The following is a 144,179-nucleotide window of genomic DNA, read 5'->3' as shown; positions in this document are numbered from 1 at the left end:
CTGTTTTTTTCCCACTATCACATTGTACACCACGGCTCCAGTTTGCAGTTTCAAGTTTTGTCTATATAATCTAAAAATATTTGCTGGACACCATGTGATTGGGGTTAAGAGAAGGTGTGAGAGGCTGGAGTTTTTCTAGAAGTCAGCTTCTTCTTCCTTTGACCTTTCTTTGTAGTTCTGTAGAAGTCTGGTGAAAAACCTGCATAGTCATTTCAGTAATAACATTTTAGATGTTGCTATGTTGCTTGCCAAGGTGTGTTCAATGGTCCTAGCCTGATCCTTTTGCATAGAGAGTGGAGACAAATGTGATTACAATACAAGTCATTTGGCCCTAGTTTGTAAATAAGGTCTGCACATTTCAGTCATTGAGAGAAAGAGAACTATTTGATGTCATATAGAAAGTGCAAGCAAGTTGACATGGATCAGGTTAAATGTATAGACATTTAACTTTAACATTTTTTAAAGTACCTTTTTCTGATTGTAAAAGAAACTAATGATTATTATGGAGAACTTGGAAAATATAGATAGGAGGTAATAAAATAATGGAAATAATCTGTAATAATCCATAATCTTGTTGCTCAGAAACAACCATACTTTAATAGTTTTTCACAAAGCATGAATTAAAAAGAAAGTTTTTATTTACAAATAAATTTGTGTATCTATTTCTTTACCAAACTGCAAAAACCACTATGAGATGCATTGCCTAAATAAATGACACTGAAAAACTTCTATCCACTTACTTGTTTTTAATGTTAATTTGAAGGAATTGAATAAAGATGGTCTCACCATCATCTTGGAAATGTTAATAATTTCAACTTAATCAATAATCTCCATTTTTCTGGGTTGAGATTAATATAAACTCTATAAAGAAAAATATTTATATCTATAGGACTTTTTCTTAAAGTTGATTCAAAGGCTTCATTAAGGTACCTCTTAATCTTAAAAGTACTTCTTGTGCCTCTGCTTAAAACTATTTTTTTCTTCTTATCCATTGTTTGAGAAAACATGATTTTAAGTTTTCTTAAACAGTGGATATAAGGTATAAGATAAAATGATATAAGGTATAAAGTCAAAATCCTCTTTAACCCCCACCCTACCCTGAGGTGACCACTGTTAATGGAATTTGGTAAATTTTGTCAGACTTTTACTTATAATACTTACTATAGGGTAGACACAATGATACTCATTTCTAATTCACAGGAATGGGATCATACTATGCATATTATTCTGGACCAGGCTTTTTCACTTAATATGTCTTGAGCATCATTTCTCTTCAGGGTACAAAAGTCCACTGCATTCTTTTTAATAGCTGCATTGTTTTACCAATTCCGTACTGGAGGACACTCATTTCTGATTTTTTGCTGTTACCAATAACTTGCAGTGAACATCCTTGCTCACCTGTCCTTGTGCCCTTCCCTCGGACAAATCTAACCTAAAATTCTATAATAATATTATCTTTTTCTTTTTAAATTAATAAAAATCATATGTATGCTTACCAGGGTACATGAGGCCTGTCAGTTCTACCTCCAAATGGTCTCTCAAATCACTCCACTTCTCTGTGTCTGTGCTGGCACCTTCCCTATCTGGGCCACATAGACAGAGTCATCTCTGGCTTGGCCTACTCTGCTGACCTCCTAATGCCTGCAGCCTAAAATCTGTGGGCCCCAGAGCAGCCAGAATGATCTTTTAATCATGTAATATATGAGTTCATTTTCCTGCTAAGAACCCTTCAAAGGCTTCCTACCATCTCTAGAGTAAAATTCAAACCCCCTTCCTTTCCATGGTTCTGAAGGCCTTTGCTGGGGCAGGCTTCCTGTCTCTTCTCTACTTCACATAGCAGCTGATCCTCTTTCCCCACACTTGCGCCATACCAGCCCCTTTTCTATTCTAGGGGCATGTATTAGTCTGTGGTTAGCAAGCTGAAGATCCAGGAGAGTCTATGGTATAGTACTAGTCTGAATTAGAAGGCCCGAGAACCAGGAGAGCTGATGATGTAAGTTCCAGTCCAAGTTCAAAAAAGGCAGGAGAAGACTGACATCCCAGTTCAAAGACAGTCAGGCAAAGAGTGCAGATTCTCCCTTACTCAGCCTTTTGGTTCTATTCAGGTCTTCAAAGAATTTGATGGTGTCCATCTACGTTGGGAAGGGCAATCGGCTTTATTCAGTCTGCTAGTTCCAATGTTAATCTCATCTACAAACACCCTCAAAGATATGCCCAGAATAATGTTTAACCAAATATCTGGGTACCTCATGTCCCAGTCATGTTGATACACAAATTAACTGTCACAGGACAGTTTCCTGCCTCCATATCATTCTATAGTTTGGAAAGTTTTTCACAGAACTGGTTTGTTCTCTTTTTCAAGTTCTCTGTTCAAATGTCAACACCTCAGACTGACCTTTCCAAACAACACTGTCTCAGAAGGCCTCCCAAAGAGTTACCACATTCTCTCCCATATTCCCAAATTTCATTTATAACACTTATTCCAATATGTAATAATCTTGTTTATTTATAATTTACTTGTTTTTAATGTCTCTCTCCTATTATAACATACATTGTATTAGTGTATGCCTGTAACTTATTGAAATCCACAAAAATATGTATGCAGTAAATAAATATTATTATTCTAGCATCAGTGGAAGAGTTGGATACCTCGATAATGTCAGATTTTAAAAGTCTGTTAAAAATAAATCTTTCTTACAAACAATTCCAAATAATATATGTAGATAAGTCCTCCTCTAGGAGGTGGAGTTTAACATCCCCTTTTTTGCTGGTGGGCTAGACATAGTGACTTGCGGCCAAAGAATAGAGGATGGAAATGGAGAAATAGTAAATTTACAGCGGAAAAACCTGCAGTCACTATCTTAACTAAATGATCAAGTGGATACCATGTATCCTTGATAGGATGTACTCATAAGAGCACAGTATCACTTATGCAGAACTCTTGTCCAAATTGCATAACCTCAATCAAATCATAAGAAAACATCAGACAAAGCCAAATTGAGAGGCATTCTATAAAACCAATAATTAACAAAACTTCATCAAAAGTGTCAAGATGAGACTGAAGAACTGTCACAGACTGAAAAAGACTATGGAGACATGACAACCAAATGCAATGTAGCACTGTGGATGAAATTCTGGAACAGAAAGAGGACATTAATGGAAAAACTGGTGAAATACAGATAAAATCTCAAGTTTATAGAAATGCATTAATGTTGGTTTCTTACTTTTGACCAATGTAGTATGGTAATGTAAGATGTTAACAGCAGGGGAAACTGGTGAAAAGTTTATGAAAACTCACTTTACTAATTTTGCAACTTCTCTGTAAACTTAAATTTATTCCAAAATAAAAAGTTCATTTCAGAAAAACTAATCACAAACTAGAATCTAAATAAACCACAATATGTTTTAAGTCTTTACAAACGAAAGAACAAAAAACTAAAATCAAAAAGTTCTCTAGAGAAATACTTATATATTCTGACAAATAGAAGTGCACTAAAAATTATGTCTTTTTATGCTAGTTACCATACATATATTGATAACTACTATACTTTTATACTTTGAATTATGCTTAAAAACTTTTTAAACCTCCTAGGTCTCAGCTCTCCTTTTCCATTTGTCGTCATACTTTCAAATCCTTAAGATATACTATCATTGCAATTAATGCTCATTTAATGTTTATAGTTGAAGGATATTTTTGAACATACTGGCACCAAATGGACAATTACTGCTGTTGAAATAATCGCTCCTTAAAAAGGAGTTTCTGCCAGGCATGGTGGCATGCACCTGTAGTCTCAGCTACTCAGGAGCCTGAGGTGGGAGGATCACTTGAGCCCAGGAGATCAAGTCCAGGCTGGGCAACATAGTGAAACCCTATCTCTAAAAAAGAAAAAACAAAAAGTTTCTATGTCAGATGATTCTCACTTATCTGTAAGCTTTAGCTTATTTTTCTTTTGAATAAAAGCTAGAAAGACTATTAAGAACTTAATGGTAATCACAAAATGTGGAATCAACCTAAGTGCCCATCAATTCATGAGTGGATTAACAAAATGTGTATATATACCATGGAGTACTACTCAGCCATAAAAAGGAATGAATTAATGTCTTTCACAGCAATTTGGATGGAATTGGAGACTATTAAGTGAAGTTTCTCAGGAATGGGAAAACAAACACCACATGTACTCTCTAATAATTTGGAACTAATCAATGGGCACACAGAAAAGTAAAAGCCATTGGAAATCAGAAAGGGGGGAAGGGGGCAGAGGGGAGGGTTAAAAACCTACCTAACAGGTACAATGAACACTATTCAGGTCATTGGTACACTAATAGCCCTGACTTAGGCACTATAAAAGCTATCCTTGTACCAAAAACATTTGTATTCCCTTAACATTTTGAAATATAAATAAATAAATGGTAATGGTAATGAATACTTGAAGTCAGAATTGTTGAATCTCCTATCCATCTGAGGTGTTAGAAATGGAATGTTACAAATAGATTCTTCTGCCAGTTTCTGAAGTGCCTCCTACTATATATTAGGTAGTAACTATCCAAGAATACGAGTAGTTACTTCTTTTTGTTCACTTGGACAGTTAAATTCAATTGGATAATGCCATCTGCTACATTCACTTGTGTAATGACAAATTAACAAATAATCTACCATAGAAATTATCTTGGTTTTGGATTTACAAAGCATAACCTGAGAAATCAATACTTAAGACATTTTTTTAAATGTTGACTGTTACTTTTCTTTACCTTCATGGAACCACACATCAAAGCCATGAAAGACAAAGATTGAGAAGCTGTCACAGATTGTAGGAGACTAAGAAAAAATAACAAATAACTAAAAGGTGAGATCCTGGATAAGTTCCTGGGACAGAAAAAGGACATTAGTGGAAAAAATTCATGAAATGTGCATAAGGTCTATAGTTTAGTTAATAGTTTTGTTCCAAAGTTTATTTGCTGGTTTTGACAATTATACATGGTTATGTAAGTTGGTAACATTAGGAGAAACTTGGTAAAGAGTAGATAACAACTTTCTAAACTATTTTGAAAACTTTTTTGCAACTTCTGTAAGTCTGAAATTATTTCAAAATAAAAAGATTTTTAAAATTACATTGGAAAATTCCTCAGGAAGTTGTTACTTCAGAGAGAGACGGATTTCTCAACTGTTTCAATAGAGCTGGTTTTCCCTCCAGCTTTGAGACAGACATTGTTTCTTCAGTTGAGCAGCAGGTAAAATGCAGTTGTTGCTTTGTGCTTTAGGAGTATTTTGTACAAAAATACATATTTCAGAATGCTAGACATACTCTGTACACTGAGATGTTCATACTGTGAGAGGTCCATTGAAAGAAAGAGTCACATTTCCCATATTTATGCCAGTATTTGCTCATTGAATAGATCGTTGGGCCGAATTGCCCAGATAATTAAAAATTGGGGGATTTTTACCTCTTTTTATTTTTTTCTTTCTTGTGAAGGCCATATAGTTGAATTTAAATAAATTAAATGTAAATCATGTGACTTCACTGTAATTCAATGGCGGAAGTAAATATTAATACTTAGCTTTGCAAAATGGGTGATGGGGGATTCTTTGAGATTGCCTTATAAGTGACAATTATTAAAAGGAAGTCCTTTTGGAAATTCAGCAATTATACCCTCTTTTATACTAGTGACTATTCATTAATGAATTCAGTAAGTCATTCATTTAATGTCCCATTTCCTTACAGATGAGGAAATGGAGGCTCAGAAAGTTAGGTAACTGGTCTGATCTAGGCTTCAAACACAGATTGGGCTGTCTCAAAATATCTGACTATTTATATTGGTTGACCTATCCTGCAACAAATTCTACCCTTAGTGAATTGTGTCAGAGTGAGATTTCAGTATATAAGTCTTTTAGTATACTTGAAGTATCCTGTTAATTTTAAAAGGAAATGTGATATTTCATTTGAAGTCATATATATTTTCTTTAAAATACAGAAATACATAAGAAAATTCAAAGTCTTTTAGTTATTAAGTTATTAAGTTCTGCTAGTAACAGAATATATTTAAGCTAATAAATTATATATTTCATAAGTATATTAACTGTTTCAATGTCCTGGAGTTCCTTTTGATAATATATACTCTCACAGTACACTAAATGTGTTGTTGTAAAGCCATTAAAAAAAATCAGTGATCTAAAACAAGTAACTCAATGTTTACTTTAAAAAGTCTACTTCATTGGCCCTTTATTTACCATTCAGAACTATAGTGAAACATTTATGTGTAATCTCCTTGGCCAAAAGTTACCCATTCACAGCTGAGATAAATAATTACCCTTACTCTGATCTCATTCAGAATGCTTAATAAAAAATTTAACTATGGACTTTGGATATGGGAAATATTTTCCAGTTGGGCTTTTATTCTACAATACAGATGTTCTATAATTGGATTGGGTGACAAAGATCATTTACCTGATAAAAAAGGAAAGAAAATTTTGTGGCTATTGTTGCTTTCACCTTACAATTAAAAGACACATAATTAAATACTATACTTTAGCACCCTGTTATAAGATACAGGTTTAAACCTATCCCTTACCTCATGAAACCAACAAGTTTCATTCCATGTGCCCCAGCAGCCTTTCTCAGTGAAGTTCAAGTGCATTAAAGGGGTTCTGAGATCCTTTTCACCTGAGTAAACAATGTTCTTTCAAAGCTCTCTAACAAAACACAGAAAACCAACACTCCCTATTTGATTTTTCAAGCTATAGTGTGACCTATTATAGATGATCATTGTTTCCTAAATGTTCCTGATCACAATAATCACCTAGGTTTCAGTTAAAAATAACTTCTCCTAGGTACTTCCTCTAGAAATTACAGATTGTAGTAAGGTCTGAGGATCTGAATTTGAGAGAAATGTCACTAGTGATCAGGCATATTTGAGACACACTAGTCTCAAATTTTAAAAAATAAAATAAAGCATCTGTTACTCCTGTGGGGTTTTATTAGGGCACTAAAGAGTATGAGCTTTGTTATTAGACAAACTTCAGTTTTTCCCATTTAAGAATTATTTAACTTCTCCTTCAGTGTCTATTTAAAAAGACAATGATCATAGCTCTCTCTCAGATTTATTGTAAGTATTAAATATGAAGGACCTGGGGGTTTGGCTACACAAAGTGCAGTCTGGGAACTAGCAGCCAGCACTCATTGAAAACCTGTTAAAAATGCTGAATTTCAGGTCTTTGCCCAGATCTGCTGAATCAGAATATGCCTGTTAAAATGATCCCCAAGATGACTCATATGCACATTAAAGTTGGAGAGGCACTGACCTAGTCACTGAGTGTTCAGAAAACACTAGATTCTTTCCTTTTCATTGTGTTTCTTGTATCAGTATTTCAATTCATTTGGGGCTCAGTGTCTGTCATCACCACTTCTTACTGTTGATTTAAGTCCATCGGGTATGTTTTGAGCTCTTGCATCGGGGAAAGCATTCATAAATAAACAAATGCATGGGCTGGAAATTAGACTACTGAAAAAGGTAACTCAGGATTTCACTCTCAGGCCTTTGCTCCTGCATACTGCTGCAGGTGTGAAGCTGGCAACACACATTTTTCATTCTTTTCTAAGGATGATTTTGGATCTTCTTACATGTGCTTCATTGACAGTCCCCTACACAGTATTTACTACCATAGCAATTGTTGCTAGCAGGGGAGACCTACAGCTAATAACTAAACTGGTCACTGCTTGAATAAAAATTTGGGGAAGGCTTTAATGAAAGGTTTTGGGTTGTTTTTATTTCAATTTCCAGAGTTTATCATTGAACTCTGCAGAGTCAGAAGAGGAAAATTAGGCAGAACCTGTCTTACTGCATCAAAGACATTTTCAGTAATTGCCTGTAAGATGTAAAGCACATGTTAGTACATGACAAATGAAAATGAAGATTATATTTTAAGTTTTGGGGGTGCACTCTGGGAACAATGGAAAAAGGCTAGCTGCTACAATTAATATTTTAGCTAGAATGCTTTTATTATTAAAAGAGCAAGTACATTTAGTATTATATTTTAAAATAAATAGGCTAATTCTCAGATTAGAAATATTTTAGCCATAGAAAGAATGGCTTCTTCAATGCCTTGTCTTTCTTAAAGGGTGTGCCCCTCAACAGAATTTATTGAGATCTGGTATTTTAAGTCTTCTATCACTGCTATATTCCTTTTTTCTCCTTCTTTTGGTGGGTGGGGAGGAAGACTAGTTTATGTAACCACATCACTGACATATTCCTTATTATTTTTTATTTTCCCTTTAACACTAGCAAATATCCTCAGATGCTTCCGATTATACTACATTCTGCAGCTAAGCCAGCAGCTTGGCTTCAACCACAACCACACCTGTCCAATTTTTTATGGGTCTTTGAAGAAAATGGTAAGGTGTGTTCTCACCTATTGTGCCTAGGTTCTTGGGGAAAGATCTGTATATTGAAAGACTGGAACACCAAGTAGGGTATGCATAGAATTCCACATGGGATGTCTTTGAATTCACTACCCACCCTTTGCAATATTGTAAAGGGCAAGTTTATTTACTCCCTTTCTCCATTTCAATAAGGTAACTTCGGCAGGAGAAATGAGACATGCCCTGAAATTGAGAAAATAAAGAAAGAAGAAGCTTCTTTCACTAAAAGCAATGGATCACTGAAGACATCAGTCTTGAAGAAAAGGGCTTGTACCTAAATTCACAAAATAAACCGTTCTTTATATTATGGGTTGAATTGTGCTGTACCCCACCACCACCAAATTCATATGTTGAAATCTTAATCCCCAGTACCTCAGGTTGTGATCTTATTTGAAGTTTAGGGTTTTTACAAAACTAATCATGTTAATATGAGGTCTCAATATGATCAGAGTGTACTTTTTTTTTTTTTTTTTTGAGGCAGGGTCTCTCTGTCACCCAGGCTGGAGTGCAGTGGTGATATCATACCACTACAGCCTCAAATTCCCGGGCTCAAGCAATCTTCCTGCCTCAGCCTTTCTAGTAACAGGGGCTATAGGCATGATGACCATACCTGAATAATTTTTTAAGTTTTTGTGAAAATGGGGTCTTGCTATGCTGCCCCAACTTGTCTTGAACTCCTGTCCTTAAGCAATCTTCCTGCCTTGGCTTCCCAAAGTGCTGGGATTACAGGCATGAGCCACTGCACCTGGTCTGGTGTACCCTTAAGAAGAGGATGTTTGGACACAGACACTCAGAGAGAAAAGAATGTGAAGAGTTATAGGGAGAAGCCCATCTACAAGCCAAGGAAAGAAGACTGGAACAGATCTTTTCTCACAGAAAGAATCAAACCTACTGACACCTTGATTTTGGGCTTCTAGCCTGAAGAACTAGGAGACAATAAATTTGTGTTGTTTAAGCCACCCAGTTTATGGTACTTTGTTAGAGCAGCCCTAGCAAACTAATACACGGCATGAGTTATCGGGGAGAAAACCACACTGAATGTTGTATCTGTTATAATTAGGCCAGCTAAACTGTCTATGATGTGCTTATAGCATAAAAAGGTAAGATAATCTTTTTCAATTCTAACCTTGGCTTGCGTTTGGCTTAATGATAATATCCATGTGTATATTATAGTCACATTGCCACAATTCAGGAAAGCTTCCACTTGTATCATTTCATTGCCATCGTGAAGTACTTTCTCATTCAATAGCTCAGTTGATCTTCACAGAAATCTTGAGTTAGACAAGAACTCAGCATATTGCCCTCAAAAATTAGGCCAAGTACCAGGAACAGGAATGTCACTAACGCCTTCGCTCTAAAACCTCTGTTGATCTCCAATATCGTTATGAAATTGCATGTTTTTTTCTCCCAAATCAGGAATAATTGTGTCAAATAGCAACAGAAAGCAGAAAGATTCTATCTTGGTTTGTGCAGAGATTGGCTATCTGGCAAATCAAGGGAGAAGTGGGGCTAAGGTCAACTTCATGTGGAGAAAGTGAAATCTGAAGTTCATTGTCACATCCTTCCAAGTTTCCACAATCCTGCCAATATACCTGAAATTCCTACTCCTGGAAAAGGATTCTCGTAGAGCTCCTCATACAGCACAAATACCCCTGGGGATGGTTCCAAAGTTGACAAGGAAAATTCCTTTTGTTAATTACACAGGAAGAAGCAAAGATCTTATGGGAAGGGGCAAAGATTAACTATCTGATCATAACCAGCCTGAAGGCGGGAATGAGTAAATGTAGCTGTCACCTCGTGATTAAATTTAACAGATTTACCTTAGTTAGTCCTTTTTGATCCAAACATCTGCACAGAAGTCACTGAGTGTCCTGAAATTTATAATTTATAAAGTTTATTGGTTTTAATGGTTATTATTTATAACATAGGAGTTGACAACCTTTTTCTATAAGAGCCAGATAGTAAATATGTAGGCCTTTTGGGCATAAGGTCTCTGGTGTTTGTCACAACTATTCTCTGCTGTTGTAAGTAAAAGCAGCCATACAGACAAAACATGGTTGTGGCTATGTTCCAATCAAACCTTATGGACACTGAAAGTTTAATTTCATATCATTTTTATGAGTCGCAAAATATTCTTCTTTTTTTCCATCATTTAAAAATTAAAAATTTGGGGGGACCGGCAAAAACTATTGGCAGGCCAGATTTGGGTATTGTTATAACACAGTTTCCCCCCTAAACAACTGATGCCCATGATTTCATACTTGAAATCATCCTTAAAAGTCATCTAGTCCAGTGGCCAGATGGAAAAAAAATTGTTTTGGAACACCGGGAACCTTTCTTAAAATAAAAATGAAGTAAATCCCCCCTCCAAAAAAAAAAAAAAAAAAGGTGCATGGGGGCAGGAATGGAAGGATGGAAGGCAGGCCTAGAGCACCCCCTGCTTTGCTGTTTGGGGCCTAAAATACTTTTCTAGAATGCACAGAACAGTTTGAAAATCACTGATCTAGGCCAAAACCACAGTTTTTCTAAGACTAGTTCAAGATTGCATAGCTACGTAGAGGACAAATGTGAACTAGAATCCAGGTCCACTGATCTGTGTATAAAATATTCTATGAAGTCTTTCTCAGCTCTGTTAAGAGTCTTTTTACATAATTTCATGGCTCAATAGCTATGCTCCTAACAATCCTTTTTTCTTTGACATTTAATTTTGAAATTCAGACCTACAGAAAAGGTACAAGAATAGTAGAAAGAACTATCATATATCCTTTACCCAGATTCATCACCTTTTAATATTGTGATATACACACACATTATTTATTTTTTCTGGACTATTTGGGAATAGGTTTCATACATTGTTCCCTTTACCCCTTAGTATTTCGGTGCATATTTCCTATGCCCCATCACTCCTTTTGGCATGTAATTTTGTAGTCACAAACATTTTTTTATTGCAATCTGACCATCAAGTTTATATCCTTTCCTAGTCTTAATTTTTTCCAACATGGCAGATAATAAATGCTATTGCTTGTCTGTTAGCTTTCCCATTAATTTTCACTTAGCTAAATAATGAGGGTTTTCCAAGTCCTCCTCTTTCCTCATAGCTTTGTTTCTCCAAAACTCCCCACCCTCATATCTTGTCTCAACATTTCTGGTAAGGAGGGGCCATAACTGAATCATAACTTCACTCCACATCGTGGTGTCAAACCTACCCATTCAGAGCTTAGCTGTTGTTTTTTGATCGATTGTAATTACCCTCATATTTCTATTACAACAAAGCACTGGTCATTTTACTACTTGTATTTCTGTTATTTACTTTTAGTTTGAATTTAGTGTGGTTTGAGTAGCTACAGGAAGTATCACTAGTAGAAGTAATTCATGCACATAATTAATGATTTCAAACAATTATGCTTCCTCTTGTGTTTTTTTTTTTGTGGTCTACATAGGAATTTGCTGGGGTCAGAAGATCTGAGTTCATGTTCCATTTCTGCTATTTATCAGATAGATAATCTTTACCAATTACTTAATCTCCGCTAACTTTAATTTACCACATCTAAAATGATATGCAACCTATGTCTATATCCTCTAAAGTTCTGCCTTGTCTAGTTCAGGGATTCTTGTAAGCATAAAATTAAAAAGTATATGATGTGAAAGGGCTTTATAAGAAATGCCAAAGTATTTAGAAACAGTAGATATCTAAGTATTCAGAGTGTGGAAGAGATCATAGAGATTATCCAGTCCAACTGGGCAACTTTTCAGATGAAGAAACTAAAAACCAGAAAGATTAAATAACTTGCTCACAGTCACTGAACTGCTTGGCAGAAGTAGGGCTTCTGGTTCCTAGACCAGGGGGCTTTTTTAATCTCAACAAACTGTCTTGCTAGACAGAGTCTGCTGCTCAATTTGCTCAAGTTTATCCTGCCCACATCATGGTTTGATGTGAAGAACACGATCACAAGAGCCAATTATTTCTAAAGCACCCACTGTGCAGAGTTTAAATAAATATGCAAGATTAGAAAGAGCTAGATAGTTTAAAGGAAATGTACAAGAATTACAGGTAGCTTAGCATTGCATTTAACATTATTTGAAGTATATCAGGAAATTATTCTTGCCCACTAAAATGCAGGTTTTGTAAAGGTGTCAACAACCAGGATCTGTATCAGGACTGTACAGATTATGCCTTAGTTCAAGGTCAATACAAAGCTTATAAAAACTGCCAATAGGCCGGTCACAGTGGCTCATGCCTGTAATCCCAGTAGTTTGTTTGGGAGGCTGAGTCAGGAGGATTGCTTGAGCCCAGGAGTTTGAGACCAGCCTGGGCAACATAGTGAGATCCCATCTTTACAAACAATTTTAAAATTCAAGCAGGCATGGTGATATGTGCTTGTAGTCCCAGCTACTTGGGAGTCTGAGATGGGAGGATCTCTTGAGCTCAGGAGTTTGAGGTTGCAGTGAGCTATGATCGTGCCACTGTACTTCAGCCTGGGCAACAGGGACCACGTCTCCAAAAAAAAAAAAAAAAAAACCAAAGAAACAACCAAACTACTGCCAAAATCTTATGATTTTTCAACTGACTTAATTATAAGATGTTAAAACAGTGTAAGCGGATAATAGTAGAATAGTTCCGCCTAACACCTGATTCAATATCAATCTGAAAATTTAGACTTTCAATTATTCAAGAGGATACTGGCATAACTTAGAGATGAAATAGGCAACTAATTAATTTATCTATAGGGTTGGGTGTTGGAAGAATGCCCTCTTTGACACTGGGTTGAATCTACTGTAGCGTCCATTCAAACAGTCTCACTGATGGAATATAAGAAGGGTCAAGAGATTAGCAAGGCTTAGCACCCACAGATCTAAGAAGGTTTTTGAATTGTTCCAACAGCAAATCTTGATTGTGTACCCTACTTAATTCAAACATTTTATTCGAGTGAATTACATGAGGAAGCATTGCTGGGTTTGAATCAGAGAAAAGACCACAATCTACAGAGTTCAGGGCAGCTGTTTTAGGATGCTAGAATTAAAAAGGCCTCCAAAATTTCTGTCAGTCCTTAGACCTTCATAATCTCATACACCAGAGTTATCTTACTGTCCTCAGTGACGGTTTGAATGGCCAGATCCAGGATTTTATAGATGTTTTTATAGATAACAAATTTATAATAAAACAAAATTACTGAGTTCCCAGATGGCCTCATCAGAGTTTGTGCCTCTAGCCAGCTAACTAATCACGGAAGTTTAAACATGAGAAGGATAAAACTAGTTTTAGGTTGCTGTTGGTTTGGTTTTAAATACCTGGGCAAATTTCAGGAACTAATCAATATATTTGAAAGTGCATGGTTTTCAATCAGAATATTTAATTTTTTTTCGTTCTATTTAATGATTTTTTTCCCCCAAATATAAAATCAGTATGCTAATCATTCATCAGTTATGGAGGTTATATTCCTGAATAGTACTGTGGTCAGCAAAACCACTATTGTTAAGAGCATGAGCACAAAGAACATACAGGGTTAGGAGAAAATGCATACCATAAAAATATTACATATGTTTTTAACTCAGTAAATAAAAGCAGAACGCATTTGCTTTTCAAACAAATCATATTTGTTGGCATTAAATACCTGCCCTACTAGGTCACCCTTTTCCTGAGTCACCTTTATCAATAACTCCGGAAAAACTGCTGAGGTGGGTTCTCTCCTCAGCATTAGGTTATCAGACTGTAACTTTAATGCTTTTGAATCAGCCCTTTTTGTCCTGAAATTTACTGTTTCTTTTACTTATGCTTTCCTCTGTTTCTTGCAAGTCTCAACAAATGCCTGTGTAACACCCAGCCTTTTTACAAGGTATCTGAATACTTAAGCATTGGAGGGGAGAGGAAGGAGTCTGGTTGTGAAGCCGTACACAGAGGGTGGGGCACAAACAGAGCTCTCCATGAACCATGTTTCCTCTGAGCTGAGCAATTCTTCCATAGCAATTCTTCTGTGAAGGGAACAGAATGGAACCACATGTTTACATAAGTCAATTGCAGCTTTTTTTTTTTTTTTTTAAATCTCAAAGCCCATAGTTAAAATCCCTTCTGGATTCTACTAACTCAGAAATAGATCCAAAGAGGTAGAAGATGTTTTGATTCTCAACTTTATTAGCGGCAAATGTAGCTTTGGAGAAAAAAAGAAGCTTTATCTGGGAGCCTCTTCTCTAACATTCTCATAGCTCTGCCCACTGTGAACTGAAAATAAATAGCCCAACGGGATCGGCCAACCTGATTTTTCCACACCGTAGCAGGGTAAGAAGGCGGTTCTGAGAGAACAGAGGCCTGTTGGGGCCTGCGGGAGGCCGAACACACCTGCCAGCTTCCTGATTAGAGCCTGGAAGCACAGTGAGCCCAGGAGGCCTCGGGGAGGTGGCCCAGGAAGGAACGGAGAGGCTGGGCCACAGCACCATTAACCCCATACAGCCTTACGCTTGTTGGGCTGTCCTCTCACCAATTAAGTAAATATGTGTCTTGCCTTGGGGAAGAACAAAGAGAAGGTGGAGAAAGAGAGAGAGAGAGAAAGTAAATGCAGTGCCTCTGGGAGAGTAGAGCAGAACTCCTCTTCATTATTAAAATATTAAAGAGCAAGGGTTTAAAACTCCCCCCCTCCCTCATAGCCATGATAGCTGGAAAAAGAGATAACCACATTTTGGATGTGACTTCATCCTTTTATCTGTATTTTATCAGACAATATTGATTTTCAAAGTCCAATTATGCTGACAACTCAGCTTGGAGACAGCTATTCAAGATTTAGAGTAAGGGGATGTAAGTCATTGTCCCTAGAGTACAAAGGATCTATCCTGAAGATGGTAGTGAGTATAGCATTTGTTTGTTTTTAAATTAACCTCTCTTGTTTTGAATAGATAAGCTGAGTCTAAAAGTGAAGTCCTCACTTACTGTCCCAGACAGGTTCTTGGAAACTGTGACTTTAAGTGACATGACATATAATGAAACCAATTTTACTATAGGCTAATTGGCATAAACAAGAGTTCAGTTCCTAGGGCATATTTCTGGTCACAAAAACATTACGAAACTTATAATGACCCAAAACACTTACGATATTAAACATTGAGATGAATGTGATCTATACATACATTTAAGAAAGATTAATAAAAACAAGTAAGGCCATTATTTACCCACTGATTCCAGTTCAGGGTCAAGGGTGGCCAGAGCCTACTCTGGCGCTCAGGGCACAAGGCAGGGACACACCCGGACAGGACACCTTCCGTTGCAGGGCGCACTCACACACATCCCCACACTCACTCAGACTGGGATCTTGTAGTCGCACCAATAAACCTAACGTGTGCATCTATGGGATGAGGGAGGAAACCGGAGAACCCGGAGAAAACACACACAGACATGCGGAGAACATGCCAACTCCACACAGATAATAGCCCCTGCAGGGAACTGATTTTTTTTCCTCATCTACATTATAATAAAATGACAATGAATGAAATGACATTATTCGAGGACCTGCTATATAAAGGTTTCGCTTAGATTTCTACCAGTATCTTGTTTTATTTATTGATACATTAAAGTATTCTATTTAACTTGACATTTTCTCCCTAGAAGGATAACCCATAAAACCAAGATAAAACACACAAAAAACTCCCATTTTTCAATTTCAGTGAGGCTTTCAGTAGCCCCTGCACCAAATCGATTGCTCATGTGTTTAACAGTATCTACCACAGGTATCTAATGTAATAATATCCAACAATAAAGAGGGCACCAAATTGTTTTTGAGACAGGGTCTTGCTGTCAGCCAGGCTGGAGTGCAGTTGTGCGATCACAGCTCACTATAACCTTGAACGCCTGAACTTCAAGTGATCTTCCTGCCTCAGCCTTCAAAATAGCTGAGTCTACAAGCATGCACCACCATGCTGGCTAATTTTCAAAATTTTTGTAGAGATGAGATTTTGCTATTTTGTCCACGCTGGTCTCAAACTAGTGGGCTCAAGTGATCCTCCCATGCTGGCCTCCCAGAGGGCTGGGATTACAGGTGTCAACCTTTGTTCCTGGCCCTATCTGTTCTTTGTTTCTGAAACTGTTATTGGTCAGATGTTAGACCTCCTAGTTTGATCTTGTTATTTTTTAATATCTTTTTTCTGGGAAATTGTCTTAACTTTCTAATACTTCTATTTTAAAAATCTGCTATCATAATTACATTTCTAAGAACTTTCTTATTCTCTGATTGTTCCTTTTTGATATTGTCTTGTTTATCCTGAAACATCTGAGGATCTTAGTCTCTGAATAATATTATATCAACCATATTTTTATAAAGTTTCTTCAATTCCTTTTATTGTCTCCATTTCTTTCAGAGTTATGTTTTCCACTTTTTTTTTTTTTTGCTCTGTTTTTCCATGTTAAAGCCTTTCCTCAAATGTCTGCAGATCCTAGGCTGCCCATATTAAAGAGTAAAACACTAGAAAGCTGTTTGGAAGCTCTGTGAACATGGGCAGGAAAGATCTTAAGAATGTCTTGAAGGAATAAAGAAACGGAATAAAACACAGAAAGCAGGGCATTTATGTACCTAGAAAAAGACTTGGGGATAAGTCCTGAAGAGTTAAATAGTGTCCTCTGAGAAAAATCGATCTTATATAAAGAGTGAAAGAAACAGGATAGGAGGAAACCAACAAACTCAGGCCAACCTGGTGAAGCATTTGAAATTTGATCAGCTGAAGGATTTTATCTGTTTAAGATAGAGGGAGAAGGAACTGTGAGAACCTGAGAATGGGGTGCTCTGATCAAAATGATAGTGAGAGAAAACACGTGGAAGTGAGTTAAAGTCAGGCTGCTGTGCTGAGGAATCTAGTCATGACACCATAATGTTAGTTCAAGGAGGAGAAGTGAGTAGCCTGAGCACTGTGGTACCTCTATGGGGGTGAAAATGATATATAGCATGATCTGCCCTCTGTTTACAAAGATAAGACCAACAGCAAAGTACCAATGAGTAAAAGAAATATTAAAATTCGACATCTTGATTTATGTCTCTGATTTCTACAATCCAATGATCTCACCAGGAGAGCTGCAAAAAGTTCCACCTGCAACCCCATACCCCTCCAATTCAGGTGTATCTTGAAAGATAAAATAGCATATATTCTAAAATAATATTTCTTTGGAAAAGAAAATTTAGATATTCTCATGAGAGTCACAAGAGGCTCATATTTCAAAGTATGTTCAGCGATTATTTCCGTATCTTGATAAGGAAAGCAAGGTTTGTCAAAAACTAGACTCAAATAAAATTATATTTCTTTTAAATCACATTTTTACTTTCCATGTGTTCCCCACCCCTATAATATACACCTCAGTAAAATATCAAAACTTCCTTTACTGAAATATTATAGCAATACCTTGTCCTTCTATCTTATTGGAAGAGGAGCCTTCAAATCTTATAATCTGGTTACTCTAAGTTTAGTGTTAACCCATCTGAATAGTTTTGAAACTTCTCAGAAAACAAAATAAAACAAAAACCAAATTTTTAACATACAATTTTGAAGCAGAACATCTAAAGGAATAATTTTTAGCACTCACAAATGATACTGTTAGAAGAGAATGTCACCTTTCCACTCTTCTTTTTAAACAGAGTTTTTTTTCTTCCTTCTTCACGCTCCTGACCTCTTGCCCCAGTCCCCTGAAGAGATACAGTGAATGGCAACTTTGGGAAAGAACAGAATCTTTGCAGCTCAGCTCCTTCCTCTCTTCTCTTCCTTTTTGGCATTTTCCTGCCTACCTAGCCCATCTGTTCTTGGTTGTCCTTGGCCATGTACCAAGTCTAAGAGTAAAAGGCCAGGCCCCCAGAGGTGGAGGGAGAGGCCACAGACAGCCTAGTCATAACCAGGTAGGCCAGGCTATTAAATTTGGGAGTTCAATGACAAGCTCATTCAGCTCCTACACCATGTTACATCCTCTGAGTCTTTCTTAATAATAAAGGTGTTATTTTGGATATCATTTTTCTTATTCCTTTCCATATTTCTTAATGAGATTCACTATTCAGGAGGGATAGAGGAGTACTAGTTTTGAGGCTTCCTCAAGACATCAACAGTATCCAATGCATGTGATTGTTTTTTTCATCTGGAAAACTGCTCCAGGGTATCTGTAGCATATTTAGGATGATCTCACAGTGCTCGCCACATTGTCATCAGGGAGCAGGAGTCAGTTCCTTTGACTAAATCTGGTTAGTAGGTGACATTGCTGACGGAGAGCTTATAAGACAGGCACCTAAAGATGGAACCTGGAAGAACACCATGATTTGAGGATTAGCCAAGAAAGTAATAGAGAGACAGAAGGAGAGTCAGAACAGTATGCTGCCTCATGAGCCAAGGAAAGAAGGAATTTCAAGATGTAGGGGGTCACCTGAGATAAGTACTAATTTCTCAAAAATATCATTGCATAAAAAGAAAGGATTTGATTGTGAGAGTGTGAATTAGGACACTGTTTCCCCAACTTGAAAACGATACATATTTCTTTTCTAGGAAAAAAATTATTGACACCCTCACACCCCAGTGAGTTAATTTATTGTTCTGATGTTACCTAAATGTGTGAAATCATAAACTAGTTTTAAGCTCATTATTTTTATGACTCTTATGTAATTATAAAAACTGAACAAATTTATAAGTTGAATACAACTGTTCTTCATTTCTGAAACTCTTATTAGTCAGATGTTAGACCTCCCAGTACATTGGTTAAATATAACTAAAATTATTAAATAAATATTAATAGTAGTCAAATTAAATCAATTTTATATTGTGGATAATTTTCTCCCCAGAAACAAAATTATTGATCCCAAAGTGAGTATGATACAAATAGACACTACTCAGATAATTTGTGTTTTGGCCTGTGGATACTACTGTGTTCTTCAAGTGACTAAGTTTTCCCACTCCTGTTCTCCAACTGAACAATTGCAAAACTTTCATTGGATGTGTGCTGCAGTAATTTGGTCTTCATATGGTATAACCTCATTATTTGCATATTATTTTGGCATCTGCCCCTTTATCATTAGTAATATAATTTAAAGTAGCACTACTTGTCACCAACTGGTTCAAGTTTGGGCAGTAAAATAAGGTGCATCACTCAGATACCAGATAGTTATGCAGATAGTCCATTATATACTAATGGTAGGGATTTTTTTAAAAATAAAAACATTATTATTGAAATGAAACTTTCATGTTAGAATTTTGAGGTAGAATTGGCATCTGGAAGTCTATCCTCTGGGGTAGTGGATGGGAACAACAGTGATCCAGCAATGTTCTCTGTCACCATCTGTGGCAGACACATTGGTTGGCATAACCCAACACCCATTACCAACCTGAGTCTCCCTTGCCCACCTCCACTATAGAGACTAGAAAATATAAATACTCACTCTCTCAGTCTAGCTTAGGTGAAAACAGGAGAGAGGTGAGAGTGACTATGGTAAAGTGTTTACTTCTTTATTTAAAAAAACAGAAAAGACATGATTGGCACTCCCTTCTTCCCTTTGTTCCTGCTAGAACATGGATATGATTTCTGCAGCTGTGACAGCCATCTTGCAACTATGAAGCAAAGAACACAAAGATAAAAGGCCAACACCCTAAGAATGGCAGGGCCAGAAGATGGAGAGCCTGAATAACATTATTGAGCAGCTGAAGTAAGTCTTGCAACTATTTATCTACAGATTTCTTGTTATATGACAAACTAGACCATTTTTGATTAATCCACTGTTGGGTTTTTGGATACCCTCAGGAGAATACATTCTTTGCTGAAATACAATTTCTTCCCCCAGTGAATTATATAAGGCTTATTGGAATGCAGGCAGCTTCCAAAATTGATACCCCTGTGTAAGAGGTTTTAAAGAGTAAAGGAAGAAGCCAGAGAGAAGTAGAAAGAGAGAGAGCAAGGGAGAGTGGTTGGTATGCTTTCCCTCTAGTAGTAGCAGACCATGAGAGGTCTTCCTTTCACATCCTGATGGAGGGAAAAAAGCATTCCAAGAAAACACCTCTGCTCTAATGTCCTTGCTTGGTACAATAAAAGCTCCAGTGCCAGAGAATATGGTCCAGTAAATTATCTTTGAACTTGATCATTTCATAGCAACTGTCCTCTTCTCTGCATAGAGTAACAGATATGGGGAAGGAGAACTTGGATGAGTGTTTCCACAACCAAGATCCACATCTGGATATAGTGATGTCTAAGGTCAGACCTAAGAGATAAGCAGGAATTAGCCAAAGGAAAGGTGTTGGGGTGACAGTGCGGCTAGAAACAGATGAGCTTTTTCCAATCTGAGGTAGCAGCAAGTGTGTGGGTGAAGAAAACACAGAAGGTAGGGCAGTTTGGAGCAGCCAAACAGGCAAAGTTCTAAACTTGGAGTCAGGAGACTTGGGTTCTTGTCTTAGCTCTGCCACTTGTGAGATATGTGTGAGACATTGGGAAAGCCACTTACAGGCACAAAATCTCTCTTGGTAAGATGTATTTTCTCATGTACTCAGTTACCACTGGTTCTCTACGTTTGAACAGCAGCCATAGTCAGCCCTCATTTCTGATGGATCATGTGTCCTAGCATTCTGTTGTTTTGCAGCCATACTTAAGGTGAAGAATCACTGTTTAGCATATTATGTGTATCTTATGGTTCTGAAACCTATAGATCGTTTTGTTTTCACTAGTAGTACTGTGGTTTTCACTTTTATAGGGAGTTAAATCAAATAAGAATCTCTCCGTCCTTTAATCCTAAATATTTGCTTATGACTAATGTTATAACTAACAGAGATTTTTAAAATACCAGACACTTGTTAAATTCATTTCTCTTGGTTCAAAATTTATCCCATCTTGTTTTCTCTTGTTTTCAGGTAATTAACTCTTTTCTTTTTAGTTTGAACTATGCAGTGCAGGATTCCTCTGTAGTCATTCCAAGTGGAAGGTTATTAAAAAAAATCTTTATATTACATGTACTTGAAAGTGTCATTTAGCCTCCTGACATGTTGCACCAGCAGCATTTCATTTTAGTTGGGAATTAGGTGAACAGTAGTTGGGCCAACTCAGTGAATCATAAAACCTGCTAATTAGAGCTAGAAAATGATTTTTGGCTGTGCCCTCATTCCTATTTAATGTCTTAATAAATTCTGACTTTATTGTTTGGACTGTAAGAGAGGGAAACTGATGCCCCTGTTATCACTTGATACAAATATGCTCATTGGAAAAGTAAGTAATGTTCCAATATTTAAATTCTTCTTTTATTGAGTATTTTATCACACCCAAAGATTTAAATGCAGGTTATTTGTCAATAAAATATGTAGATTTCACAATCAGTCACTATCTTCTAATAGCTCTTTTAAGCTTCATTACCTGAATTTTTTCTATTTTTCATAATAAAAATCCAAATTAACACTATTTTTCTTGAAAACTACTTTTTATTTAATGGCTTAACCTCAGCTTTACCTAGTAAACAATAAAGGGAAAAATATTTGAAATAATGGATAGTCTTCCAGGGGTGACAGTTGGTGTTTTGGCACCTGCTTTTACACCTGGGAGGCAGAGATCAGAGGCGGTTAAATCTCTATTGTTCCTTTGGTGGACCAGATTTCATACATAATCCTCTCGTTTTTGTCTTTCGATTTTTCCATAAGATAAGCTAACAAGACCTTTTCTATTGTATGAGAGACAAAATTGAAAAATTTGGTCACAACTTTACTGCCCAAGGGGAAAAAAATGTTGCTATGCTTCTTCAAGGAGTGATATAAAATGCACTTTTCTAGAACTATAAAAGGTTTATTATTTGTCCAGTATTTGAAGGAAAAAAAAGGTCCTATCTCTTAGGTATTTAGCATCTATTCTCAATACTTCTAGGATCTCAATCTAGTCCCCATGAGAATTTATCGTTTCCTTAATTGGAATATTTTCTTCTTTTAGTCGGAGAATAAGTAAGTGCTATTTTTGCCTTTTATGTACTTTGCTCTCTGGTATCAGCAGAAAAATTCATGTGTAACCAAAAAACTTCTGAAATGCCTAAATGAGATTTTTCTTAACAGGAGGAATATTAAATTATATTGGGATTTAGTAAATGGAATCTGGTCATAAAAGTCAAAATAATGACCTTAAAATCATGTAATTTATTCCTTTAAAAATATCATTTGATCTATAGTCTTGTTAGATACAACATGGAAAGGTAAAATTTTCTGAAAGTATATCTTTTCCCATCTGTTGTCTCAACTACCATTTCTACTCGAGTTTTGCTCATGTTTATCCTTTAGTTTCAATTAAGTGTGACAATCAGGACACTCCCTTTTGTAGAGTGTTTGTCATCCAAACATTGATCTCATTTTTCCTCTTACTTTTATTCTTTAACTGGAACCTTAAGTGTTGGTATTCCTTAGGATTCAGTTCTTGATCTTCTGTTATTATCATTAATCATGAGATCTTATTTACTTGCAGGGTCTCCTTCAATTGTCATTTTCATGAATGACTTCTAAATGCATATGTCCAACACTGACCTCTCTCCTGAGAACTCATTTATCTAGGTGAATTTCTAGATAGATTCACATTCTAGGTAGATTCCCTGGAGAAAGCCATAACTTAGTGTATTTCAAATCAAAGGCATTAAAAGAAGACTAAGGTCAGGCTTAGAGACAGACAAGTTTCATGAGTATAGTTAATGTTTGCATATACTGTAAAGGCAAATTGAATAAAATTTTAATTTTTCATTATTTTATATTAATCACTTTTTTCTATACATTAAACTTAGTCCTCAACTTTTAGGTCCTGTGAGTATAGGAACTCAAGATAGTTTATCATCAATCTGATAAAATGTGCTTTGTATTTTTCAGTCTTCCAAACATTTCATAATATGGTACCTTGAATTTCAAAAGTATACTTCTACAAATGTTAAACAACTTATAGAAAACATACTTCTCAAAAATTCAAACCAGTTTCCTTAATCGATTTGCTATTATCCTTTAAAATCACTTCTGAATGATGAGCTGGCAGACCCAAATGAATTCTGCACAGACTCCTAAAGGCCTCTAACAGTGGGTTAAGTTGGTCTTTCAACATAAGGGAATATTTACCAAATCAAAGACCATTGATTTTTGTATTATAAAAGGAAGTCCAATTAAGAAAAGATCCCAAGTAATTTGGAAAATTAGTTCGACTTAGGGATTTTGGTTATTCTAAGGAGAATCTAGAGGTAAATCCCATAACTGGAGGGAATATTCCAAGTTATCATTTCCTTCCCCATATCCTTCCAAAGTTAGTACAGGAGAATTAGTCCATGTTTCTGGAGGACACTGATATTTAATGTGACACTTTGCCTCATTCCTTCAACCTGAGCTCCCTGGCAAGCCTTCGTGTGGAGGCGGGAGAGGGTATCCATTAACCCATTATGAATAGTCAAGTTAGTGAATATAAAATTTGAGATCTATTTTGTTTGTTGTTCATTAATTGGAAAGAAAACAAGGGTGAAATCACATAATGGGGGAGGTTAACCCTATTTAAGACAAAGCGACCGCAGTCACTAGTACAGTCACTCACTGGTGGCTCCACCGGGCCAGCCTTCCGGGCTCCGCGCGCCCCGTGGGGGCGGGGACCGGAAGGGCGCGGCGGGGGGGCGTGTCCCCGAGGGGGCGGAGACAAGATGGCCGCCCAGAGCTCTTGGAGGACCTAAGAGGCGGCGGCCCGGGCCACGCCCCGGGCAGGAGGGCCGCTCTGTGCGCGCCCGCTCTATGATGCTTGCGCGCGTCCCCCGCGCGCCGCGCTGCGGGCGGGGCGGGTCTCCGGGATTCCAAGGGCTCGGTTACGGAAGAAGCGCAGCGCCGGCTGGGGAGGGGGCTGGATGCGCGCGCACCCGGGGGGAGGCCGCTGCTGCCCGGAGCAGGAGGAGGGGGAGAGCGCGGCGGGCGGCAGCGGCGCTGGCGGCGACTCCGCCATAGAGCAGGGGGGCCAGGGCAGCGCGCTCGCCCCGTCCCCGGTGAGCGGCGTGCGCAGGGAAGGCGCTCGGGGCGGCGGCCGTGGCCGGGGGCGGTGGAAGCAGGCGGGCCGGGGCGGCGGCGTCTGTGGCCGTGGCCGGGGCCGGGGCCGTGGCCGGGGACGGGGCCGGGGCCGGGGCCGGGGCCGCGGCCGTCCCCCGAGTGGCGGCGGCGGCGGCCTTGGCGGCGACGGCGGCGGCTGCGGCGGCAGCAGCGGTGGCGGCGGCGCCCCCCGGCGGGAGCCGGTCCCTTTCCCGTCGGGGAGCGCGGGGCCGGGGCCCAGGGGACCCCGGGCCACGGAGAGCGGGAAGAGGATGGACTGCCCGGCCCTCCCCCCCGGATGGAAGAAGGAGGAAGTGATCCGAAAATCTGGGCTCAGTGCCGGCAAGAGCGATGTCTACTACTTCAGGTACCTCCCTGGGGGAGGGGAGGGGGCGGCGGGGTCAGGTTGGGGTCAAGGGTCAAGAGCTGGCCCAGGCCGGGATGTCAGGATGAGAGCAGGGGCCCGGAGGGTATGTGGCAAGGACAGGCTGGCCTGGTAGTGGAAGGTGGTTGAACCCCAGGGTGACAATTGACCCCAGTGTAGTGAGAGGCAGTGTCTGAAAGATGAGGGCCCACAGGAGGGCACCTTACGTCGAAGGCGCAGGGGAAAATCGTTTGCGAGCAAAGGGTTATTCTGGCAGAAATGATTAGTCCACTGAAGGGTTAAAAGAAGGTGTAATTCATCGAAACTGTAAAACCCCAGTCACTGTTGGCACCTGTCCCAGCCTGTCTCATATTCATCATCACAAGAGTGTTTAATCGTGCACATGTGGAAGAATTAGCTATCTACAGTAACAAGGTTTCAGTTACTTTGTGGGATCCGTGAAAGTTTCTTACAAAGTAGCCATTTGGAATGCCTGCCTCAAGTTTCTTGGAACTCCCTTGGTGTTGCAGAACATATTCTCTTCTGAAACAGAAACACTGCACTAGGTTTCTAGACTCATAGACCAACATTTGCTCCCCAGGGAACATTTGGCAACGTCTGGAAACATTTTTGGTTCTCACACCTGGGGAGGGGGTGCTGCTGGCATCTAGTAGGTAGCTGATAATACGTAGGAAAGCCCTCACAACAAAGAATGATCTAGCCCAAAATGTCACCTGTGCTGAGGTTGGGAAATCCTGGTTTAAATGATTAAAAGTTTTTCACCTTAATGTGATCTTGCAGTCCTGTAGTCATGCTGTTCATGTTTTTAGTTTGTATGACCCAATAAGCTTAGGAAAGTGTCTGTGGCTATTGATACCAGTGGAATTTTGTAATAAACAAATTTACTAAATTTTCTTATAAACTATCCCATTTATAGAAAAGAATATAAACATATTCAGTGGCTTGGAGGGCTGTGTTTGTAGATTGATAGAAGCATTTTTCAGGGTATAGGTGTTGGAACCAGTTGTCAGCCATTTAGCCGTTGAAATAATGTTATAAAGGATTTCCTGTCTTCAATCATCAAGTAGCTTAATACGTCACCCCTGGGGAAAGTGTGTTAATACACATATGATATAATGTTTATGTATTAAGAATACTCTTAAATGGATTTAAAAAGTTAAGTATACACACGTATATACGTACATGTAAGAACATGATCACTGCTGGTGTAGCATGTAAATATGAACATATTCCTGATGGTTGCTCAAATATATACATGAATAATTTCAGTAAATACATTTTACCTCTTCAAGTAAAAAAATAAATGAAAGCGGTGTTGCATTAGAATTCATTTTTTCACTTGATCTGAGACCACTCATCTTGAAATCTCAAATGATAAAATGAAAAATGTATTTTAAACATATAAAGAAGTTATTTTGTATTTTATTTCCCCATATTAAATATTTGATTTAATGCTAAGAAAGTTACTGTGGTATATAGGTTATTCCTCTCAAGTTGATTGTTTTTTGTTTAGTGCTATTCACAATTGTTCATTTTCGAGTATTCGTTCATTAACAGCTCATTCTGGTTTTTTTTTTAAGCAGACATTCTGCATAACCTTTTGAAGTATGTGCTGATGTCTTGTAGGCAATTATATTTGACAAGAGTATTCTGAGTCTGGGATTGAACTCCTTGAGGAATAGACAACTAGTCGATTCTCAGTAGAGCATCTTAAACTTTGAATTTCACTCCTTATGGCAGTTCTCTTGGGATATGGTTTGTTTGGTTTTGGAATGACGTATTTGTTCAAGCTAACTTTTGGTTATTGCAAAGCTTTTTGTTTGTTTTCCTTGTGGTAGCTGCAAAAGTTATTTCAAAAAGTCATATTGCTAGAGTGCTCATTTCATTTTGTGGTCACTTAACATTGTTTTTGATGTTAAATTTTTTTATACAAACTCAAATATTTTATGGTAGAAAAACTGATATAATCAATTTGAAACAAACTTTCTAAACAAATCTTAAGTTACAAACCAGCATAATGATAATTACTCCCTAAAATGAGATTTTTTTTTAGACACTGCAATATGATTTGCTCTTCATTTGTTTATATAAAATGGAAAGGACATATTGAGCAGACTTGGGCTACACATGTTCAGGGCTGGAAGGAGTATTGTCTATTGTTTTTTGACTATCTACAAAGTGTTAGTTACTATGTAGGATTGTAAAACCCAGTCTTGATTTCCTTCTGAGAGGTTATATTCTGAGGCAGTTGGATACATGTAGCATGTACATATAAGCATGTGATATTTGTGATACAGTAGTTACTTTGACTTGTGACTTTACCCTTCTGTGATGAATGATGGCAGTCACCTGCTTATTGTAAAGGAGGACAAATTATTTTTAATCTACATTGTCAATGCTTTACATATTAGAGTCCCCATATACACCCCACCCTTAAAAAAAACCCAGTAGTTCACAAAACACCTGCTATATCTCCTAAAAGGTGGGTTAAGAGTTAACTCTTCTGTTGGTAATGTGAACACCTGCACCCAGTTGTTCACACAGATTCTAATAATGCTAACCCCTGAATTAGCCTGCCCCTGGGGAGATTAATTTAAACGAATCCGTGCCTGTTAACGTAGGGTGTGGCTGACACTTACTAATTGGACTGAAATTAAGCTCATCGAGAAAGCCTCAAATTTTGGTAGACTGTTTTTTGGCTGCTTCTTGAAACTGCCAAGTTCTAATAGGAAGGTGTGCCTCTGGTTGTCAGTTAAGCAATATAATTATGCCTTCTGTCAGGATTACTGATAGTGTGGTGGCAGTTCATATATTATCATCCAAAGTGTATTTTTAAAAAGGGTGTGGTGTGATAAAGTATTGGATCCATTGGTATAGTTTCTGAAAAATTTCATTGCCACCATTTGAACAATAATTTTCTATCTGGTCTACTTTGTCATTTCTAGTTTTTGGTTCCTTATATAATACTTGCCAGTTGATATTTTTGAAATATTATTTTCTTTTTCATAGGATCCTTTAGTAGCTCTTTCTTGGCTTTTTACAAAATCAAGTCTAAACTTGTTAGGTTATAGACTCTTGGTTATAACTTGGGTTAAAGACCTGGGAGTCTGTGGTAAACTATTACAGTTGCTGCCCTGAAATATCATCTGGTTGGATATTGGAAACATAGTAAACTTTTTTACTCTTTTATCAAAATTATGAACCACCTGAGCACTTCTCTAGGAAAAAAAAGTACAGTGGGATCAGAGCATGAAAATAATCACAGGGAAAGGTGCATGAAGAGAGACTAAAAAGAGTTCACCTTTTTGATCTGAAAAGGACTTGGACATAATTGAGGTCTATAAAATTATGAGTGATACTGACAAAAGTAGACGTTTCTAGGGAAGGCAACAGAGTACAGGGGTTAAGAGCTCTGGAGTTGGTATTCCAACTCTGCTCTTACCAGTGATGCAACCTTTAGCATGTCGCTTAATTTCCCTGTGCTGATTTCCCCATTTGTAAAATGGCTTTGATTGTACCTGTACCTCATAGTGTTATAAAGATTCAGTTTCAGAAATATGTGAGTCTTGAAGCTTTAGCCATGTTTAAGGACTAATTAAGGAAAACAGTTCATTAAATAACTTCAGTTTGTGGGCTGAACATAAAATAGGTTTAAAAAATGGGTAGGTGTCATTTGTTACTAAAGTCTTGTGTGATACCTTGAGGGCATAAATTCTGAATCATTGAGGATGTTAAAGTTCAGTTAACCTCCCCCCAACCTTGTTATGCCTTAAAAAAAAAAAGACTCTTCCACATAGTCTTTGGAGAAAACTGGCTGAATAGACCAGGGGAGGGAGTGTGACCATTGTCAATTCTTATGTATTCATGTTAAAGTCTTCTTAGATTTCAATAAAAAGTCTTTCCCCATCTTCTCTTCTTTCTGGTTATTCCTATGTGGTCAAACCTGGTGTCCCTTGTATTACTGTCATATTCATTTCTTTAGAACCTGTGGCTTTCTTACATAGCTGTCTTCCTTCTTCCTAGGCACAGTGCTGAACACACAGATGTTAAAGAAGCATTTACCAATTGATGTTACACTTAAAATTTTGTAAAACAAGCTTTAAATGACTTCTTAGCTTTTGGTTTATTTATATTACCTGTGGTGGTGTGTGGGGCTGAAATTGGTCAAGATATTTTATTAGTAAGGCTAAACATTTTCAAGTTTTCTAATTTTTGTCATTAATATGAGGGTACTGTAGAAGGATAGAAAGCCCTTTTCTGGGGTTTTGAATATCAGACATAAAATGGAAATAGTAAATAAGATGCTCATAGTGCACAGATGAGTAAGAAATCAACATTTGAGTTTCATTGACTGTAGAATATAGGTTATGGTATAGAGTCTTGTGTGCTTTAGTTTATGTGTATTCCATGTCACAGCTCTCAGATTTTTGTCAGCTATTAGTATTATTTTGGTAAATGTTTTATATAGATTATCATATTGGATCTTTATAACCCTATGAGGCATAGGTACAGTTATCTTCATTTTACAGATGGGGAGTTAGCACGGGAAAAGTTAATATGCTAGCGGTTGTACTATTGGTAAGGGCAGAGTTATGATAGAATCCTCCAGCAACTCTTCTTTCAGAGTTGAAATACAGTTGAAATGTACCCTAAAGACCAATTAAAAAAAAAATCTCTTTAGTTGGAGAAACGAAAGAAATCCAATATTTATTAAGAGCTTATTGTATAATGGAAAATTTGACTTGCCTTTAGTCTTTTCTCTTGACATTACCTAATTGAAGGTTGGATCCAGAAATGAAAGACATACAGGAGTGGTGGAAATTGTGCTCTGATACATCTTCCTCAGCTGTAGCATCATATCTTTCAGTGATGTGCTAGAGGAATTTTTGTTAGGGTGCAACATTGCCATCTGTCCTACATCTGATATTTAGATCTTATATGCAAAATCTTACCTGCCACAACACCCACAATACCTGTACTAGAGGAAATACGCATAGCTCTAAAGGAACTGATGCATGCATATACATTCTAAAAATAATCTGTAACACATTGAAAGATGATTTTTTTCAAATTGGTTTTAAAATTTTCATTGGTGAGCTATATAGTCATAAATTTTTAATAATTTGGTTTTAATTAATGGATCAGAAATGTGTGATTTGCAGAGGAGGTGATGCTTTTTTTGTTTTTTAAATTTTATAGTGGGACTAACAGAAATTCATAACCTTTTAACTCATGTTTGAGATCCCCTCATGACCTGCAAGATGAATTAGAAATAAATCATCAGCTCATATTTTGTGGATTTAGTGTTTGGTTTGGAATATTAAAGCCCTTTGTGGCTCTTGCTTATTGGTCTTTTATTACTCTTTGACATTTCCAATAAGAAAATGACTAGGAAAATTGTTAATTTCATCAGAACTTCTAAAAGCTAAAACTTCCCCAGGAAGGGGAATAACAATGTGGAATAGAATGAAATTTGAGTATTTGTGGATGTCATGATTTTGCCCTGTCTTCTTTCTCATTATAATATAAATTCAAACTCATTTGTTTGGGACTTGATGTACATAAGCTCTGTGTGAGTATAAATAATAATAAAATTGAAAATTGGATTTTAAAATTGAACACTTAGCATTTGTTATGAATAATTATGAATGATTTACAATTTTGCCAAAGAAGAATATCATTTAAAAGATTTTTTTGGAATGCTACATCTTGGTATTTTTTTCCTTTGTTCTTTTTACACTAGAAGAATCCATAGATAAAGCAAGGATGAATGTCCTTAAAATTCTTTTTAATAGGTATCCATCTCTTATAAAAAGCCTTTCCCAGAGGCCCATAGCAGAATAGGCAACTTCTATAGCATTTTGAGTATAAATCTGTTAAGTCTTACCACATTTACTTTAGTAAATAGTTGACAAGTCTTTGTTGCCCACCAGATTCTAAACCTCCTCAAGGACAGGGGCTGAGTCTGATTCATTTTTGAATCTTCAGTATCCAGCATGGTCCCTGGTATATGGAAAGTTCTTATTAAGTCCTTGCTGAATAAAGTAAAAGTCAATACTTTTCTCTATTAAATAAAAAAAAAAAACTTGTGGTTAATACTGGCTGTATATAGGCCTGAGTGCCCTTATAGAGGCTGTCTTGTGTCTCCTGCTATACTCAGCATCCTGCGTTATACTAAATCAGGTATACAAATATTGAATAGCTGAAGTAAATATTCCTGTTTTTCTTTAAACTTGCTTGTGTGTGTCATGTTTATGTATATATGTTGTATGTTGACTTTTAGTCCTGAAAGGATCTGTAGGACTTTTGATTTTCTTAATATTAAAAAAATTCTTTGTGCTTAAAACAATCTACCATCAAAAATTGCTTTTGTATTATCTTGGGAGGATATGTTCCTACCTAATTTTACTAACTTTACTAACTTTTGCTATAACTGTGAAGCTGTTACAGTATCTTGGAAGTCGAGTGGTCTACAATAAAAAAAATAGAAAAATGAAGTAAAAGTGGACGTGCAAAATGTTGCAACTTTTTATTACTGTATTCCACAGTCATAAACTTACCCTGTCAAGTTACCATAGCAGTTTCTAGTGCTTTCTCTATGCTTCTGTACTTATTTGAGGATCAGTAAGTTTGTCCACAGACCACATTTGGGTAGCCCTGGTTTAGCATAAAGAATGGGGACTTTTGATTCACAAGATCAGGGCTTGAATCTTGCTTTAGTGTCTTAACTAGAACAGATATGTTTCTGTAAGCCTCTCATTCCTCAACTATAAATTGAGGATAAAAATTCTACCTCATGGAGTTTTTGTTTTTTGTTTTTTTTTTTTGAGATTAAATCCATTCAGTATGTAGTAGATGGTCAGTAGATCAGTAAAATATTCCTTTCTCCTTAATTAGCCAACATAAGTAGAAGCATGTGCTTAGTAATTATGTGAAGATTTATAGTATTTTGTTGTATTTTGAAATGGGATTAGGGAAAATCTTAGGTTATAAAGGTTCATTCCTCAGGATTTAAAAACAATATTACCTATTTTTTCTTGATTATAAAAGTAACCCATGCTCAATGTAGAAAATTGGGAAATTGTAGAACCTTATAGAGGTCTAATGGTGATAATTATTGTAGTCCCAAAGAGAACCACTGTTACCATTTTGACATAGTCTGTTTTTTGGGTGTATTTGTCTATGCGTGTGTGTGTGTGTACATGCATATATACATACAGACACACACACACCCCTTTACACACACACTTTTTATTATGGAAAATTTCAAACGTATTCATAAAGCAGATAGAAAAGTATAATGAATCCCTGTGTACTCATCATCCAGTTTTAACAGTTATCAACCCCTGGCCAATCTTATTTCATCTATATCCACCCCCTCCCCCTCAATTATATTTGAAATAATTCCCAGACATATTTAATTTCTGACATTTCCATAGCAGTGTCCAGTCTATAATTCAGTATTTTTCTTTTTTCCTTTCCCAGAAAGCAAATGGCTTAAGGCAGTGGGATGAAACTAGGTAGAATTCTACATTCATTCATTTTTCACATTCTAGTTAATCACCCTCTGGCTTTTAATTTTTTCTTAACAAGCCATGATATAGAGATAATGTAATTAGCTACATTTATATACTGTTTGCATGTAATTTTTGTTACATACATGCTAATTTTTGGAATGAAAATGATTGGTACAGAATTTCATTTATGCTTGTTAAGTCTTACATATCATGTAAAATTTTATGGTAATTCCTTAAACGTTTATGTTGAGGGAAAAGGAGAAATGCTGTCATATCTTATTAGTAACCAAACTGTAAATAAATTTTTCTTTATTAGTACTTTTAAAATAATTCTCCACCTTCTATCTCCATTGCCAAGGAAATTCTTTAATGTTCAAATTTACTTGTCCAAATTTTTTTTTCTTTTTTTTTTTTTTTTGAGACAATGTCTCACTCTGTTGCCCAGGCTAGAGTGCCGTGGCATCAGCTTAGCTCACAGCAACCTCAATCTCAAGTGATCCTCCTTACTCAGCCTCCCGAGTGGGCTGGGACTACAGCCATGCGCCACCATGCCCGGCTAACTTTTTTTTTTCTACATATTTTTAGTTGTCCAGCTAATTTCTTTCTATTTTTAGCAGAGACAAGGTCTTGCTCTTGCTCAGGCTAGTCTCGAACTCCTGAGCTCAAACGATCCTCCCGCCTTGGCCTCCCAGAGTGCTAGGATTACAGGTGCACCGCGCCCGGCCTGTCCAAAGTTTTTGATATTTTTTAAAAATTGCTTTTCTACTTTCAGGGGAAGTATTAAGCTTGCATATTTTAATGTTTACACTTTAAACATGTTATTATAGAAATTTTCAAACATACATACAAAAGTAGAGAGAATTGTATGAAAAACTACCCAGCTTAAACAACTGTCAACACATGGTCTACTCCTGACCCCAACCATCATCATTTGTTGCAAATCTGACATCCTATAATTTCATTTATAAATAAGCACTTCAGTATGCTATTTGTGAAGATAAGATTGAAATTTGTGGAAATTTTGTAACCGTACAGAACTTAATATTTCAAAACTAGAAGAGAGACTAACAGGCAGTTCATGATTATTTGCTTAATATAGGCAGCAATTGGTATATGGGTTCAGAGGAAGGAAACATTCCTATTACTGGGTTCTGTGAAGGCTTTATGAAAGATTAGGCTATAAGGTGGATTGGTATTTCCAGGCTCTTGGAGATTAGGGGTAGAGTCATGTATTATGGACCAGGTAAGAAACATGGTGTTTGCAAAGGACTGTAGAAACCATTCAGCCTATGCAGAATACAGTGAATAAACCCATACAACTGGAGCAAAGGTTACTAGGTAAGAGGAGTGGAAAGTTGCGTTAAAACATTAAGGGGAGACCAGCTGAAAATGGATCTAAAATGCAGGGCTCAGATATTTGGCTCCATTTTGCTAGTGGAATAAAGTACATTGAAGGCTTTTAAACAGGATCTGTGGTCAAAGTGGTGTTTTAGGAAGAGCAATGTGGATAGTTTAGAATGCAGAGAGACTAGCAGATATCAGTTAGCCTGTAATGAGTTAGATTTGAGGTGATAGAAACTTGATTTGGACAGTGGCAATGGAAAGGCAGGATGGGTTCAAAAGTGATTATTTAGTATTTTATCAGACATAGGAGATAAAAATAAGAGTGGATAAAATCTATCCGAGACAAGCTATAGAAGGGGACTGAAGATGGCCCATTGTAGGAAAGGCCTACATTTAAAGGTTGATAGGAAAGGAGTTAAAGAATGGTGTGTGGGAGCTGACTTCTAGGTACATTGCTCTTGTGCTTGTTTGTGTGTCTGTGTGTGTGTGTCTATGTGTGCACACATGTGTTTAAGCAATGGCATACGTTCTTTAATTGGTTTGGCGGGTTTCTGATTATATGTTTTGTACCTAAGTACAAAAAAGATAATTCTAATTTCAGATTTTTAGTCTTAGCTTAAATTTGATTTCTGGAAACAGTTGTTATGTAAAATTAGGGAAATCTTTTTTTTTTTTCTTTGAACACTTAACTCTTGTAAGTAACAAATAAGCTTTAACATTTTTTAAGGAATAAAAAAATGGAAGGTTGATGTTTCTTTAGTCTTAAATTAGCCAGTGCTGTAGGTTATAGAATTTTTAGTATGGAGATTTCTATTATTCCCCGTAAAGTACTTCCTGATACTGATGGGGAATGATATACCTCTGAACATGCTGTTTAGCTATATAGCTGTCCATCTGCCATCTGTGACACTTCTTGTCACTTACAGGATACTTCATCTTATTCCACTCTGATGACTGCCACCCCTACAGTTCATCATGTTAGAATTTGGCTTGAAGATATATACCCGTGGTTGTTTATACCTCTGTCTTTATAATGATTTGACTATCATGATTTTCCATGTTACCAAAATAACATGAAAATATATGTTCTGCTGTATTAGAAGGTTGGTTTCAGAATACTGTTTCACATGCAAGCAGCAGGTATTCTGAATATATAATTTGTGTGTCATAAACTAGTAGGGCATGTTGCAGTTGTCTAGCTCAGGTAATGGTGATTACAGGTGAGTTCACAGTGTGACAAAATGTAAATACTACTAAATTAAGGTAAGGATAATTAGAGTTTTTCTGGTATCTCAATTATATATATATTTTTTGTTTTGTTTTTTAGATTTGAGAGTCTGATGCTGGATAAAATTTATTTTATTTTATTTTATTTTGTTTTATTTTTTTTGAGACAGAGTCTCGCTCTGTTGCCTGGGCTAGAGTGAGTGCCATGGCATCAGCCTAGCTCACAGCAACCTCAAACTCCTGGGCTCAAGCGATCCTACTGCCTCAGCCTCCCAAGTAGCTGGGACTACAGGCATGTGCCACCATGCCCGGCTAATTTTTTCTATATATATTTTTAGTCGTCCAGATAATTTCTTTCTATTTTTAGTAGAGACGGGGGTCTCGCTCTTGCTCAGGCTGGTCTCGAACTCCTGACCTCGAGCAATCCACCCGCCTCAGCCTCCCAGAGTGCTAGGATTACAGGCGTGAGCCACCGCGCCTGGCCAAAAATTTCTTTTTGATACTTTAAAACTTCTAAGATAGAGTTAGGTGTAAGAATTGCTTTAAATAGTTTAATCAGAATGAAAGCAGTAAAAGACACAGTTTAAGTGATGAAATGTTCTTATATGAACTGGAAGAATACAATTTGTGGTTTTGGTTTCCATTTAATTGGCACTTCAGGGTATTTAAATAGTGGATAGAAAAAGTTAAAGGTGTTATCACAAGTTGGTTCAGGAATGGCATGTCTAGGGGGCATTTGGTAGGGAATTTTTTTTTTTTGTGGTTGAAAGTGAATAGTATTTCATTACCAGGATTAGAAGTAATCACTTTGGGGAGAGAAAACTGAATATGACTAATATCCTTCTCCAGTCTACTAGAGTTAAAAAAAAAAAAACAAGTAATTTCCCTAAGTTATGAATTGATGCCTTTGAAATAAAAGCTTAGTTACTTTAAGTCCTGGTGTTTCTGAGACCAGGCCCCACAACAGCCATCATAGAGGGTAGACAGATGATAATTTGATCACTCTGGGTAAGACCAGAAATTAAGTGACAGTCTTTTTGTTCTTCTACCATTTACTTTCTCAGGTTTGCTTCTTCCGGGATCAGTTTGCCCCTCTCAGATGGTCTATATCTCACGGGCAGAATTCCTGCTTAACCATTCCCTTGGGCCTTGTACTCCTCCTTGTTCACCTTAATCTGCAGAGAAAGGTCCCTGGCCTTAAAATCCCCTAGGGGAGCTAGGTTCACTTTCCTTAAAGCACCATGCACAAGATACTGCAGTAACGGAGAAGAGAATGGCTTGTACTGTTTTCGGAAGGCAACATTATATGTGACAAGTACTTGTAGCTATCCAGTACAGATGTTTCATAGAATTCCATCTTCATGACAGGACGTAGTGATTCAGTATGAGTAAGAATTTCCTGGTTACTATTAATAGTTGATATTCCAACTTTCTTTTAGATATGCTAATAGTTATAACTTGACTTCTACATTTTTTTCCTTCATTGCTAATTTAGTTTATTATTAGAGTATGTCAGGCCTTTTTATAGTATATCAGCTATTTTATAATAAATACCTTCCATTTTATTTTTAAAATCAAGAAACATGGGAACAATTTTAAGCCATGGGAAACTGCTAATCTAGATTATAAACATACACAATAACATTTGAGTATAGCCTTTTTTAAACTATTTTTTTATTATTTATTTATTCATTCATACATACGTACATACATACATACATACATACATACATAGTTTCTCTCTGTTGCCCTGGCTAGAGTGCCGTGGCGTCAGCCTAGCTCACAGCAACCTCAAAATCCTGGGCTCAAGCAACCCTCCTGCCTCAGCCTCCTGTGTAGCTGTAACTACAGGCACACACCACCATGCCCCGCTAATTTTTTCTATTTTTAGTTGCCCAGCTGATTTTTTCCATTTTTAGTAGAGACGGGGTCTCACTCTTGCTTAGGCTAGGAGTAGAGCCTTTTATTTGAGTTCTTAGGTATTTAAATTTTCTTGATTTGGGGGAGAGGTGTCTAAAATGAATTGATCTCTGATGAGTTTTGTTCTGTAGAGAAATGTAGTGGGGCTCTGGGCTCTAGTGTATTTTCAGCTGCAGTAGATAACTGACATTTCAACTATTACGTAAGGAACTACTTATTGCAGGTCTAATTTGTGAAATTTGTCAATTGATTCCCTCTAAAAAGGCTTTATATTTGTCTCTAAGCCATCTTCTTAGTGCTTATCTTTTTGGTAAAAGTTACTACCTGCATAGTTTCATCTTCTGAAAAATTAACCTGTCAAGACAAGGTCCACTCTTGCGCCCAGCTTTTTGTTGTACTGAAGAGATCTATTTGAGGGATATCTGATTGAGAGTTGTCATTTTATTTTGTGTAGAGATTTTTTTTCATTTTTGAGGTATATCAAATAGTTTATCAGAATCTTGTTTACCAGTAGCTTGAGTATGTGATTATAGGGATTATATGGCTATTGCAACTTAATTAAAATTAGTTGTAATTATATATTAATAAGTGACATAATCTTTACCAGTTTTTCAAATTAATTTGAGTCAATTAGTAATACTTCATTTCTTAGGCAGTATAACAGATTAACCATGAAAAAATTTTTTAAAATTCTATGCAAATGCAGTGTGACTGTTAATTATTTTTAATTTTTTTTTTTTTTTGAGACAGGATCTCGCTCTGTTGCCCAGGCTGGAGTGCAGTGGTGCGATCATAGCTCACTACAGCCTCAAACTCCTGGGTTGAAGCAATTCTCCTGCCTCAGCCTCCTGAGTAGCTGGGACTACCGGTGCATGCCACCATACTCAGCTCATTTTTAAATTTTTTGTAGAGATGGGATCTCCTTGTGTTGCCCAGGCTGGTCTTGAACTCTTGGCCTCAAGTGATCCTCCTGCCTCAGCCTCCCAAAGTGCTAGCATTACAGGCGTGAGCCTGAGATTTATTCCATTGGGTCTGCAAATGAAAACCACATCCTTTACCAGTCAAATGATAAGGTTTTTTTTTTTTCTCTTAGAAAGTTGTCTTGTTCAATGCTAACCTGTCTATGGTATTTGAGGATTTTAAAAAGTGGTGTTATAATTTTTGGTTGTTTGACTCATGAAGAAAATATATAGGAATTGTTGTAATGAAATAGGATTTCAGGAGATAGTAGAGTTATTTCTAACTTGTATTGAAGACTCTCAGAAGGCATCTAGGGGAGGTAACATTTTAGCTGAGTGTGGAGTATTTAATAGCCCCTTGACTGGCAGGGTCTTGTTTATGCTTAGTCTTTCATATGGAAAGATGTGGCTACAAGAGTCAAAGGTTTATGGCATATTTTGGCGACGTTACATATAGAATGTAGGGTACCAAGGCTGCTGGGAAAGGAATCTGGAAAAAAATATATATTACAGATTGAAAGTTTTTGATGTTTTCTTAAGGAGGTGAAACTATTTTGTCAGCATCGAGGAATCTCTGATGTTTAGGACTTGGTACTGGATGTGTGGCTGAGGGATGGGGGCACTGAAGGGTTGTGGTGTGTCCTTCTACCCTGGAGGACTAAGTACTAAGTGGATAATGATGTGGCTAACAGAAATCGGGAATTATAGATCAGGTTTGAGGGTGGACATGTTTGGTGGGCAGAGATGATTCAAGTTTTGGACAATATTGAGAGTGACTTGCTGTTTTATTTTGTGATACTGAGCATATTTGGAAATCTAGGTTAGAATTGGAATTGAGGTTTGCATATACATAATCCTATGTTCTTTCCCCTGGTGTGTTCTTGTTGTCTGCTTGGTTCTGCTCTGTTCTTGTTACTAGTTGTTATCTTCATCTGTTGGCTGAATTCTATACCTTGAATTGTGTTTCAGGAATACTTAAGTCATGTGATTGTGGAAGAAGAATTTTGTTACATTCTTCAGTTGTCTTGAAGTCTGTGGGGGCAGAATACTTTAGACAAATGGGGTGTATTGGTTTGGGCTTGATCCAGAGAGTTGTTTCGTGTTCCAGGGGAATATTTTATTGGTTGATTTCTCAGCCTTTTTCCTTTTGTCTTCTTGTTGAGTTTTTTTTTTTTTTTATTGTGGTCATGTGTTGCAAGGTTAAGTTCCAAATGTGACATGTTGGCTTCTTTGAGAGATATTCTACAATTCTCATAGTTTTCTTTTTGTGACATGTCACACTTTAACAATTTGCTGTAGCACATTTAGCTCAGAAAATTTATTAGATAAGACTTTGGGGCATTCTTCCTATAAAAAATTTCTTACAGATTAATGCCACATAGTAAAAATTCCTTAGGAAAGACTAGTTTAGGCCTCCGTATAATTCTGGCACTTTTGTAATTTTCCAGCTTTGGCAATATTTCTTACAAGAAGTAAATTATTCTTGATGCACTTCTCTAAGGCAGGAGTTTGGCTAACAAAATTCATGTCAGTATTGTATAAGCACATGTTTGCCTTATTTTTCTCCTTTTAATAGTTATATTAGTATTTAAATATTGTCAAGATTCAAGAATTTTTTTCTATTATAAATGTTACAATCCTAAATTGGTAGCTCAAAAATTATATGGATTCCAAGTGTCTGTGTGTGCTTTTAACCAGGGTTGTTGACATCAAAAGAGTTTGTTTTGAAGTTCTTTCTGATTTTTGCTGGCATTATATATATGTAATACTTACAGGAAAAAAATAGAATTTCAAAAGTCAATATGGAAAGAAAGTTTGTAAGATTGAAGACATTTGCAGTGTGCATATTGTGCTCTGTGTGCAGTTTGTGTTTGGTTTCTGTCAGTGGTTGCTGGGTGAATGACCAGTGGGATAATCTGTAGCAACATCCTTTATGTGCTCCAGTAGATTACCAAGGGGAGCATTATAGTAGATGACACATTATCTCTTCTTACAGGGAAGTTATGAAGTTCCTTGAAAACTTTAATGTTTTTTCAAAAAAAATCATATTTAAAATTATAATGTGGTAGTGATTGGGGGCAGAGGAAGGCATGAAGAAAAAAGTTTATGTAGAGATCAAGGGTAAATATTGTTGCCTTTTGTTCAATTAACCTTATCTTTCTTCTAGTCCAAGTGGTAAGAAGTTCAGAAGCAAACCTCAGTTGGCAAGGTACCTGGGAAATACTGTTGACCTCAGCAGTTTTGACTTCAGAACTGGAAAGATGATGCCTAGTAAATTACAGAAGAACAAACAGAGACTGCGGAATGATCCTCTCAATCAAAATAAGGTTGGTGAATTTACTTACAGCATATAGATGCTACTTCAAAAGCTCTCCAAAAAGTGTCTCACATTGGAATTTTGGTTGTCTGAATGTCCCATCGGTTTGTTGTCCACCCCCCCCCACCAATACCCCCTCCCTGCCCTGTGAAGCTTTTTAACTTAAAGCTGGTTTATTTTCTGGTATGTGGCAGTAGTACTTACGTGGAGAGAGCATTAGTAAATTGTGCACAGTAGAAAACAACATTTTAATATCTCTCTAGGCCAACATACATCACATTTTTTGGCCCATTGGGACTATTTACAAAAGATTTCTTTGTTGATGTTAATTGTCTGCTTTTGCCCCCCTTAAAATAGTTCCTTTTGCCCAAAAGAAGGCAAAATTTTCAAGTGACAAGTATCCATACCACATAGTTTATAATTACCTATTAATTTTCAGGTTCAAGATTTGAGAAAGGGCAGTTTTTATTTTGACTTTTGATGATACTAAGGATAATGACCTTTAGGAATAATATTCTCATCCTAATACTGTGATTGGAGATTTTTCCATTAGCTCTTATTTTTATTGAGCTGCTTGGTTGATAGTTTATTTTGTACCAATTTTAACAAGTCCCATTTGAACTATGATACAGGTTGAGCATTCTAAATTGGAAAAAAAATCCTAAATTTGAAACTGATCCTAAATATTAATATTTTGGATCAGGGATACTCAACCTGTACTAATTTAATTGTATTAAAGCACCCGATATCTTTGTAAAGAAAACTTCTTTTTCCCCAAGGGCAACTAAACATATGTACCATTTTTTTCTCGATTTTTCTTCCTCTAAATTTCAGGGATCTGTGTGTACAGGTATTGCCACCACTGTTGTCTCACACCGATGTTGTGAAAATAGTGGCGGGAGCAGTAGGGGCTTTTCTTTCTTAGAGTATGACCAGTATAACCCTGCATGTCTCTTGAGAGTGCTGCATTCCTTTTCGGAACCCAAAGGCAGTGTAGTAGAGTGGAAAGGGGCTTTGGACCCAGGAAGGCATGATTTGGTGAGCTGGTGCTGCTACTTATTAGCTGAGGTAGTCGTGGGGAAACTTTCTTAACCTCCAAGGACCTCAGGTTTTTTATTTGTAAAATTAAGAAAATAAAATTTTTTTTCCCTTAGCATTACTGTGAGGAGTAAATGGGAATTTACATAACAACATCTAGCAAAGTATTTGACCCCTGTTACTTCCTTTCCTTTCCTTTCCCCGCTGCCCTTACCCTAAGCTGCCACCTTCCTGAGCTCCAAACAGCCTTGGTGGACAGTGTTGCTTCGTAGCCAGTGTAGGAAACTTTCTGACCTAAGCTGTCTTCCTTCTTGTCCTTGTTACTTTTTCTGAAGGGCATGGAGTCTTTGCTTCATACCTGCCCTTATTCAGAATTCAGCTTAATAATTTGGTTTTCAGTAGTAGTTTAATTTCTATAAATTGGTATGGAGGTCAGAATGTATTGTTCCCTCACATCATAATACTTTGTGTTGGTTTCCATAGGAGCATTGGCAGGTACTTTGTTCAGAGAGGCAGAATGAGAGGAAAGGCTAAATTGCCTCTGTGTTGCTTAACTATAGGATTAGTTTGGGGTGATAGTTATGAAAATGTTAAAGATAAGAGTAGGAGTAGAGGGAGCTCAAGTTAGCAAAAGTTAGGACCTTGTGTGTGTGTAAGTGAAGCACAATGATTTCAGCTTGAGGAAACCTTTATTTTGAGGTTGGTTTGGTTCTTAAATGTACAGAGGAAAATTAAGATTTATGTTTTTAAGACTTCCCTTTTCAAATTCTGACCACAGTGCTGGGCACCTACAGATGGGGCTAGAAGGGGCTCAAGTAGGAAATGAATAGAATGCTTTTGAATTACCCTACTGTTACCAGAATCACAGTTTAGCTACATTAATTGTAATATGAAGATGTATTTCCTGACACTTGCGGTTCATTAAAAGTGAAAAACTAATTCATCTCTTTAGTTTGTGTGCACTTTTCTGCTCTAGCTGCACTGGACCGCTCATCATCCTGCACAATGGCATGCGCTTTCAAGATTCTGCTTGCTCATATGCTGTTGCCTCTCCTTGGAGTGTGCTTCCCCCCTTCCCTTCCATCTGGCGAACTCCTCCTCATCCAAGGCCCAGCTCCATTGTCTCCATCTCTGGGAAGCCTGCCCTGCATGCTCCAGGCAGAACCAGTCCCTTCTTCCGTAATGCTTGCCTGGTGCTTTGCTGTTGTATTTGTGACTGTTTGTCTGCTTCAGCTAGACTGTGAGCTCCATGAGGGCAGGGACCATGTGTTTTTTGGTTTTGTATATATAGTCTAAAGCCCAGCACACGGTAGGTACTTAATAAATGTTGCTTTATGCTTATTTGATTTAATATCTACCTCATTCCAGAAGTTTATAGTGGTAATAAATATTAAATAAATTAATATACCATACATTATTTTGGAAATGCCTTTCATTTTCATTGTTTTATGAAGGTTTCTAACTGAATTTGGGGGGGCATGGTCTTATTTTTGCATTTGATTTTTATCTTAGCTTCAGAGTCAGAAAGTGGAGTTTATATTTTTAAAAATAAGGTCTCTTGCCAGGCTGAGCAAGAGCGAGACCCCATCTCTACTAAAAATAGAAAGAAATGATCTGGACAGCTAAAAATATACATAGAAAAAAAATTAGCCAGGCATGGTGGCACATGCCTGTAGTCCCAGCTACTCGGGAGGCTAAGACAGAAGGATTGCTTAAGGCCGGGAGTTTGAGGTTGCTGTGAGCTTGACGCCACGGCACTCTAGCCCAGGCAACAGAGCGAGACTCTGTCTCAAAAAAAGAAGCTCTCTTGGAGTAACACCAACATTAGATATTTCTATAAAACAGAAAATAAATTTGTAGATAATAACTATTATATCTTTTTTATGATAGTACAGTATAAAGAAAACTGGGAGCTTTATAGTGATTAATAGGAATCTGAGGTAGTGTTTTGCTTTGAAGTTGTAAAGCTGGCTAAAGTACACTATTAATTGTGTTGTTTTTTACATTTTAAAAAATTCTTATCTTTAAAGAATTAGAGATGTAATTAACAAAACAAACTTTGAAACAGGCTAACTTGTAATTTATATTGACTATAAGTTGTGATGTTAATATATCTTCCATATCAAAGGTGAGTTACTGGTGGTGAATAGTATCTTTAGGTGTGATTGGAAAGATACCTTTTGAAGATCTTTGCAAAGTGGTTTTTAATTATTTTAGGATGGTTGGGTAGGGTAGAGTGGGCATTGTCTTTTGATTAATGTCTACTACTGTTCTTGCACTACATATTTCAGTTGTCTTAGACTCAATCTTAACCTTACCCTGAAAGGTTCCATTCTTGATTACATTATATCTTGCTGATTTTCTTGCCACCACCATAATTATTTCTAACCACCGCCCTCATCTCTCCAGCTGACAGATGAACTATCAAGCAGATTACTGAAGATACTCTATTAGGTTAGTGGAAAAAGTCTTAAAGAATGATTTGGAAGTCGTCAGCACAGAGCTGATATTTGAAGTCATGAGTAGCTTTCTCAGAGGGAGAAGTTACAGAGCAACCTATGCAGTGGAACTTTCTGTGAAGATGGAAATCTTTTAACCACAGCTACATATGGCTGTTGAGTACTTGAAATGTAGCTATAGTCTACTAAATAACTCAATTTTTAGTTTTACATAATTTGAATTTAAATAGCCACATGTGCCTACTGGCTGCCATATTAGATGACTCAGTTCTAGAGCTGTGCCTGTCTGTATTTTGCATATTCTTAGTGAAAAAAGAACAACAACAGAAAGTAGAGCTATGCCTCTCAATATGTAAATAAAACAATAAAACCTTTGCTTCAAAAGCTAAATATTGTTTAGGCATTTATGTAGTATTTGATTTTTCAAAGATGAAATGTTTCAAGGTTTCAAAGATATGACCCTCAACGTTTTTAGAAGGAAACTAGAGGCAAGATGATAGTTTCTAAAAAAAAATCTAATTGGAGACACTCTAGCATTGGATTGGATAAAGAAGAATACAGTGGTTCTTCTGAGTGCAAGATACGTTTAGGGGACTTCAAGTAGCTTGGTTTTATCACTAGAAATTCCTTTTAATGTTTCAGGTGTGTAAACATTAAACTGAATTTGTTGTGTTTCTAGGTCTTAACAGCAAAATATTTATAAATTAAATCTATAAAACAAATAAAATTCAAGTTCCCTAACATTAATGTGACATATGATGTATTTTACAAGTTTCTTACAATATGAATATGATATGGAATGTTTTTTTTTTTAGTTTGGCTTGATAATACTACTAATACCTTGGAAAGAGTTCTTTCATCACATTTCTCTCTATTCACCCAAATTTAATACATTTGGAAATAAAGAGCATCATATTCTCTTGAGTGGAATCAGTTGTCTCTTAAGTCTGCCATTATTTATTTCTCATGAATTATCTTAGTGTAAGGTGGTAGCATGTTATTGTCATTATAAACACAGAATTGGATTCTGTATGGGTATATCTAGGTTCTCAACCAGTTCTAGAAAGTGTTTGTTTTAATTATCAACAAAACAATAGGACATTTTTATAGAGAGCTCATGTATTTTGGAGGCAGTTTCTGTGCAACTTGTGAAACTCTTAAATGAGTGGGTGGTGCTGGTGAGAATCAGATTTGAGTATTGGATATGGAATGGAGCACACTATGGAAACTAGATTTGAGAAGGGGTGAAACTGGAAGTAGGGAGACTGGTTGGGCTGTTGTAGTCTAGAAGAGTAATAATGGCCTGAATTAATGCTGTGGCAGGAGGTATGGAAAGGTAAGACTCAGTCAGGAGAAATTAGTAGATGTAAGTACCTGATGATTATAGAGAGAGAATTTTTTATGCCTGCCACAAGTTTGGCTTTGGTCACCTGGAGCAGGAGAGTCAAGGAATAGGGGAAGAAGGGCAACTTTGGGGCCTGAGTGAAGAAGATTGAGTTAAAATAATTTTGTTTCTTGGCTGAGTGTAGTGGCTCCTGCTTCTGATCCCAGCACTTTGGGAGGCCAAGGTGGGAGGCTTGCTTGAGGCCAGCAGTTTGAAATGAGCCTGAGAAACATAGCAAGACCCCATCTCTACAAAAAATAATAAAAAAAATTAGCTGGGTGCAGTGCCATGCACATACAGTCCCAGCTACTCAGGAGGCTGAGGCAGGAGGATGGCATGAGCCCAGGAGTTTGAGGTTTCAGTGAACCATGATGGCACTACTGTACTCTAGCCTGGGCAACGGAGTGAGATCCTGTCTCAAAAAAAAAAAAAAAAATAGTTTCTTGAACTTCCAAAAGGATCTTGTGGACCCCCAGGAATTCTCAGGTCACACTTTGAGAACTCCTATCCTACTGATTTGTCATTGGTATAGCCCAACATAAGGACAAACAGAAGAAAAGTATCTTGCACACTGTAGGCCTGTGGATTAAATGAATAAATTAATCTTGTGGAGAGTGAGAAGATCTTCCAGAAAGAAAATAAGAGAATCAAGAGAATGCGGTGTTATAAAAGCCTACAAAACGCCATTTTGTAAAATGTTATGGAGACATCAAGGAGGATAAAGTCCTTAGACGGCAACTGGTGACCTTTACATAACCAGTTTCAACGGATGGAAAGATCAGAAGTCATATTTAGAATGCCAGAAAATTTCTGGGAAATGAGAGACAAAATGTGCCTGCTCTTTTAAAAGTTTTAAAATTTTGAATCATTATTTGGTCAAGCAATTTGTGCATGTAGTGAAAAGTGAAAAGGATATTAAATGAAACATGTCTCCTTCCCTCTCCTCTAAGGAAGAGGACTCAGCGTGAGTCCTCTTCCTTAGGGAACACTGTTGTTAATGAGGTTTTTTTGTGTATCCTTCTAGAGCTTCTCTGCATTTACACACATGTACACATATGTTCATTTTTATCCTTCTCCCCACAAAAATGCTTGGACTACTCTTATGAAGAATGAGAGGTAGAAAAGAGAGGACAATATTTGGAAGAGAATGCATGATTGAGGAACGTTATTATTACGGTTATTTTTCCTCTTGAGGTTGAAAGAGACCAGCTTGGAAGGAACTAATACAGAGACGGGGGTTTCTAATCTGATGGTCCACACCACAGGAAGACCTCCAGGAACCTTTGAGTTGTGTGCAATATTTTCTGTGTGCATTTTTCTAAGAGAGAGTCTACCTCAAATTCTCAGAGGAATCTGGAGCTGAAAAAATAACCACTGTTTTCAAGGCAGGAGAAGGAGCAAGCCTTGAGAGAAGGTGTGATGGAACAGGTGAGGAGCCAGGTCACTGCTGTAGCTCAGATCAGGCTTTTGTTTGAACATGGATTTCTTTTAGTTATTGAAGTGTAGTACCTTAGTGGGCTAATTTATTTCTGCCTGAGGGACCTCATGGCCAATTAACCACCACCAAAGAGCCCTGTGGTAAGAACAATCTGATTGCCAACTCCTGGTAGGGCATATTGTGGTAAAAACTGCCTCTTCTACCATCCTAGGATTCTTCCATTCAAACTAAAAACAAAGACCTCATTTCTTCCACCAACATTCCTGGCCTGTGGAGAATGTAAAATCTTTTCCAAAAATGCAGATGCTCTCTTTGTCAGTGTATTAAGGTCTTGCTGAAGGGATTGTTTTCTGGTCTCTGTAGATATAGTTGGGGCAGAGAGGGGGAGTGAATAGATCACAGGTGATAAATCTAGCATTTCTAGGCCCTGAAGTTTTTCCAAGGGATAAGTCTGGGGCCACTATTGAATACAGGTTTCTGTTAATTTAGTATTGAAATGGGGAAAGTGGAAGTGGGGAGCAAGTAGCTGTTGTGGTCCAATGAGGAATGACAATGGCCTAGACACATGTGCCTGTGGAGATAGAAGTAGACAGATCCTAGATCTCAGGGATGGGTAAGGTTAGGGAATTGGTTTTCAAACTTCAGATCATTAAATCAAAGTAATGGCTCATAACTAGAATTTTTAAAAATATGAAATAAATGGTCAGTGTACATTACATTTACTAAGGGTAAGTTTGTTTTAGGAGAATTTCATGATAAATACACCCTGTATATGCTGAGTCATGATGTAAAATATATTTTCACTCTTAGTTGAGGTCAAAGAAGTTTGAGATCTACTGAAGTATTGGGTAGATACATAGAATATTATGGGGACGAGTGGTGGGTGATAATGTGTGATCTGAGAGACGTGGCCATTTGATCATTACCTGGGTAGACAGGGATGTGAGGTGTGGTGGGATTAGATGTAATAATTGTTAGGCAGAGTATAGAAACAGTTGAAATGTTCTGGTCTTGACTTTTTAGAAAGGAGGTATGTATACCCCTGCTGGATTACTGTTCTACAGAGAAACTTTTCTTAGTGCAACTAGGACCTGTCTGGAACTCCTAGTGCCACCAGAACTGGCTTTGTTCTTGACCTTAATTCTCAGCCTCCTACATAGTGATCTATGACAGAACTACTCAGCAGAGTATGGGCTCCTTCAACTCCTGCTTATCTCCGTAAGGGAGAATGGTTGACCATTTGGGGCAAGTTTGATTCTCTTTAAAGTTGATTTGCGTCTAAGGCCAATTAGCTTTGTATGTCTCCAAATTAATATTATTCTTACCAGTTAAAAATTCTGTACAACTCATCTAAGGGATAAACTGTTCCATCTTTATAACTTGCCCATTGACTTTCCTATTAATTGACCTTACGCTTTGCCCCAGTGTATTAATTTCCATAATCTGTCTCCTTTGTCTAAAATCACCATACGTAATTTTAGGTTGTTGTCTAACTATACAGATAAAAAGTTACTATGGTAAATTACAGTGAGATGATCTAAGTTTTCAGATTCATCATTGAAGAACATATTTTCCTGAACCTTCGCTCCCTAAGAGCAACATGGTATGCTTCCTGCCATGTACACAGCTTATTTTGATGTCTTCCCATGTTAACAGTCTGCTGAGCCTTAGATTCTTTGTTCTTTTTATTTCCCATTATTTCATGATAGAACAGCACTATGAATGACAGTGACTTTGTCAAAAACACCATCTGTAGCCTAGATTATTTTCCCATGGGAGACTGGCTGTCTGACTCAGAGGAAGACGCTGATGTGCTTATTTATAAGCATAACCTAATGTTAAATAGCAATAGATTTATTAACTAAGTTTAGGATTATTTCTTTTACATTGATAATCTTGAGGCAGATAATACAGATGCCTATTCTTAGTAAATTTGAGATGTATATTGTAGACTACATTGAATTATATTTTCTACTTATTTAGTACCCATTTAGCATCGAGTTTAGGACAGAATATGAGACTACTTAAGGAGTCAGCTACACAAAAACCAGAGGGAAAAGCATTCCATGTGGAGGGAATAGTGCAAATTCCCTAAGGCAGGATGTAGTCAGCATATGAGGACTTTAGGCTAGGTTGGCTGGAGCTTAGGGAGTGAGAGACTGGTACTAGGTGAGGTTGAAGAACTAGACAAGCCTGATCGTGGATGTGGTAAGCCGGCACAAGGAATGGTACAGAATGCTGTTTGAGGGCTCTACGTAGGTGGCAATATGATTGCTTTGGCTGTATGTGGAGACTGTTTTGCAGAGATACAGAAGTGGAAATTGGGGGCCAGTTAGGAAGCTGTTGTATTTGTTCAGATAGAGATGATAGTGACTTGAACAGTGATTGTTTAATGAATAAATTATGAATGAATTAGTGAATGAAGAAAGGTAAAATGTAGCAAAGGACAGTAGAACTAATTAGTATTCTCTTGTCCAAAGAACTTTTAATTGTCTCTCATATACAGAAATATTCTTAATAAATAAAGGATATTTATCTTTAGCTAATAAAATAATTAGAAGGTTATTAGCTAACAGCACTGTTCCATCTTTTTGGCTAATTTGAGCCATGCATTTAGATACTGATTGGATAAAGACTGCTAGCAAGCAGAAAGTGAACAGAACAACTTTAGCCATGTTATTAAACAGGCTTGCTGATGAGAATGATTTGTTCAGTGTGATATTGGGTTTGTCATAAGTTGGTGCTTCAAATGTATCCAAGTGTGATAGAACCTTTTGAGAGGGCCTGGGTTTGCCTATAGTGCTAATAATGAAGGTAGATTTGGGGACATAACTGCCCATGCTATGGCTTTGACAAGATTTATTTTGGATCCCCAGGTTTCCGTGGACAATCGAGGTCTGTTTCACTAAGTTTTATAGGTCCTGAAGAGTAAACCAAACTTGTAGACCCCAGGTTAGTGAAAGAATTAAGTGCTGCAGAAAACCATTTGTGTGACTGTTTCCACAATTCTTCCAAGGATTCTAAGGCACTTTTCATTGTTGGCATTTGATTTTGTGGAAAGGCATTTACTATTGGCTACTGTACATATTCTGGAGCAAATCTGCAATTACTTTCTGAGTGTAGCCTTGATTTGACCTACGGCTATCACTCAGGCACGCCTTGGTTTGAACCAGGGGATGGCTTTCTTGCTGGGAAAGCTTAATAGGTAGCATTTCTAAATTTCAATGGCATGTTCAATAACATGCTAATGCTAAAGAAATAGCTGCTGTTTATTCAGAATTTAAGTGCCAATATGACTATAAGCTGTAAATCTGTTTTGCTAATTGTTGTCTTCTCCCTAACCCCAGAATGTAAGTCTGAGATAGAAATTTTTTCATGACTGCATATTTGTCATCCAGTCAATGCCTGGCACATAGTAGACATTCAATATTTGTTCAATGATTGACTGAAAGTTGCATTAGCAGCAGCAGCATCATAACATGCATTATCTTGTTTCATCTTTATAAGACTCTTATGCAATAGCTATTGTTATTATCCTCACTCACAGATGAGGAAACTGACCTTACAGAGATCAAAATCTTTGCTTCTCAAATTGGGGCATGAGTATCTCTTAGGGCCATGTGGTGTATGCAGTACCACAGAATTAAAATGATACTTGGAAATGTCAGTTTTATTTGAACATTTTGGATAAGTAGAGCAACACTTTTACCTTAAAACAAACTTGGCTAGTTTTTAAGATAAAGCGCAAAAATTTCATGAATTTTAAAGATAAAACGAGTCCTCAAGGCTTGGGCCCTAGAATATGTACAATTTGAACTGTCATACAGCTTTCTTTCAAAGCCAGGTTGAGAAAAGTGGTATTTAGAATATAGTATGGTGTAAGTCTCCAGTGTTCAAACCATGCTATATGAAGAATTTACATGGTATACATAGACATGGAGTGTTTTCAAGGAGTCCATTTTAATATCTTTAAATTCCATGTATACTCTTTCCTTCAATTGATCTGAGAAGGTACCTATGATAGGAGTACCTGTAATTTTTTCTCCTAATTTTCCTTTACAGTCAACCTCTCATTTTACAGAAGAGTACACTTCTCACTTTTCTGCAATATTACCATAGTACAAAATGTTTGATTTCAGGCAGGTGTGGTGGCTCATGCCTGTAATCCCAACATTTTGGGAGGTGAGGCAGAAGGATCTCCTGGGCCTAAGAGTTAGAGGCTGCAGTAAGCTATGCTTGCATCACTGTACTCTAGCCTGGGCAACGAGGGAGACCTTGTCTCCAGAAAAAAAAAAAGTTTCCACTAACAGCACTAACAGGACAATTTGAAATATTGGTTGGATTGAGAAAATGAATGACTAGGTAACAGTTCTTTCTACAAGGAAGGAATTTGCTTTCAGCAAAATAGAGAGGGCTTTATGTAGATGTCAACTGTTGAACATTTTTGGATGGCTCACTATGTGATATTTTAACATAACTCAAAAGAAGTTCAGAGATTTGAGTGACATGGAATAAAACTTATTCTATCTACTCATTTATGTGAGCAAGGTTTCTCAGTGCTACATTTATAAAGAATGAAGAATAGGAATAGATGCTAAACCTTGTTCCATTCTAGCGATTAGTAATATTCAAGAACATAAAGTTATTTTTAAAAATTCTTTTCATTAATCTATGTATCTAATATTTATCTTTTATGTTTATGGATTATATATTAAATTTTGTAGTATGTCACTTTGGGTTATACACTAATAATTGTAGTAAACCAGAAGAAATTTGTTTTATCACTAAGAGCTTTATGGTCACAGAAAGTTTAAAAAAATAATTTCATGATATATAAATGGTCAATGAAAGATTTTCATGTTTAAAATAGGAAATAACTTTGAAATGGAATTAGTAATTTAAAGAGAAAAAGGAGTGAAATACAATATATGACCATTGAAGAGTTTGTCCATGTAAGTGGATGATGGTGGGTATATTTAGATTCTGTTATATACATTTTAAAATGATGTAACAGTTTATTAAAGTATCAGCATTTAAAATACTTCTAATAAATGCATCTTTTGCAACTAATTACATTAAATAAAATAGGAAGTATTCCTAACGTCAACTTTAAAATGCAGGTGGAGTATATATATTTTCAGAATTTGTTTAGGGGGTAGAAATACAAAAAAGTATTTGACAACCACTGGTTTATGATACATGCTCTTCACCTACCTCGTTAGATATTCTCTTTTGAGTCCTTAATCAAGTTAGATCACTGAAAGGTTACATAATAATTAGAGTACACTGGTTTAGGCCCTTTCAGAATCACTTTCACTGAATTGTCCTTTACATCTTATGTTCTTGGCTTTTATGGAAAGTCACTGTAAAAAGAAAAACCATTTGAAATCTGCTTAATACTTGTTGTGATGCTAAGTCCTTTTATTAATTCTAGATTTAATACCAGGGCATTAATTGGTATGCTTTCTCCTTTCTGACTAGGGTACCTCTATAATTTAATGTTTCTCTTTTTGCCCAGGCTGCTAGAAAATTCAGATCCACATTTGATGCTCAGCTCTAGTATCACTATTGACCTTTTCAAAAGGAAGGTTTTTTTCTCCTTGTCCTTGATTTTTTTCTTTTTAAAAATTAACTCTTATTGCATATTTGTCCTTTGTGAGTGTATAAAGATACACCTCAAATACTTCTTGGAAAGAGACGAAGTAAAATTTTTTGAGATAAAAGAGATTAATGTTATATTCCTCCCAGCAACTAGGGGGATAGTAGAATAGATCCTCAAGAAAATGAAGTACTTTCAGCCTAATATACACATTGTAAAATTTATTAAGTTTTGATTTGAGAGCAAGCCTGTACACTTAGGAAATTTGTCAGAGTTTGGAAACTTTTAGTTCTAATATTAGAATGCATGTGTTTGCCAGTTTAATTTTGTAATATAAAGAACTTATGCTTCACTTATATTGAAAGGGGATATTTTGAATACATAAACAGCTTTGATACTGTCCCATTAAAAACTGTTTGCTTTTTAACTGTTAAGTTTATGGCAGATTGACTATTTAGAAAAACTCAGACACGTGGTGACTGGGCATGAATTAACAGTGACTCTTTGGCAGTCCTCAGGGGAGAGTGGTAATAAAATTTACTATTTTTGTATCAGTTTCTGGGAAAACCAGTTAGTCCAGCTTTACAGATTACTCAACTTTACATGATACTGTTTTAGAATAGTAAAAATATTTTTCTATCGTCAGAACTTCTAGGCCAGTAAAAAGGAGAAAAACACTAAAAACCAAAACATGACTGAGAGAAGAATAATGCAGGACACTCTTGAATAATGTCTTTTATTCCGTGCCCCGGAGAATAAACTGTCTCATTATACAATGAAAGTTAATTGTATATCTTGAATATTTTAGCCAGTTTTTCCTTCTAATTTTTCTTTATTGTACAGAAACTTAAGTTCATGCAAAAACATCAGTCTTACCATTGTAGCATCAATAGTTTTACATGTTCCATGCTTCCCTTCCAGTCTTCACAGATTCAGGATTCATAGTTTAGAATAGATCCTGCTGCCTCCAGTTAACCTTTGTAACAATGAGACTCTCACAGGCTTGAATGACTATGTTTGCTCATGCAAACAGTTGCATACTTCTCTGTCTCCTGATGCCACCTTGTTCTAATACCAGCAGAGTATATCCTTTATTAAAGAACAAAAACATTAAAAACCAAGCAAAGTATTGTTTAGTGATACATATTGATTACATCAAACTAGTGACAGGAAATGTTCTCCTGTCATTTATGTGTTAAGCTTCTTTAGGACTGAATATTGACTACTATATTCTACAGGTTAGGTGATTTCATTGAGGGCCTCAGAATGCTTTAGACATCGTAAGTCAGAGGTGTCCAAACCTCCTTTGCATCACAGAATTAGCAGGAGAGCTTTTAAAATGCAGATTCCTGAGCCTCACACTTCATAAAGGTGGCATCCTAAGTGGCTATTTTGCAGCCTGTCAGGCGAATTTGCACATTTTTGAATTATTTTTTTGGTAATCCATAAAGATAAAGCCAAATACCTGAGAAATAATATTGGTTAGAGTCACTCCAGCTGAATATATCTTTTAAAGGTAAGTACATACATTGGGAAAAAATTGAGGTAAAGAAATGACAAGTATTCACAGTATACACAGAGAAGACGTGTGTGTTGTGTTGGGAGGGGAAAGGGTGAGGGCATGTTTAATAGTGGATCCAAATACTACTGTAGTTGTAATTGTCAGATTTATTGTGATGCTTACCTTTCTAGGCATGCTAATGTTCTTTAAGCAGAGGTCACAAACTCGATGCCTACAGGGCCCAGACAGGTAATGCAAATGTGAGTTGTTGAGGAATGTTGCAAAAGGAGAACCTGAAGCCTCTAGTGGGCGGCCATTGCTAATCATGTCCTATTGTTGCCAAACCAAGCCCGACATTTCCAAATCTTTAGGTTTTTAAGACAAGCTAGAATTCTGAGTTTTATGTGAAGACTCCAGATTTTTAGAAGTTGGCTTAATTTGTTAAAGGCACTAAAAACTGAACACTTATCTATGGGTTAGGCTTGGTCCACCTGCCACCAATCTGCACTCTTTGTTTTTAGAGCAGTCCTTCTCTAGGTGTGCTCCCTGGATTATCAGCATCAGCTTCACCTGAGACCTTAATAGAAATGCACATTCCCAGGACTTATCTCAGACCTACTGAATCACAATGACTGGGAGTGAGGCCTAGTAATATGTGTTTTAACAAGCCCTCTGGGTGATTCTGATACAGCCCAGGTTTGATAACCACTGTTTTGGAGCATGAAAGTGGACGTTACAGTTTCTATCTGGATAATAGTTCATTAAATATCCTGTAAATTCATCAAGTATATTTCTATATCAAAAACATATTGGTGCTGTGGCACATGCCTGTAGTCCTAGCTACTCAGGAGGCTGAGGCAGGAGGATCACCTGAGCCCAGGAGTTCAAGGCTGCAGTGAGCTATGGTCATGCCAGTGCACTTCAGCCTGAGCAACAGAGTGAGACCTCATCTCTGGAAAAAAAAAAGATGTCAGATGTATATTGTCTTCAGATATATATGACCTTTTATATTTTTTTGCCAGAATCAAAACACACAGTGATTAAATTGTGTTTTCTCCCTTTTCTTTTTTGTTAGAGTATTGCAAATGAACTTAATAGCAATTCCGTGCCACATTTTGACCTCACTAGAACACATCTTACATTGTATTTACTGGTTAATTAAAACTAGATAAACATATTACATGGCTTTCTGAGGCTTCAATTTTAAGTCTTTTCTTTGACAGTATTAAAGGTGATACACAGTAAGTCCTCACTTAAAGTCATTGATAGGTTCTTGGAAACTGTGAATTAAGCAAAATGACATACAATGAAACCAGTTTTACCATAGGCTAATTGATATAAACAAAAGTTCAGTTGCTATGGCATATTTCTGGTCACAAAAACATAACCAAACTTCTAAATAAAGACCAAAACACTTCTAATGTTCAACATTGAAACAAATGTGAGCTCAACATACATTTAAGATACATTAATAGAAACAAGTAAGATCATTATTTATCTGCTTATTTCAGTTCAGGATCAAGGGTGGCCAGAACCTGTCTCTGCAACTCAGGGCACAAGGCGGGGACCCAACCTGGACAGGCCACCATCTCATTGGAGGGCACACACACCCCCATGCTCGCTCAGTCTGGGACTATGCAGACATGCCAATGAATCTAACGTGCCCATCTTTGGAATGTGGGAGGAAACTGGAGTACCCGTAGAAAATCCATGTAGACAATGGAGAGAATGTGCAAAAAGAGAATGTCCACATAGACAGTGGTCCCAGCTGAGAATCCATTATTTTGTTCTCGTCGTTACAGTATTAGGACATTGAACAAAATGATATTATCCAAGGACCTGTTGTATGTTAAAAATAAGGAATACTTCTTTATTTTACCATGTATTTCTAAATTGAGTTCTGTTTGCTGGAATTAGAACTCCCATTCCTAATTATGTTTATACAAAAGAAAGGATTAATTTGTACTTTTATGTAAGCCTGGCCTCCTAACTGCTGATCAGGATGTTTATATTTTAATGTACAAGCATGCCAATATTTTCTTCCATTCTTGGAATGTAGAAATTGCTCTCCTGATTGTTATCCTTGAAGTTCTCCTTCCTTTTGTATAAACCAACATACTTGTTTATTTAAAAGTCCTTAATGTATTACACTTAGTATCTTGTTAATCAAATTAATTTTGAATTTTATATTGAGAATTTTCTTACATTTAAAGGTATACAAAAAACTTGTCATTTATTATGAGAAAACTTCCTGCATGTTTTACATAATAAAATGCTTAAAAATGAACGTTAAAGGATTTAAAATGCTGAGATAGACTGAGAAGTTTGGAATAATCTGATTTATAGTAATAGATATTGAATTTTAAAAATCATCAAATTGTATTTAAATATAATATTTATTAATAAAAACACACTTACATTCACAGGGTAAACCAGACTTGAACACAACATTGCCAATTAGACAAACAGCATCAATTTTCAAACAACCAGTAACCAAAGTCACAAATCATCCTAGTAATAAAGTGAAATCAGACCCACAACGAATGAATGAACAGCCACGTCAGGTAAGGATCTAATTCGTTCTCCAATTTTACTTTTCAGATAATTCTGGTATTTTTACCAGACATAGTTTAAGTAAATTCTGGTTAAAATGAAATGTATTTGGAAAGAAAATTGTTTTATGTCCTAGGCTATTATGTGAATGCCGGAGAATAACTGTAATAATACAAAATTTAGGTTAAATATTTTAAGAAAAAATTTTAAGAAGTTAATTAAAAATGAATTTAATTAATATTATGGACTACATTTTTATGCCTTTTGTGTGGTAACTTACATCAGACTTGGTTCTGCTAAGCTTAGTTTTTTAAAGATTATCTTTCCAAGGATAACATTTCATAGAAGGATGAAGCATGTAGTTTGTGCTGCTTAGTTTAAAAATATTTTCTATTATCTGGAAGCTAAAACCACTTTTTGTTCTGATTTCTTATTTCATGAAATCTGTCCCACCCCTTTTGAAAAACAGAATTAGATAAATGTTGTCAATATGGTATATTGTCCTGTGACTTCCATTTTTGTATAAATTCAATTTATTTTTCTCTTTCTTTATTGCTTCAAGCTGTATTCCACCAGAATCTTTTCTTAGAAAAAAAAGTATTATCTGCAAGGCCTCCCTGCTGCTTAATAATGCCATATAGCCAGGGGAGGGAGACTTGGCAAAATGCTTAATCCTTCCAAGTAATCTTGCTTATTCACTCCCTAATTGTGGTCAAAAAGTTTAGGTAGTTTGTGAATTTTTAGAAGCAATTGGGGTGAGGGAGTGGAGGGAGAAACATCTGTGCATTTTTTTTTCTCTCCTTTCTCTGCCTCCTCCCACCTAAAGATTAGAAACACTGGTTTACCTACGACAATTATCTTTTGCTCTCATGTTCCCCTTTTAGATGTCTCACTCCACCTTTTCATTTGAATTTTGTTTTTCACTAGTCCTTCAAGTGTCTCATCTCCAGACTTCATAAAGGATTGGGCCAAAACTTTCAGACAGTTGCTCTAGAAGAAACTACCTAAAAAAATTCAGTTCCCACATCCTCTGTAGTGTTTTTTCCTCTTCAGGTGAGCCAGGAAAACAGAAGATATTTGGAGCCACATTGGATCAGCATCTTGCTATAGATGTCTCAAGATTTGAAGTTCTAAACTTGCTTTACTGTTGGTCCCCAAGAGATTCAACAGGGGCCATGTAAGTGTATCACATCCAATATAAAAGATGCGTACCTGCATGTGCCTTTAGGCTCTTGTCACCACTTAGGTTTTCTTTGGGCTATTCAGCTTTCTGTGTGAGGCTTTTCCCTTCCATTTTACTACCACACCCAGTGATAGTCACCAAACCCCGGAAGTTTTAGTATATTCATTACAACAGGGAAGGAATCCTGCCATTCTGAACTTTGCCCACCTTGATAAAGCCCTTCCCTAGTTATATTCTTTCTCAGATGCTGTCTAAAGTCTTGAACATCTTGTCCTTTGGCTTTTTAGTGATTAAAAAGTCATTTCCTCACAAAGATACTTATTATTTGAAATTTTTGTAAGTATGTAATTGGGTAAAACAGTTTGCTTCAAAAACTCTGAAAGATAAAGAAGGTGGAATGTGATCTTTAACTGATAGTAACATTCCACATTGGAAATTTGAGTTGTCTTATTGAGAACAGATAGTATTTAATAGATTTTATCCTCATCTTTTCTTTGCCAAATCATTCTCAATATAGTGTATAAACCCTAATGTTTAAAGATCAATTGATTAGCAAATTCTGGTCATTTTAGCAATAATTTAATTATTTTCTGCACCTAAATTCAGTCACCCATTTTAAAAACTGTAGTAAATCATTTACTGGGTGTTTATCTGGCTGTAGAGTTTTTGGTAACCTAGAAATTTTAAAGTTGGAGTAACCAGACCAGTTGCTCCTTCTTCTTTGGTATGTTGAGTAGTTTTAATTTTTCCTTCTTTGATTATGGTTGATGAGATTATTCTTAAATGAAAAGTATGTATCCAAAAAGCTGAGTCCCATTTCCTTCCTCTCCTCCAAAAAATCTTATGTCATTTTAACCCAGATCTTTTGAGGGTTTAATCTTCCTTTTAGCTTGCATAAACAGGAAGTGTTTAAAATTATTTAGCAGGCTACCTCGCCAAAAGCTGGGCTGTTTTTCACTTTATCCTCATGTTACCTGCCATTTTTGCTGGATGCTTTTGATTATACTAAGACATTAGTTTTCTTTCCCCTTTCTTTATCTTGAATGTAAGAATTGGGGTAATATTTGGCTACCGTCTCACCAATAGGATTCCAAAATATAAAACTGTACATTGAGGAAAATAGGAAAAAAGACAATTTTTGTATTAATGTTTTTAAAACCATGGTCTGTCATCCTGACTATTCCAGTTTAGATTCAGGTTTGTTGGTAAAGGAAAGATGTTGGTTTTAATTATATTTGACATACATGTGGCAGATGACTGCTAATCAACTATTATCATTGAGGAGACAGATGGCAAAATATACATAAGCAAAATGATTCTTCCTATTTTGCTACCCATTACTTAAATTCATTGAACTAGGTTGGTAATATAAATTGCCAAATATTCCATTTGAAAAAGTTATTTTTATTATAGAGTAAATAAATGAATTAGACAATGAGGTTTCTATTTTTGAGGTTTCTATAGATATGTTTTTGTTCTTTAACCATATCACATTTTTAAATAAGATATTCAAGATAGTGCTATTATAATTCCTTTTAGAGTGTTGACTTTCAAGGCCCAGAACTAGGATTAGGTTTCTGAACCTTAACCTAGGCTCTACCTTGAATAGGTTTGAAGTGATTAATTTAGATGAGAAGCGATCATTAAAAATAACAATTTTATCTTTTAGAACAAACATCCTATGCCCAGGTCATTATATGGCAGTCTAATTTGAATTTCTAGAAAATATATGAATTAATGAATTTCAAATGTATTGACTCCTTGAAAATGCTTTAATTTTAAAAGTACAAGTTAGGGTATGTAAAAGAAAGGGCATTAAACAGAATTCAGCAGTGATTTCTGCTTATAATTAAAATAATAGGGTAGAGATGGAATTTGTAAAACCTGGTTATGATAAATAGCCAGCCATTTTTTAATATAGCATCAGCATATTTGATGATTGCTTTTGTTTTCATTAGATTAAAAATACATCTAGAGTGGGGAGGAGGGAACTCTACAAACTATCAGACTATTATCCCAAACAGTAAGATCATGGAAATGTCCTTATTTAGCCAGATACATAAAACACATCTCAAGATTCTCTTTAGTCTAATTGAATTGTGATTTTGTTGGTAAGGATGTCTTTCCTAGCTTACCTCTTCCAATATATGAAGAACTCACATTTCTGTTTCTTTCTTATTTCTTTGATGCTGTCATCTTTGATACTGTCTGGTATCTTGATAGCTTCTTTCTCTCTTTTATCCTCAAATCAAAGAAACTTCATCTTTGAGCTATAACTTCTTTCTTTTAATTATTAGATTATAGGAGGCTGATAGGCTTTTGGTGTTTTCAGTAGTCTTTGTATATTAATTACATTTCTTATGGAATATTCACTTTTTTGTAGGAGTGAATATTTAAAACCAGTGAAGAAGTAGATTTGAATCTTCCACTTGATTTTAGATTTTTTTCCTTTTATTTTGTTTTGCTAATTGTTCTTTCAACTTTTACGCTTTTTCAGAAGCCAGACTTTTCTTTTAGAATGAATGTTTTAAAATGTATTAGGAGAAAATTTTCAGATGAAAGATAAATTTTAAAAATGTGCATTTTAAAGACATTGTATATAAAGTTTATAAAATAGTTTTCAGTTGTTAAAACCCAACTGAAAACTATTTTATAAACTGAAAATTACTATTTATTACAGGCATTCTAGCAACATTTACTTCTTCCTAATCTCTGACAATTTTTTAATTAATAGTATAGCCTCATTATGTTTTTTATGATTGAGAAATAGCAAAGCTAAAGACAGTGTCCCACAGAGGATATTACATTCCTTTTCTCTGGACAGAGAAACTGGCTACCTGGCCAGGGAAAATAGATGATGAGCCTTATACTACCTAAAAGCATTACTCTGGGTAATGTTGGGAAGATGCCACGTACAAAGTGCCAAATAAATAGCACAGGCAAGTGCTATCTGTGTTCAAGAAGGGTGAGGTTGCTATGGCTAGGAGGCTTGAGATCTTTAGAAAAGGTATTAGGCATATACTGGACTTTTTTTTTACAATGTAAAATTTTTAAGAAAATAATATTTTACAATGTTTCCTTGGGCTAGATTTCCAGAAATATAATTAGTGTGGATATTTATGATTTTTGATCCATAACAGCAAATTGATTTTCAAAGGGTTGTACCCAATTAAAATACTATCAACAAGTTATGTGCATTCCAGCATCAGCTTACCTTCTATGGCACTGAGTATTATTGATACTTTTTTGGGGGTAATACAATAGTTTAAAAAGTGATTTCATCTGCAATTTATATTTATCTGAATATTTGTGAAGTTGAACAGACTAAGGGATTTGTGTGAAATTCTACAAATGAGAAACGTTTAGAGAATTTTGAACTAGGGAGTAGTTTTTTTATTACTCCTGTGAACTGAACTTAAAGCTATCTCCTGGTGGCCTAAAGCTAATTCCAACATCTGTATACTTCAGGTGTGTTCCCTCCTACCTTCTCAGAGACCTCAACCCAACAGAGCATGTCAGTTACCTTTTATTTTCAACCTCTCTCTAAACTGGCTTATTCCCAAAAAGCATTTAATGTATTCAAATCTTCACCATATTAAAACAATTATTCATTTTACTTCATATCACCTTTTAGCATTGTTCTCTTTCTTTTCCTACTATAGCGAGACTTCTTAGTGGTGTGTATATTTACTATCTACTTTACCTATTTCTCAATTTTTCTATCTCTGAAATATAGCTTTTGTTCTCACGGTGCCACCAAAACTGTTCTCATCAAGGTTGCTAATGATCCTTGGCAAGTTGAACGGGCAAGTTTCAGTCCTGAAATTACTTGGCCTGCTTTGGCATCAAGCACTGCAACTGCCCCTGTCTTCTGAAACACTGTCTTTTGTTCTCTGGCACTGTACTTTCTTGGTTTTCCTCCATACTGTTTTTTTCTCAGTCCCCTTCTTAGTTATGTCTTTATTCGTCCTTTAAAATGATGGGGTTTCCCAGGGAGTACTAGGCATTCTTCTCTGTATGTGAACCCTCCATAGATGATTTCATTCATTCCCGTGGCGTCAGTTATCATCTACAAGGTAATGATTCCCAAATGTATATCTTTATCCTGAGCTTCAGTTGTTTGCATCAGTTCACCTACTAACATTGTCCACTTGAAGGTCTCACCAGCACCTCTAATTTATCTTACTAAACTCCTTCATTGCCTGGGTGCAGTGGCTCATGCCTATAATGCTAGCACTATGGGAGGCTGAGGCAGGAGGATCGCTTGAGCTCAGGAGTTTAAGACCAGCCTGAGCAAGAGTGAGACCCCGTTTCTACTAAAAATAGAAAAATTAGCTGGGTGTGGTGATGCACAACTGCTGCTCGGGAGGCTGAGGCAGGAGGAACCCTTGAGCCCACAAGTGTAAGGTTGTAGTGAGCTACAGCGATGCCACTGCACTCTACCCAGGGTGACAGAGTGAGGCTCTGTCTCAAAAACAAACAAACAAACAAACAAACAAAAAGCAGCAAACTCCCTCATCATTCTATCAACCCTGCCCTTTCTTCTATGTGTTTTATCTCAGTAAAAAGACCACTGTCCACTTGACTGCCTACACCAGAAACCTGAGCATTATCCTTGACTCTTCCCATCTTTCAGCCCAAACATCTAGTTAGCCAACAAGTCCTATTGACCTTACCTCCTGAATGTTCACTTGCTCCATCCCCGTACCAGGTAACTATCATTTCATCTCATCGTTCTGCTTCTTACCTTATTCCCTTCAATTCATTCTTCATATTGCAGCTTAAAGCTCTTTTGACATGAAGATGTGATAGTGTTATTTTGCTAAAAATTCTTTAATGCTTTCTGTTGTTTGCAGGGTAAAGTCAAGACACCTGAACATAGGTTTTTAAAGTCCTTCATGATATGGCTTTTGCTTACCTCCCTGGCCCCACTTTCTTCTCTGGTGTTACACTTGAATCATATGGAACTTTTTCAGCTTTTGGATGTGCTGTTTATCTCACACCCTTGCCCTTGTGTACCCTGACCATATTTCATGCTGTTCCCTTTCCCACCTTCAATTGACTATTTCCTACTCATCTCTCAAGTCTGAGCTTCGATGTCACTTCATCTGTTCAGAAAACCTCTCATTCACCAAGTCTGGTTTTCTCCTTTCTGATTATAACTGTACTACAGTTATTCATTGCTTTATCCATAGTTCTTCCATCATGTCAGTGCTTAATATGTAAATTTGTTAAATTAATAAATTAATTTATTCACTATTCAAAAATTATTTATTGAGCCTTCAATGTGTACCAGGCACTTTTCTAAGCAGTGAGGATACGGCAATGAACAAAGCAGAGTCCCTGCTGTCATAGAACTTACCAGCTATTGTGATAGGGAGAGAGTCAGACAAATACATATGTATATAACGTATCATGTTGTGATTAAGTACAATGCAAAAAACCCACAGGAGTGAGGGAATAAATGGTCCTCAAAACCAGAATATGGGGGGAACATTCTAGACAGAGGTTTTAATCCAGCCATTGTATGTTGTGTGAGGACCAATTTAAGGCTAGGAGATCATTGAAGAACCTCTTATAGGAGGTTGGGGCATTAGTGATAAGGGCTTATTTTATGGTGGTCATAAAATAATTGACAAAATTTATTGACTGTTCAGCTGTGCCTGTATGACGCGTCTTAGAATTAGGTAGCTGGGGAAATGGTGTCATTGACAGGAACATGGAAATACTAAAGGATAGCTCAGTATTTTTAAAAAAAATAATAAAATATGGATTTGAGTGTTAGTATTATACTCTTAATCAGTGGATGCACAGGTAGTAAAAGGTGATGGGTTGGAGCCCAAGAGAGAGAAACCAGTTTGGAGATGTGGACTGGTCAGTCTTTATGGGGAGAGTAAGGATTGTAGCTGAAACATTATATGTGAATTTTTAAAAAATTAAGAAATCCATAGCTTATCCATTTATAATCACCTCTAATCATCATGTATTTTTCTAGCTCATTTTCAAATATGACAATTATCATGTGAAGGGATCCATGAAATTTTTTGAAAATTTCGTATGTCTGTAAGTGACATAGGAATATAAATGAAAAAGAAGAGAGTGTTAAAAAAACATATTTTTCAAAAATACTTTACTACTCCAGCTCTTTAAGTCTTCTGGTCTCATTCCTAGAAGAATTTATTCTTAATTCTTGTCATTTCCCTTTATAATTACCTTCATATTTCTAATTAATATGCTTATTAGGCTAAATCTTTGTTAATTTTAGGTATTCTTTCTTGACTTCCCCCAGTGGTAGATGAGTATAGTTTTCTCTCTCTGCTCTCATGCTCCCAACATAATTGTAGCAGTGTTTAGTTAAATAGGTGAAATAGGGTTTGCATTTATTAAGATTGAAAACATTGCTGGACAGGACAAATAATGTCCTACCATTACCACTCCTTTCTCTTGTAATTCCTTGTTGTTTTTAATCTTAATAATTATGTGCTAGGTTTTCTATATAATTATAGCTAATATTTCCTCATGCTTTAACATTTTCTGCCACATACCCATCAATAATATTTTCCTTATGCTGAAATCTATGGGATTCCTTCTTGTGTTTTTCCTGGAGTCATCTTTGATCCCACTGCAGTCTGGATTAGTTCTCTGGTCTCAATAAGCAGCTGTAGCTCAGACTTCCTTTCCTTTGCTGTGCTTCTGTGTTGGAATTTGTTTTCTGGATTTCTGTCTTCCTTTGTCATAATACTTCCTCAGTTGATAACACATCCTCGAGTAGCTTTTTAATAGAATATAAGAGGAGGCAAAGTTTTTGAGAACATGTACATTACAAATAATTTTATTTCACCTAGACACAATCAAGTTTGTCCAGGTATAGGAGCCTAGACTGAAAATTGTTTTCCGTAGAGTTTTGAAGGCATTGCTTCATTCTCCTCTACCTTCTTGGTCCAATGCCATGCTGAATCTCTCTTCTTTTATGGCCTCCCCACCCCCCGCCCCCACTCTCTGAAAATGTTTAGTATATTTATGATTTTTAAAAATTCACTAGTATGTCCCATGAAGGTCTTTTTCGTTCACTGTCTAGGCACTCGGTAGGTGATCTAGAGATGATTCCTGTCCTTTTTAAGGAAATTTTCTTGTGTTGTTTCTTTTATAATTCCCTTCTCTCCTGAACCCACCTAACTTTCCATTCTTTCTTTGTGTAAACTGGATATTAGTCATCTTAGAATTTTCCTCTAATTTTCTTATCTCTGTTTTTGTATTTTCCATATTATTGCTTTTGTTTTATTTTCTGGGATTTTTTTCTTGATTTTCAATTTCTAGTCCTTCTTCAAACTTTTTATTTTGGTGATCATATTTTGAATTTCCAGCAGTTCTTTCTTGGCCTTTGTATATAAAGTTATGCTGTTTTTGTTTCATGGATGCAACCTCTACTCTTAACTCTGAGTATATTAATTACAGGGATGTTTTTTATGTGTTTAATGTTAGGGTTTTTTCTTGCTCTCTGCATTGACTGTTTTTTTTTTTTTTTGCTTGTTTATTTTGGGTTCTGTTTTTCTTGTTGGCTGTTAAATTATTGCTTCAGTGAACATTCTAGCACATGTTTTTAGTTGTGGGTTTATACCTACAAGTAGAATTGCTGAGTCATAGAGTATGCCTCTGTTCAGCTTTATTGGATACTAAGACGTAGTTTTCTAAAGTGGTTATACAAAATGACACCTCTACTAACAGTATACAGTTGCTGCAAATCCCTGTCAATACTTAATATTTCAGTCTTTAAAATGTTAAACATTCTGATATGTGTTTAGGGGTATTTTATTATGGTTTTAAATTGCCTTTCCTTGGTAACTAGTAATACTGAGCACTGTTTATATGTTTATTGGCTATATATTTTTATGAAATGCCTGTTTAAGTCTTTCATGTATTGTTCTATTAGGTTGTTTGTCTTTTTCTTGACTAGTGGAAGTTCTTTATATATTTTAGATATGAGTCCTAATATTTTCTCCAAACTTGTGGCTTATATTTTTATTCCCTTAATGTTGTTTTTTGAGAAATATAAGTTTATAATTCTAAGAAAGTCTAGAGTTGGGATAGAAACTGGGAGGGTGTGGTGCTCCTGGGGTGCTAACAATATTCTGTTTCTTGATCTGGGAGGCAGTTACCTGAGTGTATTTACTTTGTGAAACTTCAATGGGCCGTATGCTTATGTTCTTTACACTTTTCTGCAGTCAGACTTCAATGAGCATAATTTATCACTATCTTCCTTTATGTTTCTGTGGCATGTTTAAGAAATTTTTGCTTACTGCAAGGTTATCAATATATTCCCTTATGTCATCTTTTAAAAGCTTTATTTTGCATTTAGATCTACAGTCCCTCTGAAATTGACTTTTGTGTATGATGTGAACTGGATTTATTTTTCTCCCATATGGATATCCACCTGACCCAGCACCGATGGTTGAAAAGACCATTCTTTTTCCATTACTCTCCATTGTCACCTTTGTCATAAATGAAATGCTTATAAGTGTGAAAGTCAATATTTGGACTCCCTGTTCTATTCCTCTGATCTGTTTGTACATGTGAATGTGTTTCTATCTGTTCTATTCTATGGGTCTATTTGCTTATTCTTTCCTAATACTACACTGTTTTAATTTCTGTAGCTTTATAAAAAAGTCTTGATATTTAGTAGTCTAGGTTTTGAAGCTTTGTTATTCTGGTTTATCTTGTTATTTTTGGCTGTGTGCATTTCCATGTATACTTTAGCTTGCCTGATTTTCTCCAAAACCTGCTAGGATTTAAATCTGTAGATCAATGAGAATTGGTATTTTTATAAGATTAATTCTTATAATCTCTAAATCTTATATATCCATCCTTCCATTAAGGTTTTATAGTTTTCAGTCTAGTGATCTTATATATCTTTATTTGATCCTGAGATGTTTGATGGTTTTTGATGCTACTGTAAATAGTATTTACAAAATTTTTATTTTCTAATTGTTGCTAATATTAGAAATAAACTGATTTTGTATATTGACTCTATATTCAGTTATCTTCCTAAATTTGTTATTAAATCATCTGTGGTTCTGTTGGACTTTATACATGAACAAACATGTCATCTGCCCATGAGAGTTTCAGTTCTTCCTTATTGATCCTTAAACCTTTGGTTTTTTTTCTTTGTCTTATTTTACTAGCTAGGACTTCCAATATAAATCTGGAATAGAATTGATGATAACAGATATTCTAGTCTCATTCATGACCCCAGGGAACATTTTTAATGTTTCTTCATTAAATGTGATGCTTGCTGTAAGTTTTTTATAAATATCCTTTGTCAGATTAAGGAAATTCATTTCTGCTCCTATTGCACTAAAAATATTTTTCATGAGAGAATATTGAATTCTGTTTAATTCTTTTTCTCTACCTAGTTAAATGATCAAATAATTTTTTCTCTATTTTGTTAATATAATGAAGTATGGTGACTGGTATGTGATGAATTTCACACTTGATTTTTTTGAATGTTAAATAGACCTTGAATTCCTGGATCAAGCCCACTGTGGTCATGATATATTATCATTTTTATCACTGTTTAGATTTACTGATTTGGTTTAAAATATTTTGCATTTATATTCATGATCAAGATTGACTTGCATTTTCCTTTTCTTGTAATTTTCTTCTTAAGCTCTAATATCAAGATTTTGCTGGCCTTGCAAAATGAGCTGGGCAGTGATCCCTCTTTTTATATTCCCTGGAAGAGTTTCTGTAAAACTGGTTTTTTGTTTTGTTTTCTTTTGTTTTACATCTTTGGAAGAATAAATTGGGAAGGCATCTCAGCCTAATTTTTGTATGGGAAAGTTTTAAATTGCAGATTCAGTGTTTTAAATAGATACATGGATGAATATTCATATTTTCTATTTCTTCTTATACCAGTTTTTTATAATGTGTTTTTCTAGGAATTTGTGCCTTTCATAATTTTCAAATTTAGTGGTATAAGGTTGTTTATATATTTTCTAACAGTATTTTAAATGTTTATAGTATTTATTGTGATATCCTCTTTTCTCTGGTATTGGTAGTATCTAAATGAAAGATGGAGTGAGGTATCAGGGAGACCTTTCCTCACAAGTTTTGAATTCAGTCAATATATGAGCTTTTCCTCAAGGAACGTCAAACTCCAACTCTATCAAATTTATTGATGAAAACATTTATTTTATAGAAGTTATTTCATTCTAATGGGTTATGCTTTGTCTTTTTTGACACTTGTTGCCTTGAAATAATCTTACAGTAATATTGGGATTTTTTAATGTTTATATTTGCTTGCTATTTCTTTGCATTTTCTTTTTAGTTTCAGCTTCTGAGTCTCTTTATTTTTAGATAGTTGCATAAAACATGCAGTTGAGTTTTGTTTTTTTAAAAATCTGATCTGAAGGTCATTTTTTTAAATTGGTGAATTTACCATTACATTTATTGCCATTACAGATATGTTTGGTCTTAATTCTATCATTGTGTTTATTATATACTGTTTTTAATATTTGTTGTCAGTTTCTGGTATTTCTATTTTCTGTGGTCTGGGTTTTTCCATTTAAGTTCATACTTCTGATAATTTTGAGGATTTATAACTTGATTTTAATTCTAGTAGTTGCTTAATAACATATTTTAAATAGTGCATATCTACTTCTATTTCTTGATTTACTGGTATTAAAAAGGAAATAGTGTCTATTAGTATCTGACTATAAAAAATTAGAAATTAATTTACACTATTGAAATTAGTTTCAAGAAAGCTTTTCTGAAGGGCATCTCTTCTGATAAACAACTAATGATAGATTTTTATATATTAGAGATGAAAGTTCCTGCAATTGCATGGGTTTTGAAATCATTAATTCATTTATTTGGCAGCATATATTGTTGATTATATTACAGATGCAGTATAAACAAAAGTCAGACATGTACCCAGTCCTCATAAAACTTTCAATCTATTAAGGAAAACCAACACTGAACAAATAATTCCAAGTATGGTGACATGTGACAAATACGTGAAAAATAGTGAAGAGGCATACCTAAGTCCCTCTATGAACTGATGTATCAATAAGAAAATTACTATAGCTTTTTCTGTTGGGTGTAGCACATGAAAAATTTAGGTACCATAAATGATACTCATACAATAGTCATCTTAGGAAAATTATACCTTTTCAGGCATTTGACAAGTTTTGTATGCCCATTATGTGTATGTTAGAGAGTATTCATGGCAAAATTTTGAAAAATAACTACAGCAGATGGTTACTGCACCTCCATCTTCATCAACCCTAATTTTTGCCTTTTGCTTTGTTGCTTTAGCCCAAATTGTTATCTTTTGCCTTAAGAGATCACGTTGTAGTTTGCACAGCAACATGAAGCAAGCTTTGCCTTGGTTTATGTAATAATTTTCAAGTCATTATCTAGCCCTCTCTTCCTAGGCCACCCTGACAGGAAAAGGGGGTAACTCATGCTTGACCTTTAATGTTTGCAGGCCATGGTATTTAAGTTAAATTGTTGTTGCTGATCATAGCTAGACAACTCAGACATTATATGGGGTTGATTTGAGATAGAGCAGTTTGTAAACTGGACAGTGTGAATTTCTTCTGGGCAGGAAATGCTGTTATCTCTGTAGCCCTAACCCTGTATCTTGTATATTTAGCTTTTTAAGAGTCTGTGAACGTAAAGTGCATATTTTCTGGCTTTTGCTGTAGTCTACAATTACATAACAGGATTCTTTATTCTTTGATTAGATTTAGTAAATGCCTTATGAAAGTGAATAAGACATTCATTGAATTTATGAAATCCTAACATTAGAAAAAATTCTGAGCAATTTGATAAAAAATTTGCATTTTCAAAGAACTTTCTCATATTTTATTAGTGTTTTGATAACATTCTGAGATAGATATGACCGTTATTAGCATTTCTGGTTTACTAGTGGAAATACATACAGAGAGATTAAGTGATTTGCCTAAGACTGAACGTCTATTTAGTGATTCAGCCAGGACTAAAGCATTTAGCTGACAAACTAGTGGTCTGTGATCCTGTACTCCCCCTACTTAGCCATAAGTTCATCCCACAGACATTTGAGTGCCAACTATGTGTCTAGCATCATGCTCTTGACAGACAAAGACTGTGAAGATTAAAACTCTTAAAATGGTGAGATTTTTTTTCCTTTTTTCCCCCTTTTTTCTTTTTAATTATTATGAGTACATAATAGTTGTAATAATTATGGTAATTTTTGCTCCTTCTGTTTTACAAGTATTAATATTTTTGTCCTCATGTACTTTCCAAAGTATATCACATATCTTATGTGTTTTAAATATTTTCTATTAGGAAAAAGAAAAATTGCTTATAGTCTTAATTCTTTGACAATGAATGTTAGACATTTAAGTTTCTTGCCTAACAGCAGCAGAGAATACAGAAACATACAGAACCATCATGAAAGGCAGACTTTCCTAAGTCTTCTGACAGCAGGTGAATGCAACATTGAAGTATGGCAGAGGGGACTTGAGTTAAGAGTTTGATTTGATAATTAGAAGGTTACTGTGAACTTGAGCAAGGTCAGTGTTAGTATAGTAATAGGGACAGAGCCTGGATTAGAAGGAAAACACTGAATGGAAAGTGAGGAAATTAGAAGGTTTCTCTACTAGTAGGAGGAGGAAGATGGAGACGGGTTGAAGGGGAAGCAGTGTGAATATGGACGTTCATGGTGTCTGTATTCAAGTGTATTTGTCACTGCAAGGGGAGAAGCCCAAGGAGAGGAAGGGGCAAGATGGGAAATGCGAGGAGTTGGGCAAATTGATGGGCAGGATCGGGAGGAGGCAGGAGGCGATGTGAGCACAGGTGCAGGCGGACCCTAGAAAGGCAGCGGGTACTGGCTTCTCTGAGACGAGAGGAAAGCTGGGGGGAAAAGTTGATATTTATCGGGGCTCAGGACCTTTAGGCTTAGGCTCTGGCTTTTCTGGTTTGCTGTAGAGTCAATTCTTACAGGCTTCTTGCCTTGGGGGCTGGTATTCAGCTTATAGTGTTTAAACAGTAAGAAATAGGGTTCGGGTATATAGGAGTTTTAGATGAACTTTAGTTTTATTATTGAAATTTAGCATGTTTCTGTTTGCTCAGTTTAATTTTGCTTTAATGGAGATTATAACTTCAAAAGGGAAGATGCATTTTTAGACACTATATGATAGCTGAAATATGTTTTAAGTTTTCCTATGATTCAGTTTGGTGAGATGCTTTTTCTCTGAATTTTGTGTTAGAATTAGCCAGGCCTACTGATTGCTACATCCTGAGAATTTATGGAAATGCACATGTTCAAAATCAACCTGTCTGTTGTATTTTGCTCTTGTGCCTATACTTGAACACCTAAAGTCATTCTGAATGGAGCCGTGCCTTTCTCGGTAGTCAGGGACAGATTTGCATGTGATCCCTGATCCTGTGGTACGTAGCAGAGCTCCTTCTAAAATATATACGTGCAGATGCTTTCTAATCTATGAGTTGTGATATAACATTTCATGTTTCAGTTATTTGAAACTTTACAGCTTCCAATAAAAAACGATACTATCATCTCAGACCCACATATAAATGACTATCTAATCTAAAGTATATGTGAATTATTAAAAATAATTATTGTTTAGAATTATGTTTCTATCAGCAAATACATTGACTTTCAGTTTCCAAGGTAAGACGTATTTCTCCCACTTGTGCTTTATGCTATTCACCAGAATGCCTGGGTGCCTCACCACTTCCTCACTGTCTGGCGGTGAAAACAGAGGCTCCCAGCTCCAAGCCACTTAGTGTTTCTTCTAAGGCCCAGGAATGAGGAGCTGAGATAGAGACTTGAAAATTGAGAGGAGCTGGTTGCAGTGATGGCATATGGAGTGGAAGGATGCCCTTCCTGCCCCTGCTGTTATAACCCTCCTGTCTTCCTGTCCTCTTTCTCTTTCTCTGGAACAGTGGTTCTCAGCTAGACCCGATTTTCCTTCCCCTCTACCTCCTCCCCCGTCCCAGGGACATTTGGCAATGTCCAGAGATATAGTTTCGTTGTCACAACTGGGGTGATTCTACTGACATCTAGTGGGTATAGACCAAACATGCTACTAAACGTCTACCCCAAAATGTCAAGAGATGTTACGACTGAGAAATTCTGCTCCAGCCCCTTGCTACTGGTTAGGGGTGTTTTTTCCCTCCTTGATTCACTGCAGTACAGAAATGTCGTCTGTGTTCCCTGATTCTCTCTTACTTTCTGTTCTTGAAACAAGCTCAGAGGCCTTTTGAGGTTTTTCTAAGGGCATCACTATCATCACAACATGGACTAAAAATAACAAGAAAATTACAGTTTCAGGAAATTTTAATTAAAAGCTATCCATGTTATTCACTGGGCTTTAAATAGAACAAAGTTCTGATCCTTTTCCAGGCTTCAGTCCTTTCCTCCCTTGGTGGTCTCCTCCCTCCCTGGGCTTTCCTCCTCCCTTACCCCTACTGTTCCGCTGTGGGGGCCCTGGCAGTGATCCTGCTCCTCCTGATGAGGAATGACAGGGATGGAAAGTCCTTGGGTTATTTTAATGAGGAGTTAAGGGAAGGTTCCTCTGTATTGCATAGATCCAGCCAGAACTGTTTTCTGCTGTCCTCCTCCTTTTAAGAAATTCACAGGATGAGTTTACATGACAACATTTGCCCAAGTACTGCTGCATATAGCATAGGGGTCTCCTTTCTCTAGTCTTCTCTCCTTCTTTCTACCTCTGCAGTAGACTTGCCACCAACGCCAGCTTTGTGGACACATGACCTGTGCAGTTGCACAGGGCCGGGAGCTAATGAGAGCCCCTGACTCTGAAGGAAAGGCCCCTGCCTGGCTTAATGCTCTGCTGTTGTTTCCTTGACATTCTTAATATTTTTTGAACAAGGGGCCTCACGTTTTTATTTTATTCTGGGCCCTGAAAATTATGCAGCCAGAACTGCTTACCAAAGTACTCCTAACTAACCTGGTGCCCAGGTGAGAGGCAGTGTGGCTTGGATAAGAGGAGGAAGGGGAAGAATTTTAAGATAATTGCAGTAGTGAGAAATCCCCAGCTGAAAATCTGGGAAGGAATGTACACTACCATTCTCTCAACACAAACCAAACCAGTCTTTCTCATACTGAGATCCTTGAGCCTGCAACAGAATCACGTAAGGCACTTGTAAAAGAATAAAGTAAAATTAGCTCCCTAACCCCAGACCTACCGAACAGAACCTCTGGGGATGAGGCCTTGGAATATACATTTAAAATAAGCCACCTTGGTTATTGTTCTTTATGAAATCATTTAGAAACACTGGCCCGTACTCTCTGTGTCACCTCCTTGCCTTTGCTTAAGCTATTTCCTTGGATTGGAATAGTCTTTCGTATTCTATATGCCTATAGAATTCTTACACATTTTTCAAGAGCTGCCTCTTCCTAGAAGCTGTCCCAGATTCTCCCAAATTGGAGTTAATTTTGTGTCTTCACTGTCACAGTTCTTGCAGTCTGCCTTGTAGAGTTTTGCTTGTTTTCCATCAAAAAGTAAGTAAGCTCCTTGAACGCAGTGATCGTCCAGTATCCTGCCAACTGTCCCTAGTGCCCAGCAAGATGCCTGGCATGTAATGGACACTCAAAGAATATTTGTTGAAAATTATTGATCCTCTAATTACTTTTTCCTAACAAGCCAGTCTCTTTTGATTTTCCCCAAAGAGCACAAACCTCTTCAGAATACAGATTAATAAGCTCAGGGTGATAAAAGATAATAATAAACATTATCAGCCTCAGTTTCCAGATCATCAGAAGCGGGGTTTATGTTTGTGTGTGGTTGTGAGGAATTGTTTGCAATGCCTGTGTCTCCCTCTTCCTCCTCTCTGGATCTTCTTGAACAAATTCCCCCAAAGCTCAAGTTAAATCCACAGCAATTAAGAAAAGAAAACACTAAACTTGTATTCCGGGTTAATTTTACTTTCAGTAAATGGGTTGGATCATTGATCTTGCTAAAAAAGCAGCTGTTGTCACACACCATCACGCCTGTCCTCTAGGTCACTAAGATAAAGTAGATGCTGCTGTGCTTCCGTTCATGTCCTGGATGTACTTACTAAGTGCAGAGGACCATGAGGAGAAACGGTGGAGAGACGAACTCCAGTGACTAGTAAGATGATTTCTCCTAAGATCCACTGCCCGGTCACCAGCATTTTAGGCACTTCATGGTTTTTGGATGACTTTTAATTCCATCCTGTGCTTCTCCCTCGGTCATCTGGTTGCTTCCATAGAACATTGCCCAGGCCATTGGCATTATAAGCTCATGCACATGTGGAGCTACCGAATTTTCTAATACCCTGGAAGGTGACAAAAACAATAAGATATTAGAGGCACCTGGGTCTGGTTAGTGGGAATTAGAGAGGGCTGTACTAACTGAAGGGGATAGCACATTTTTGGAGTTTCTCTAAATATTAAATCACTGTCCCTTGTAAGTATTATATTTATTGATTATTTGGCCTCACACCAGGCAGCAGGAGTAAGCTGAGAAAACAGTTGGATTTGGCAGGTGAAATCAGATTTTCAGTGGGTGGGTTAGGATTTATGACAGCTGTCGTGTTTATGAAGCATGGTTGAAGATACTAGGTAGCTGCCACAGAGGGGAGCTTCTTATAAATCTAGAGAGACTCATCTCTTGACTGTTACTGTCTTTAAACTTCTAAGGTAATGCATTGGGGAGAACTCCAGGTGAACACAATCACCCCGGAAAAACCGGGAGCTCATAAACGAGTAGATCAGGACAGTTTAAACTTAGGCAGAAGAAGACCTCTCCCTCCTCTGCTCCCTCCCAAGCATGGAGGGCTAAAAGGTGGTCAAAGGTAATGAGAAAAAATCATGGAATTGGGTGAGAGGAGCTGACTATTATAGCAGATTTAGTGAAAGTTGGATTGAAGGGGGGATGGGGTAATAAAGTTGCAATGGGCTCGGGGAAGGGAGACAGTGCATATTGATCATTCCTTGAGGAACTGGCTTGGAAAGAACAAGAAAATGGTCATTGTATCAACTGAATAAAGTTTGAGTGTATTAAAAACCAGAGGGTACAATTGCAGCACCCCAAAGAAATCCTTCATGCTGACCCTTTGTCACCAGAGCCCCCCTCTCCACCCCAGTCCCTGGCAACCATCCCGATATGATAGCTTCGCCTTTTCAGGGTGTCATAGCAATGGAATCACACAGAATAGAAAAGACTGGCTTCTTTCACTTTGCATAATGCCAGCTGTATCACATTTAAAATGTATTTTAAAATGCAAAGAACCCTCATTCCCCCCTCCCCCAACAAATAAAACAGGGAAGAATTTTAGAAGGTGGAGATACAAACAAGGTGAGTTAGGAACATACTGAGATATAAACAGAGACATTTATCTCATGAGGACTCTTGTTCTCAGTGAAATTAGGTGAGCTTATGTTAGCTTTGAGTGAGTGGTGGAAGGGATGTAGAGGAAGTAACCTTGACCACTTACATGTTTCTTTTCTCAAACTAGCCTCCTTTCCTTCTCTGACCTTTCCTACTCTCCCTTTCTGCCCTGGATGGGGGGCGGGTACAAACATACACACAGGCATACGTGAATATATATATGTCCATTGTCAAGGCATAAGCGTTTTATTTTTTCTGCACCTGACCTCTGAAGATGGTGTTTTACCATCAAAAGAATAGGTGCAAACTCTAGGTTTCTTATATCCTCTCTTATACAGAGGGCATCTGTGCATATCAGATTGTAACTTCAGCTGCAGTTGAGGGCTATCGGATGATATATGGGGGTACCAGGACGTGATGTAACCTAGACACAGACACTTGTGTTCAATCCAAGATTTATTGAATTTTTCTTTCTAAATTATTGTAATGTTTTCTTTCTTATTGACAAATTTAAAAGTTAAGAATTAAAAATGACAGAATCTAAAAAAATTATCTTTTAATATCTGGAATTGGAATTTTTTGATGTAAAATATTAGCAATTGTATATGTCCATAATTCCCATGCTTTTATTTTTTGGTTATATTGATTTATTTTTACAAATCAGTGAGTATGAGATTAGTAAGTGCTTTTATAATTAAATATAATTAATTATTTGTGTATACATTTAGATACAATTTAATTATAAAAGCACTTAGTAATCTCATGCTCACTGATTTCCCCTAGATACTTTCTCATTAGAAATTTAACTGGGTTTGGTTTTCCTTATTTTTTTCTATAGCTGTGATATTCAAAACACAGATGATATTATTCTACCACAGAGTAGATAGAAAGCAGGCAGGGTTTCTTGGGACATTGGTCACATTGATCAATTATTACTTTTACCTAACCACTCTTCATCCATGATGATTAATGTACTCATGTATTCTTATTGTTGACATGTTTATATTGACCACATATTCTACTGATAATATGATTTGTAGGGAGGGAGATGTAAGGAGATGTTACCATATACTAAAGGTCTGTGCTAGCATTGAGGTTATTATAAATCCAGCATATTACTCTTCTGTCATAAATAGGATGATACTAATTGTATCTTCTCATTTGTCTAGAGGGTAATTATCTGATACTCCACATATATCCAGAAATCAGAATGCCCCCAATGCCTCTGGAGTGGCCAAGATTTTCTAAAAATAAATACAGTAAAAAAATAAATAAATAAATAAAAATAAATACAGTGAACGTTATGCCTACTGTATAATGAGTGCTTTACATATATGGCCTTATTAATCCCCACAGTAACCTTGTGTGATAGCCAGTGCTGGCTCATTTACAGAACAGGAAATCGAAGGTTCGGAAGAGGTTCTAGAGCTTTTCCAAGGTCCTACATCTGGAGGGTGTTGGAGCTGGGGTTTCCACATGGGCCATGTGTCCCCCAGAGCCTCACACCCCATCCAGTTGCTCCCATTTGCAGTCATTCACACAGTGTGTTTTCAGTACCAACTGTGTGTGACAGGCCCTCGGATCCAGGATTAAGGGCAGATTTACAGAGTCCTATAGAATCCCCTTATCTGTTTTTCTGGCCGCAGTAAATATGAAGCAGACTGGAAAAGAGATGAGGCTTGAGGACAAGGGCAGTGTCTCTCTTATCGACTGTTGTATCTGCAGGGCAAGCACAGCACCTAGTAGGAGCTCAGTAAAAATAGGTTGAATGGATGAATAATAGCAAATGAGGAGAGAGAATGAAGTATGTAAAGTATGTAAAATATAAAAGCCCAACTGTCTTTGACTATTTAGTGTTTGAATAGGCAGTTGTGTGCCTAAGTCACCCCCACCATAGAAGAGCCTCTTGGTGTACTTACTGATGCCCGTAATGATGACCTGGGGCCACTGAGTGGGCATGGGGACCCTGTGCAGTGGGGAGAAAGTCACCCATGATTATAACATCCAGTTTAAAAATCAAGTGGGTATCTAAGACATTTTAGAAAAGTTTCCATAAAAAATGGTCTTTTCCCTTTTAAATGAAAGAGCTAAACTTCAGTGGCTTGGAAAAATCCCATATGTGGAGTAGCTATTTCCCTAGTGGTATTGAATAAAAGGGTAATACATAATATAATTTGTTTTCTTCTCCCTGATAAATTGTAACATTAAAATTTCGTGCCAAATGAATCTCTAAGAAATTCAAATGATATTCTTTGGAAGATGCCTTATAAAAAACTGTATATAGTATATAGCATATAACAATCTATAGTACTGTAATAAGTAAATAGGTTGCATAAAACATTTTTTGACTAATGTCATCTAAGAGAATTATTATGTATTGAAATAATTCATGTTTGGAGTATCATTTAGGATTTTATAAGGAAAAATGAGGAAATCATAGGAAACTATTGAAATGATTTAAATTTCATTATTCAACAGCATCGATGCGCTACTTTCTTGTTTCAAGAATGTATCCATTAACAGTGATATTTTGCCTTACAGCTTTTCTGGGAGAAGAGGCTACAAGGACTTAGTGCATCAGATGTAACAGAACAAATTATAAAAACCATGGAACTACCTAAAGGTCTTCAAGGTATTATCTAAGTACAGTTGAGCAGATATTTATTAAGTACCTGCTGTGTGCCAGGCACTGTTTAGATGCTGTGGATTCAGCAATGACTGACACTAGGCTTTGCTTTGGGGATCATATACCTTGCTGGATGACATACCTCTTGTGTTTTAGTAAACCCAGGCAAAATGTACATGAAAAACTTGTATGTTGCAGGGATGCTTCAGTGTACTATATTACCTTGATTTTTGTCTGTGTAAAAATTTTGGCTTTAGGTTAGGTTCATCACATAAATTAATCCATGTGCTGCTTTTAGCACTGAATGCAGACGAGTAATAGCCTTTCCCAAGCTTCCTGCTTTCAGCAACATCTAGCCCTGGCACTTCTCTTTCTCTCATCCTCTTACCTCTCCTTCTCCCCCTCCCTCCACAAACTGCTGCTGTGAGTGGCAGTGGGAACAGATGCCCTTTGGTCCAATAACAGCAGCAAGTGGGATGTGGGGTTGAGAACCCAGTCCCTGGTCTACCTGTCGTATCATATGATAACTCTCTAGGTTCTAGAGAAGCATTATTTTTCAAGTATTAGAACTTCGGCTTCTAAATCTTGATACGTTGCGGATTGCTCAAAAATCCTCATAATTCATGGTTAGACAATTGTCTCATCGCTTTATGTTCTTGGAAATTATTGCTTTAACTAGTTAAACAAATGTAAGACTTCAAGCAATGCAATGGAATGTGGCCAGGGTGCCATTCTCCTGTAAGTGATCAAGGTGTGTAGTTATTAGTTCTCTGAATCTGGATATTTTGTTAGGGATTTGAAAAAAGCTGTCGAAGCTGCAGGAACAGCAAGCTTGCACTGATTTTCCTTTGAAATCTTGAAACAAAGAAGATAAGTGTTGAGATATCGCTGGAAATTAATGTTAAAAGCTACAAAGAGGAACTATACCAGGACGCTAAGGATATATTAATAGGGATACTAGAGTATAGTGGCTTTACAAGGGTCTTACATCATTAAAATAATTGACCTTGCTTGAGGAAATACAGCCAACGTTTTAAAAGTTTAGTACTTGGGGAAAGTTTCCTTTAACTAGTACTTATTTCTAATTGCAGGAGTTGGTCCAGGTAGCAACGATGAGACCCTTTTATCTGCTGTTGCCAGTGCTTTGCACACAAGCTCTGCACCAATCACAGGGCAAGTCTCTGCTGCTGTGGAAAAGAACCCCGCTGTTTGGCTTAACACATCTCAACCCCTCTGCAAAGCTTTCATTGTCACAGATGAAGATATCAGGTAAGTCAGCTTAACCAGAAAACTGGTTTTTACATTTGGGTAAATTTTATGCTGCCCATTAGGTTCAGTGGCATATCTGGTAAGTTATGAATCAACCCGAAAGTTATCCATTTTTTTTACAGAACTTTTCAGAAACTGATGGAAGGTGATAAAAGACCTTCATAACAAATATATGGTTGGAAGAGGTATAAATGCTGCGTGTCAGGGGTATCACCATGGTCACGTCCAAAGGACAGGCACCAGATCAGTTCTCTTCCCGACACATCATTTCTGCAGTGTCTTTTGCAATTTGGGTTTCTGACTTTCTGCTCTAAAGAATGCCCTTCACTTGGTCATGCCTTTTATGATCTCTTCCTGCATTGGTTGGTCTGGAAACAAATCTCTCTTTAAAGCAGATGACAGCCATACTGCTTTAAGCTCATTTGGGTTTTTAAAGTTCAATTTAGTTATTTTGATTGTTTGCCTCACCTAAGCTCAATTTAGAGATTTATCTATCTCTACTTCACCTTGTTTCAAATAAAGATTTAAATTGGCTTCCAAGGCACATATACACACAAGCCCACAAGCACAGTAGAGCAAGATGAGAAGCAAATGTGAAGGATGAAGCCAAGGGTAAAACAATGAAATGGAGCAGGAGTAAGAAAGGACACAAACTGCTTCTATTGGCACCTTTTACTCTTGCTAAGGCTGGGCCACAGGTTGGGTTTTTAGTAGCAAATGGCAAAAGGCAAACATCAGCTGTGAGATTGATAGTGCCCAGAAAGTAAGAGCAAACCATGGTCAGGAGAAGCAAAACTATTCCAGTTAGTAAGACCCCAAAGATATTCTTATGTGGGATTTACGACCTCAGTATCATTACCTTACAATGATACTGTAGTATATTGTATTTTCTTTAAAAATATGACAGTGTGTCCACTTCACTCTTTCTATCCTCTGAATGTAAATCAAAGTTTTACTGGAGTACCATTCCTAGACAAAACCAGCAGATGGCACTTTTGAATCATATATAGTTTTTAAATATGCTTTATATTTGTATTTTATTCTTTCTATATCCATAAAAAGTTGACATGAAAATGTTTGTAAATGCATGAGCCTAGTTAGGTTTATAATTAGCAAACCTTGGGTTTTAACACAATTCCTTTTGCAAAGATATGAAATGGTTCAAAGTTGAATTCATATGTCTTAATTGCATGGAATTTATGATCAACTTTATTTTGTAAGAAAAACAAAATATAATGTAAAATCAAGGAAAGGAATCAACTTGCTCTTTGGATTGTTCTTACCCTTGAGGAAGAAAATTATTCAGGAGACACAGTCCTCTTCTGTCTTAGAATGTGTGCTGAGTTAATCAGCAGAGATTCTGCCAGGTCATTATGGGTGTTGACTGAGATTCTCTGAGTTATAGCAGGGGAATGTTGTTGGCTTCAGTGCCAGGTCTTTTGATAATAAAGGAAACTATCTCGAAGCCAATTCTGGATGATTTCCTTTTCGGGTAAATTTGTCTAACAAATTGCTCATTTAATTTAATTGTCATAACAAATTATTAAGCAAACATTCCTTGTAGAGTTAGTGCAGATTCAAAATAAATTACTGCAAATGGAATTGTCACTCTTGCTCTAATTGTGTAGCCAATATTCTGTTCATCTTTAACCTCCAACTGAAGATTCAACAAGATCTATCTCAAGTATATCTTTTCAGCATATTTGATAATACTTTCATCAGTGGGTGTCTTTGTTTTCTAATACTTTGTAACAAATTCTCACAGTCTTTGCAGCTTAAAACAATACCCATTTACTAGCTCACAGTGCTGTGGGTCAGGAGTCTGGGCCAGGTATGGCTGGGTTCTCTGCTTGGGTCTTATAAGGCTAAAATCAAAGTATCGTCTAGACTGCATTCCTTTATGGAGACTGGGGTTCTCTTTCAAGCTCACATGGTTGTTGCAGAATTCATTCCGTGTGGTTGTAGGGCTGAGGCCTCTGTTCTCTTGTTAGCTGTGGGACTGGGGCCTCTGTCAGCTCCTAGAGGCTTCCTGCAGCTCCTTGCCACATGGCTCCTTCCATATGCCTTTCCATGCCCCATTTGGGGCCCTTACTAGGTCAGACCCACTCCAGTAATCTCTCTTTTGATTAACTCAAGGTCAGTTGATTAGTAACCTGATCAGGGAGTGATTCCCATCATATTCACCAGTTCTGCCCACCCTTAAGGGGAAGGAATTATATAAGGAGTGTATATCATGAGGAGTGTATATGGGGGTAGTGTTGGGGGAGGGGGGCTCTTGGGGACAGTCTTAGAATTCTGCCTACTACAATGGGCAAATGCTTTAATTTTGGCTGTTGTAAATGTGAAGAGTAATAGTCAAGAAGAAGGAAATCAATGGCCTGTGTCAGAGTTGAGATACGCTTCTCCATCCAAAAGCGCCATTCGCTCCACTGACCCCGTCTTCCTGATGGATGACTCCGGGGCAGCTGTGCAGAGTCTTGTGCCCTGTTATCAGGAGTGAGAGACGCCAGCGAGACTGATTTACCATTTGTCATACACTTTGAGTCGCTGAGACGGAGGTGAGACTAGCTATACACGAAATACACAAATGTGTTCTTCTTGAGCCTGCTCTTACATGCAAATCTGCTGAACTCCAGTTTCTTTCAATATGACAGAGGCTATAGAGCTCAGATTGACTCAGTGACAGCCTCTCTGTTTTTGAAAATTCATTTAAAAAGTAGAAGTCCATACCTTTCAACTCTTTGTGCTGTTTTTGGAGTTTAACAAAGATACCTAAAGTTTTTGTGGCTTCACAGTATGTACATTTTACCTTCACTGCCTTGCACACAGTCTCCTTCGGTCAACAGCAGCGTGGTCTGGGGTAGAACGAATGTAACTCTGCATCTGGTTGAGCCCCCAGGAGTGAATACGCAGTGACCGTTAATGGAATCGCCCGTACCATTGCTCCTCTACCTTTCTGCTGTCCCAGGTTGGGGCAGGGCTACAATCTGTCTTCCTCAATTATTGGTAGTAAAATCACTTTTTTTTTTCCCCACTAGAGCCCTCAGTACCTACCCTGTTGCATCTCTTGTCACCAGGCTGGTCCATCTCCCAGTGCACATCCATCCTGACCACCCTGCTCTGGTCTCAGGAGATGAGGGTCCTGTTTTCTGTTCCAGGCAGCCTGTCCCTCCTCTGCCTCTACCTGTCTTCAGTTCCTGTTCTCCCGAGGACCATTACTTACCAGTCCCCTCTCCTGTCTTTCTTCAACGTTTGCCTCCCTGCTTGGTTCTGGATGTAAATTTTTCTTTCCCGTGCTTTGCTTGCTAGCCATATTTTAGGAACGTCTCTCTTGCCGTCTCCGGGAACTACTCTCAATTTTTTTTTTCTGCTTTTTAAAGAGAAAGTGCATACTAACAGCTTTTCTTCCCATGCTTTCTTCTCCATGTAACAGTTCAGAGCCTCTTTTATGACTTGGAGTTACTAAGTCTCACTTTTGAGGTCCCTTTGCAATTACCGAGAGACAGAGAAACTTCTGGAATGTTCTTTAGCTACTCACTGTCAGTTGAAGAGCTGCTTTTCAGTCGCTGTCCTTTGTGTACAGAATAATGTGGCCGTGGCTCCTTCATGTCCACCTATTCCCTGCGGACCTGGGAACCCAGGAGAGAGCCCTCTCCAACCCGGCCATAGAATGCCAAGTCAGATCCAACTTACTGTGTGTCTGTCTCCTCTTTCTCAGCATTTCATGAAACAAGTAGCTTTTCCTTCATTTTTCAGGTTCCCTCCCTCTTTTATTCGTGTTTCCAAGTTATTTCTAATTATGCTTTACAAGAATAAACCCAAGCCTTCACATACTTAAAATCTTTGAAGTTGAGGAAAAGGTCACCGAAGTCAATCTACTCCTTCCAGAATTCTCCGTGAGCTGAGGGATCACTGCCTGAGTGAACAATCCCTCTTTTTGACAAGGCTCGTCGGTGTGATTTGGTTTGAGTGCAGAGGCAACCTTTGCGAAGGTTGAGAAGGAAGTGTGTTTTTCTTAGGAATGTAATGATTTTGAAGTAAGGATGAACTTTTGTAGCAGCTTCATATTTTTATGACTTGCCCAATTTTCAGTGTCCTTTTATTCTAATTTTCCAAAGGAAACAGGAAGAGCGAGTACAGCAAGTACGAAAGAAATTGGAAGAAGCGCTGATGGCGGACATCCTGTCACGCGCTGCTGACACAGAAGAGATGGATATTGAAATGGACAGTGGAGATGAAGCCTAAGAGTCCGATCAGGTACACTGACACCAGAGAGAGAGAGACTTGGAACTTAAGATGTTTTATTCTCCTGTTATTTAAGCCTTCTCAGCAGCGAATAAAAACGCTGCTCGTCTGCAGAGGTTATGCATGTACAGTTGTTCGGCTCCTCTCTCTGGACTTAACATTTGCTGCCCCATGAGTTGCATTTAACTCACCCTAGTTTTGATCCTGGGGCCTCGCGAAGCGCATGTAACTCCTGTCTCTTCACCTTGGGAGCCGCATGAACTATTTTTCAAGTTGCGTGTAATTCACGCACAGAGAACAATAAAAAATAACAAATTTTCCATTCAATTAGAAAGGATCATTTTGGTTTTAAAGTTTTTATTCTGTTTTTGTAATAAAACACCATGGCCCTAAGGGAAAAAGATTTTTTTTTTTTCCTAGTGTGGCAGTCAAGGGTGTGTTAAGGGCCAGAGATGGGAGTTATTGCATCCTTTGTTCTCATTCTGTGAGGACACTCCCACTGCAGCCACTGGCAAGGGGCACAGTCTCCTTTATTAAAAGCAGGTGGAAAACCTCCAAGGTGTCATTAGAGAAAGGCAGAGGAGAAGGACTCTGTAAGGTAGGGAAGAACGTCCGCAGGAGAGGAAGGTGGCTGTCAGCTCCTCCACACTAGCCTCTGGGCCCTGTTGTCCTGCTTTAAAATTACGGTGGCAAAGTAGGCAGAATCCCTTTCTCCTTCTAGGTTCTCCCTAGCATGGACTTGATGCAGGGAGAACAAGAAGGAACGTTGAAAAATATAATAAATAATTTACCTTAAAAACACAAACTTGATCTTACCCTAAACTCACATGCAAGGTTCATGGGCTGTGTGCCTTTGGGTGTATGTTCTCCCTAGATGATCACACTCAAATCTCCAAGGCTTCACGTGGCATCTCCCCAACTTCTGTCCTGCTTTGTTTTGGCAGGCCTTGTCTCACTTTCTGTCACCCACAACTGATTATTTATTTGTTTGCTTTGAAGCCAAAACTGAGAGGGATGGACAGGGGAGCTCATGTGATGTAAAAGGTCAGCAAAGCCTCTCTGAGGAAGTGACATTTATATTGAGCCTGAAAGATGCATAGATGTGAGCCCGGGGACATTTGGGTACAAAGTGTTCCCATTAGAAGGAACAAGGAGAAACTTAGTTGCTTTAAGGCACTAAGAAAAGATCAGTGTGGTTGGAATGCAGCAAGCTTGCGGAAGGGCAGGGGCGGGGAGCGTGAGGGAGATGAACTTAATCATGTAGCCCCTGTGGGTTGTTAAGGATTTTGAGCTTGATCATCAAAACCAGTGGGAATTCACGGAAGGGCCAGTAGCGTGATCAGATTTGCTTATTTACAAGATCCTTGTGGCTGCTGCATGAAAAAAGGATTAGAGAAGGCTTGGGTTGCATCAGGGAGACCAGTTGGGGTGTTGTGGTGGTCCAGAAGAGATGATGGTGGCTTCAGGAGGGTGTTGACGTGGTGGTGGGCGGGGAGTTGAAGAGAGATATGTTTGGAGATAGAACCAGCTTGACCAGGTGGTCGATTGGAAGCGAGGGTGAGAGAGTGGTGAGGATGCCTCCAGCTTCTCACTTGAGCCATCACTGGAGCTGGGTGGGAGGGAGTTCTGTTTGGGAGAGGAACAGAGTGAGGGTAGGGAGTGTGCAGGGAGGGTGAGTTTAATTTTTAACATAATATTCTGTTGCCATGCAGGCTTTTTTCTAAATTCAGGAGTGGCTCGTGCCACAGCGATACCAAAATCAAGTAATAAATATAATGTCTTAGGTTTTCACGTCCACTGATAGCCGCACATAGTTTCCTGACTATACTGAACCATTTAAATTCCAGTTCAGTTCAGTACTATTTTAACTCTTTTTTTTTTTCTTACTAAGGAGAGGAAGATGCTGTGTTGATACTTTGAATTTTGTTTTCAAAGCTAGCAAGGATGAGTTTTAGGGGTTTTGATGAGGGTAGTTACTGTGTATGAAGTCTTTCAGAGAGAAGTCTGGAGTGTGTTTCTTTTGTCTGAGGTTTCAGCCCTGCTGTCTCTGCAGTGCATGAAATCACTTTTGGGTAATCAAGGGTCACCTGACTGAGGCTTTACTAGACCCTTGCTTCCTTTGCATATTGCTTTGCAGATTGATATCAAGGTACCCTTATTTACATGAGCAAGCGTGTGTTTTAGGCACTAGATGCTTTTCTTACACAGAAGCTGGCAACTGCTCATCGCCTTACACAAATGTGGATAGTGGCAGTGACAAACTAATTAATGTTGAGTCATTGGAGTTTTAATGACTACAGTTTTAATCAATTCTTAAAAAGTAGCCATTATTTTGGCATGTTAGATAGGGAGAGATTCAAATTATGTATGTCATATTCTAAACTTGAGAGTGGCATTATTAGACCAAGCCATCAGACTTGTGGATTGGGGAAGATTTACGAGTACTTATTAGTTATGAAAATTACGTTTACTTAACTTACTCATTTAGCCACATATATGCCCGAAATGTTTATTAAACCAGACTGTGGCCACATGACTTAATTAGATGTTTGTAATAACCCATGGCTTAGGTAGGACTTAGCTTGGCAAAGGGTGGACATGGCCAACTTCACATGGCTCGTAAGAGGTGGAGCCCAGTTTCCTTGGGGTCTGCAATCTCGTCATGCTGCAGCTCTTTCTAATCTTTCTTACTAGCAAAGTGGATGTTTATTTAGTTAGTTAAATAACAGGTTGAGATTTACTGTGTTACTTAGATTTTACCATCATAGGGAAATGTCTAGGTTCTCAGACAGACATTTTAGGAATGATTGCAAGAAAAAGATAACTGTAAAAACAGTGTTAAAATCTGTAGCTATAAATGAGATATCATATCAAATACATGAATAGTTCAGTCTACAATTGCATAGCACCATATCACCCAGGTGAGACAGTAAGAAAACTCAGTGACATCTATCATTTATAAATACTCTAAAGTAAAATAAGTCACTGTGAGTAGAAATTTTCTCAAAATATGTTTGGATTTGGCTTTATCTGTTATGTTCTTTCATTTGTATGTCCTTTGAATTCTTTTTTAATGCTGATTGAGTTCATCATAGATGTAAAATATTTGTATAAACATGTAAAGGGATATATATGATTTCTTTGAAAAATGAAATGGGTGTGAAAGGGTATCATCAAAATAAAACACTTGAAACAATGAGGGGATAATGTTGAGCACTTTTTATTTATAAAGTGCTATAACTAAATGCTAATCAAAGCTGTAAAAACATGGTTCTAAGTGAAATTTAGCCTCAATTACTTTGAGTTTTGCCCCTCTCTCACCTGAGAAATCACTGAATTACTAAAGTTTGTTTTTTTTCCCTCATAGGTAACTTTCGACCAACCGACTTCCCCCAAGAGAAAATTTCTAGAAATTGAACAAAAATGTTTCCACTGGGTTTTGCCTGTAAGAAAAAATGTACCCGAGCACATGAATAGAGCTTTTTAATAGCACTAACCAATGCCTTTTTAGATGTATTTTTGATGTATATATCTATTATTCAAAAAATGATGTTTATTTTGAGTCCTAGGACTTAAAATTAGTCTTTTGTAATATCAAGCTGGACCCTTAAGATAAAGCTGAGCTTTTGATGCCAGGTGCAATCTACTGGAAATGTAGCACTTACAGGAAATATTTGTTTCCCCCACAGTTTTCATATGAGCAGATCAGGAGTACCAAATAAATTTCCCAATTAAAAATTATTGTCACTTCACTGTATATAAACAGATTTTTATACTTTATTGAAAGAGGACACCTGTACATTCTTCCATCATCACTGTAAAGACAAATAAATGATTATATTCACAGACTGATTGGAATTCTTTCTGTTAAAGAGCATACACAATAATGAGCCCTTCATTAGCATTCCTGATATACATTCAACTTTGATCCCTGGGCCTTAGGTTTGAAATAGAGGTGGTGGAAAATAGCTCATACATTAGCAAGTATGAGCTATTGCCTCTGGACATTGTGAGAATTGTGCTTTCACCAGAATTTCTAAGTTGTCATCTAGCATGTATAATTTCTTTTCCCTTGCCTGTGACTAATACTTTTGATAGTTCTATAAGAATAAAGCTTTTTCTCCCCTTGGGCATGAGTTAGGTAGACGAGTATCCTTCAGGTGTTACTAGAAGTCCATGTTTGTTGTGGGTTTTTTTTTTTCTTTTGTTTTGTTTTTTAGAATGTTTGGCACTTTCTAACATCCACTACCTTACTAAGTTAATTACAGGTGCAGGTCAGCCTCTTGTCACAGTGAGAGGCATCTTCTAGGGAGAGTTGCTTAGTAAACCAGTTTGTAATACTTTCCTAAGCAGTACCTGGCCTCCAAAGTATTAACATTTTTTTTTCCTCTTGAAACATGAACGTAACTTTCATTAACACTTACATTTCTTGATATTTAATTACTAAAACTGGAATTACATTATTAAGTGAGCATTAAAATAAAAATGTACTTAATTCAAAGGAAGGGAGGGAGTGGTTATAAGCAAATTAAAGCAAATTTTGAGAAATAGTGCAAACATAAAGTCATTCTATAGGAAGGATGTATTTACTTATTAACTTTTGAGTTCTTTTAAACTAAGACCTGAAATGATGCAGTCAAGGATGTGATCAATTCCACATCATTGTCACCCGTACATTTTCTTACCACTACCTCCAGCTTTCTTCCGACTCCCAAGGAAGGGAAAGAAGAGGGCAGTAGTCACAGCACTATGACTGGCTAGGTTTGGGCTGCTGTGTTTCCTGGACCTTTATGCCAAACCACATAAATGTTTCTTGGAATTCCTGATTTATGTTCAACTTTGATCCCTGGGCCTAAGGCCACCAGTTTCCTCGAGTAGCCCTGATAGCAGATGAATAGGGAAACTTCCAGACTCTGGGAGAACAATTGGAAGAAGGTGCCTGCTCTGGGCCCATCAGACTGTCCCAACTGGGGTGGGGGTGGGAGTTCGTACTGATTTCTTTTTATGAGCTAGTATGACTAGTTAGAATGGATGTCCAAGGGCTTTTCCCTTCCTCCCCCAAGTCCCTGATTCTTCCTTTGTAATCAGGCTTGGGGTAACTGCACCTTGGTGATCATATATTCTTTTTACAAAGCAATCCAACCAAGCTATATGTACTTTTATAAACAGCTTTGTAAAAGCAAAAACCCAGCGTACACACATACAAAACTTTGTGTTTTTTTCTTACATACGTTGCTCAGGTGGAGAACAAGGTATGAAAGCCATTACATGGTGTTCCACTGTGGACCAGCCCGTAAGTCCAGGCTGTTCCCAATATACCCATTGGACATGTCCAAAATTCTTCATTTTATCTCCCCAAAACCTACCACCATCTTGCATTTCCTGACTCGGGCAAAATAAACCATCTCCTCCAATTGCCCAAGGTGGAAGCACAGGAGTGATCCCAGATGCCACCCTTGCTTCCAAGTCCCCACCAATCCTGATAGAATTATTAACTGCACTTCTCACAAGTATGTCTCTTTTCCACCTCCACGACCTCTTCCTTCACGCGTACCTCCTTTCCTCTCCTCCGCACTCTCATGGTTTCCTTTTTGTTCACCTGTCGTCCACTGTCCCATCTCTTTCTTGTCCCTCTCTCCATTCCCCTTTTTTCTCCTCCATATAGTCATCAGAATGATCCTCCAAACAGGCAAATGTGACCGTATAATTTCCCTGCTCAGAATCCCTCACTTATCTTTGTATGCAGTTTAGAGTAATTTTTAAGAGAAAGCACTTTGAAATTGGGAGAACCTGTGTCTGAATCCCAGTTTTGCCATTTGTGTGACTTGTCAGGTTAATCTCTTTGAGCCTGTTCCTCCTCAGTGAAATAGGAATAATAATACCTACCTCATAGAGTTGTCGCGAGGATTCAGTGAGATACTGTCTGTACAGTGTGTAGCATAATGCCTGGCGCATAGTGGGTGCTCACATGAGAGCACGCTAGTGTCATTATCCCCACAGGTGTCAGTTTCCCATCACTTCCAAGAGGCATTTGCTGACGACCCTAACTACCCCTTATCTCTGTAACACTTTATTTTCCACCTCAACACCCTGTTTATTTCCTTTGTAGAAATTTTCTAAATCTGTATTTTATTTATTTGTTGACTTTTTTGTCTATCTCTCTACTAGAATGTAAGCTCCATGAGAGCAAGGGTGTGTCTGTCTTGTTCCCTGTTGTAGCTCCAGCGCTTAGCCTAGTGCCTGGCACATTAGTAAGCACTCAATAAATGTTTGCTGATTAAATAGAAGAATGGTCAAAAGGCTCTTCATGACCTGATAGCTGCTTACCTGTGTAGCTTCATCCTGCTTCTATCCTCATTGCACCTTCTGGCTCAAGAAAACCACATTACTTGTTCCTTTGAAATGTCCCCTTGGGCCTCCATTATCTTTGTACTTGATGTTCCCTTTGCCTGAAACAACCTTTGCCTGCCTGTCTCCATGGCAAACTCCTAATCACTGGTAAAGTCTCAGCTCAATGGCTACCTCCTCTGTGAAGTTGTCCCTGATTTCTCCAGGCTGATGTTCTTTTTTCCCCCTTCCAAGTTCCCTCTGCACATTGTAAATACCTCCGTGGAAGCACTTTATTGTATTGTATTGTAAATTTTTTTTGCATGTCTGTTTCTACTATTAGACTGTAAGCACCGTGAAAGCAGAGATTGTGTCTTTTCATCCTAACGTTCCCAGAGCCTAGCACAGTGCCTGGCACATAATAGCTTGTCATTAAATATCTGTCAAATGAATTTGTGAATGAACAAAGAGTCATGCAGTTGGAAAAGTGTTGGAAGCTGTATGTATTATCAAGGAAGGGAATGTCCCTGGTGGCTTCCAGGGTGGTCTTTATTATTATTATTATTTTTGGTTCTAGAGAGGAGATCTAGAGAGCATTGTGTAATCTCTTTGAGTATAAGATTACTTGTTTGAATTTTAAAAATAAGTTGAATAATATAGATCTTCATAACTGATTGCAAAAGATATCAAAAAGCTTTGTGATCTCTCAAATGCTATGAAGTCCAAAAATATTTGCACTATTAGTATTTCCATAGTAAATGCTATGAGAAAATGTACAGCAATAAATTTTGAAGCTTTAAAAATGTTTGTGTAAGTCATCTTCAATGACTTAATCCATGAAGGACGTCTCTGGCCTGTGTTTCCTGGACACAAGGGACTTCAGGCTGGGGTGTGGGGCCCCAGAGCTTTCAGAGCTTGTCCAGCGACATTGCTTTCATCACTACTGTTGCTCAGTTGTTCTGCCGGCATGTCTAGTGAACAGAAAGGGCTGAAAGCATTCTTCACGGAATCAGGGGCAGGCTGCCCTAGACATCGTGAGGCCGCAGCCTCCCAGCCCCCACCGGGGCTGCCATGTCTTCCTCTCCCTGCCCACCTTCATTTCTGGGATGCATAGGTGACCCTTGCATGAAATATACTTCAGTTGCCTCTACAAAGTCCACAGGCAGGTGGGGCAGGGAACATCAATCAGTCACAACACGATTAGCGAGGAGCAGCTGTGGGATGGGGACTTGGGGCCGTGGGCTGTCCATATGCATGTCTCAACAGGGCTGGGTAGAATTTACAATTTTAATTTGTGTGCTCACTTCCTTTATAAGGGCACATGCAAATTTTACATAATAATGTTACTTTTTCAATTATTTGGCTTTTGTTTTCTATAACAGGAGGACAAAAAGGTTTTATTTCCTCTCACTTGTATAGCATTTTATAATTTACAGAACACTTTCACCTCCATTAATGTCCTCTTTGAATTTTAATCTACAGACAAGCCATTTAATGTGTACATATTTTTCTGCTTAGCCTCATTTAAGAGTTAAGGACTCTAAGACCCAGACAGCTTAAATGACTTAGCCAAGCTGGTAAGGTGCAGAGAGGGGAACTTAAATGTAGATTTTGCTTCTAGAATGCCGTGCAACCTTCTGATGCTGTTCTGCACTTAGGTGTTAAGCTGCCTTTCTGTGACAGAGCAGCAAGTGCAGTTTGCCTGTGGCCCGAAAGCTTGCGTAGGGCAGAGTGATCCTTCATAGGAAAGCCAGTCCTTTTGTGTGTGAATAGTCAAAGCTTTTCCAGTAAACTCTTCTGAGAAATCTTTACTAGGATTATTTATCTTATATAATAGGCACAGCTTCTTTATCACAGACTGTAGGGAATTATTTATACCTGAGGGTTAGAATTTTTTTTCTGTTGTAGTACTTTCAGCTTTTTGCCTTATGAACTTGATGCTGTGAGAAGACTGACCACGGGCCCTGGGGAAAGAGTCTTGGAAATGGGTAGCATGCAGGTGTGAAACCATTCACAGGGGTGGGTGGATATTTCTAAATCTTTTAAATTAATATTTTTAATATTTGTTCTTATCTCACCCTTTTGTGGTTTTAACTTTTGAATATTTCCTTATACAATTAATGTATTAGGAGAGTAGTACATGTATATAATTTATACATAAATATCCATCAATTTGGGACATATGTTTTTGTTTTGGAAAGGATTTATTATTAAAAGAGTTTTGAGACCACTGCTCCAGTGCAGGATTCCCATCTCGGGTCTGTATACCCCTGGAATCAAGGAGCCTGCCAACCTCTTGATATTGTATACAAAATTCTGTGACTATATGCCTTTCTCCTGGGGTAGTACTCATAGCTTCTGCAAAATTTTCAACAAAATGTATTTATGAGAGAAGAATGAGTCACTGAGGGCAGATCTAGTGATTTCACTCCATTCACGAGGCTAAATGGCTGACATATGCAAATTCAGATCATCTGTAGCTTGATTTCCCTGTTTTTCTTTTTTTGGGGGGCAGTATTTGGGCAGGCTCAAACTGATTTTCCATTTTGACTTAATACATTAATGTTCATTAAAAAAAGTACATAACAGAGCCCTGCATATGGTAACATATTTCACAAATGGTAGTAACGTCTTCCCTCAAAAAAAAAAAAAGTCGGGATTGGAATATGCTTTTAGGGGAGTTAGCTTGATTTTTGATGGCTAGCTGGATACTCCTTGGACTGAGAGAGAACCAAAGTAAGGAGTTAACCGTGTGTGTATGTTGTGGAGGTTGATCACAAGCAAGAATATGCTTGTTGGACACAGCATGAGTTATACAAAGACCTTAGACGCAACAGTAGCTGCTTGTGTGAAAATAGAAACATTTGGAAATTTGAAGGCAAGGACACAAACAGCAACATTAGGCAGAATGTGCTATTTATGATGGGAATGAATGCCTTGTTTTAAATCTTTGTCTTCCCATCTTCTGTCTCCCCCAAAATGCAGAGTCACTTAACTTAGTATAGTGTTGTAAGTGAGAAAACTACAATCATACAGCTATGACTGTTATTTTTAAAACCACTGTGGCTTTTATCAGAAGCTGCTGTAAGAAGGAGATGAATTAGTCACCTAATACTGAAAACACTTAACACTGGGGGCTGGGGAAAGGATGCATTATTACTCAGTGAGTCAAAAACACTCAACTTTCCTGGAACTTTACATTCATTCAGGGAATCGCCACAATCTTTTTTCTTCAGATTTTTTTTAAATGAAATCCTGTAGGCTCTATTGCCGTATTCTTAAAGATCAGTGGAGAGGCAAGAGGAAATTTGGGTGAGAGATAAAAGAACGGAGATAATTCAAACTACTCAGGGAGATTTCTCACTGATAGGGTATCTCACAGGAGATTTGGGGAAGAAATAAATGAAAAAAATGAAGGAATTTATACTCTCACAATCATATCTGCGTAGTACTCTCTTGTTTATTCAAATGTCTAAAACTCAACCTAGCTCATATCCTCAAATAAAAAGCAAAACCTCTTATCTTGTCCGTTTTCTGATTTTACCATCTGACATGTGGCAGACACAGAAGGGAGACTAACCCAGCAGCCACTCACGGATGTACTGGAGTCAGCCTTCTGCCCCCAGTTAAGACCTGATGCTTGGATCTGCAGCGGCCATTGTGTGACCTTGAAACATGAGGATGGAAACCTAACACTGCAAGAATGTTGCCTGGAAAGCCAGCAAGAGCTCAGGTTCTCAATGACATTGTTAAATTCTCGGACTTATTCCAAAAATACTTCCTTCTGGACTGTTTGTTAAATAAACAATACATGAACACATGTCCTTAATTTAAAAAAAATTTTTTTTTAAAGCTAATGCTAACTGGTACATACCCAAACTTTAGACTCAGCTTTGAATACTACCACTCAATTAGTCACCAGAAGCCCTGTCAATTTCCTTTCTCATTGTCACGGTTTCATGTGCTACTGCTCATGTGCAGGCTTTTGTTAACCCCTGCCTGGGTTGCTACAGTGACTTCTATCTTTCTCCCTGTCCCTAGTTTTCCAGCCCCCATTCCATTTTGCATATTGCCACCAGATCTTTCTCGTATATCCTTAAGATCATCTGATGTTCTAGGTCACATTTACAGTGGGCTTTTATCCTTCTGGGCTAGGTCTGAATTCCTCAAGTGACACCCTGGCCCTTGGTCTGCACACCTCACCTGTGAATACTCCTTGTGAAAATCCTTAATCAGTCGAGTGAGTATGTGTTAGTTTTCTATTGCTGCTGTAGCAAATGACTGAAAATTTAGCAACTTAAAACTGCACCCATTTATTATCTCAGAGTTTCTGCGGGTCATGGTACAATACGGCTAAGCTGGTTCTATGCTTAGTGTCTCACAGGGTTGAAATGAAGGGGTTGGCTAGCCTGAGATTTTATTTGGAGGCTCTGTGAGAGGATCTGCTTCCAGATGCATTAAGGTTAGTATAGAATTCGGGTATATGGGACTGAGGTCCATGTTTCCTTGCTGACTGATGGCTGGGGCTTGTTCTGAACTACTAGAAGCTGCCCATGCTCCCTGGCTCATGGCCCCCTTCATCATACTTCTTATCTGTCTCACCTCCCCTCCTGCCTCATGTCTTTGACTCCAGCCAGAGAAACTTCTCTGCTCTTAAGAGCTCATTTGATTAGGTTGAGTTCACCTAGATGATCCAGGATAATCTTTCTATTTTCAGGTCTGGAACCTTAATTGCATCTGCAAAGTCACACTTTTGGCCATATAACCTACCATAATTATAGTTCCTAGGAATTAGGGTATAGATATTTTTGGGGGAAGGGGCCTTCTGCCTGCCAACACTGTTAGCTACAAGTAATGGAAAATCAGTCTCAAATGATTTAAGCAATAAGGAAATTTATATTAAATGTATCTAAAAGTTCTAGACTAGGACAGATCTTTAGTACAAAACCTCAGAGCTCCAGCTTTGCTTCTGTATAATCCTCTGGCCGGGGCCTCTCCTCCATGAGTTAGCTTCATCCTGAGCTTAGTAGCAGGATGGATGCAGGTGACACTTCCAGGCACAACAATAGCCAGAGGGAGACAATAGACTGTTTATTTCCTATGCTTGCTTTTTAGAAGCGCCCAGCTCTTTTTCTTGCACCTCATTGGCTAGAATTGGGTAACATGCCCATTCCTAAACCATCACCGAGAAAGGGGGTTGGAATTACCCCAGATGGCTTAGATTGATCATATAAGGGCGATATGGCTGTTGGGGGGTCAACCACAATACCTGCTTCAATCTTCTGTCTCAAACTGCCTACTATTCTTTTGTGTCATGCTTTCCCCTACCTTTGTGCTTTCAGTTTTACTAGATCCTTTGTAGAATTAGCTTCTTTTTCTCACAATCAGTCCAGATTCTATATTTTCTTTAAGCCCAAGAGCATCACATTTCTTTCCTAAAGTCTTGTCAAATGCACTGCTTGCTCCAATCTGTCCTTTCTTGGTAGCATGACTCTGCACAACACGCTGTGTATGACTATATATTGCCTGTTCCTCAAATGCTTCTCATCTTAAATAGGGTTCAAGTTCCTCCAAGATGTGAATGATGACGTTTAAAAAGAGTGAATTTGGGGATGAGTTCATCAATTTAGTACCTGACATTAGCCTGCTGCAAAGTTTGAGAGCACAGCCCTTTCTACAAAACCACTCTCATGTCTGATCCCAGCTGCAAGTTTAGGAGATTCCCAAAACTCCCTCAAGTTTGGTAATTTGCTAGAAGTACTCACAGCACTCACTACATCTATTATATTCATGGTTAAAATTTATTACAGGGAAAGAATATAAGTTAATATCAGCCAAATAGACATACAAGGAGTCCAGGAGGGTTCCAAACTCAAAGCCTCTGCAATCCTCTTCTGGTTGCATGAGACCATCCTATCTTCCCGGCATTGATGTGTGATATGCACACGGTATTGCCAATCAAGGAAGCTCAACTGAGCTTTGATGTTCAGAGTTTTTCATTGGGACTTCACTTGTAGGCATGATCAATTGATTGATTTTTCATGTGGTTGAACTCAGTTTCCAGGTGGACGGATATTACATTATCCAAAACCCCCACCCTAAATCATATGGTTTCTGTGGTGGCCATGCCCCACCCTGGTACACCCTAACGAATGTGATTGACCCCACCCTAAGATTCAGTGTGACCATGTTGCACCCTAAAAAAAAGACATTCTTGTCTGATATGACCTAGAATGCCCCCAGAAGCTGAGAGTAAAGACCAATGTTCTCTTTGGGCAAGACCAAATTCCTTACTACACACTTTGGGATAAATATTTTGGTAGCAGATACTCACTTGGTTACTACGAGGGCCCTCAGCAAAGATCCCTTGATAGCCACATTAATATTTAGATATTCTAGAATGAGCATACTTTAAAAGCAATTAGCATTTAATGACATTTCACTAAAGTTTTATTTTTCAGTTCTTTTGCTATGCAGGAATACTTCCTTGCAATCATCCCATAAAATAAGCAAGAGCATCTCTCTGTTGCTCTTTCTTCACAAATTATATAAGATAATTAAGACATAATTGCTTTCTTTTTTCTTAATCTGGAGCAAATAAATGGTTTAAGAATAAACAACAAGGACATAGACTGAGTAATCTTGCAAACACTTTACCTCCTGGAAAGAAAAGGCAATGATCGCCATTAAACTTCAGCAATAATACTTAGTTATTGAAGCAATTACAAAGCCATAGGTCTTTCCTATCTTTAATTTAATATTTTTACACCTTGTTATCCATCCTTTTACCTGTATCATATTAGAACTATCTTGGTTCTAATCTTATGATTCTAATAAAAGGGATAAACCAATTCAGTGAGGCTATAGGACAGGAGAACAAGTCTTGACATACATTATTTCTACAATAGACTCATATATGAGGAGTCCTGAGGTTGCAAAGTCGTCATATAAAGTGAAAAAAATTTCTCTCTCTTTCTCTTTGTCTCCATCCATCCAGTCAAAATTACCCTGGAAAACTCTCTAACCTCCCTCTGAAGTATACCATATATAGTTTGGCATATACAGTTTTATAAGGCAATTCTAAAAATTAGTATAAAGCAGTGATTCTCAATCTAGGGAAATTTTCACATCCTCCCCCCAGACATATGGCAATGTCAAAACATTTGTGGTTGTCACAATGTGGGGATAAGAGTGCAGTTTGCTACTGCTATCCAGGGCAGAGAGCTCAGGGATGCTGCTAAAAGTCCTGCGATGCACAGGCCATACCAGGCCTTACAAATATCAACAGTGCCAAAGCCCTGGTTTGCAGAAAGAATTTTTTTAAGGCTATATGGCGATATTTGAGCATTTTATTTTGTCTTTCAGGTAAATGTCAATCTCCAGAGGTGAAGGGAGGTGGGGGGTAGGTAGAGAATTCTAAAGTACTCGTGTATGCCTGAAGGGCTACATGCCACTCTGTGTTTTTTTTTTTTTTTGACAATTTACATATTTATTTTTTTAATTATATACATTCAAATTTAATCTTTTTGACATGCAGTTCTTTGAGTGTCAACAAATGAATAGAGTCATATATCTACCACCATAATTATACAGAATTGTTTTATCACCTCCTAAAATTCGCTTCTTATACTCCTTTGTAGTCAACCCCTTCCCTACCATGATCTGTTGTCAACCACTGACCTGTGGTGGATATCACATTACCCCTATTAGAATGGACTTTATTAAAAAGTCCAAAAACAACAGATGTTGGTATGGATGCAGAGAAAATGGAAAGCTTCTACACCGTTGGTGGGACTGCAAATTAGTACAACCTCTATGGAAAACAGTATGGAGATTATGTTAGATAGAACAAATAATCCCCAATATTTGACAGCAGAGTAGGGCAACTAGAGTTAGCAATAATGTATTATATATTTTAAAATAGCTAGAAGAGAGGACTTGAAGTGTTTCCAACATATAGAAATGATAAATACTCAAGGTGATGGATGCCCCAAATACCCTGACTTGATCATTACACATTCTATGCATGTAACAAATACTCATGTGTACCCTGTACCTATGTAAAGTATCCTGTGCTAATTAAAACAATCTAAAAAAGAGAAAAGAAGGGCAGAGAAAAATGGGATTGTAGGAGGAGGCACACCCCATTAGTGTTCTTTTCTTTCCATCTTGCCTTAGTTTTGCTCTTGTTCTTGTATCAAATTCTTTCCCCTTCGGTTTCACTGAAACCTAACCGATTCTGTAAGGCCCTTTCTCCATGAGTCACTTCACACTTACTCAGGTCAACTTTGATCTTTCCTCACCTCCACTGCACATGACATCAGTTGTGTGTGTCTCTCCTGCATTCTGGCAGTTGATTATAATCACTTGGGGGTGCTATTCTATGCAGTCTTGCTCTAACCAACTATCTCTTCATCTCATCTTCATAACCAGATTGTAGTGACAAGGAATGTATTTTTATTCCTCACAGTTCTTGGCATAGAGGGAACCAGATATTTTTGAATGAATGGCAAGCATGAGTCACCAGAGAACACTGATTGCTAACTTTTCAGTGGTGCTTTAAAAGTTGTGTTAGGTGAAATAAAGCCAGTCACAAAAGGGCAAATACTGTACAACTGCGCTTTTTTTGAGATATCTTGAATAGTCAAATTCTTAGGGTCAGAATGTGGTATGGTGATCGCCAGGGGATTGAGGAAAGGGATATTGGCGGTCAGTGTTTCCTGAGTACAAAGTTTCTGGTGGGGAAGAGGAAAAAGTTCTGGAATGAACCGTGGGGATGGCAGCACAATGCGAATGTACTTAATGTCACTGAACTGTATGCTTAAAAATGATTAAAATGGGGAATTTTATATTATGTATATTTTACTGCAGTTCTAAAAATAAAAAAAATAGTTGTGTTAGAGAATGAGTTAGACATCATCTTTGTCCTCTCTGGCCTAACCCAACATGATGTGGGAAAACCACCTGCATGGTAAGCACAATCTTTGTGGGGCTAAACAGGAAAAGAAAACAATATAGTACAATCTTAGTTATATTCTTATGGAACTGTATCTTAATCCTCATGTTCATTTTCACATCTCCCTAGTATTTTTGACTGATATTTTTCTTGTTGTAGTGACTTTTTTTTTTTTTTTTTTTTGACAGAGTCTCGCTCTGTCGCCCAGGCTAGAGTGCCGTGGTGTCAGCCTAGCTCAGACCAACCTCAAACTCCTGGGTTCAAGCAATCCTCCTGCCTCAGCTTCCCAAGTAGCTGGGACTACAGGCATGTGCCACCATGCTCAGCTAATGTTTTTCTATATATATTTTTAGCTGTCCAGATCATTTCTTTCTATTTTTAGTAGAGATGGAGGTCTCGCTCTTGCTCAGGCTGGTCTCAAACTCCTGACCTCGAGCAATCCTCCCGCCTCGGCCTCCCAGAGTGCTAAGATTACAGGCGTGAGCCACTGCACCCGGCCTGTTGTAGTGACTTTCATCTTTAGAGATCAGGATTTCTTTGGTTATTCTATTATTTACTTATTTATTTTTTATTAGAGATGGGGTTTCGCTCTTGCTCAGACTGGTCTTGAACTCCCGACTTCAAGTGATCCTTGAAGTGATCCTTGGGCAATATTCTTGTAAAACCCCAGAATTGAGAGAAATAACATAACCTCTAACAAGTGGAAAATAGAGGGTTTGAGAGGAGCAGGAAAACTGAGAATGAGAAAAGAATGAGAAAGGTGAGAAAATGTGGCTTGGAATAGAATATATATACATATATATTTAAAACAGAGAATGATAAGGAAAAATGTAAAGAAACAGCTTGTGTCAAAGGTTAACAAAGAAAAAATAGGGGCAATAGACCCATGGTGAAAAAAGCCACATTTAGATAACTTAGAAAATGTTGCTTCTTTGGCATTTTGCATCTTTGCCTAAATGGCCTGCTTTATTTCTTTAATGCTTCACTTTTTCTGGCCTTTGGTTGCAGAGGCAGCCTCGTTGCCTTCATTTTTCCCTGGCTGTCAAGATAGCTCAGGTTCCGATGGGCCAAGCTGAGGTAATGACCCAGGCAGGGTAAATGAGAAACTTTCTGTACTCTCAGGAATAAGTCATCAATTTAATATCTTTCCTGAATGCTATATTCCATCTAAAAATAATATAAAAAATGTATGCCAGCTAGCTGCTGAATTGTTTTTATTCAAGAAATTTAAGATGAGAATTGCAAGCTCATTCATCAATGTCCCCGAAATACTTAAAATGAAATGTGTTCCACGAAGCAGGCGTTAAAAAGTCACTGCTAGACTTCTAAAATAACTCTGCTGAGGTTCTATTCACGTTTCCCACACTCTCTCAGACATTTTGTCCTGATTCTCTTTTCCAGAGCTGGAGTGTCATTACTGCACAGGCTGGATCAAAGGAAGCGCTTCTATGATGGGGCTGTTCTCCCTACTTTTCCCCTCTCCTATTCTCACGTCTTTCTTTTCACTCATCAGTCAGCATCATAGTGTGTACCGCTTCATTTCAGACTCAGTTTTGCAAGAGGAAAAACAATCTGGCGGGTTGGCTCACAGAATTGAGCTATTATTTTCCTTGAGGCCATATTTGGTGTCAACATTCACGTCCCATCTGCCTGAAGGAACAGCCCCACCATTGCCCTGAAGTATGTAGGGGACATAATTGCATTGTGCAAACACCATGTCCGGTGTGTGGGGTAAGTATTGCACATGGAGATACAGTCTCTGCTTTCTGGCCAAACCCGACTAGTGTTTTTGACAAAGGACAGTCACAGTTTTCCCCCAAACATACATACATACATCTATGTCATTCATGCTTGTGAGTACTTGCCTACGAATTATTTTCCTCTTACCACCTAATTGAACTTATCTGGATAGGAAAAGCTTTGCATTTATTGGTGGCTCACTGGGACACTTTTATGTAGTATCACACTGTAATATTTTAGAAATTTTAAAGGATATAGTATCTTAAAACAAGGTCCCAATAGAATTCATAATAACATAATTTCAGTAGAATTCACAGTTTTTCTTTACCTTTTTTCAATATCTACAAATTAACGTATAAAGGAACTTATACTTTGAGAGGAGGAGGAGAATTGAGAATGAAAAGAATAAGAAAGGTGAGAAAATGTGGCTTGCAAGAGAAAAAATATACATTAATATATACATATATAAAAAACAGAATGATAAGGAAAAATGCAAAGAAAAAGCTTGCATTCTTTTGCAACTCAAAAATGAGTTCTTCCTCATTTTTGCTTCTCTTTCAACTCTTTGGTGCAGTGCACTTCTTCGTTCCCACTGTTTCTATTACCCTGTGTAGCGGTCTGCTAGGGCTGCCATAAGGAAGTATGACAGACTGGGGAGCGTAAGCAACAGAAATTAATTTTCTCACAGTTCTGGAGGCTGAAAGTCCAAGATCGAGATGTCAGCAGGGTTGGTTCCTTCTGAGGCCTCTCTTCTTGGTTTGTAGATGGCTGTCTTCTTCCTATGCCTAACACGGTCTTCCCTCCGTTCCTGTCTGTGTCCAAATTTTCTCTTCTTATAAGGACACTGGTCATAAGGGCCCACCCTAATGACCTCATTTTCACTTAATCACCTCTGTAAAGATCCCATCTTCAAGTATAGTCACATTGTGAGGTACTGGGGGTTAGAATTTCAACATCTGAATTTTTTGAGAGGACACAATTCTGCCCTTGACACCATAAATACTTGATACCGTATCTTAGATGTTGCATTTGTTGTAATTTATGTGAACATTCATTGTGTCAGTGTATTTTCACTGTACACATGATTTCAGTTTAACATAAACCTGCTCATCCGGAGCCCACGGACTGCTTGGGAAGGTCCACAAACATGCTGAATTTGTGTGTCAAATCTTTTTTTTAACCTATTCATAGTGTTTTATTCTTTTCTTATGTTTTTAAATTTTTTATTTATCTTTCAAATTTCAGAATATTACATAAAAAACAATGGTGAACTATGCCAAAACTTTCCACTTTTCCATCAGACTCTTAAAAAGTGTGTCAGGCAAAAAAAAAAAAAAAAAAAGTTAGGATCTCATGGCTGATGTAAAGGGTTTTCTTCTTGTTCACATTACAATACCTTTCCTATAAGTAACAAGCACTCTAACTTTTGTCTCGGTATTCAACAGACAGGCACATAGCATTGTACGGCCCTGCCAATGTGCCAGACACTGCTTTAAGTGCATCACTTAAAACATTTCATGCTCACAGGGACTCTCTCTGATGGAGATAATATATATTTACAGATGAGGAAACTGAGGCACACAAAGGGCAAGTAACTCAGGTCAGAGTTAGCATACAGTGGAGCCGGGATTCAAGTCTGGATAGTCTGCCTTAAAAGTGCCACCTGGTCCCATCAGCTGACTCTCATTCCTCATCACGTTAGGCGGGAGGATTCCAAATCATATTATTTTCAACTGTAGAATCAAGGCTCTTTACGATTGTTGACATAACTTACACTGTTACCCCAAATTTACATGGGGAAGGAATTTGAAAGTTCTACAAAAGCGCTTGTAGTGTGTGCGTGTCACTGTTGGCAACTGCCAGTATCAACACCCTGTACCTGCATTTAGTCTATAGTTTTGTGTTTCCATAATACAATCACGCATTCAAGCAGCTCCCATACCTCTTTTAAATCCAACCTTTCCATTCGACTGGGACGTATGGACAATGATAATTGCTTCTAAAGTTGAATAATGATCAGAAACTGCTTTAATAATACAAACAACAATCTTTAAAACATCACTAGGTTTTCTACAATGTCATAATCATTTTATGTTGACTCAACATTTTGAAAGGGGGAAAAAAAGCATTCTCAATAAAGTTTTTACTTTTCCCTAGGCTTTGAAAGAATGATAGGATTGTCAATGGGCTTCTTTAAATAGAACATTTTGTCATTTCCACGTCAAAAGATTAACTTAAAGGAGCTGTTAACACTTGCCATGGGCTGGGGTGGGAACAGGAGTAGCCAGGCAGCACTTGCTTTTAGGCCCCTAGCGGCTGCCTTACCTCTACTTGCTTTCACCTTCCAACTGCCTGGAGAATAAGAAGTGCCTTACTGCCTTGGGTAAAAGAGGCTTCATTGACAAAACACAACTGAAAAGGAAAGTAAGTATAAATCGCACCTTTCTGTAATTTGGAAAGATTTGTGTTCTCCTAGTTTTTCAGAAATTATAGATGTAATCATGAACCTGTGTTTGTTCTGATACCTTTTTAAAACTCAATAAATGTGTAGGGGAAAAGAGGTATATTTTAAGGCATAACGAGTCCTACATGCCTTAGGACCGTATCAAGATTCCTTAAGTAAATGAAAATGGGAGCTCCTCAGACTGAAGGCTGCCAACAGTGAGGTGAGTCATTTAATACATGCTTACATATTTATGTATTTCTTTCGCTTAGCTTCTTGGCATACTTTCTGAATGACAATTGCGGTGGGAAATTGGAAAATTTTGTGAATAATTAGGATGCTCTTTGAATCTATTGGAGTAAATGCATGACATCCTAATAGGCAAAAGATGGTGTGTGAGTGAACTCCTCATCTATGGAAATTGTCAATCCAATTATTTCAGCTAACTCACCCATTAAATCAGATCTCTGCCCAATCAATTATTAGATTATCAGTAGTAAAGACAGCCTGAGATTCCAGATGAGTAATGCTTGGGCCAGCACGTAAGCACAACTGTAATTTTCATGAAACAGGCAACTGGTTTAGCCCCAGGATAGGAGTTGTTCAATTACTTTCCATGTTTTTATTTTTTGTGTCAAATCAAATACCTAGATTAGAAATAACTGTCTCTCCTTGTTGGTACTCATTTTTTAAAAGAAAAAAATTCACCCACACATATACAGGCTTAAAAATGCTTCTTCCACAGCTCATAGAGATAAAGAGATTTACCTGAGATTATATTTCTCAGGCTCACCAATTTTCAATAAATTCAGCCTCTTACTGGGTGCGTGCTCTCAAGAGAGGCTGGCTTTGTTTGCGGGGTAACGATTACCACCTGGGAGGAAAGGCGCTTTAGGTAGCTGTCTTGTAGGTGAGACCATTACTATCCAGAGGAAAATCGATTAGGAGTCTCACTGGAACTCTTTTGCACGCTCAGACAAAGACAATCTGGGAATGAGAAACACCACGTGGCTTCTCCCTCTGGCCCCAGGGCAGTCGCGGAGCAGGTGCATCCAGTTGCACTCAGGTCAGCCTGAGCCCTGATTTGGGGCCACATGCAAACGAAGCCACTTTAAAACCAGAGATGTTGTCCTAAAAGGGCAGGGCTCCTTTAGGTAGACTTGGGGGGCTTCAAAGAGAAAAAGAAAGTATACTTGATGTTTAGAGTGTGATCAAGCTATTGTTTTTAAATCACTGTTTACAAAAGCCCTTACATTTTTCCTTTCTTTCTTTTTGTGACACTGTAGATTCTCTGCCCACGGCTGTGGATCATCTGAATTTTAGAGTATGTGTCCCAGCTCCTGTTGGATCTCTTATTGCTCTGGACAGTCTGTCCTTCAGAGGGCTTAAATCCTTACTGCAACCCTGGACATGTGCTCTCAAAATTGCCCCAAAGTCTCACTTGCAGATTAGGGATCCCAGCTCCCCTAATGTTCCATATGCCGGATTTCTTCCCTTTCTCCTGGGGCAGACCCCTGGGTGGCTTGTGAGTTAACAACCAAACTTTTCATTGCCAGAAGAGTGTCATTAAGATTCTTGTGAGAACTAGACATGCCACACTATTTCCCCCCACCCGTAACAATGACGCAGCTTGTTTGCCCATGCAATGCTGTGTTTCAATTTAATGCAGCACATTGGCACTCTGGGGACTCAACCTTCTCTGGGTGAGGAATTAAGCAAGGTGACAAGTGATAAGGCAATCCAGGTGACCGGGGCTTCAGACAGGGCCACAACTTCCCGTCACCTTCCTTGTACCGGAAGGGGACTGTTGGGGGTTGGCAGCTGGGCTAGGGTCTCAGCTGCCACATGGTGCAGAGAATCAAAGATGCACGTTTAAAATGCAAGCGCTTGTTCCCAATCTGTCTCACTAATGTTGTTGCAAGCTTAACTGCCGGCGCTCGGGGCGTGAGAAACTCACTGACGAGGTTTGCTCCTATGAAGGCGGTTTTAATTGATAGCACTGGGCGGCGAGATCACATTTCCTCCCTTTCCCTGCTATTCGCACCCCTTTTGACTGAAAGCAAAGCAACCTTTTCCCTCGGTTTATTTATTTATTTTTGCCCTCCGGGCCCGGTGCTCGCGCGCTGTGAATGAGAGGCAGCGCCGCTAGGGGGCGCTGCAGCGTGAAGAACGGCCGAGGCCGGGGCCCTGGGGCGGAGCGGGGTCGTCACGCTTTCAATCACAGCTCTGTCCCTGTTTCACTCTAATGAGGGAACGGTCCCATTACTTCATGCTGAGGCTGGCTCCAGAAGCGATCCCCTTGATGGCCGTTTTCCTTTAATATAAGTTTAAACATTTGCAATCAAAGGCAGCTCTGATTCGAAATTTAGGCCCGGGAGTGCTGTCTTCAAATATGCTGCTTTTCGCCTTTTCCGTCTGAACCCAGACGGTTGCCGCTCCCACCGCCCTTCGAGGGGACCTCGCAGGGTGGGCGGGGGCCTGCCGTCCTCCGACTTCCCTTTGCCTGTCCCCGGTCACTCTTTTCCATTGATATTTCTTACAGGGAAAGAGCCCTTGGTTTGGGGAGGGGGTGTGTGTGTGTCCTTTTTCTTTTGGATGCATATGCCCTTTTGGCCTTTGTCTTCCAACTTTGAAAATCCGCAGCTTGTTTCATCATGTCATCAAAGGGTAGTGGAGTTTTAGGGCTCGGCTAGGGCGGCGTGGGCGTGTGTGGGGGCGACGATGAAAAGCACAGACACACTGAAGTGGGGGGGGGGCTGGAGTGGGGACTTCTGTCGCGGTCTGCGGGCAGACGCTGCAGGGTGTCGGGGGAGACACGGGGACTTTCTCGGGGGTCTCATCCCCCTCCCTGGTCATTGCAACTCCTGCCCTTTACTCCCTAACCCCCTCCGTTCTGCATCGCTGCAGCTCTCAGCGAAATCGCAGACGTCCAAATTCCTGCATCCCTTTCTCCGCCCGTGATTCTGTGTGATCTCCCCGAGGCACGCGCCCCTGTTGATCGTTTCTTTCTAATGTGCTTTCTTGTCGTTCTTTCGCACTGTCGCCTCTCACTGCCTCACTTTCCTCCTGTCAGCCTCCTAAATCTGGGGTGCTGCCACTCCCATCCCCCACCCCCACCCACTTAACCTGTGAATCCATCCTGGCGCCCTGACTGCGCCCCTAGGATCTTCCCTGGGGGCTCCAAGCAGACACTACCGATTGACCAAAGTCGACACGGTGGATGATAGCTCCTTTCCAGCGCGCTCTAATTGTGCCGCTCCGGCTGTCCTCCATGCCATTTCATTTGGGTATCTGTCCTTTCCCTGCATGGCATCCTGCCTTCCCACGGTTTCAGTTAGTACTCAGATGCTGAAAACACCCCAGTCTCTATCTCCAGAGCAAATCTTTCCTCTGATCTCTAACATCAATAATTGCTAAATTAAGTTAAAGCTGCCTCCTTACACATTTTAAGTTCAGCCTAAAGGTTTCTGCATCTATAGTGAGCTGTAGGCTAACTGGGTGTGTAAACAGACCGTAACCTTGTACCAATCACAGAGTTTCCACCAATCACAGGCAGCCACTGTTCAAACCGTGTTCAAATGAGGCAAATGCCAGGCTGTAACCAATCCAGCTGTTTCTGTACCTCACTTTGCTTTTTCTGTCCATAAATATTATCCTACTGTGTGGCACCCTGGAGTCACTCTGAACCCATTCCGGTTGGGGTAGGGGGAGGCTGCCCGATTCTCGAATTGTTCTTTGCTCAATTAAACTCTGTTAAATTTAATTTGTCTTAAGGTTTTCTTTTAACATAGTTCTATAACCAGTTGGATTTCTCAACCTGGAACTCCCACAAACACTTCTAATTTAGCATGTCCAAAACCAGGCTCATTATATGCCCCCAAATCTGGGTTGCCTATATTTTCCAACTTTATTAATGGTATCATTATCCATCCAGTAGCCCAAGCTTCCTTCTTTCCAATCCCTCACCCCCCTGGCCTATCATGGCTGCTTCCCTCCCCTCAAAAATCCAACTATATATATGGTAGGTGCCAAATGAGTAAAATGGATATTTATTTGGTAGAGAGGGCTTTAGCTTCTTCATAATCTCCATTAAGCCACCACTCCCATTCAGTCATCCCATGTAAACATACACTCTAAGTGTAATGGGGTCATTTCTCTGCAAGCAGAACTTCCCCATCCAACCTTTCATTAGAGGAAAGCAGCCTTTAACCCTTTGTATGTGAATTTTGGAGTTCTCTGCAAGGGCAAGCTATTTAAAGCATAAATCTAGTCATACCACTTGCCAACTTAATAAACCTCTACTTTTTCTTTTCTTCTTCTTCTTTTTTTTTTTTGCCTATAACATAAAGCCCAAACCTCTTAGCATGTTATCTGAGGCTCTGTCTGGCTCCAGTCTACGTTTCCAACCATGTTTTCTGCCCTTTTTTCCCCCACATCTAGCCTGGCATGTTGCTTATGCACTTAATTAGTTGACATTTCCAGGAGATTTTCCTTGCAATTCTTTTTGATGTACCTTTTTTTCCTAAATCTCTATTTGATCACTGAGCTCACATGTTACTTCTGTGTAACCTTCCCCAACTCATCCAAGCGGACCAATCGGGATCAGGTACTGTCTCTTCTGTGTTCCCCTAGCGCAGGATACATTTCTCAGTAGCTCATATCTTATAGAGTTCTGACTGTTTGGGTGTCTCTCTCTCTCTCTCTCTCTCTCTGCCACCAGATTCTAAGTTCCTAGAGGGAAAGACTGCCTGCTGATTTTTCAAGTCACAGCACCTTGCCTGGTATCTAGCACATGGCAGATGTTCATTCATTGTTTTGTGAATGAAGGAGGCAGTGGATGTGCTAAGAGAGGAAATGAGTGTTATTGATGACAAACTGTTGCAATTTTGCTTCAGGCCAATCCTAGCAAGGACATTTGAAATCTAGAAGTGTGGTTCTGTGCTCTGCAAAGCACAAAGGAGCCCCATCCCTGCCCCGCCCAGCTGGAAGGAGGGGCAGAATAAGATGGTGTCTATGGAAGTTTAAACTTTCTTTGTACTTTGGCCAGTCTCTTTCTTTCTCTCTCTCTCTGTAAGGGAGGATGGTGACAATAGAATTATCTCAGCATAAGATTATCTGTAAAATAAGATTATCTACAAAAATGTAGGTGGAAATGGTTTGGGGGAAGATAATTAAGCTGGGAGGATTTTCAATACTTTTGTATTTTTGTTTGAATGTTAAAAGTAATACATGCTTATTTTTTAGAAAGCTTGGATAATGTAGAAATTATGGATGAGAATCTTAACATCTGATTATTTAGATGCGTCTCGTTCCTGGAATATTTCTTATATCCTATTAATTCTAAAGGAATAGATAGAAAAAGCAGGGGGAGTGAGGTGAAACCTAGTTTCCATGTAAGTTTCTAAAATGATTTGCCTTCTGTGTTTGGGAAAATAGTAAACTCATAAAAATATGTTTATTTAAAACATATTGGCCCCTGACTCTGTACTAGACATTGTGGAGGAAATAGCATTTTAAAAGCGGCATGAAAAAATTCACAGGTAAAAACTTGTGGGACATATGTCACATGAATGATAAGGAGTTTGGAGGAAGGAGGCAATCAGATACCCAAATTAAAAGCCTTATTGAAACATACCCACAAAACACAAATTCCCATGGTGGAAATAATTAAATACAATGAAGATGCCGACAGGTTCCTTGTATGTTTGAGATTTAGACAATTAAAGATCCTCTAGGGTTTAGTCTCTATAGATCTTAGGTTGTTCCAGTCTTAACTGAACTATTTAGTTTCTTCCAGCCTTATTCTGTTTCCTTGGTTCTTGATCCATGTACCTTTATCAGAACTGTTGCTGTTTTATCAACAAGAATATTTATGTTGAATATTGGTGAGTCGTGACAAGGTTCCTGATTGTGCACAAGACTGATGCGGCTTTCTTTATCAGGCCTCATTAGCTTGCTTACAGTAATAGTGTAAATATTAATACTACTGTTCTGGCTCTTTCCTATCCTACAATTTCAGGATCTCCAACAGCCAGTAATTTTTAGAAATCTTCAGAGGGTATATAATGTTGCTCATGAATATAATCCTGTTAGCCCCTACAAGGCATTTTCATTTTCCTTCTTTTCAACAACATATCCTAACATATTCTCCACTGTCTTTAGTGATGTGGAACCCTGCGATGATGCCTTGTGGCTGTCGCTTCTGGCGCTGCTGCCGGCCCAGCTGCTCTTGGTTACCAATATTTGCTTTTCATTCCTGAAGTTGTGCCACATCAACCTTAAAGGGCATCACTTAGCCCCGTGTTAAAACACTGATAGTGCTGAAGGTCTTTCCTTTCCGACCCCCTTGATGTGACAATGCTGTGTTGACAGATGAAATGAGAGGACATCCTTTCCCCTGCTTTGTGTCACACCCCCTTAGTTCCAGGGCAGTGCTACCTTCTGCTCCCAGAATAACATTGAAAATAAATCTTAAGCTTTTATGGGCAGTTCTCAGCTTTCTAATAATGCTCCTTGTGCCAGAGGACAATCTGAGTGAAGGATACCTGCAGTACTCAAAACGATTCCCACCTTGAATTCTAGGACACTGTCGTGTGACCGTGTGTGTGGTCCTGATGGCTTCCCATAGGGTGAGCTCTTACCTCAGGGTCCTCCACTTCCCGTGTCTTTTATATCTCATATCTCTGCAGAACCTACCCAACTAGCCTGAAAGACATACCCAGATGTGTCTTTTTATTAGCACAACATAGCATGAAGTCAGGATGGAACTCTACTCTTCTGCTATTAATAGTTCAGTAAAGATGTCCCTCTAGTTGCAGGCAAATTTCTATTGTGGGAACTAGAATAGTGAGCTTGAAGTGCTAATCCCATTTTTCCACCAGAGGGCAGATATGTCATATCTATTGAAACACACTTACCGTATGTTCTCCAATAAAGACGGTGTTAGTAAAAATGTAACCTAAAAATTATGTTCTTGGATCTTTCTCTGCATATCTCTAATATTTACAAGCATCTAGAGAATATTGTATGTATAACATTGATATATATCTTAAGTGAATATATGTATTCTTATAGTGGTTTTACTTATATTTTCCCTTATAGTAGTTTTATGAACATTGAAAGAATGTTTAGTAATAGAAATTGTTTTGTATACCCTGGTTTTCCTTTAAAGCATAAAATACGCATCACACAAAAGGAGATTTTGAGAAGAAATAAACATAGAATTAATTGGCATGGCATACCATTGTGAAAGAATTTTTGTTCTCATGTCCTCCTTTTGCCTGATATATCTTTGAAACAACAATTCTGATATGCTGATTTTTTCCTCTTGAAGTTTTTCTTTTTTCAGGTTGGAGAAGGGCTATCTGCAATTTCTTTCTTTCTTTCTTTTTTCTTTCTTTCTTTTTTGTTTTGAGACAGAGCCTCATTCTGTTGCCTGGGCTAGAGTGCTGTGGCATCAGCCTAGCTCACAGCAACCTCAAACTTCTGGGCTCAAGCAATCCTGCCTCAGCCTTCCAAGCAGCTGGGAATACAGGTGTGCACCACCATGCCTGGCTAATTGTTTTTCCTGTTTTTAGTAGAGACGGGGTCTCTCTCTTACTCAGGCTGGTCTCGAACTCCTGACCTCAAGCAACCCTCCCACCTCGGCCTCCCAGAATGCTAGGATTACAGGCGTAAGCCACCACACCTGGCCCTATCTGCAGTTTCTAAGTGGAAATATTTTGATTTTAAATACCCTTTCTGCCAGTTTGCTTCTATTGACTGGAAATTAAATCCCGTGGAATGTTATGGCTGATGTGTGGTTTTAAGAAGTTCTCTAAACCATGTAGAAAAGGGAGCCTCATAATGGCAATATGGTGCACATCTTCTTATGGATTACTACTTGACTATTGAGAAAACCAAGGTATAGAAATTATCCTGAGGCCCAAATAGAGGGAAATTCTTTATGTTCCTTTATTTGGGCCATGGCTTTTAAAAAATTGGTGCAATGGCATATTTACAATTTTTCAGTAAAGATGTGTTTCTAAAAATACAGAACTGTAGTCTTGTTAGTTTCAAAGTTGATACAGTGCTTAGAGTCCAAAGGTGTTCTGGGGCTTATGTACTCCCTTTGCCTCAGTTCAAAGGAAAAACTTTACGTATCCAGCATCTCACTATTGTTCCAGAGATACCTCCAGAGAGGAAGAAGCCAGAGTAAAAGGCATTGCATTAATGTTTTGAAAGAATGAGCATAGAGGCGCAGTGGAATGACATAGAATAAGATCAAAGCTAAAACCTTTGACCATTTCCAGTATGCCCTGCTTTCTCATAGCGTGACTCTGAAATAGGATTACTCTGCTGGGAATGTTATGGTAGCTGACACTCTACACCCCACAAAATTGAGGGTGGGGTGGGCGTGCAATAGGAGAAAACACATGAGGAACAGGAAATATTGCCTCAGCAGATCCCCTTTCTTCTGTCTTTTTCCCTCACCGGTATGGTTTCTCCAAACCTCAAAGATATTTGCCTGGGCATTCAAGTTGCCAATAAACTGCACAGTGCAACTGTACAACACATGCTTCTAGCTGTCTATTTTTTAAATTTAATTTATTTATTGTTTTAGTAGAGACGGTGGGTGGGGGATCTCACTCTTTCTCAGGCTGGTCTCAAACTCCTGGCCTTACTTTTGCTCAGGCTGGTCTCGAACTCCTGGTCTCAAGATGATCCTACTAGCCTAAGCCTCTCAAAGTGCTGGGATTACAGGCATGAGCCAACACGCGTAGCCACCTTCTGGCCATCTATTTCAGCAGCTTAGCTTGGATCTTTGCTGCTTAAAAGCATGGTCCATGGACCAGCCACATTTTCACCTGGGAACTTGTTAGAAATGCAAAACCTCATGCCTCACTCCAGACCTCCTGAATTATTAATAGATTCTGCATTTTAACAAAATCCGGTTGATTGATATCTGTGCTGAAGTTTGAGAAGTGCTGGCTTAGATGATAGTTTTTTGTTTTTTTTTAAGCTAAGGTTTTCTGGAGCAGCGTCTGCCTCTTCCCATTCTGGCTATTTTCTGGGACACTGGTCTACCTGGCACAAGTGATCCAGAACTAGCACTGATCTCATGAACCCGATGCCTAGACTGCAGGTAAAGTCTGCCGGCGTATTACCGTGTTCTCAATACTACTTACTTCTTTAACATAAAATATAAAGTGCAGTTTGCTTTTCATTAAGCAAACCTGACAAAACTCCAACTTACAAGACATAAAATGAGGAAGTGATTATCCGCATGATAAAGGAATCTCTGCTTTACGGAGAAATTTTCTGAATTATTACTTTAAATTGCTTTGGGGTACATTTGAAATAGAATTTAACTCAAATATTGATTCACAGTCCAGTTTTTAAGATGGCGTATAATACATAAATGGAGATATGATTGAACAGATAGTAGTTTGGGGCACATTAATAATAAATTTCTGAAAGAGCTCTTGACCACCCTCCTCATTTCTTTTTCCCATTTCATCCTAATTTCTCAAAATCTACGCTCTGGAATCACTTCTTTTTATTCATCTACCAAGCTGTATAACTCTATTGCTTCACATCCTTATGAAGCCAAAGACTTCACTGAGATTGAATTAGCAGAGGAGATACCTAAAGACGAATTCAAGAAAAATGACCCTCCAGCCTGATGAATAGTAATAATGGTATTATGTTTGATCTGAGCCGGTAAAATCCTCTTCGGCAGTAAAACCCTGCCTAGGGAAAGTGCATACATTCCTGCAGAATGCTGAGCAACAGCACAAAAATATTTCTTGGGCCCCCAAATATTATCTATAACTAGTAAACCACATTGGAACAGCCACTCTTATCCCCAACTCTTCTGTATTCTCATGGCTCTTGTTATAACTCTCTTAGGGTACTAATGTTTCTGTAGTGCAATCTGTGTTTTGACCATTTCTCATAGTGTTTTGGGGGGGGGACTTTTTCTCATTTTTGTGCATCCAGCGCCCAGCACACAGTAGTATTTCACACAAGCTTCTTGGAGGAGATGCTTAGGAATCTACTACACAATTACTGATACTTTTAGAAAGGGGCAAGCATCTGACCTCTGAGCAAAGCAGCTACAAAAAGCTGGTGATACACTGATCTGTTACCTCTTCTTACAAACGCAGCAGTAACACAGTTCATCTAAAATATTAGACAATAAAAATGATCAGTCAGGTGTGGTAGCTCACACCTTAATCCTAGCACTTTGGGGGAGGATTGCTTGAGCTCAGGAGTTCGAGACCAGCCTGAGCAAGAGGGAGACCCCCCATCTCTACCAAACATAGAAAAAATTGCCCAGGCTTTGTGGCGCATGCCTGTAGTCCCAGCTACTCAGGAGGCTGAGGCAGGAGGGTTGCTTGAGCCCAGGAGTTTGAGGTTGCTGTGAGCTAGGCTGATGCCGCTGCACTCTACCTTCTACCTGGGGCAACAGAGTGAGAGACTCTTGTCTCAAAAAAAAAAAAAAAATTAGTATTTGATTTAGAAATTGAGGTAGTATTTGAATATTAATAATGATGCACTAAAGAAGAAGATGAAGAAGAAGAGGAGAAGGAAGAAAACTGTGGCTGCATCATTGAAAAGCTCTGACTATCCAGTTACATCTCAGACTGTTGTTTAGCTCAGAGATGAGCTATGCTTGTGAAGGGAGTTACTTCTTAAGTCAGTACAAAGAACTCAGCTCTGCTGGAAACCTTACTTGTTCACACAGGCAGATAAGGTTTTTAAAAACAGGCCTTCTTTTCTAGGCTTTGCTTAGAAAGAAGAATCAGAATCACATCTTTGTCATCTAAGTAACTGAACTGAATTCAAAAAGTTCTCCCAGACAGATTAAAAACCTGTTAAGGTAGCATATTAGCAGGTGGTTGATATTCTAGAGTAATGTTCTTTATGCAATTGGTGCCGATCCCTCTTGGTGCTAGAATCCCATCCCGACTGCTGTAGTTATTTGGGTCCCCCACGTTCAAACATCTTTCTCTCATACTATCTGGAAGTAGCCTTTAATTCAGAAATTTGTGAAGATATGTTAGTTCATGATGACTGAACCCATGCTTTGGAATGAAAGGCATACGAGTTTTCTATACACTTCAGTACATACAACACATCAAAAGTGATCATAGTAGGGTTCTGGTAGAAACTTCTAATTCTTCCTCACTAAGAAAATTATGAGTGAATGTAAAGGGAAGGGGCCCTGTTCTTGTCTAGTCTGGACATCTCTCTTTCCATTGCATAAAATGCAGTTATCCTCTGAAGAATTTCTTATGCCGCCCCCCATTACTGGTATATCTAGAGATTTCACTTGCTTCCATCATGGCCCCAGTGGCAGAAAAACAAAAGATTTTGTTTTTAGAAAGAAGCAAAATATTCTTTTATTTATAGTACTTAAACACTGTATTCCTAATGAAGCTCATTACCTCCAGCTGACTCTGAAAACTGATGTTTATTACTATTATCCCAAGAATGAGATAATTCTAATAATAGCTCTTTGTTCCTATAGCTTTTTCGTTCTCTCCCCCAATTGCTCTCAAGGCTGTGTCCATCTGCCCTTGTAGTATACTTTCTATGATCTACCCTTTCCTTTCACCACTGTTGACAATAAAAATAACTTTCTGATCAGGGTTACAGCTGAAAATGCCCATATTTCTGTCTAATATCCCATTAGATAGAAATATGGGCATCAGGTGCTTCCCATGCAACACTATTAAATACCTCTATCCCCCAACTGCAGTAACTAAGTAGTGCTTCTCTTTAAAAATTCCATGTCCTGGCCGGACACGGTGGCTCACGCCTGTAATCCTAGCACTCTGGGAGGCCAAGGTGGGTGGATCGCTTGAGCTCAGGAGTTCGAGACCAGCCTGAGCAAGAACGAGACCCCGTCTCTACTAAAAATAGAAAGAAATTATCTGGCCAACCAAAAAATATATATAGAAAAAATTAGCCGGGCATGGTGGCGCATGCCTGTAGTCCCAGCTAACTCGGGAGGCTGAGGCAGTAGGATCGCTTAAGCCCAGGAGTTTGAGGTTGCTGTGAGCTAGGCTGACGCCACGGTACTCACTCTAGCCCGGGCAACAGAGCGAGACTCTGTCTCAAAAAAAAAAAAAAAAAAAAAATTCCATGTCCTGTATCCATCCATTGTAAGGGCAGATACAGAAAAAGATAAAATATAAAGTGGTGTGTGTGTGTGTGTGTGTGTGTGTGTGTGTGTGTGTGTGTGTGTGTGTGTGAATATTTGAGGATAATTGAGATGGCATAAGCAATGGCGTAGGAGCACCAAATTTCTCATGAAAGGGACAAAATAGAAAGTTAAAGCTTCCTAGCACCTCTTGCATCATCCTGGATAGAGCTGGGCCCATTCTACTAAGTGAAGTATCACAAGAATGGAAAAACAAGTACCACATGTACTCATTGTCGCCTTGGTATTAACTGATCAACACTTAACGTACACATATAGTAGTAACATTGATCGGGGGTCAGGCAGGTGGCGGGGGGAGTAAGGGATGGGTATATTCACACCTAATGGGTGAAGTGTGCACCATATAGGGGATGGATATGCTTGAAGCTCTGACTCAGGTGGGGCAAAGGCAATATATGTAACCTAAACATTTGTACCCCCATAATGTGCTGAAATAAAAAAAAATGATGAAAAAAGAAAGTTAAAGCTCCCTAATTAAAATTACATGACAAACAATCTTCCTTTTCCACCTTGGGAAATAGCTGACACTTGGAGATACGAAACTTGCTGGAAACATTCACTTTACTCAAGTTTTTTTTTTTTGAAATTTCAAGAAGTTGTAGCCACATTTAATTGAGCGCTTCAGAAGTGAAACTAAGTATACACTTGGTTGATTTCCTGAAATGTCAGTCCCATTTGTGCCTGAGGTGATATGAGGATAGTTTATCAGAGTATGTGTTTTAGCCTAAGGGAAACGGGAGCTTTTGAAACAGGTGACTGGGTCCTTGGCGTTTACTCACTCGGGGACATTACAAGCTGCCTGGTAACTCGGACACCTGCATGATGTGGTACATCTAGGGACCTTTTTTTGTGGCTGTTGGAGGTGTGACAAAATTGTTATGAAATGTAGCTCAAGCAGCTGACAAGTGATAAAACAGTTGATCTCTAATCTTTTATGGGCTATTTTAACGCTCTAAGCACTCTCTTGAAGGAGATAGGAAGAAAAGCTATTGATTTTTGCTACATTTGGGGTGGGTTAGGCTTTAGTTGTATTGACAGATACTTGTCTCCAGGGAATTTCCTGGGAGGGAAAAAAAAATATGTCTCTTCTCCAGCTTAGACAGGCCCTTTCTCCAGAGGGTTCCAACGAAATGTGAACGTGGAAGGATTTCTCAGGTTCAAGCTTTATCCTATAAAGGATTACCCCAGTTAGCTGAGAATGTTGGTTGTTATTATTTCTTTTGCATTAAATGATTTAGAGTCTTTGGGATTATCCAATAACTCAGGGTCATCAATCCCAATTATCCAAAATTAGAACCTCTTGCCACAGGCTAGAGTAACAGGAAGAAGCTGTCTAATGATGCTCCGCGGCACCTACCAGCCAATCTAAAATTATTACATTAGCCTGTAATTGTTGGTCTCTATGTTCAGATTGTTTCCAGCCAGGAAGCTGTTTGGAGTTCATGATGTACTTTTTAGAAATATTTATGAGAGGAAAATCAAACTGTAACATATTGAAGGAAGTTTAGAGTCAGGTTTGCCCCAAGAAAACACAGAGAAGGAAGCTAAGTTCAACTTAGCACCTTGGGTGTTCCCCCTGGATGTTAATTTCCCTTTTCTGTATTCACCATCTGGGGCCAAGATGCATAGTTTTTTTTTTTTTTTTACTTTAATAACAAATTGTGGACACTTGTCATATTGATAAAAATGCACATATTCACTAAAAATTTTAATGGCTTCTCATTATTCTATTGTGCTTCTTGTCTTCCTTGTGTTAGGTATACATTGTCCCTGGGCTCTTGCCATATCTTCCTACCAAAACCAGCTTTAAGAAAATTCTCTGATTATAGATATTAGGTGGAGCTTGTTAATTCATGCAACAGACACTAATTGAGCAAAGTATACTGGTATTGAGGTGGGAATGGAGGCATAAGAGAAAGATGTTAAGAAGCATAGGTGAGAATAAGATAAGATACACTGTTGACTTATGTGTTGCTTTTACTAGAAAAATGTAATTTTATTGTCATATCTAGCTCTAGGGTCTTGTTTTCTCTTAAGGAAGTTTCAGTCCCGGTTACTGAGAAGGTACAATTTTAGCAGTAGGGAGACATTTCCAATTACATGTTATTTTTGCAAATGAGAGTTAGTAGAATATACACATAGCAGTATACCTATTTATTAAGGAATTGTCATTTTCCAAATGTCATTCATATATTTTTTATTATAAATGTAATATAAACTCATTGTACAAAACTAAAAAAAGTCAAATGTAAAAGAAGATAATGAAGACCACCTCTAATTGCCATATCCAGATATAACCATTTTTAACATTTTGAGATAGATTCTGTCTTTTCACAAAAATGGGATTATACTAGATACTAATTTAGTTGTCTAATTATTTTACCTTAATAATAAATTCTAAACATTTTTCTATGTCAATCAAATATACATATTAATTGATAATTTTAATAGTTGTTTATTATTCCTGTATATCTATGTTTAACCAAACCCTAACTGATAGACATTCCTTTTACTTCCATTTTTTTGATCTTCTTTAAAATTTAGGTGGGCATATTTGCATATACAACTTTGTATCCTTGTCAAATATGCTTTAGGATAATTTCCTCTGAGTGGAATTACTGAATCAAAGTGTATGTACATTCCAACATTGATTTATGTTGCCAAACTGCTTTCTAGAAGGTGCCAATTTACGTAACCATCAAAAGTGTATAAAAGTTCCTGGAGAACATTATGTTAAGTGAAATAAGCCAAACACAGAAAGACAAATCTTGCATGTTCTCACTCATATGTGAGAGTTAAATACTAAAAACAGTTGCTCTAATGGAGACAGAGAGTAGAATGGTGGTTACCAGAGGCTGGGAACGGTAGCGGGGTAAGTGTGGGGGGTACAAAATAGGGATGGTTAATGGTTGCAAAAATATAATTAGATAGATAGAATGAACAATATTTGATAGCACAACAAAGCGACTATAATCAACAATAAATTAGGGTATACCTTTAAATAACTAAAAGAATGGAATTGGAATGTTCCTAGCACAAAGAAATGTTAAATGCCTGAGGAGATGCATACCCTAATTACTCTGATTTGATTAATTCACATTGTATCCCTGTATCAAAACATCACATGTACCCTATAAAGATATACAACTATTATGTACCATAATAATTAAAAATTAAAAAAAAGTGTATCAGAGTTTCTTTTCCTCCAAGCCTAGCCTATACTGGTCTTTAGAATTTCTTTTATCAATTAGAGAAATGAAGAAATAGTTTTGCATTATTTAAATTGTAATTTTTTGATTATTAGTGATTTTAAATATATTTTTATAGTTTCTAAGAGTCCTATAGTTTTAGCTCTTACATTTAAGTTTTTGATCCATTCTGAGTTAATTTTCATGTGTGGTGTGAGAGAGGAGTCCAACTTCATTCTTTGGGATGTGAACATTTAGTTGTCTCAGTGCTATTTGTTGAAAAAGTTATTCTTTCCCCATTGAGTAGTCTTAGCACCCTTGTTGAAAATCAGTTGACCATAAATAATAATAAATGTATGAGCTTATTTCTGGATACTCAATTCTATTCTATTGCTACACATAGTAGTTCCCACTTACCCATGGTTTTGCATTCTGCTATTTCAGTTACCCAAAGTCAATTGTGGTCCAAAACTATTAAATGGAAAATTCCAGAAATAAACAATTCATATGTTTTAAATTGCCTGCCATTCTAAGTAGCATGATGAAATCTCACCCATCCTGTTCTATCCTTCCTTTGTGGATCCATGGTCTGTATTCTACCTGCCTATTAATACTTAGTAGCCATCTAGATTAGTAGAGTGACTACTGTGGTATCGCAGTTCTTGGGTTTAAGTTACCCCTATTTTACTTAGTCACGGCCCCAAAGCACAAAAGTAGTGATGCTGGCAATTTGGATATGCCAAAGAGAACCTGTGAAGTGCTTCCTTTAAGTGAAAAGGTGAAAGTTCTCTACGTAATAAGGAAAGGGCGGGGGACAGAAAACCCTATAGGCTGAGGTTGCTAAGATTTATAGTAAGAATAAATCTTCTATCTGTGAAATTGTGAAGAAGGAAAAAGAAATCTGTGCCGGTTTTCCTGTTGCACCTCAAACTGCAAAAGTTACGGCCACGGTGCATGATGAGTGCTTAGTTAAGATGGAAAAGGCATGAAATTTGTATGTGGAAGATATGATCAGAAACATGTTCCGACTGATGACAGTGGGGTTAGGTACTATTTGAGGTTTCAGAGATCTACTGTCTTGGAACATACCCCCTGAGGATAAGGGGAAACTACTGTACAATTTTTATGCCAGTACCACGCTGTCTTGATTACTGTAGCTTTGAAGTAAGTTTTGAAATTGGGAAGTATGAGTCCTCCAACTTTGTTCCTTTTCAAGATTGTTTTAGCTATTCTTTCCATGATTTGATTGACTATTTTTATTTCTCTTCTGAATTGCCTATTTCTGCCTGCAGCAAATTACATATTCATTTGATTTGTGAAAGGAAAATTCTCTTAATCTCTTCCAGCTTTGGGGAACAACATGAAATGAGCTTGTGATGTGGGACTTAGTATAGCATTTTGGCTATTATTAACTTTTTTTTTTTTTAAGGCTAGTCAACTGAAGCAGTGGGAGTGGAGAAGGAACAAAGGAATCTATAACTGGTTGTGATCAGACAGTTATAAACACCACTGCACTTGGACCAGCCTATTACTGACTTTTGTGTGAAATAAAATCTAGATCAGGCAAGATTGTGATCATAAAAAAAAATTAAATGATAGTTACTACCATTAGCAAGGCCACCTTGAGACAAAACTGACACGAATTAAAAAGAAACAAGCAGGCTGGCCGCGGTGGCTCACGCCTGTACTCCTAACCCTCTGGGAGGCCGAGGCGGGTGGATTGCTCAAGGTCAGAAGTTTGAGACCAGCCTGAGCGAGACACCGTCTCTACTAAAAATAGAAATAAATTATCTGGACAACTAAAAAAATATATACAGAAAAAATTAGCCGAGCATGGTGGTGCATGCCTGTAGTCCCAGCTACTCGGGAGGCTGAGGCAGTAGGATCGCTTAAGCCCAGGAGTTTGAGGTTGCTGTGAGCTAGGCTGATGCCATGGCACTCACTCTAGCCCGGACAACAAAGTGAGACTCTGTCTCAAAAAAAAAAAAAAAAAAGAAACAAGCATACTAGTTAAAAACGTAGATGGCCTCACTCAACCTATCAGTGGTTTCCAAATAGAGGGTGAATGTATTCTGTAATGTGCAATGATCCATTGGTGTGTAGGAAAAAAATATTAACACTTTTTAAATGATAATTAAAGGCAAATATATTAATATTAGACATCATCAGTAAGAGATTGCTGATTATAATAGGAAAACTAATGAATTCAGAATTAGTTGTTCAGTATTTAAATCTTAAAGTCATAATGTACAGTTACATAACTAGAAGTTTCTTCTTCTGTAAAATAATGCTTGTCATAAGATTTTTATAAGTAATATCTGAGAAACATTCAAAAATGTAATTTAAAAATTATCAAGAGTGAAATGAATGTGATACTTTCAAGTTAAGCAAAGCTCTTTGACATGGACAAATAAGATAGTGCCAAGTTACAAAATTACTTTGGGGCATTTGACATTCTTGAAACTTCCATCTCTCGAAATATGTTACCTGGACCAACAGGACATCATTCTCACTGCTTATGGTCTTCTTTCTTGAGGAGCCTCTGCAGGGCTTTTAGGGCACCCTTCATCCATGTATCAGGGGCTCATCCCCTCATTTCATTTCCTCAGTAAAATCTACTTCTGGGGAAAAATGATGTGTTATAGGAAACAATCATTTTTAAACTATTTTCATCTCATAAAAAACATCTATTTCGTGCATATTGCTTATAAACATACAATGTATGTTGCATACAATGTATGTTGCATGCAATGTATGTTTATAAACATTCAATGTTTATAAGCAATATATTACATAATATAGTAATACAGGGATCCATCTATAAATATTATAATAAAAGCACCTATATTAAAAATGCATGCTTAAAAATATTTTCCTGATACCTGTGAACAACAAAAGAAAATTGGAGGCCACACGTGTAACTCTGTGTCAGTCACCAAATACTGAACATCTTTATGCATTTTCTTCATTTCTGTGCACATCTTCATACTGACTGCATTTCCTGGCAACTTGAGTTCAGTTACTTGGCCATCTAATTTCAGTTGCTCTCAGATAGGTGGGTCAGTGACAGCTGGACTCTTTGTCTTGGTGCTTATCTCTGCCTTTAAAGCCGACCTTGGTGTTTTACTCCTTGGCTGGCACCCTCAGGTCCCTTGCTGTCTTTGTGCCAGGTCTTTACTCATATTTTTGGCCACTCAGTAACCTTCTCAAAGCTCTAGACTTTAGTTTTGACTTCTTCAAAGAAGTCAACATACCCATCAAAATGTACCTGGCCACATTCCCTTTACGCTGTATGTGTACTAATGATCCTGTACTAACATAAAGCAACGCAGTAGGAAGAATATTGAATCTGAAGTCAGAAGGCTGTATTCTAGTGTCGGCTGATGTATCAGGACGTCTCTCTATTATATCCAATCTTCCCAGTCCTCCTTTTTGGCTCTAAAAGCATTTCCACATTATTTAAATTTGTTAGTGAAGGCGTTTTTTCCATTATAAATAATATTCTTAAAAATGGCTCATACATATGAATGGTTGCTGGGAAACTTTGAGTCCTGACTATAGGAGAAAGTTAATTTTGTTTGTAGAAATGTGCATTTAGCAAAGTATTAGCAATTACACACCTTCTCCACCATCGCTACACAAGGCTATTCCTGCTTTTGCATGCAGACAGGATTCTCTGTCATGTTAATTCCAAACTCAGAATGCATATTTTTGAGATCAGATCCTTTAACCCAGTAATTACACTCATAGAAATTTAACAGAGATGTTGAAACAGTCCAAAATGTTAGCAGTGGTTATCTTTCGATAGTAGGATAAAGGGCAATTTTTAATTTTCTATATCTTTAGAATTTTCCAAATTTTTGATGGTAAGAACTCTTAAATTTGAAAAACCCAAACATCATTGAAAACCAATGTTCTGAAAAACACAGCCTATAGAAATAACTGGTAGCAAGCCACCATTGACTAATCCTGGGAGCCATTAGGTGTGTGTTGTGGACTCATTTGACAACAGCTGGGCTTTTCTATCTCCTAGCTATTTGACCTTACATGAGGCCTCTCACTTTTCTTATCCATATAATGGGGATTTTCAGTGACAGATATTTACTGAGCATCTCCTATGTGCCAGACATTATTTTCAGTGGTGGAAATAAAGCAGTGAATAAAATGGACAAAAATCTTTGGCCACTTGGAGCTTGCCTTTATCTGCTCTACCAACTGTTTTGAAAATTAAATGAGTTAAAACATGTAAAGCAATTAGAACAATGACTGGAACAAATTAAGTACTTCATAAATATTAACTCATTGTTATTTTTAATATTGTTATGAGCATTGCACTGTTTTTTTTTTTTAAATGGGAAAATCAGAGTCTAACAGCAAATAACCAAATTAAAAGCAAACATTTGAAAGACAAATGTTGAAAAGTCTGGACTTGCCTTTATTGGAGCTGTGTCAGGGCCTATTGAGTGATTTATTCAAAGTCATTTTGTCATATTAATTAACCCAATTGCTCTGTGGCCCCACAAGCCAGGTACAGGATGGACACTGGGTTGGACGGATCTTTTTCCTCTGGACATAACAAAACTCAGCGGACTGGGCGTTGGAGTGGAAAGTCTTCCCATCACCGGGACAGTACCACAGATCCTAATGCAACCTATTCTGTCCACACCCCTCCTTACATACATTGTGACTTGTATCTATTTCATTTCTTATTATAGCCTATATGTGGAACACCTCAGAGGAGAGAAATCTTGCAAGAAAAATGATGGCTCACAAACTTGCCCTGAGGGACAAAAACAAAACGAAAATAAAAGTTTCTGCCTTTGAAACACTTGTCAGCATGGATTTTCCTATGTGCCAGGTATTGTTTTAGAGAATGTCTCTTCAGAGACACGAGCATAAACATTTTTGTGCGGGCTTAGAGTTCAATTTAAGGAGCTTGAAGTTCTATGCACAATTATTTCTAAAAGATTTAAAGAGAAAGATGAAACAAAGAAAACCCATATTCATTTTCCTCCTCCTTTTTAGTAACTTTTGCCAGTAAGCAGCTTAATTGAAAATGCTATATTTCCAGGGTTTTTTTTTTCTGACTCAAATCCCTTGAGAGAATTCTATGCAATTTAAAGGGCATTATAAACCTTAGGATCACGTTGTTATTATTTATAACAAGTTCTTGTGGGTTGGGGGGTAAGGTCACCACTGCAGCTGAAGTAATTTTTTTTTTCTTCTCAGGAAAAAAAAATCTAAGCTCTGCTGACAAGAAAATTAGATCATAAAGGAGCAAACGGGACTATATGGTTTATTTTGTAAGCAGTACCTATTTAAGGGATACATTCTTTAATGGGAGTTTTATAGTGCTTCCAGCTATATTCCCTTCTGTCATATTCAGTGAGAAAATTTACAAAGGAAAAAATTAAACACCTTCGGGTTTTGCCTCAGGCTCCATGTCTGTCTGGCACAGATCTCAGCGAAGGTTGATGTTATTACCTTGTTTAGAGTTTTGTTTAAGGCAATGAGACAGAGCTATTGTAAATACATCTTTAAACAAGTTTTATAGGCAGGGATGTGTGCCATTTTAAAAGATGAAAATGAGGTGTATCTTGTTTTTGAATAGTTGGTGTAGTGCAAAGAATATTTAACAAGGAGTTAGAGGAGCTAGAGTCTAATTATACCTTTGTCACTAACTGGCTGTCTGTCTTTAGGAAAGTTACTTTACTTCTCTGGGCTTCAGTATACTCATATATAAAATGAAGGTATTAGATTGCATCACTGGCTTTTAAACATTTTGGTTACAATTCATAGTAAGAAATATATTTTACATTATAACCCAGTATAAATGTGTGTGTGTGTGTGTATATATATATATATATATATATATATATATATATATATGAATAAATACATAAACATAAATTAAGGTTTCATGAAAAAATAACCATAACCATTCTTTCTGGGTCTGATGCCCTGATATTTTCTAATTCATTCTATTCCATTCTATCTCATTGAGAGAAAAAGGCTGATTGAGACTCACTGAATTGACTTCACTCAGATTGCAATCACAATTTCATAAACACTGGGCCAGATGGTTTTTAAGGTCTCTTATAGGTAGGAAAACTCCTTTTTAGGCCTCCTCCTTGAGGTTCCTGCTTCATTCTAGGAAGGTCAAGTGATAACATGGCCAGATTACCGTGCAGGCGGGCTTGGGTCAGCTATGTGCTTGGGGAGGCAGCTAAGGGCTAAGCTTGTTTGCATTGGAGGTTTAATAGAGCAGAGGCTGAAACTCATCCTTAATGCTTGAGGGCAAACTGTCTGAAAACAAGAATCAAGTTATCCAGGGAAAGCCTCATTTCTTCTATTTAAGCCTTTCGGACTACTCTGGACTTTACTACTCTCATATTTTCCTGAATTCTTGGAGCTATTTTAATCTATATTACTGTTTCTCTGGGTTCCAGAATTAATGGATCTGCTGAGAACAAAGTGTTGAATGAGATTGAGACATGATGATACAAGAGAGTTCAGTTCATTGACCCCTAATGTATAGTGTGACTCTTTGCTAGGGGAACCCAGTGTGCAATCGTCACCATACTTACCTGACTGTGAAACCCTTCGACAGCCTCCTCTGGACTGTAAGCCCAGTGAGGGCAGAGAGCTTGTTGGTTTTCCTCAGCAGTGCTCTCTGCACATGCCACATATTCAGAATCATTTGTGGAATGAATGCTGCTGAATATGACCTATTTGACTGTATTAACATATCATTAAGAAGAATGAGTCCACCTGAAGACAGTTGTCTGTGAAAATGACCTAAGAACAAAAAAGATGAGATATCGGCCCCCACACATCCAGTGGAGCATCTATCTGATCTTCTAGAGATATAAACCTTCCTTTCCAATTTTCCTGCACCCAGATCCTGCTTCCCTGGTGAGTGGCTGGACAGTTTAATAATTTAAGAAAATGTTGAGAATGGTCTGCTGAAGTCTATCTTCCAGATTGTGAACAGTATTCTTTCTCTGTTGTCAATCAAAGGAATCACTCATGTTTAAATTTTAGGTCAGGGCTTAAAATAAAGGTCTAGAAGAGTCCTGTGCAAGGGGCTGCTAACCTGAACAGGTAAAAGTCTGGCCCTGCCTGGGACTGTCATGAATAGTGGGATTACAATACTCATAGACAATGGCAAAATATCGGTCTCTAGTTAAACCTTCTCACTATTACATAGAAAATTTTTTAAAAAAATAAACATTGTAACTTCTCTACTGAGGCTCTGTCAGGAAGAGTGGTATGCACCATTGTTGGAATTAAGGATTATATAATAATTATAATAATAGTATTAATAACAAAATATGTAAGTTGCACAGCAAGTTACAAGCTGATAGATTGTATATATAATATAAACATACATATATATGTTTATTTTTTAATATATTATATATCATGTAGTCATATATAGTATGACTATATATATTATTTAAATAGTCATATTTAATCTATGAAATAGGCATTATTTTTATTTTACAAGTGAGCAAACTGAAGTTCATTTAACATGACTTGCCCATCCAAATGGAAGAGTTGAGACAGTATCATCTTTAGTTAAGACTTTGGCTGGTGTTGCTGCCTGAGTATGAATTACTCCTTTTTCCCCCTTAATTTTTGGTAAGCTTTTTATTGAAATATAACATATATAAAGGAAGATGTGCATAGGATGAATTTGCACAAAGTGAACACAGCCATGAAACCAACACCCAGAACATGTCTAGTCCCTCAGAGACCACTCTCATGCCCCACCCAACGTATTGGGTCTCCCAGCCTCTGCCACCAAGAAAAACCGTTGTCCTGACTTCTGACAGCACGAATTGCTTTGTGGGTTTTTGAACGTATCTGATTGAAATCATAAAGTGTGTACTTCTTTGTATATTTTTTAGAAAGGAAATACTAAGAACTTATAAATATTTCTTTAGTGGAATGTCCATATTATTTCAGACGATTTTAATAGATTCCCTTAGATGAGCTGTTTTGTTCTTCCCTGATGAGTCGAGAAGCTGGCTTTGAGATGAAGATGAATACACTTCTGTCGAAGACAAGTTATGCTTGATTTGGAACTCTGTTTGAACAGGTCAATTAATCAGATCGGAGTGGTAAAATACAGCCACTTTCAGGAATCATTGCAGGTGGTATTAAATTATAGAGTCTAGTCTTGATGTTTATGAATAACTCATAATAAATAAATAGACTTAGCATTTTTACAGAGTGACTAATAGAGTTTGACTTATTCTTGTGGGCTAATTTAATGTGTTCAATCAGCTGTCAGGAATGGGTGACAGGGAAATGTTGCCAGTGAGCAAAATCAAGAAGAGGCATTTCTTTTAAGGGAGGATGAGGCTTTGCTCTTAATGGATGAAACCTTCAGACCTTTTAAATAAACCAAGTGGAACTCATAGACTTGGAGAATCTCCTCATTCTATGAGAAGTTGGCTTTAGCAACTAGACTATTTTGTTTTCTGATGTATCCAGAGAACTACCATTATGATTTAAGAGGAAGTCACAATGGACTGTATCTCAGTGTCTCAGTTTCCATATCTGTGAAATGGAGATTATGACACAACCTGCCTTAGAGTAGTGTAAGGATTAAATAATACATGTAAAGCATGTACCTGGTGCATAGTAAGCACTCAATCAGTATTAGCTACTAGAGATAGACTAATCGATGGGTAGTAGTGCAATGGACTGAATGTTTGTGTCCCTCCCAAAACACATATATTGAAAGCCTAACCTCCCATGTGATGGTTTCCGGAGGTGGCATCTTTGGGAGATAACTAGGTCATGAGGGTGGAGCCTTCATGAATGGGATTATTGCTCTTATAAAAGGGACCCCAGGAAGCTCTCTCACTTTTCATCATGTGAGGATACAGCAAGAAGATGGAAGTCTGAGATCTGGAGGCCCTCGCCAGAACCCAGCCATGCTGGCATCCTGATCTCAGACTTCAAGCCTCTGTTACTTATAAGCCACCCCATCCATGGTGGAGATGCTCTTTGACTTACAATAGGTTTACATCCTGATAAGCCCACTGTATAGTCAAAAATTGTAAGTTCAACCATCATAAGGCAGGACCATCTATTTTTTGTTATATAAGAACCAAGACAAGTAGATTACATGGCTGTCCACATGGTGTATTTTGAGGGGCTCCAAGAAGTTACATGTACAAAAAGAATTTCTGGAAACTTCTATGATGTGTAAGAGATTTGCCATTGGTTTTGTTAAATGTCAGGGCAACATTTCACAGTGCAAAGACATCAGACCAACCCACCGTGATTCACTCATTCAGTCTCTTCTAATATTGCAACCTCTTCTGCCCAAGTTGTCTCATTATTCTGTTACCTTATAGAGGCTGCTGAGGCTGTCTGTTGTCAGTCCAAACATACTCTCTTGAGCTTTATAAACCTGTTTTCAATTGTCTATGAGGTAACTTCCTTTGACTATTCTACAGATACCTCAATCCTGACCTTACCGTCTTCTACTCATCTTCTGGGTTAAATAATTAATTAAATTATTCACACACTCATGCGCTCATCATAAATATGTTAAACACCAGTACCAAGCTGGGCACTTGGAATACAGTGATGGATACCATGGCTTTGGTCCTGTCCTCATAGAGCTTGTAGTCCAGTGAAGGGTTTGATTTGGACAAGGCAAGAACCATTTTAGGGTCATGTGGTCACTGCTGTGATGGGACAGTGTGTGGTGCTCGTGGGATGAATAATTAACCCAGACTTAAGCAATCAGGAGGACTTCCTGGGGGAAGTCGCATGTAAGAAAACACCTGAACAAAGTTAGTCAGGACAAAGGAAGCAGGGTAGGTAGACACCAGTGTCCAGGTTAAAACTTAGAATTGCATTAGAATTTGTCTCTTACCCTCATTCTCCACATCCATTCACAAAGGCCTGTTGATTCATACACATATGTGAGTGGGTGTGTATTAGTAACAATACCATTTGTTGAATATATAGTAAACGCCAGTCAGTTTTAAAGCATTTGACGCATATTAGCTCATTTAATCTTCACCATAACCCAATGAGGTAAATCCTATAATTTTTCTCATTTTAGAGGCAACAAAACTGAGGCACAAAAAGATAAGCAATTTTTGCCCAATTTTATGCAAAAAGTAGATGGCAGAACTTGGATTCGCACCCGGGATGTGTCAGAGAATTACCCTTTTCTGCCACTCTGCTGCGTGCAACTACTTCAGCTCGTTCTCTCTGACTTCATCGCTCTTGCCTGGCTTCCCAATGATTCCATCTGCCTCCGTTCTTGCCACTTCCAAATAATCCCCCGCACTTCCCCAGAGTAATCTTCCTAAAATATGACTCTTGTCCTGTAACCCCTGCCTCCCTAACATCCGCCAATGTTTTCTCCAGCCAGCAGAGCCAAGTTCAGAGCCCTTGTCTGGCTGTCTCTGACCCTGGCTCCCGGAACTCCAGCAGCATCACTCACCATGCCCCAATTGCATCCCAAGCTTTCTCCAAATTCACCCTGGGTCTCTTGCATTTCTGGATGTGCACATGTTGCTTCCTTTTTTATTTGCAAATTCCCTCTATTCTCGTTGTTGGACTGGTGCTGACATGAGCTTCAACACTTGGCTCCACCCCAGCCTCCACCCCTTCCAAGTCTGGAGAGGGGCTTCACTCCATGCCCTCCAGTGCACTCTCCCCCGACTCCCGCAAGGCTCTGCCTATCGAGTGACTTCCACCACTCTAATGAGCTTTCTGTTTCTTGCCTTTCTGCTCTGCTAGACTGTGAACTCTGTGTGGACAAGGGCTGTTCTTATTTATTTTTACATGTTGACAAGGGCTGTTCTTATTTATTTTTACATCTCCAGACCGTCGCATGGCCCAGAGTAGTGCTGGATCCATGATTGATGAATGAATAAATAAAAGGTTGTCATGCAGACAGCGGGGCCTTGGGCCAGTGGGACTGAGAGTGGGTAGGAGAGGGTTTCAGAATAGCATATCAGGAAGCATTCGCAGGAACTAACAGAGGGTAAGACACAGTTAGGTATCAGTGCATGAAGTGACCAAGGGATAGAGAGAGACCCTCACAAACTGTGCTGCTGCCATCTCAGGGCTCCTGTCAGCCATGGTTTTTATTATCCTTTTATTAAATATTCCCCGTGGTGTCATCCCAGGTGGTTAACAATAAGAATATTTAGTCTCATCCTCTTTCATTCCTTTCTTCCTCTCCCTTCCTTCCTTCTTTCTTTTATTAAAATGACCTTTTCAAAATTACAAAATTAGTATATACGGTTTGTTGACAGTAGGAACTTATAGACAAGCAGAAGTTTAAAGAACATTGTTATATTAGTTTCCTAGGATTGCCATAACAAAGTGCTACAGACTGAGTGGCTTAAAACATCAAACATTTATTTTCTTACAGTCATGGAGGCCAGAAATCCAATACTGAGGTGTTGGATCGGCAGAGTGACTCCCTGGAACACTTAGGGGAGAATTCCTTCCTGTCTCTTTCCAGCTTCTCATGGGGCCACCGATCCGTGGTATTCCTTGGCTTGTGGCTGCATCACTCCAATCTCTGCCTCTGTCTTCAAATGGCCCCCTGCCCTCCGTGCCTTCTCCTCTTCTTATAAGGATAGCAGTCATCAAATTAAGGGCTTACTCCAGTGTGACCTCATCTTAACTAATGACATCTGCATTGACCCTATGTCCAATCAGGTGACATTCCAGGGTATTGCAGTTAGGACTTCAACATATCTTTTTGGGAGACACAATTCAACCCACAACAAATAAGTTCCTACCACTCAGAGATAACTGTTGGTAACACTTTATTGTATATTTTTCCAGATCTTTTTAAAAACCACATTTGTATCATACAAACATATGCATTTTTTAACCAAAGTGAATGATACGTATTATTTTGTAAAGCTACTTTTTTTTTAAGTTAATGATCTAAGGCTATTAACTTTTGTTATCTGATTTCTTTTATTTTGAGGCTCTTGTTTTCTGGCTTATTTGCTGTGATTTTTAAGCATTATATCTGAAATGTGATCCTGTAATGCTTTTTTGAATTGCTAAGCATGTTTTCTGATTATTAAGGAAACTTGCTGGGTTCACTGTGGGGATAGAAGAAGAAGAAGAAAAAGAAGAAAAAAAAAAACAGATTTAAAGACCCCATTTCATTATGCATAATCCATGTAAGCATGTCCTATGGATGTTTCTGCTCTAATTGACATTCAGAAATTGAGGGCCAGGCTGAGCACCCACTGTCTACCCCAGTGGAAGAGGGCTGAGGTCAAGTGTGACCCTCGTTTAAATCTCTCTGATTAGATTCAACGAGCTGTGTGCCTAATGAAAGTTTCCATTGAAAGGCTCATTTGTTCAGAGGAACTTTTTTTTAACCTTTCTTTTCTCTACCTAATGCAAAAGTCTTCAAGGGGCTACAAAAGAAGGGAGATTTGTTGCTTAAGCATAATCTAGACATTTGTGCAAATGAACTAAAATAAAATGAGACATAATATCAAAGAGAGGATATTATCTAATCTTTATTTTCTATCTTTCTTTCTTCCTCTTTCCCCCTATTTGTAAGGAAAAAGTTGAAGCTGACTCTGGTGCTTTTCAGAAAATGTGTTTTCTGCCTTAAAAAAAGAAAAAAGAAATACATAATGTTTATGACGGCATGGATGACTGAATAGGAGCTGTCCAGCTGAGCTAATGGAAAATTGATCCCCCAGTGATCAGGTGAGTAATCCCTCTGAGACAGGGGTTTGGCTTGGAATGTTTTACAGAGAGAAAGTGGTAATCACCAATGTGGGAGGATTTGTGAAATATTGGGAATAGCCTGCCCGCTGATATTTTTCTTCTACTGACCCATCGAGATGCCTGAAATTATGACATTGTGCACTTCTTGGGGAGATGTCATTGAAGGACAAGTTTAAAGCACAAAGGATGTCTGAGCTTTATACACATAAAACCACTGTCTTTGGTCATATAATACGTGTGCGAGCCTGGGATCATCAAAGTCAGCTAATGCAGGACAGGACACAGGAGTGTTAAGTTTTGTTGGGGGGCTGGAGACCAAGACAACGAGGACAAGTAATTGTAAAGTGCTACACATGAATGGGCAACACAGGGCTTGGAACATAGTAAGTGCCCAGGAAATGTTAGCTACTACTATTACTAATGTTAACATATCAGAGGAAATGTGTTTGGCACCAGCCTAGAAACTTCTAGCGCCATTATAACTTTTCATTCTTACAATAATTCTCTGCTAGTATCTATTTTTAGTGATGAGGAAATTAAAGCTTACAAAGGTTAAAAAATATGGCCAAATTTAGGTAGCTAGTAAATCCCAGAATTTGAATTTGAATCAAAATTCCTCCAGGGCTCAGTAGTCTTGGCATGGTCCATGGTCCACAGGAAAGAGAGGGTCAAGAACATAAACCAAATCACACTCCATAGGTGCTGTCCATCCCCAAGGTAAAGGGCTGGCCTTATGTGCTCCGTGAATCAGTCATTGGCTTTGGACTCCCTCTCCTCCTGCCCTCTTCACCTCCTGAGTGATTTATCCAGAGAAGGGACAACTTCCTATATCCAAGCAGCTGGGTGGAGATATCAGCCTCATAAAGATGACCTGGGTGGGGTACTATCTTAGTCTGTTTGGGCTGCTATAACAAAATAGTACTGTAGGTTGAGTGGCTTATAAATAACAGAAATTTTTTCATACTGTTCTGGAGTATGGGAAGTCCAAGATCAAGTTCCCAGAAGCTGATGCGTCTGGTGAGGGCCTGCTTTCTGATTCATGGACTGCTGTCTTTTTGCTGTGTCATCACATGGCAGAAAGGGCAAGAGATTTCTCTTGGGCCTCCTTTACAAGGACATGAATCCCATTCACGAGGACTCCAAGAATTTTGGGAGGACACAAACATGCAGACCATGGCAGATACCAATGGCAAATATTACACTAGGAAAATCAGGTAGACGAATCTCAAATAGGGTCAGTCTGGGAGAAATGTTGTTTGAGGCCTCCTGTAGAAATCCTGACATTGTGGAATAGGAGCCCTAAGTAGGAAAAGTATTCATATTGGTTGAATCCAAGAGTCAAGAGAAGGTATCATGAAAGAATATAGTGTGAACCTATTGCTAAATCACAAAGTTGTGAAAAATCTGGTGAGGCCAGATGAGATGTGAGGGCTGAGATCAAGGATGGCCCTTCTTTGATTCTCTTAGCTTATAGGTACCAATCTACAGTCTTAAGGAAACATGACTGTGGGAAAGGGAGGGAGAGGGTGACCCTAGTAGGTGGCTCTCAGCATGTGCTTCAGGCCAGGGCAGAGTTGCTTAAGAGGCTGAGCAAAATCTCCACTAGCAAGTGGTGGATCTAACCTGGGAGCAGGCGGAGCCAGCCTGAAGTGGTGTCAGAGGCTTGGGAACGGGCAGTACGTAAACCAAAGTTTCAGTCCTAGTTCTGCAACACACTCATTGCCTGGGCCTCTTTACCCTATGGAGCATGGTTTCTCATCTGTAAAATGAGGATGTCCCCTCAGCTCTGAAATGTCATTGCATTTTGCTTACACTCATACCAAACACTACTAAACTGGAGCTTTCACCCAAATTGGATGTGACACTCCCTACATGCTTCACCAACGATAAACGATGGGTTTACTGCTTATTCTTTGTGTTTCACTTTGAAAAATCAATGAAAAGTTTTGAAAAATTGGTTTTAAGTAGCACAGAGAGCGCATGTTTTTATAGTGATGGATGATCATAGCATGGAGGGATTCTAAGTTGGAAAGTGAGAGAGCCATCAGGCTGACTGGTCCCCTGTCTTTGGAACAGGTCCAGCCATCATCACTCTAGACAGGCAAGAATCCCATCACCCAACACTGTATGTGTAGGGCTACCTGATGGGGTTTCTGTTGCATTCAGAGCACAAGGGTGATCCCCCAAGTGGTGGCTACTGCCTTAGTGGTTTAGTAGCACAGTCTCTGAAACAATATATTTCATTGACATCAGTAGCTGCACTGATTTTTAGGAACCCTGGTGGTGCCTTGCTCATTTATAAGTTAAGTTGTAAGGGGACAATATCCCCTTGGTTATCTGTGTTCACAATATCCTTTCTTTCTGCTTGTCTGTCTACCTGACTCCAATCTGATTAGCCTCACTTATGCTAACTGAAAATTAACACCTGGATATTGCAGTCTAAATTATGTACTAATACTTTCAGGTGTCTCTTGAGTGTGACCTAGAGATACTCAAAAAGAGATAGTCAGAGGACAACCTTGAGCTGAAATTATCCGGTCCTTGGATGAAAATATATCCTTTGGGCCACTTAGTCCTAAGTGGCAGTCATGCATAGGTTGGAATGCTTTTTTAACCCCTGTTCTACCTGACTACATCTACAGTAATGGGCATAGTGCCATGATTATGTCTTCTTGTTGTATTTTATCTATTATAGCCATATGTTTGGAATATGTTTGTAACTCACTGAGCTATATGGATTTCTTGGTTATGTTGAGCTTTGATGGTTAAGAGAATTCTTCCCTGAGAGTGCTGGGGGTAAATCCCTGTCTTAGTCCATTTTCTGATGCTGTCACAGAATGCCATGGACTGGGTAATTTATAATGAACAGAAATTTATTCAGCTCATGGTTTCTTTTGTTTTTATTTATTTATTTATTCATATATTTTTTTTGAGACGGGGTCTTGCTATGTTGCCCAGGCTGGAGTACAGTGGCTATTCACAGGCGCTATCCCACTACTGAAGAGCACGGGAGTTTTGACCTGTTCTGTTTCCAACCTGGGCCAGTTCACCCCTCCTTAGGCAACCTGATGGTCCCTCGCTCCCGGGAGGTCACGATGTTGATGCCCAACTTAGTGCAGATACCCGATAGGCATAGCGCACTACAGCCCAGAACTCCTGGGCTCAAGCAATCCTCCTGCCTCAGCCTCCTGAGTAGCTGGGACACAGGCATGTACCACTGATTCAGCTATTTAGCTCATGGTTTCAAAGGATGGAAAGTCCATGTGACTGGCATATGGTGAGGGCCTTTGGGCTGCATCATCCCATGGCAGAAGGGCAAAGGACAAGTGAACATATGCAAAAAAGAGACACCAGGGACCAGACTCACTTTATAACAACCCACTCCCACAATAACTAACCCACTCCCACGATAAAGACATTAATCCATTTGTGAGGGCTCCACCTCTTGTTAGACCACACCGCCTGACACTGTTGCATTGGGGATTAAGTTTCCAACACATGAACTTTTGGGGGACACATTCAAACCATGGCCTTCTGCCCCTGCCTCCCACACAAATTTAGGTCCTTCTTACAGGGAAAAACACATTCATTCCATCTTACTGGTCCCAAAAGCTTTAACTCCTCCCAGTATCAACTCAAAAGCCCAAAGTCTCATCTAGTCAGATGTGGGTGAAACACAAGGCCCAATTCATCTTGAGGCAAATTTCTTTCTGCTCTGAGCCTGTGAAATTAAGCAATTTCAAATTAAACAATTGAAGTTAACAATTTCCAAAACACAATGGTGGGACAGGCACAGGTCCATTCCCAGGCCAAAAGGGAGAAATAGGCAAAAAGAAAGGAATCACAGTCCCCAAATGAATCCAAAACCCAACAGGGAAAAACTACATTAAGTCTTCAAGCTGGAGAATAATCTCCTTTGACTCCATGTTCTGCCTCCTAGACACACTGGTGGTGGTGGGGTTGGGCCCCTAAAGCCTTAAGCACCTTTGCCCCATGGCTTTGCTAGGCTTAGCCCATGCTTTGGCTCTCTTGGGTTGGTGTTGCATGCTGGTAGAGCTACAGTTCTGTGGTCTTGGGGGTGGCATCACCCCCATTGCTCCACTAGGTACTGCCCTAGTGGGGGCTTTCTGCTGTGGGACCACCTCTGTGACAAGTCTCTGCGTGGGCACCCAGGCTGTCTGCAGTGATATCCTTTGAATCTAGTTGCAGGAAGTCATGCCACCATAGCTCCTGCATTCTGCACGCCTGCAGACTTTATACCATGTGGATGCCACCAAGGCTCACCACTTGTACCTTTCAGAATAGCAGGTCATGCTGCACCTGGTGCTGCTTCAGCCACAGCTGGGCTGGCAGGGATCACTGCACCAGAACGTGGGGAGCAGAGACTCCGGGTAGCTCTGGGCAGCAAGGGCACCCTGGGCCTGTCCCCTGAAGCCATTCTGCCCTCCTAGATCTCACCCTCATGACCCAATTACCTCTTGTTAGGCCCAACCTCCCAACATTGAGGCATTGAAGATTACAATCCCAGCACATGACATTTAGGGGGACATATTCAAGCCATAGCAGCCCCTGTGAGCCCAGCTCTCAGCAGATGCAGTAGGTGGGAAGCAGATCTTTTCTTCCCTACTTACTATTGTAAAGCTTTTGGGCCAGGATTCAGGGCTGGGTGACCTGATTATTCAATAAAAATGTATTGAGAGTCTGCCTATCATCGCTTGCTTAAATGGTAGAAATTAAACCGGGGTCCACTGATAATATATAACAAGTCTAGTTAGATTGGAATTTTAGAGAAGAAAAACTTAAAAAATCCTATATAAACTGGGTTGTTTTATACCATACAATATAAAGCCTGCTATAGCTGAGTAAAAACAGTGGCCCATTTATCTCCATGTTCCATGGGTTCCTCCAAGGAACTACCCCTGTAATGCTTGGATGCCTACATGGATGTGAACATGATCTATTAGATCACTTACTCCTATGCCATTAAAGCCACCCCCTTCAATTATATTTTTCTCACAGGCTGACCTCCTACAAAGGGCCTCTGCCTTCCAGAATACTATGAACTCCTTATTAGCTCTTAGGCTTTAGGTATGGGAAAGCAAATACAATTCAGGCTCATCCTTCCAGTGTGCTCTGTTTCATCTATCCCAGAGTCCAGGGAGATGTCTGCTTCCAGAACAACCTCTTCTGCAGTTGAGGTGCTGGTATTTCTTAGCTCAATCAATAACAACAAAGCATTAAAAATCAGCTGAGCTTAATTTTTTTTTTTTTTTTGGCCAGCCTAATGAATATGAAATAGAATTTAGGAAAGAAAATAGACTAGGGACGGTTTGCTTTATAAAATAATTTCATATGGGATTCCTTTTAATCACAAACACGAATATATATACTTGATTTATTGCTAAATTTGCTGGACTTTTACAAAAAAGCTGTGCATTCTCACCAGTGAAAGGATCCCATTAGCACTCGGAACACACAGGTTCTGCTGTCACTTTTTAATAAAGGCAGAAATAGTCATGAGGGAAATAAATGATCAAGTGATTTGTTAATTATTAGTGGGAGACCAATGGTTCATTATTGCCTTCCATGAAGAGCTGAAATCACCCCCAAAAGGAAAACTCAACACAAGAAGCATTATTAGCTGCATAAACAGAACATTGTAAAATTTTACTACATCTGTTAAAAACAACTGTCAAAAGCCTAACTGCATATATTGGGTTGAAGAGATAGAGAAACTAAGGAACGTAATTTATTCTGAAGCAGGACCAGAGCTAATCATGTTTTGACACCTGGATGGGTGTCTCACACTTTGAGGGGGTGAGGTCCATGATGATGATGTCAACATTGGTGAATGTTCATTACTCATTTCTGGTGGTTTTGAATACTAATTTCGGTAGTTTTGTTTACTATAGCAGAACCTGGAATTTCAAGATGGAATGTGGCTATGTTACACATTATATATAGCACTAGAATGTCCAATTGTCACATAAAAAATCTGGTCATGTAGATAAAGAGCCTGGCTCCTAGAGAATGTTAGAACTGGAAAGGGTCTAATTTTCAGAGGAGAAAATTTAGACCCAGATAAGAGTCACAGGTTTATTGAAAAGTCTGATTTAGGAAGGGAACTGAGATGAAATCATATCATTTTTCTCCAATCTTTGCCTTCATCCATGCTCAGCTGAAATCTCCCTTTTCTATTCCTCTATGACATCTCAGGTTTATCCCACAGCTTTCTGGTCACTTTCAGTTATTAACAACGCCACTCTAGTCTAGGCCAATTTAAAATGTCAGTCTTAATATAGGTTACCATCTCCTCTCCTCCTAGCATGGGCCAGGCATGGCTGTGCAGGACTCAGAATGGAGAGAGAGCAGGGTCTGCTGGTGCCTCTCCTCCTTCTACTGTGTCAGTAGCTTCTCTGGGGTTGGAGACGGCAGGAAACAATACATTTTTTCTTTTTCTTACATGTGATTGCAATCCCGTGTTAGGTGTTGCCGTTCGATGTTCTCTCTGTGGCAAGTGTCCCAGTGCTGGCTCCTTTGGGGGAAACGTGTGAGTCCTTTGGAGGATTTTGTGAGATTTTGTGAGATCCTTCTGTGCATCGTTCCTTCCTATGCACAGTCAGTATATTTAGCCCCCAAGGCTGGTGGTCTACTGCAAAGACTCTTTCAGTAAGCTCCCTTTGCCTGAGGCTCTCTTGGGTGGGTACTGACAAGATAGCTCAATCCAATTACCATAAGAGGGTTCCACTTTGCCCATGGTATACTCACTGTCTTTGTCGGGCTGAACCTAGGGAGTGCTGGCTGCTCTGTAGCAGCCTTGTCTCTAACTTGCTTTCTAAAATGCAGGGCATATCAACAAGCTGTTGCCTAAGCAATTGTCCATCCAGGGAACCAGACAGAATCCCTTTCTTGAAAATCCTTCTGTGTCCTTTCTGCCTCTAGCCATCCCTACAAGACCAGTAATTTATGACTGTTAGGATTTTCGTCTCTTTTCACCTCCCTAGCTTGTTGTTAGGCAGACTGGAGGACTGTAACACAAACTAAGAGATACAAACACAGTTAGGAATAGAAGAAACAAAAAGATGGAAAGGAACTCAAAGTGTGCTGTTGCCAAAAGTGAGCCACAATTTCTTAGCTGCGTGGGAAGTGTCTTGATCAAATCTTGTGCTAAATTTTGCCACTGTATCTGTTTCAGAGGCCAGATTTTCCTATACCTCTCTATGATTTACAGCTCTTGGTAATAACTACGCGCAGTAATGAACAAAATGTAATGGACTGTGTTGGCAAATGGCATGGCCAGTGACTGTCCTGTTTATGGTTGTTCTATTATAAATTCAATGCGATGGTGTGCTGACCACTTGAGAAGCTTTAATTTCATTTTAAAAGATACATTGTAATATCTTCTTGAACTTGCACATGTAAAACCATACCAGATAGCATATTTTCTCAGTTGCTTTTTAGCGTTTGCTTAGCTTATAAACCTCAAATATTCCCTAGCTTCCAGGCCAGAAGAGAATTGGTATTTATGTTAGGTTTACCATTGTTTTCATTAATCCTCATGCAAAATTTTGCAAATAAGATGATACATTTACATGCAACACAAATATTCAATGGCCTGATGTATTTATCAAATGTTATTAAAGAACAGCTATGAAACATCTTTTTAGAAAATGTAGAGCTTATGATTAGAATTCTTACAAAATTTCATTTTGTTCAAACTGGATTTTAAATTTTAAATCACCCTTTTAATGTTATTTTAACGAACTATAGAAGTGATGCCTGAAAGTATAGTCTGAACATTATTTTAAACAATTTTTGCTTAAGTCCAAATTGAAACAAAGAGACATTGGAGTCAGATATGCCAGTGTTTAAATTAGGCACTGCCATTTACTGACAGTGGCTATATGTTAATAATCCACCTCTTTATGCATCAGTCTCCTTGTCTATAAAATGGAGATAATAATCATAACCTCACAGAATAGCTTTGAGAATTATTTAAGAGACTATGGATTAATAAGATGCTTAGAATAGTGCCCTCCTCATGGCAAATGCTTAGACCATCTATTACAGCCATTACTGGCTCTTATGGGAGAACAATTGCACGACTGACCCCAAGTCTTCTACCTCCCTGTCTGTGCTCTTTGCCGTGTGACTTTGCAGTTCCTTTCGCTGCAAAGCTGGAGCCTATGACCCCCACATTCCATCCTAGTTCAGTCATGTGACTGCCATTGGCAAAGGGGATATTCACAGAGGCTTGAAAAAGCATACATGTGTTTTCATTTCCTGTATTGATTCTCCGCTCCTCCCTGCCCCACCATGAGAACTGTTGGAGGATGACACAAGCAGGGGCCAGATCCCCCTGCCATCCAAGCAGAGGCCACCCCAGAGCAGCTGGACTGCAGCTGAGTGCCAGACGTGGGTGTTAGTCCAGTTGGGACCAGTTGAAATCATTGACCAGCACACTTGTGAGCTATACTCATGCCGCTTGTCTTAAGCCACTGCATTTTGTGGTGGTTCGTTAGGCAGCCTATTGGGCCAATAATAACGGATACAGCCATTGACAATTATTGGTTTGAATTTGTCTTCTTATGGGTATATGGTTCAACTTCCCAACTAGATTTATACCTTTTTGTTTTTTCCACAAGGCAAGCTTCTTTGTATAATACTTGGTGGTTGTAGCTACTCAACAAATATTTCTTAACAAATGATAATGTATTTATCCATTAATGGAATGAGCCATGGGCTTTTGTCAAACATATTTGGACTTAATTCTCAGCTCTGTTATGTTTTAACTGAGTGATACTGAATAGATTTACCTAACCTCTCTGATCTTGTTTCCTTACCTAAATGTGTAAATAATAATAATGATAATAGTGTTTTTTAAATTAAGTGAGATAAGGTGTACAAAACTTAAAATAGAGGATAGGCACTTATAAAAGCAAAAATATGAAGGCTGAATCAACAGAGGAAGGAGGAAGGAAACACATATGACTTCCAAGTTTCTTTATGGACAATTGGCTAGAAAACTTTGCTGAGAATGGGGACACAGGAGGAGGATAACATTTGGGTGATATAGATGCTTCAGCATGTCTTAAATGCCATGTAAGTGTTAAGTAGTATTAGCTTAAGAATAACAATAACAACAACCACAAAAAAGAATGCTCCCAGCTGAGATGCTATTCCAGCAAATTACAATTATGTATCTGCATATTTTATTCCTGAGTATATACCATGATGTGAAATTTAGAGAAATGTGATCTATAGACACAAGGGCAGAAGAAAGAGGGCAGGATTTAAAAGGCGGATCAAAGAAACATTTAAGTCAATTGCATCTGTGACCCAGTATGTTAACATTTCTATTTATGCAGTGACTCCCGAGACAGTGATTTGTGTTGTTGCCTGGTACATAAAGATGTATGGGTGGGTAAGGCTGTAAAAAAATTTTTTTTGAGGAAAGTTACTACATGACAAGTCATAATAAACCTGTATTTTGGCAAGCAGAATGAACAAATTTGTCTACACTATTAAGAGAAAACTCTAGCAAATCATTAAGATATACAGGAGTTGGCAGCATGTGCATTTTGGGGGTTGTTTTCCAGAAACATATTTATTTCTCCTCAAAGGGAAAGAAAAATCTAAATGATAACATTGCCAAAAATGAGAGAAGATTAGGTTCTTTCTCTGCCTACAGTGGAAATGACTTCTCCATCTGTATGCACCATGTTTCATGATCTGCTACAAAACTAAACTGTTAATAAGGGAACTATGCACAAAAGAAAAATTTCTTCCCAATTATGAATCACAGTTGGAAAGGGTAAACATTTAAATGTTAATGACAATAGCACCGTAACTGTTCTGCCTGAAAATAAATCTACGTGTGAAGATATTAGTCCATGATTAAAAGAATTAAGTTTACATCAGGATTCTGCCTAAAACTCACACCTCCTGTGAAATGTCAAGGTCACGCACAAACACTGTTCTGTCTCTTAATGTGTCTTTCAACATAATCTGGTTGAGAATAGGACTGTCCAGCTTGGAATGAACTGGAGGTTGACATTTCTATTAGTATCAATTTTGTGGGTTTTAACTTTTTGAAAATAATTTTAAACCTATAAAAAAGTTGCAATGACCTCCAGCATGCCCCTCACTCAGATTTGCAACTGTTGCTATTTTTTATATCTGCTTTATCATTCTGGCTCTCTCCCTATAAATGCATATACAGTACATATTATTACTATCTTTTTCCTTGAAGCATTTGAGAGTAAGTTGCAGACTTGCTTCCTGTCACCTCTAAATACTTTAGGGCTGTGGTCCCCAAGCCCCAGGCAGAGGACAGGTACCAGGCCATGGCCTGTTAGGAACTGGGCTGCGCAGCAGGAGGTGAACAGCAGGCAAGCGAGCGAAACTTCATCATCTGTATTTACAGCTACTCCCCATGGCTCACATTCTCACATAAACTCCATCTCCTGTCAGATCAGCAATGGCATTAGATTCTCACAGGAGCATGAACCCTACTGTAAACTATGCATGTAGGCTGGTGTGGCGCCGCACAATCCCAACACTTTGGGAGGCTGAGGCAGGAGGATCAGTGGAGCCCAGGAGTTTGAGACCAGCCTGGGCAACATAGTGAGACCCCATCTCTACAAAAAAATAAAAATAAAAATCTTAGTCAGGCATGGTAGCACATGCCTGTCGTCCCTGTTACTCAGAAGGTTGAGGTGGGAGGATCTCTTGAGCCCAGGAGTTTGAGGTTGCAGTGAGCTATAATCACATTACTGCACTCCAACCTGGGCAACAGTCTGTCTAAAAAAAATCCTTTTCTTTATAAAATTATCTATGAAATAATGGGGCTGAGAATTCAACCTTAGATGTCAGAAAGTTCAGATTTACAATCCTTGCTTCCTACCAGTCTAAGCTTCCCTTGAATTTATGCCTCACTTTGGCAATCATTCACAATTACCTGCAGAGGATATATGGTATCTCTCTATGTACAAAGCACAGATATTTCTAAAGTTACCTATAGAAGGGACAAAATATTTGGGTTCCAGGTGTTGTTGGGGCTGTTGTCTAATGCTGCATTTCTTAACTCGTTTGTAATTTGCTTTTCACCAGTAAGTTTACATTAATATAAGGTTTTGTACAGAATCTTTTTAGGTCATTTTTATTAGTTGTAGAATATGAGTAGTGCTATAAATATTGTTGTGTTTGGAGGACAATAACTTAGGTAGATTCACCTTCCTCCATAAACAAATCTTACTTGCAAACTGTCTGGGCCACAAATTTGGTATCCATGTTTATCTATACTTTCCTTCATAAATAAGAAGCCTTCTTAGAATTATAGAATATATATGGTATTAAACTCTAATTTAGGAAGCCAGACCATTACAAATTCTGGGGCTTTATTCATTGAGCTTTGTATTTTGGTACCAGATTGTTTGACACTTAAGATCTCTCAGTTTTCAAATTGGAAGTGAAGAGCATGATGTGAGAGATAGTATGTGAGCATTAGGAGTCACCCACTTTGAATTTTGGCATAGTCTCCATTTTTGGATGAAGGCAAGCTTATGAAGCAGGTGAAATTTTTCTTATTTTTTTCTCAAGCCTCCAAATTCTGTATTGTTGTCCATTCTTACCGACACCAGTACTCCCCTCCCTACAGGAACCCAGAGGATCCACACTCACTCTACTTATTTCTCCACCAAAACTATTGAGAATAGATCCATATTTTAATTATACTATGGCTTGTTTCTCAAAGTGCAGTCAATGGCAGTTGACATCAGAGTTATTTGGGGGGCATGTTAAAAATGTAGTTTCCCAGCCTTACACCATTGGAATATCTGGAGATAGAGCTTGGAAATCTTCAGCTTATCAATTTTCCCAGGTGAATATTAGGCATGATAAGTTTTGAAACGACTAGCTTGAAGAATTATCTCCCTAAAGACCTTGCCTTTTAATAGAAATTTCTTAAGCTAAAGAATACAGCTGTATTTGTGCAATTTTAGGCATTTTTGTATAGCTGGTTTTTGTCTTAGTCCATTTTTGCTGCTAAAACAAAATACCTGAGACTCGGTAATTTATTTTATTTTATTATTTTTTATTTCAGACTATTACATGGGTACAAACTCTTTGGTCACATAAGTTGCCTTTGCACCACCCAGAGACTAGGTAATTTATAAAGAAGAGAAATTTATTTTCTCACAGTTCTGGAGCCTGGGAAGTCCAAGATCAAGGCACTGGTATCTGCTGAGGGGCCTTCTTGCTGTATCATCACATGGCAGAAGGCAGAAGCAAAAAGAGAGCAAGACAGCAAACCCACTTCTACCAGCCCTTTTTATAATGGCATTAATCCGTGCATGAGGATGGAGCCATCATGGCCTAAACACCTCCCATTAGGCCCCATCCCCAACCTTGTTACATTGGTGATTAAGTTTCAATACGTTCTGGAGGGAACAATAACATTCAAACTATAGCATGAGTTTATTTTTATTTATTTAATTTTTTAGTACTATAGAAATCAGATCATGGTAGATGGCATGGACATTCCTCCTGGTTAAAGGATTCTGGGGAAAAATTGATTTTAGGATCTGAAGAAGGCAGCCTAACTTGAATACTTCAGTTGTTATAAGTGACAGGAAATTTAATTTATTGTCCAGTTTCTTCGAAAGCTGAGGTTGAATACAAAGAAATAGTCCCAGGTAAATGTTAGAAAATAGCATTTCTTTAGTTTCATAAAGAGAGAAAAAAATAGAAGACAATAGAGTGAATTCAAGCTAGATGCTAGAATGAACTTCTGTATCTTTTTGAGAAGCAAAATGCATCTTTGAGGTAATTATTAGGATAATTTAAGATTAAAAATCATTCACTTTAAATATGCAGAGTCAGGGCAATGATAATTTTTAGTAAACCCATATTTTTCTGATAACTCTCTTGATAAACCCAAATTACTTTATGGGGGACTGATGTAGACTAGAGACACAATAACCTGGAATATAATTTCCAGGAAATTTGTGGATTTTCTATTTCCTTCTTTGAAGTTCCCAGGTAAATTTACCAAGAGCGAGCCTACATACGAAATTAGTATGTCCAATTAATTCAATAGAAGGTGGCTGAATTCAGTTGAGTGATAATTTATTTTAGATGTCGGGGGAGGGAGTGTGTCCTTTATTACACCAAATAACCAATTTGATCTATTTCTTTCTTTCTTTTTTTTTTTTTAGTGAGTTGTTTTGGCATTGTGGAGTACAGGCTGGGTTTATGTGACCTATCATTTGAGAAGAATGATTTTTCTGGACAGTAGTCAGAGCACTTCTTTATGCCACTCAATGGCTAGCTGGAGGTTTCATTAGCTTCCTAATGAGACTTTTACCTTGACAAGGTGAGAAATGTCACCTTGGGTCAGCCTCAGAACTCTGCTTCAGACAATGGAAATAGGGAATTGATTTAGAAGAGCATAGGGAATCTTTTTCCCTGATGTTTATCCAACACTGTTGGGTTTAAGCCAAAAAATTAGTTTCATTTTATATGAATAAAGTATCAGGCCCTAATGAAGATGTTAAATGTCTGCATCAACAATAATAAAAGGAAAATAACAAGAAGTTGCATTTTTCGGTTCCATTTTTTTAAAAAGAAAATTGGAACCAAAATTAAATCTTCTGGACGTTTTCCCATCTTTCTGCCTTAGCTTTTGTCCTCAGGTCTTCACATGCTAGTTACCATTAGCTTAAAGTAAATTAGTTTTCTAAATCAATGTCTCTGTTCTCTCCATTCATTTTCCCCCTAGAATTTATTTCATGCTAATTGTGGTCTTGGTAA

The 144,179-nt window shown here is 38.2% G+C and overlaps 1 protein-coding gene and 1 long non-coding RNA gene across 3 annotated transcripts; both read left to right on the top strand.

Annotated features, from left to right (window-relative positions):
• Window positions 1–24,000: 24,000 nt before the first annotated feature.
• On the top strand, window positions 24,001–86,592 carry MBD2 (methyl-CpG binding domain protein 2). Of its 2 annotated transcripts, XM_045528015.1 has the most exons (7): window positions 24,001–24,771; window positions 39,924–40,083; window positions 55,919–56,056; window positions 77,148–77,238; window positions 78,324–78,501; window positions 82,620–82,758; window positions 86,114–86,592. In XM_045528015.1, the coding sequence occupies exons 1-6, from the start codon at window positions 24,230–24,232 to the stop codon at window positions 82,744–82,746; spliced, it is 1,236 nt and encodes a 411-aa protein (XP_045383971.1). In that variant the 5' UTR covers window positions 24,001–24,229; the 3' UTR covers window positions 82,747–82,758; window positions 86,114–86,592. The 2 variants fall into 2 exon arrangements, with proteins under 2 accessions (XP_045383971.1, XP_045383972.1); XM_045528016.1 differs by lacking the exons at window positions 55,919–56,056; window positions 77,148–77,238; window positions 78,324–78,501; window positions 82,620–82,758; window positions 86,114–86,592 and adding an exon at window positions 42,088–42,319 and having other exon boundaries at window positions 24,027–24,771.
• A 14,393-nt stretch (window positions 86,593–100,985) lies between these two features.
• Window positions 100,986–106,981, top strand: LOC123621626. Its single transcript, XR_006729202.1, has 4 exons — window positions 100,986–102,193; window positions 102,321–102,435; window positions 103,499–103,536; window positions 106,933–106,981. It is a non-coding gene; the product is annotated as an uncharacterized LOC123621626 (long non-coding RNA).
• Window positions 106,982–144,179: the final 37,198 nt, after the last annotated feature.

This window comes from Lemur catta, chromosome 16, assembly GCF_020740605.2.
Source record: "Lemur catta isolate mLemCat1 chromosome 16, mLemCat1.pri, whole genome shotgun sequence".
In the NCBI taxonomy this organism is placed as follows: domain Eukaryota; kingdom Metazoa; phylum Chordata; class Mammalia; order Primates; family Lemuridae; genus Lemur; species Lemur catta.
Note: the sequence above shows the minus strand (reverse complement) of the source record. Positions and strands in the feature narration are given on the sequence as shown.

What these genes read in the sequence shown, in the direction of transcription:
- MBD2 (XM_045528015.1), top strand. Translation starts at nt 24,230, where the DNA reads ATGCGCGCGCACCCGGGGGGAGGCCGCTGCTGCCCGGAGCAGGAGGAG. An exon ending in TGAATGAACAGCCACGTCAG is followed by an intron (nt 56,057 to 77,147) that starts GTAAGGATCTAA and finishes TTTGCCTTACAG; the next exon opens with CTTTTCTGGGAGAAGAGGCT. An exon ending in ACTACCTAAAGGTCTTCAAG is followed by an intron (nt 77,239 to 78,323) that starts GTATTATCTAAG and finishes TTCTAATTGCAG; the next exon opens with GAGTTGGTCCAGGTAGCAAC.